This window comes from Megascapheus bottae, chromosome 7 (assembly GCF_031878675.1).
Source record: "Megascapheus bottae isolate mThoBot1 chromosome 7, mThoBot2.hap1, whole genome shotgun sequence".
NCBI lineage: Eukaryota > Metazoa > Chordata > Mammalia > Rodentia > Geomyidae > Megascapheus > Megascapheus bottae.
In genome coordinates, this window is record NC_143515.1 from 67289580 (window position 1) to 67419988 (window position 130409).

General features: G+C 43.1%; 1 protein-coding gene across 1 annotated transcript; it reads left to right on the top strand.

Moving 5' to 3' along the window:
* Positions 1-21653: 21653 nt before the first annotated feature.
* Asxl2 (ASXL transcriptional regulator 2) lies at positions 21654-98233 on the top strand. The gene is made up of 12 exons (XM_090337342.1): positions 21654-21779; positions 43369-43451; positions 53257-53365; positions 58639-58789; positions 64764-64879; positions 70142-70271; positions 71494-71637; positions 78955-79118; positions 83583-83679; positions 86327-86432; positions 89851-90574; positions 92059-98233. Exons 1-12 carry the CDS (start codon positions 21723-21725, stop codon positions 94495-94497), a joined length of 4320 nt encoding a protein of 1439 aa, XP_090193468.1. The 5' UTR covers positions 21654-21722; the 3' UTR covers positions 94498-98233.
* Positions 98234-130409: the final 32176 nt, after the last annotated feature.

Here is a 130409-nt window from a genome sequence, read left to right on the forward strand (position 1 = left end):
GTGGCTAGATCTTAATTTCTGCCTCCCCCTTTTCCTTTTGATGTATCAGACATTTGATTGACAAAGTAATGGCCTTGATTAGGACCAAATTTCCCTGTCAGTCACTATGGTCTTCATTTAGGACAACAGTTAATGCAGTGGCCTATTCTTGTCGCTCTATACATATGATTGTATGGGACATATGTAATATACAAATATAGAGAGATATATATAAAACATTACCCTCTGTCCCCTTGGCTTAGGATGGAGGCCTCTCAGTTGAGCAGAAATGTGTCACAGCTCAGTGTTGCCCATAACCTTCAGGCCTCACCCTGTTCAGATTAACACAGTCGACAATAAAGGAATGAGTATCGTTGCAGAGTTGCTTGCCTGCCTCTTTCCTTGGTCTCAACCTACTGGTAGTTCTCTCTCTCTCTCTCTTTCTTTCTTTCTCTTTCCTTCTTGCTTTTTTTTTTTTTTACAGTCCCAGGGCTTGAACTCAGGGCCTGGATGATGTCCCTCAGCTGCTTTTGCTCTGAAGGCTAGTGCTCTACCACTCTGAGCCATAGCTCCACTTCCAGTTTCTGGTAGGTAATTGGCAATAAGAGTTTCATAGACCTGCTGGAGCTGGCTTTGAACTGTGATCCTCAGATTTCAACCTCCTGAGTAGGATTATAGGTATGAGCCACCGGATGCCTGGCTTTCCCTTTTTCTTTTCTTCCCACCTTTTATCTCCTAATTTTTCTAATAGGGATTCAAGAGTATTTGCATCTGCCCAAGTATGGCTGCTTATGCTTATAATCCCAGCTACTCAGGATGTTGAAGGGTTGGGGGTGGAGAGTAGCCAAAGCTAAAGAAAAAACCTCCATCTCAATAGCTGGGCACAATAGAACACAGCTAAACATTGGCAGAGGGTAAAATAGGAGAGTTGCAGTCCAGGTACTGGCCTGGGCAAAAAGTGAAACCTATCTGAAAATAACTGGTGCAAAAATATCAGAGGTGTGACTCAGTAGGACAGCATCTGCCTAGTAGGAATTAGATCCTGAGTTCAAATCCCAGTACACACACACACACACACCGTGTGTCTTTGGAGTCCAACTGTAGTTATCAATACCTTGGGGGAAAAAATCTGGCTGTTCAGCCTAAGAGTCTGTGTCACTGCTAAAACTCATGCCCCTTCCTCTATCCCCAATACCACCAAAAAAAGAAAAGAATATCTGCCTTATCTACCTGCCTAGTAGGACAGAGGGGCAGATCCCAGGCCAAGGAAATCTGTGCTAGGGATTTGGCAACAGCTGTTCATGTCCCAGGCTGGCACGCCCCAATCAGTTAAATGTGAGTTCTTAGCAGTTTTCAGGACCATTTAGGTGAGTGGTATAGGATTAGCTTCAATGTCATACTCTTCTCTGCCAAGAAGGATTAGAGCAGTAATATACGGGAGGCAAACAGGCGTGCCTGGCATGTGATAGGTTCCGAATTCAAATGCAGGGCTAGCTTCTGGCTCGTCTACCTGTTCAAGTCCCTGCAACACAGGACAAAAAAATTCCTAAAAGAGTTTGCTCCCTTCAGTATGGAGATTATAGAGCAAATGAACAATGGACCAGTTGTTCCTGCTAATGGTTATGGTGGCCCACACTATAATCCCCAGCCCTTAGGAGGCTAAGGCAGGAAGTCAGGATGTCCAGGGCAGAGTTGGGAATGTGGCTTAGTGGTAGAGTGCTTGCCTAGCATGCATGAAGCCCTGGGTTCAATTCCTCAGTACCACATAAACAGAAAAAGCCAGAAGTAGTGCTATGGCTCAAATAGTAGAGTGCTGGCCTTGAGCAAAAGAAGTTCAGGGACAGTGCCCAGTCCCTGAGTTCAAGCCCTAGGACTGGCAAAAATAAAAATAAAAAAAATCCAGGGCAGCTGGCCACCAGTAGCTCACACCTGTAATCCTAACTAATCAGGAAGCTGAGGCCTGGAGGATTGGGTTTCCAAGGCAACCCAAGGAAAAAAAAGGCCTGGAGACTCTTACCTCCAGTGTGGGACTAGAGAAATAGTAGAAACCCAAGTGACATTGTTGGCCATGAGCAAAAAAGTTGAATAGACATAAATGTTTTATTACATAGATTAATATGTATCGATGACACATAAACCCTCAGTGTCATTTTAATTATGTTCTAATACCTAAATGCCAGTGATTGTATATAGATTCCCTTCTTGAATACAATGTTAATAAATTCTTTAAAAAAAAAAAAAGTTCAATAAGAATACAAGGCCAAGCCAGACGCAATGGCTTGCTCCTGTAATCCTAGCTACTCAGGAGGCTGAGATCTGAGGATCATGGTTCAAAATCAGCCTGGGAACGAAAGAATGTGAGAGTTATCTCACTAGATATCAGTCAGTAGAAAATGGGAAGTGGGGCTGAGGGCTCAAGGGATAGGGTGGTAGCCTTGAGCTGAAATGCTCAGGAACAGCTCCCAGGCCCAAAGTTCAAGCCCCATGACCCACAAAAAAAAATAATAATAATAATAATACAAGGCCAGGAATGTGGCTTAGTGGTAGAGTGCTTGAGTCCTTAGTACTGTACAACAGAAAAAGCCAGAAATGGCACTGGGACTCAAGTGGTAGAGTGTTAACCTTGAGCAAAAGAAGCTCAAGGACAGTGCCCAGGCCCGGAGTTCAAGCCCCAGGACTGTCAAAAAAATAGTTTTTGGTTTTAATAGGTTTGTCTTTTGTGTGTGGGGGGGCAATTATAGGGCTTGAACTTGGCCTGGGCACTTTCCCTGAGCCCCAGGCCCAAGGGGAAGGCGGTGACCTTGAGCTGAAGAGCTGAGGGACAGCACCCAGGCAGAGTTTGAGCCCCATGACCCACCAAAAAAAAAAAAAAAAAAAACAGCCTGGGCATAAAAGGACCTGAGACTCTTATTACCAATTACCCTCTAGAAAAACAAGAAGTTGTCCTTGGCTAAGGGTAAGATGGTAGCCTTGAGCTGAAGAGCTCAGGGACAGTGCCCAGGCTGAGTTCAAGTCCCACAACCCACACACACACACAAAAAAATGAGTCTCAGGTCCTTTTGTGCACAGGCTGGCTTTGAACCTTGATCCTCAAATCTCAGCTTCCTGAGTAGCTAGGATTACAGGTGTGAGCCATTGCACTCAGCTTAGGTTTGTCTTTATTTACTGTGTGTGTGTGTGTGTGTGTGTGTGTGTGTGTGTGTGTGTGTGTGTGTGTGTGTGTGTGTGTGTTGGGAATTGAAGTCAGTGCAGGGCACTGTCTCTTGGCATTTTTACTCATTGAACCACACTTCCACATTTTGCTGGTTAAGTGGAGATAAGAGTCTCATGGAGTTTCCTTGCCAGGTTGGCTTTGAACCTCAATCTTCAGATCTCGGCCTCCTGAGTAGCTACAGTTACAAGTATGAACCATCAGCCCCTGCCTTTAATTTTAATTTTTGATTTATTATTATTATTATTAGTAGTGGTGGTGGTGGTGGTGGTGGTATTCTGAGGATTGAACTCAGGGCCTGAGCTTCATCCCCAGGCCCTAGTTATATTAAGTTAATAAACCTATACTTAAACTCAACTTCAGTTTTACAATTGTCTAATTTTGTATTTGGTTATGTAGGTAGATATAGACACAGATACATTTATTAGTACCTTTCTCTTTAGTTACATAGATAGAAACATGGATCTAGGTATAGGTAAAGAAACAGTCATGAGGGGCTGGGAGTTTGGCCTAGAGGTAGAGTGCTTGCCTAGCATGCATAAAGACCCAGGTTCGATTCCTTGGTGCCGCATACATTGAAAAAAGCTGGAAGTGGTGCTGAGGCTCAAGTGGTAGAGTGCTAAGCCTTGAAAAAGTCCAAGGACAGTGCTTAGGCCCTGAGCCCAAGCCCAGGACTGGCAAAAAAAAGAAACAGTCATGAGCCAGCACTGGTGCCTCATGTTTATAATCCTAGCTACTCAGGAGGCTGAGATCTGAGGATTGTGGTTCAAAGCCAGCCTGGGCAAGAAAGTCCATGAAACTGTTATCTCCATTTAACCGCCAGAAAACCTGAAGTGGTGCTGTGGTTCAAAATGGTTGAGCCTTAGCCTGAGCAGAACCAGCTCAGGGAAAGAGCCCAAGCCCTGAGTTCAAGCCCTATGACTGACCAAAGCAAATAAAATAAAATAAAAACAACAACAAAATACAGTCATGAGAAAGACAAAGATGCATGGGGCCGGGAGCATAGCCTAGTGGTAGAGTGCTCACCTAGCATGCATGAAGCCCTGGGTTTGACTCCTCAGTACCACATACTCAGGTAAAGCCAGAAGACAAAAAAAGAAAGAAAAAGAGAGAAAGAGAAAGATGTAAAAATGTGCCAAAGCTATCCAGGATGTCACAGAGGAAGCACCTCATTGGGAAAGGACAATTGGCAGACTGAAAGGAAGTGACCTGATGGAATGAATGCTCAGCAGAAGGCAGTGGGTGCTTTGATACCAGCCTCCAGCCCTTAGAGACCCGGATCCCAAAGCAAGTTAGAGTCTCTTGCCCTCATTACTATTTGAGCATTTTGGAAAGTCACTTTACAACAATGATTGATTGCCTCCCCCTCCCAACTCCAGGGGATTCTAAAGTTTTGCAAACCTTAGAAGGAATAATATGTTTCAGGCAGCATCTTCCATGCTCTCAAGCATCTTGAGTTGAACTGTCACAGCTCCTGTGATGTGCAAAAGCAGGCTGTTCCACTCAGCATTGTTGCTGCAGGCTAACCTGTCACAGTTGTGACAACTTACAGTTGTTCATGGCCCTTTTCTTTGTCAAATGAAATCCATGTGTTGATTACACTTGGTTCCATTAGAGAGAAACAACAACAATAAGTCCATGAAAAAGCAAACACACACACAAAATCAGAAATGCATTGCCCTAGGAAAGAGTTGTTCACCATTCTACCTCACCCAGCAACCAGTGCCCCTGGAGACCAAGCAAGCCTAAGAGACCGCAGAGCTCCCAGCCACCCCCACTCAATTTACTTTACAAAGGAAAAATGGGTTGGAGAGCTGCTAGAAAAAAAAGAAAAAAGAAAAAAGGAGGTGGCAGTTATATTTAAAAAGTGAACTAGAGACTAACATGCGTGAACTCTTGTCCCCAGCAAGAAAATGAAATCCAGTTGGGAGAAAAATTTACAATATGGGGCTGGGAATGTGGCTTAGTGGTAGAGTGCTTGCCTAACATGCATGAAGCCCTAGGTTCAATTCCTCAGTACCACATGGGCAGAAAAAGCTGGAAGTGGTGCTTTGGCTCAAGTGATAGAGTGCTAGCCTTATGCAGAAAGAATTTCAGGGACAGTGCCCAGGCTCCGAGTTCAAGTCCTAGGATTGGCAAAAATAAAAAATAAAAATAAATAAGACCAGGAGAAGCTACCTAAATGTGTCTGCCCTTGTGAAATGGTAAAATTTTAGCAACTATTTCTAAAAGGATAAAGACAGAATGAAGAGCTATACTTGGCAAAAAGCACACCTGTGATTTAGGTGGGCTTCCCCCATTTTACCCACCTAAATTACTAGATGACAGGACCATGTATATTCCCCAAACTTAGACAGTAAAAATGCTATCAACCAGAGTTAATATTTTGAGTCATTAACTCCTCTTTCCTATATGGGGAGCAAAAAAAAAATGTTTTTCTTTTTCTATTTTTACTTGAACTCTTTTTTTTTTTTTTTTTTTTTGCCAGTCCTAGGCTTGAGCTCAGGGCCTGAGCACTGTCCTTGGACTTTTCTCAAGGCTAGAGCTCTACCACTTGAGCCTCAGCACCACTTCCAGCTTTTTTTTCTATATGTGGTACCGAGGAATCGAACCCGGGTCTTCATGCATGCTAGGCAAGCACTTTAACCACTAGGCCAAACTCCCGGCCCTACTTGAACTCTTATACTAAATGCTAAATGGTTTTCATAGCTGGATCTCAAGGACCTATGATTTTACATAGAAACGAGTATAGGTGTGACTCAAGTGGTAGAATACCAGCCTTGAGCAGTAAAGCTGAGGGACACTGCCCAGGCCCTGAGTTCAAACTCCAGGACAAAAAAAAATTAATAAGGGGCCAGGAGTTTGGCCTAGTGGTAGAGTGCTTGCCTAGCATGCACGAAAACCCGGGTTCGATTCCTCGGTACCACATACATAGAAAAAAGCCGAAAGTGGTGCTGAGGCTCAAGTGGTAGAGCTCTAGCCTTGAGAAAGTCCAATGATAGTGCTCAGGCCCTGAGCTCAAGCCCAGGACTGGCAAAATAATAATAATAATAATAATAATAATAATAATAATAATAATAATAATAATTAGGGCTGGGAGTTTGGCCTAGTGGTAGTGTGCTTGCCTAGCATGCACAAAGACCTGGGTTCAAGTCTTTGGTACCACATACATAGAAAAAGCTGGAAGTGATGCTGTGGCTCAAATGGTAGAGCACTAGGTCTTGAGAAAGCCCAAGGACAGTGCTCAGACAGTGCTGAGTTGAAGCCCTAGGATTGGCAAAAAAAAAAAAATTATTATTGAGACAGAGTTTTACCATGTAACCTCAACTTGTGATTCTGCCCCCACTCCAGCTTCCCATTGGCATTCAGAGTCTATGCTCCCACACTTGTTTTTTTTTTTGTTGTTTTTGTTTTTGCCAGTCCTGGGCTTGAGCTCAGGGCCTGAACACTGTCCTTGGACTTTTTCAAGGCTAGAGCTCTACCTCAGCACCACTTCTGGCTTTTTTCTATGTATGTGGTACTGAGAAGTCGAACTTGGGCCTTCGTGCATGCCAGGCAAGCACTCTACTACCTCTAGGCCAAACTCCCGGCCCCACACTTATTTTTTTTTAATTTTTTTATTTATTTGCAGGACTGAAGATTTAATTCAGGCCTTATTCATACTAAGCCACCCCTATTTTGTTTGCTTTTTTTTCCCCTTCAAGGCCTAGGACTTAAACTTAGGTCCTGGATACTGTCTCTGAGCTTCTTTTTGCTCAAGGCTAGCATTCTACTACTTGAGCCAAGTGCTACTTCTGGCTTTTCTCAGTAGTTCATTGGAGATAAGTCTCACAGACTTTACTGCATGGGATGGCTTCAAACTAAAACCCTCAAATCTCAGCTTCCTAAGTAGTGAGGATTACAGACATAAGACACTGGTATCTGGCTTGCATTTTGTTTCTGAGACAGAATCTCACTTTTTCAGACTGGTCTTAGACTGTTCATCTTCCTTCCTCAGCCTCCTGAGTACCTGGAATCACAGGAATATACCACAACATCTGGCTTTCTTTTACATTACATAGTGAAATGATAGAGTATGGGCTCTTCTATTTTTGTCTTCCTTCATTCAATATTTTGTTGATGAGATCGATTCATATTTTTATGTTTTGCTTTAGATCATGAATTTTCATCATGTAGATTTCCTCATTTTAGGTCTCCCTACCCCAAGATTCTGAAAAATACCATATTTCCCAAACTTACTTGATTGCTGTCTTAAGTTAGGACTCCATAAAATGCATGTTGAGATATGAGCCTAAGGGCAAATAGTCAATTGAGAGGTCCCCGGGGAAGCTCTAAAAGGGTAATGAGGAAGAGAAACAGAAGAGGAAAGGTGGTGCTAATGACCAACAGATTACTGCTGTGGGCCTGTGGGGTTCAGTGCCAGAGGACAGCTCTAGGTGACAATATTTCAGAGTTGTCCCCAAGAGAAACGAAGAAGCTGGGGTGTTTATCATATACCAATATCTTCCAGTAACTGGCTGAGAAATCCCTCTGAGGACATTGTCTACCCCAACTATGGGCTAAATATATACTTCGGGTCAGAGAAAGCCACCAGATAAGTGCTGGCAAGGAGTAGAACCTCATCACAGGGAAGAGTTCATGCCCAAGGAAGATGTGCAGGAAAGAATACACAGTGCCCCGAGCCAGCAGCCAGCACACAGGGCAAGACATGAATCATGACAGCTTGGCCTTTCAGCCCATCCTGCTGAGCAAGGCAGCAGTGGCATGAAGAAGAACCACCTTGCACTCCCTCAGAATCATGCAAAAGGATTCTGTTGCTGTCATAAGCCACAAGAATTAGAGATCTTTTTTTATTTAAATTTTATTTTATTCTGGTATTAATCCTAGGGATTGAATTCAGGGTCTAGATCTTAAAAAAATAAATAAATCAAGGCTAGCACTCTGCCACTTCAGGCCTTTGTGTGTGTGTGTGTATGGTCAGTTGGAGATAATAATCTCACTGAGATTGAGCACCATAGCTCATGCCTGTAATCCTAGCTACTCAGGAGACTGAGATCTGAGAATCAAAGTTCAAAGCTAGCCTGGCCACAAAAGGACCTGAGACTCTTATCTCCAAATAACCTTTAGAAAACAAGAAGTAAGGTTTGGCTCTAGGGTAGGGAGGTAGCCTTGAGCTGAAGAGCTCAGGGACAGGCCCAGAGTGCAAAACCCATGACCAAACAAACAAACAAATAAATAAAATAGGGCTGGGAGTTTGGTCTAGTGGTAGAGTGCTTGCCTAGCATGCGAGAAGACCAGGGTTTGATTTCTCGGTACCACATACATAGAAAAGCCAGAAGTAGTGCTGTGGCTTAAGTGGTAGAGCACTGGCCTTGAGGAAAGCCCCCAGAACTGGGAGGAAAAAAAAAAAAAAAGTTCATATGTGGGGCCTGTAGTTTGGCCTAGTGGTAGAGTGCTTGCCTAGCATACACAAAGACCCGGATTCTATTCCTCTGTACGACATACATAGAAAAAAGCCAGAAGTGGTGCTGTGGCTCAAAGGGTAGAGCTCTAGCCTTGAAAAAGCCCAAGGGCAGTGCTCAGGCCCTGAGTTCAAGCCCCAGGACTGGCAAAAAAAAATTCAGATGCAAGAAACTAAGTTTAGAAGAAAATACTCCTAAAGATCAGAATACAGAATATATTATTTACCAGTTTAGCTCTCTTTTGGATTATCAATAGTAGCACAAACAAAGTTGGGGGGGGGTGGCTTTATTTTTCTGTTTCTAGTAAATAGAGTTGATTTTGTTTGATCAACCAGTTAACATTGTGTACTTTCTGCCATGGACCAGACACTTGCATTCATTTTATCTACACTGAACAACATTTGCTAGGCCAGACTAGTTTAAATTCATGGCCACACATTTCAGAAGTACGGTCACCACTGCCAAGTCAAGTCACTATGCTCGCTCCCCCACTCACAACTATGTCACACTTCCTGGACTCTCTGCAGTTCTCCTACTCTCTTCCTCCACCTCAGTCCTTGCCTCCTCCCCACCCCAGTCCTGAGCTTTCCTAGTTACAGACATTCCAAACTCTCTGATCTGCCTTAGGCCTTAGCAATTCAATTCCCTTTCCCCCAATTGAATAGCGCCACACCCTGACTCCACCAGACTAGTTCTGTCTTGTCTTCCCCGTTTTCAGTTTTAGCTCAGAGTCAAATTCTCACCGTGACTTTCCTTGTGATCTGCAGTCATTCATGTCCTGCTCCACATTTATCCTGTCAATAATTTTCTCCTCCATCTAATAACATTACGATCTTGCCCACCTGGTTTAATTCTGCATTCTCAATTCCTCATCCTGAGTCTATCACAAAACTGGCCTTCAAAGAACTTTTGTTGTTCTTTTTAGACAGACATTAAGTGGCACTGAGTGGCCTAGATTAATCTCCAGATCCGCCTCTACCTCTGGAGTACACCACACCTGGGTTTGTTTAGTATAAAAAAAAAACAAAACAAGGCCATATTTGGTTGCCTACATTAGTTTCAAACTCTTGGACTCAAGCCATCTTCCTGGTTAAAACTGAGTCATTACCCACTTTTTCTTTTTTTCTTTTCTTTCTTTTTTAGCCAGTCCTGGAGCTTAAACTCAGAACCTGGGCACTGTCCTTAGATGAGGTTTGCTTAAGACTACTGCTCTGCCACTTGAACCACAGCTCTACTTCTGACTTTTTCTTTGTATGTGGAATGGAGGAATCAAACCCAGACCTTCTTGCATGCTAGGGAAGCACTCTATCACTAGGCCACGCTCCTGGTCATGTCTCTGAATTTTTGTACTTCAAGCTAGTATTCTTTTACTTGAGCCATAGATCCACTTCTGGTTGGTTTGTGTGCGTGCGTGCGTGCGTGCGTGCGTGCGTGCGTGTGTGTGTGTGTGTGTGTGTGTGTGTGTGTGTGTGTGTGTGTGATTAATTGGAGATAAGAGTCTCTTCTAGCTGGTCCAGTGGCTCATGTCTGTAATCCTACTCAGGAGGCTGAGATCTGAGTAACCAGGTTCAAAGCCAGCCCAAGCACAAAATACGGTAAGACTCTTTGTTTTTGTTTTTGCCAGTTGTGGAGCTTGAACTCAGGGCCTGAGCACTGTCCTTGGTCTTTTCTCAAGGCTAGAGCTCTACCACTTGAGTCACAGCCCTATTTCCAGCTTTTTTCTATGTATGAAGTACCGGGGAGGAATTGAACTGGGTCTTCCTGCATGCTAGGCAAGCACTCTACCACTAAGCCCAACTCCCAGCCCTAAGGCTGTGAAACTCTTATCTCCAATTAATCACTATAAAAAGGAAAGTGGGGCGGTGGCTTCAGGGGTAGGGCCATAGCCTTGAGCTGAAGAGCTCAGGGACATGCCAAGGCCCAGAGTCCAAGCCCCATGACCAATTAAAAAAAAAAAGTCTCATGGACTTTCTTACTCGGGCTGTCTTTGAACCATAATCCTCAGGTCTCCACCTCCTGAATAGCTAGGAATACAAGTGTGAGCAACAGTGCCTGGCTGTTTCCTATTTTTTGGCACATGAGAATATTGAATTAGAGGAGCTAAATAAATTACCTAATTTCACGTAGCTAGTGAATGACATTGTTGAGATAAACTTGTCTGTTTTAGTTCTAGGCTATATCCCTTTCTATGTAAAAAATCTCTTGCTAAGATAAGCATTTATAGATACATTTGAGCCAGGAGGTTAGCCTAGTGGTAGAGTGCTTGCCTAGCATGCACGAAAACCCGGGTTCCATTCCTCGGTACCTCATACATAGCAAAAAAGCCAGAAATGGTACTGTGGCTCAAGTGGTAGAGCTCTAGCCTTGAGAAAGCCCAAGGAAAGTGCTTAGGCCCTGAGCTCAAGGCCCAGGACTGGCAAAAAAAAAAAAAAAAAAAAAAAAAAAGAAAAAAGAAAAAGATACATCTGAGTTGGGCTCATGCCAGTAATCGTTAAGATCTAAGGATCCTGTACATGAGACACTTATTTCCAATTAACTACCAAAAAAAGCCACAAGTGGAGCTGTGGCTCAAGTAACAGAATGCTAACTTTGAGCACAAAAGCTCAGGGAAGCACCTAATACCTGAGTTCAAGCTCCAGGACTGGCACAAAATAGAAAAGAAAGATGCATTTGGCCTCTGAGGAGTATTTGTAAATGTGGAGAGCATTCAAGACAGTTTGAGAATGAATAGTCAAATTGCTCAGGCAAAAAACTGGGGAGATGCTGAGGACATCTGGCTGGACAAAGTCTGGTAACCAAGGAGCAGCACAGCCTGGCTGTTCCCACTTGCTCTTGGCTGGCCTCCAATTCTTCTGCCTTCCTTCCTGCTTCCTACAGTCTGGGAGTCTTTAGCCACCTGCAGTCCAGTAGTTACACTTGGGGCTCTGTATTAGTGGCACTCAGTACAAACATACCTATTGCACAGTGCTGTTCTGGACCCTGTAAGTACAATGAAAATGGCATAGTCTCTATGCCCTCTGCTTTGCAGTCTTGAAAATCTTCTGATCTTCAGTATTTAGTTCATTATTCAAAGATAGTCTGTTCAGTTGAATTGGATTGAGCATTTTCATTTTTTTTGGTGCTCTTGTTTTGAGGCAGTGCTTGTTATATAGCACAGTTTGGCATCAAACTTAAAATGCTTTTGCTTCTCTATCCCAAATGTCAGGATTTCGGAGTGGACTACCACTGCCCAACTCTGCAATCCATTTGTTTGTTTGTTTATTTGTTTATTTATTTGGTTGGTCATGGAGCTTCAACTCAGGGCCTGAGGGCTGTCCTTAAACACTTTTGCTCAAAGCTAGTGTTCTAGGGCGGGGAGTCTCGCCTTAGTGGTGGAGTGCTTGCCTAGCATGTGCGAAGACCTGGGTTTGATTCCTCAGTACCACAAACATAATAAAAATGCCAGAAGTGGTACTGTGGCTCAAGTGGCAGAGCTCTAGCCTTGAGAAAGCCCAAGGACAGTGCTCAGGCCATGAGCTCAAGCCCAGGTAAAAAAAAAAAAAAAGCTAGTGTTCTATCACTTGGAGCCACAGCTCCACTTTTGGTTTTGGTGGCTAACTGGAGATAAGAATCTCATGAGCTTCCTCCCTGTATTGGCTTTTAACTCTGGTCCTCAGATCTCAGTAGGTGGGATTACAGGCATGAGTCACTGCGCCTGGCACCATATATATATAATTGTTTTGTGGGTCATGGGACTTGAACTCTGGGCCTGGGCCCTGTCTCTGAGCTCTTCAGCTCAAGGCTACTGCCCTACCCCTGAGCCACAGCTCCACTTCCCATTTTCTAGTGATTAACAGGAGCTAACAGTCTCACTGTCTTTAGTGCCTGGGCTGGCTTTGAACCTTGATCCTCAGATCTCAGCCTCCTGAGTAGCTAAGATTACAGGTATGAGCCACTGTGTCTGTCTACCTACCATATTTTTAGATCATGGTTCTAGTATGTTAGAGCATTTATCTCTAGAGAAAATGATGTGTGTGTGTGTGTGTGTGTGTGTGTGTGTGTGTGCATGCGTGCGTGCGTGCGTGTGTGTGTGTGTGTGTGTGTGTGTGTGTGTGTGTGTGTGTTTTTCTTGCCAGTCCTAGGGCTTGAACTCAGGGCCTGCTGGGCTGTCTCTGAGCTTCTTTTGTGCAAAGTTAGTGCTCCAGCACTTGAGCCACAGCTCCACTTGTGGCTCTTTTGTAGTTTAGTGGAGGTAGGCGTGTCCCAGACTTTCCTGCCCATGCTGACTTCAAACTCCTATCCTCAGATCTCAGCCTCAGTAGTGAGAATTATAGATGTGAGCCAGCAGTGCCCAGTTAAGGGAATATTTCTTGAGACATTCCTCAGTGTTTATGCCCTTATGTAAACTGTCTGGTTTATAGCAAACATATAATACTCAAATCCTTTATTCCTTTCCCCAGGCTGCTGCTTATTCTGTCCCTGTCTCCAAGTAGGCTATATGTTGATTAGTAAAGTTAAGTTCTACTAGAGTTGAGAAGAGTATACAAGATGTATTCTTGCTCTCTTTTCTGGCAAGGTATAACAGAAAAGATGCCATAACTAACAATCTTGATGAGCCAGGCATTTTATGTGCATCAACTCATTCACCTCCACACCAAGTCTAGCTGAAGAAACTGAGACTGAAAGAGGTGAAGTGGCTTTCCTGCGGGTGGGGTGTACTCAGCTTGGGGAATTCTAGCTTGGACAGTCAAAATATAGACTCGTTTGCTTGGTGTAGTCAAAGCTATTGTCCTGCAAGGGACCCAAGGCCTGAACTTTGAGCATGATCCATCTATAGCCTATAATTGGCTATCATCTAGCTAGAAGCAGGTGTGCTTGATGTGATAATCTGGACGAGGCTGAAGCCAGTGTCTAGAGCAGAGTTAAACAGATCCAGATGACCCCCTTTTCCATCTTTCACTGAGCACTGGGGAGCCACAAAACAATGATTTCCTGGCCAATGAAGAATTCCTATAATTACATGAAAGTCTTTTATTTTATTTTAATGTTGTGCTGGTGCTGGAGTTTGAACTCAGAGTCTAGGTACTGTCCATGAGCTTTTGTGCTCAGGGCTAGTGCTCTATCACTTGAGCCACAGCTCCACTTTCAGCTTTTATTTGAGGGAGTGTGCGGTTAACTGGAGATAAGAGTCTCATGGACTTTCTTGCTCAGGCCGATTTTGAACCACGACCCTCAGATCTTAGCCTCATGAGCAGCTAGGATTACAGGTGTGAGCTGCTAGCACCTGGCTCACTACCAGCTTTTTGGTAGTTAACTGGAGACAATAGTCACATGAACTTTACTCTGGGCTGGATTTGAACCCTGATTCTTAAATATCAGCTTCCTGAGTACCTAGGGTTGCAGAGTCTTTCTTAACAATGTGAAATAATATTTCTGGTAAGAACATCATGAAAACAGTTGATGTGTGGATGCCACTTCTATAAATAGTGCTCTGAGGGCATGTTTGCCAAGGACTGATTCATTAAAGGATGAAAACATCAGTGCTTCCTCTAATGGGTCTGGCACCTGGATGTCATGATGGATAGTGCGTTCTAGACAACAGCTGAGTTATTTTGGTGGGGGAGAAGGGGGGCTGATCATGGAGGCTTGAACTCTGGGCCTGTGTGCTGTTCTTGAGCTCCTTTTGTTCAAAACTAGCACTCTACCACTTGAGCCACAGTGCCATTTCTGTTTGTTTGTTTGTTTTTTTCTATGATTTAATTGGAGATAAGAATCTCACATACTGGGGCCGGGAGTTTGGCCTAGTGGTTAAAATGCTTGCCTAGCATGCATGAAGACCCAGGTTCGATTCCTCGGTACCACATGCATAGAAAAAAGCCAGAAGTGGTGCTGAGGCTCAAATGGTAGAGCTCTAGCCTTGAGAAAGTCCAAGGACAGTGCTCAGGCCCTGAGCTCAAGCCCAGGACTGGCAAAAAAAAACCCCAAAAACCAAGAATCTTACATACTTTCCTACTCAGGCTGGCTTAGAACTATGATCCTCAGATCTCTAGCTTCCTGAGTAGCTAGGATTATAGGCATGAGCCACAGACCCCGCCTCTTTTTTTTTTTTTTTTGCCAGTCCTGGGGCTTGAAGTCAGGGCCTGAGCACTTCTTGGGCTTTTTCAAGGCTAGAGCTCTACCACTTGAACCATAGCACCACTTCCAGCTTTTCTGAGTATGTGGTACTGAGGAATCAATCCTAGAGCTTCGTGCATGCTAGGCAAGCACTCTACTACTAGGCTACACTCCTGGCCATGCCCCATTTGTGTGTGTGTGTGTGTGTGTGTGTGTGTGTGTGTGTGTGTGTGTGTGTGTGTGTGTGTGTGTGTGTGAAGACTGGGGCCTGAATTCAGAGCCCAGGTTTTTTGTCACTCAAGGCTAGGACTCTACCACTTAAACCACAGCTCCACTTCCAATGTTTTCATAGTTAATTGAGGATAAGTGTCTCACACTTGGGGCCAGATTTTGGCCTAGTGGTAGAGTGCTTGCCTACCAGTCTCGAAGACCCAGGTTCTATTCCTTGATACCACATACATAGAAAAAGTTGGAAGTGGTGCTGTGGCTCAAGTGGCAGAACTCTAACCTTGAGAAAAGCCCAAGGACAGTGTTCAGGCCCTGAGTTCAAGCCCCAGGACTGGAAAAATAAAAAAAGGAAGAAGAGTCTCACACTTTCCTGCCCAGGTTGGTTTTGAATCACAATCTTCAGATCTTAGATTCCTTTAAGTAGCTAGGATTACAAGTGTGAGTCATCAATTTCAGCTTAGAACAAAAAAGAGAGAACTGTGTTTTTATGGTAGCTTTTTATCTTTATTGCATATTTCTCTGAGCTGACACCTGTCTCAGTTTGCCTTCAATGTACCATTTTATTACTGTATCAGGTAATATGCCGTATTATGCTTTGTGGAATGTGACAGCAGAGTGCCACAAATTTAGTTAGTAGCCCCAGTTGGTACATAAAGAGAAAAAATATATATTTTTGAAAAGAAATAGCTCCTAAGGCTGGTTCACACCTATAATCTAACTCAGGAGGCTGAGATCCGAGGATCAGGGTTCAAAGCCAACTTTGTCAGGAAAGTCTATGAGACTCTTATCTGAAATAAGCTACCAGAAAACCATAAGTGGAGCTGTGGCTCAAAGGTTAGCCTTTAGCAAAAAAAAAAAAAAAAATGTAAGGGTGGCCTGGGAATGTGGCTTAGTGGTAGAGTGCTTTCCCAGTATGTACAAAGCCCTGGGTTTGATTCCTCAGTACAACATGAACACAAAAAGTCAGAAGTAGTGCTGTGGTTCAAGTGGTAGAGTGCTAGCCTTGAGCAAAAGCAGCCCAGGGACAGTATCTAGGTCCTGAGTTCAATCCCCAGACTGGAAAAAAAAATCTGAGGGACAGTGCCAGGCTTTGTGTTCTAGCCTTAGGATGTCACAAAAAAAGAAAGAAAGAAAGAAAGAAAGAAAGAAAGAAAGAAAGAGAGAAAGAATAGCTCCTGATTCCAGAAGCTCTTGTAAACAAATCACTTGTAAGCCTATCTGCTACCATATATCTCCATTGCTGTAAAATGTTTCTTTGTCTTGACTAATGGCTATATGTAATTTTAAGTCAGTAAATGCTTGAAAGTGGTGCTAGCTGTGGATCTGTGGGTAAGAAAGGCAAATTTACACATGAAATAGATGTCTGTTCCAGTAAAAGTGTTTGTTACAGGGGTCGAATTTACCTACTACCAGTGGCTGAACAGTCTTCAATTTTCTTGTTGCGGTTAGGTTGGACATTGAATGGCAGCAGTAGGCAAATCAGACTTGGTCAGTAGAAGCCTATGAGTTGAGCATATTCATAGTTTTCATGTCTACAGTGATCTCAAGGAATAATGCAACATCCAGTAATGGATGGCAAAGGCAGGTAAATGTCAACAGGGTGAGTCATTCTCTGCTTGTTTGCTGAGAGATTGTTTCACTGTGTGTGTGTGTGTGTGTGTGTGTGTGTGTGTGTATTTGGTTTCTAGTAACACTTTAACACAAGAGCTCTATGCTTTGTTCCCACTGGGTTGTCTCACACTTCTGCTCCAGCTTCATTACCTACAATCTTGTAATCTCTTTTGCAGTCCAGGCCTTTGACTACTTGGCCAAACTATTCTCTACTTGCCATGAATCTATTTATATTCTGACCTTGTGCTATTTCTATTTCCAAAAGTAGATAATCCAGTACACTGCCTGAAGCTCTGCCTACTAGGAGGGTTTCCCCTATTTTTTCCCTTTTTTTTTTGCCAGTCCTGGGCTTAAGCTCAGGGCCTGAGCACTGTCCTTGGACTTTCTCAAGGCTAGAGCTCTACCACTTGAGCCTCAGCACCACTTCCGGCTTTTTTCTATGTATGTGGTACCGAGGAATCGAACCCGGGTCTTCATGCATGCTAGGCAAGCACTCTACCACTAGGCCAAACTCCCGGCCCCTTGCTTTTTTTTTTTTTTTAAACAAGGTCTTGATAAGTAGCTTACATTGGCCTTGAACTTGAGATCTTCCTCAGTCTGAGTGTTGGGATTATAGGTGTGCACCATCATACTCACTACCTTTTTTTCTTTCCACTATTCTCTTTCAAAGCCAGACCTGAATAGAACTGTAATACAGTCATCTTCATTTTTTTCCCCCTCTTCCTTCTTCCTTTCTTTTTCTCTCTACTTGTACACCAATGGAACTCAACATGTAGTCTAGGCTGGCCTCCAAGTCTTTGCTCTTCCTGCTTCTGCTTCCTGAGTGCTGATATTATAGACATGCACCATCATAGTTGGCATTATTTTTTTTTTCAGTTGGAACTACTATTTAATTCAATTTACAGTTGTTTACGATCATACTGGAGTAGCCACCTGGCTTAGATAGGGGTGAGATTTAGTTAATGAGATAGAAAATGGAGAGAGAGCATTCTTAAATCTTTTAGTTCTTTGTTGTTGGTTTTTGTATAACTCTTTTTTCCATATATTTTAATTGTAATATAAGAGTTACATTATATTCACTAGATAGAAGGTGCATTACTTCACAAACATTGATACCCTTTCTCATGTCTTGGTCCCCATTTCTCTCCCCCCACCCCCGATCCTTTAGCTCTTTACGGACTGAAATTATATCTGCATTTTTCCTTCTGGAATATTATTTTGATTTATCATCATGGCACAGAGAGGGAAAAGGAGGCAGAAGAGGTTTTAAAGCTGCTACTGGGCCTTCTTCCCTTTGTTATTCCTTTCTATATCAGCCAATGAACCAATATCAATTCTAATTATCTGGAAGTCGGGGAAATCACCAGGTAGACCCAAAGTGTTACTGCTTAAACATCTTAGTTTGCCCAGAATTTGGGGTTGGATATTTGAAGCCTATTCTTCCTTTCAAAGCATGTCTGATTGAAGAGTCATCCCTATTTTTATTTTCTCTTCTGTTTATTTTCAAGATTAGGTTTTGCTATGTTGCCAAGGCTGACCTGGAACTCATGATCTTCCTGCCCTAGTCACTTTTGTGCTAAGATCACAGATATGTTCCACCATACCAGGCCTTAGACCTGTTTCTTCTTATAAGTGAGTGCCAGTACTGTGGCCTGGAACTTCAGCTCTGAGCCTAGTTAACAGAATATAAGAGTCTAGGGAATTTTCTGCCTGAGAGGGCTTTAAACCTTGATCCTCGGATCTCAGCCTCCAGAGTAAGTAAGATTGTACGAGTGAGCAACCAGTGTTTAGACCTCTATTTTCTTTCCCCCTTTCTCTTTTCTGGAGCTTGAACTCAGAGCCTGGGTGCAGTTTCAGAGCTTCTTTTGCTTAAGGCTAGCACCACTTAAGCCACAGCCCCACTTTCAGCTTTTTTGAGTAGTTTATTAGAGATAAAGAGTCATAAGAACTTTCCTGCCCAGGTTGGCTTCAAACCACAGTCCTCAGATATCAGCCTCCTGAGTAACTTGCTTGTTCTTTTTCTTTTCTTTTTTCTTTCTTTCTTTCCTTCTTTCTCTCTCTCTCTTTCTTCCTTCCTTTCTTTCTTTCCTCCTCTCCCCTCCTCTTTTCCTTTTTGGTGCTGGTCCTAGGGCTTAAATTCAGGCCTGGGTGCTGTCCCTGAGCTTTTGTGCTCAATCTACAACTCTAGTGATTGAGCCATACCTCTACTTCTAAAATTTTTTGGTAGTTAATTGGAGATAAGAGTCTTGAGTTGGAGCTGGGTGAGGTGGCTCACACCTGTAAATCCTAGCTACTAAGGAGGCTGAGATCTGAGGATCAAGGTTCAAATCTTGCCCAGGCACAAAAGGACCTGAGATTCTTATCTATAATTAACCTCTAGAAAATGTCAAGTGGGCTTGGCTCAAGGGTAGGGCAATAGCCTTGAGCTGAAGAGCTCAGGGACAGCACCCAGGCTGAGTTCAAGTCCCATGACCCCCCCCCCCCAAAAGAGTCTGAGTTGGCTTTGAACCAACACTCTTAGACCTTAGCCTCGAGAACAGGTAGGATTACAAGTGTAAGCTACTAGTTAGCCTTGAGCAACAGAAGCTCAGGGACAAAGCTCAGTTGAGTTCAAGTCCCAGAAACATCAAACATAGATAGATAGATAGATAAATAAGTATTTTTATATATTGAAACTAGGAAGATTGTGAACATGTTTATAAAAGGAAGTAGAAAGGAGTCAGGGCAAAAAATATAGGGGGAAAAACAAGACTAATTCATAGACAACATTCTAAAGAGAGGCTAGAAAGGAAGAATAGATAGTTTGAAGTATATTACTATCACAGGATATTAGGATCGGCAAGTTTATGGGTAAATCTATCCCTGTGCATGAACTGAGAATAGAAACTGGGCTGTGAAACTGAGGTTAGGTCTAATCAAGAACTATGGAGCAGGTCTTAGTGAGCATGAGTAGGTTTTATGAAGCTAGAGGGCTGAGAATGCAGCTTAGTTTTGGAGTGCTTACCTAGCATGCATGAGGCCCTGGGTTCAATTCCTTGGTAAATGAAATAAATAAATATTTAACAAAAAGAAACTAGATATGGTATTCTTAGAAGGGTGGAAAAGTGTAAGGCCAGAGTAGAAACAGAATATTTAAGGAAATCTAGAATTAACAGTGATGCCCTGAGCTGAAGAGCTCAGGGACAATGTCCACATCCAGGGGTAGGGCCGTAGCCTTGAGATGGAGAGCTCAGGGATATCGCCCAGGCAGAGTTCAAGCCCCATGACCCAAAAACAAGTGGGGGGGGGGATGAGAGATGTAAATAGGCATAACAAGTGGAATAGGCAGTGAGACAAATGTAATTTTATGATACTAGTAAATCATCTAGATTTGTAGAAGGTTAAAAAGAACTGAGAAACTGGGGCCGGGAGTTTGTCCTAGTGGTAGAATGCCTTGCCTAGCATACACAAAGACCCAGATTGGATTCCTTGGTACCACATACATAGAAAAAGGCAGAAATGGTGCTGTAGCTCAAGTGGTAGAGATCTGGTCTTGAGAAAGCCCAAGGACAGTGCTCAGGCCCTGAGTTCAAGCCTGAGTTCACACACACAAAAAAAGAACTGAGCTATCACAATCACTATCCTTGAAATTAATCTGGGAATGGCTCTTCAAAAACACAGTAGGAGGGCCAGGAGTTTGGCCTAGTGTTAGAGTGCTTGTCTAGCATGCACTAAGACCCATGTTCAATTTCTCGGTACCACATAGCTCAAGTGGTAGAGAAAAGTCCAAGGACAGTGCTCAGGTCCTAAGTTCAAGCCCCATGACTAGCAACCCCCCGCCTCCTCCACCCCGCAAAAAAAACCCCCAAAAAACAAAACAAAAAAAAACCAGTAGGAGTACCTGGTGTACAGGGTATGACAGGGTGTGACATGTACTCTAGGCTTGTCTGTGCTTGGCAAGCTCTGTACTACAAAACTACATCCCAGCTCCTACACATTCTTTTTAAGTTGTAAGACAACTTACATAAATAATGGAAGGAGAGGTTCCATGTTCTGGCTCTTTCAGAATAATGCATTTGAAACATGACAAATGGTTTCTGGCCACACACATAGCTAAATCATTCAACAAATATTAACAGACGCCTGACATATTCAGGAGCGGTGCCAGAGACTGAGGTCATTCAGATTAAACAATAACAAGAAAAAAATAAATGAAACGATTTGCATCGTCTATGAGCCTGTTCACATATAGAAATGTATACGCAGTAATAATTAAGGTCACTACTAAGCGGCCCAACAAGTCATGTTACGTGGTCGAGGCAAACTTGGGAGAAGGGCTCTGGGCTGGCAAGAGGACATTTGGTTTCCCCACATCCCATACTGGAATCTGGCAAGTCACCCAGCCGGGTCACCTGTCTAAGGGGACTAACAAGTAGAATTGCTGCGGATCTTCAAAAGGAACATGTATGAGGACACACAAGTGCGAGGCCTACTACAAGTGACAGTCGGCAGGGCCACTCCTTGAAGGAACAAGCCGCCTCTCCCAGGCTCCAGATCGTCCACTGAGCTTGGCACACGGCAACCATCCCCTCGACCCGTGGCTTCGGGATGATCAAGTTCCGCTTCCGCAGGCAGGTTTTCTTTTTCTTTTCCCCTTTTCTGCTGTGGGCGTGGCTGCCAGGCCAGCGTCAGAGGTAAGCTGAAGGAGGCCCACGCTCCTGCGCATGCTCCTGAGGAGAGGCGGAGACCGGAAAGACGGGGGCGGGGCGAAGCGACTCGGGCCCGCGGGCTCGCTCCTTCTGGGGCCGGGTGCGGGGAGGCGGGAGCGCGCGCGCGTTCGCGCGTCCGGCTCCTTACAGTAGTGACGGCCGCGCGGGAGCGGTCACATGACCTTAGCGGCTGCCTGTACAGTAAGAACCCAATATGGCAGCGGCGGTAGCAGTGGCAACGGCAGCAGGACCGGCCGCCCTGTAGACACCCCCCCCCGCCCGCGTCCCTCCCCCGCCGCTTCCTCCGCTAGGGTGCTCCTCCGGCCCGACTTCCCCTTTTTCCCACCTTTCCCGGCACCGCGGGAAAAGCAGCGCAGGGCAGAGCAGAGCAGACAGGGAGGGCGGCCGGAGCCGGGACACGGGAGCCTCCCAGTCAGTTCAAGACCCGACATGAGGGAAAAGGGCCGTAGGAAGAAGGGCAGGACCTGGGCGGAGGCCGCCAAGACGGTAAGGGGGAGGCAGTGGAGGGGGAAGGCTGGGAGGGTTTCGTTCCCTCGCCGCTCGCCTGTCGCCGGGGAATGGAGGTCACGGGCTCCCCGCGACCCGGCGGAGGGGCCATGAAACCCAGCGGGAAGGGCGGCGGTTAGGGGTCGGGGCCGCGGTCCCCGGGGGGAAGGGGACGCGAGGCGCCCGCGGAGGGGGGTCGTCGCGGGGCTGCGGCGAGTCCTCCGGGTGTTTTCAAGCTGTGGGTCCGGGTCCCGTCGCGGCCGCCCCCACTCGGGCAGCCCCCGCCCCCGGCTCGGGAAGTCTTGTTGTGCTCGCACCGTAACCGGTTCTTCTCCCGGGGCTCCTGGAGAAACCCCCACTGGATGCTGGCAGGAGACGGCTCGTGCGTGCATTCGCCTCGGAAATACGGGGCGGGGGGGCTGGGGCTCGGGGACCTCACCCGCTCCGGCCGCGCTGCCGCTGGACCCCCCGGGTCCCCCGAGGTACTGACTCCCGGAGCCGGCGCCAGGTCACGAGGCTTTTGTTTGTGTTTGCTGTTGGAGCTGAAAGTGCCGGAGGTGTTTAGAGACGAAGTAACAGGTGGGACTTGTAGGATTTTCTCCCCCCCCTTTTTTTTTTCTGTTTCCGTAGAGACCTATTCTGAACCAGGCAGCAAGGCATGGTGGGACGTGTAGTCTTAGCTGGCCTTCACCTCTCCCTAGTCCAGACTGTAGACTGATAAAGTTAGGATTAATCGACAAAAGGATTTTTTTCTTCCAGTTTTGTTATAAAAATAGAGGTAAGTTTTGTTTTGTTTTTGTTTTTGTTTTTTTAATCGTGGGGAATTGAGAACTTCTGTCATGCTTTAAGAACAACATAAAAGCCATTAGAGCTTGGCACCCGTAGTTCACGCCTGTAAATCCCAGCTACTCAGGAAGCTAAGGTCTGAGGATCATGATTGGAGGAAGCCAAGCCCGGCAGGAACGTCTGAACTCCAATCAACCGTGAAAAAGTTGGTAGTGGGGCCGGGAGTTTGGCCTAGTGGTAGAGTGCTTGCCTAGCATGCATGAAGACCCGGGTTCGATTTCTCGGTACCACATACAGAGAAAAAAAAAAAAAGCCAGAAGTGGTGCTGAGGCTCAAGTGGTAGAGCTCTGGCCTTGAGAAAAGTCCAAGGACGGTGCTCAGGCCCTAAGTTCAAACCCTCAACCTGCCAAAAAAAAAAAAAAAGCTGGTAGTGGATCTATGGCTCACGTTGAGGAGCACTAGATTTGTGGGGGGTGGGAGGGAAGAAGCCCAGGGACAACTCCCAGGCTCTGAGTTCAAGCCTCAGAAGTGGTACAGCATGATAAACCATTAGAAGAAAAGCAAAGCTCTTTTCCTCCTTAAGGGTGCAACAAAATAACACATTAAACAGTAACATTTCAAACCTGTTGCTGGTGGCCTGTAATCCTATCTACTCCGGAAGTGGAAGTGGGCTCTAAGGACTGCGGCTCAAAGCCATCCTGGGCAGAAAAAGTCCTGAAACTGATCTTCAAATAACCATCAGAGGGCCGGGAGTTTGGCCTAGTGGTAGAGTGCTTGCCTAACATGCACGAAGACCCGGGTTCGATTCCTCGGAAGTGGTGCTGAGGCTCAAGTGGTAGAGCTCTAACCTTGAGAAAGTCCAAGGACAGTGCTCAGGCCCTGAGTTTAAGCCCAGGACTGGCAAAAAAAAAAAAAAATCATCAGAAAACCAGAAGTGGCTCTGTAGCTCGAAGTGCTAGAGTGCTAGCCTTAAGTGAAAAAAAGCTTAGGGATAGCACCCAGGCCCTGAGTTCAAGATACACAATTGAGCTCCCCCCAAATCAAAAAGACAGTAACATTTCAGTGTTGGAGGAGAGTGAGAGGCATAGTCAATGTGAATAAGTAATCATTTTTGTGTTTTTTCAACAAGATACTTCTGAATACAAAAGTAATGAATGTTTACTGTGGGAAATTCTGAAAATTATAGAATAAGTGTAAAGAAGAAAGTTACAGGTTGTAACTGCTTTGCCATACCTTAACTCTAGCCTTGTTTCCATAACCCAGATGGTTTATTCTGGATTTGTTTTTGTAGGTTTAATGAGGTAAAGTTGATGAATCTTTCACTTGTGTTTATTTTTGTGGAAATTGTGAGGAAATGAGGAAATAGCACTTTTTATTGTTTTCACTTAACAGTGTCGATCTGCAATCATGACAGTGTGCTTAATTTTCCCACTAACAGATTAAACTCAGCTATTGACTCCAGCCTGTAATCCCGACTACTCAAGAGACTGAGATGTGTGCACGTGTGTGTGTGTGTGTGTGTGTGTATGTGTGTATGTGTGTATGTGTATATGTATGTGTATGCGCATGCCTATGCGTGCTGCCCCGCGGCTTGAATTCAGAGCCTGCGCGAACACATACATAAAGTATAAGATACTAGGTATACATACTTATATGTACAGTGAGAAGGTATTGTAAGACCTTAAGCATTTAAGATAGTAAGAAAATAGTTTTTACCAAGAATGTAACAAAACTTTTGTGTTCTTGAGTATTATAGTTGTCTTGCTTAAGGAATGCTATAAAAATAGTGTGGTAATACTGACCAATAACATAGTAATAAATTATTTTCTATTTTGTCCAAACCTAGGTTTGTACTCAGGGCCTTGTGCTTGCTTGTTCTACCATTGAGCCATAGCTTCCCTTCCCCCCACCTCTCTTTTTACCAGTCCTGGAGCTTCAACTCAGGGCCTTAGTTAGCACTGTCCTTGAGCTTCTTTTGCTCAAGGCTAGCTCTCTGTTGCTTGAGCCACAACTCCACTTCTGGCTTTTCTGTGTATGCAGTACTGAGGACTCGAACATAGGGCTTCGTGCATGCTAGACATGCACTCTACCACTGGGCCATACTCCTGCTCCCCCACAGCTTTTTGTATTGGTTAAATTTTTGTGTGTATGTACTGACACTGGGGCTTGAATTCAGGGCCTGGGATTTATCCCTTATCTTTTTGGCTCAAGTTTGGTACTCAACTACTTGAGCCACAGTTCCTTTTTCAGCTTTTTGGTTAAGTGGAAATACACGTCTCACTGATTTTTCTGCTTGGCCCAGCTCCTAACCCCAATCCTCAGATCTCAGCCTCCTGAAAACTAAAGGTTACAGGTGTGAACCAATGATGCCTGGTTAGGTATTAATTCTTTTTTTTTTTTTTTTTTTGCCAGTCCTGGGCTTGAGCTCAGGGTCTGAGCACTGTCCTTGGGTTTTCTCAAGGTTAGAGCTCTACCACTTGAGCCACAGCCCCACTTCTGGCTTTTTCTATACATGTAGTACTGCGAAATTGAACCTGGGTCTTTGTGCATGCTCCACAAGCACTCTACCACTAGGCCAAACGCCTGGCCCAGGTATTAATTCTTAATGATTGCTTAGTATTCCATTGTTTTTGGATGTATTACCATATAAAAAGAATACTCCTGACTATTTGAGAGGTAGATGCCCCCTCCTCCCCCTCCCCCTTTTTTTAAAAGATAGAATCTCAATATGTAGTCCAGGCTGTCTTTGAACAATTCACCTGCCTCAGCCCTTCAAGTGTTGGGATTATAGGTTTCTGTCACTATGCCTGGTCAGTTCTGTGTGGGGAGATGGGGGAGTGGGGAGGGGAGTTGTTTTGGTAGGTTTTGCCCTGGGTGCTCTCCCTGAGCTTTTGTGCTCAAGGTTTAGTGCTCTATCATTTGAGCCACAGCTTTACTTGTAACTTTTTTTTTTTTTAAACCAGTCCTGGGGCTTAAACTCAGGGCCTGGGCACTGTTCTTGAGCTCTACCATTTGAGCCACAGCACCACTTCCAGTCTTTTCTGTGTATGTGGTACTGAGAAATCTAAACCAGGGCTTCGTGCATGCTAGGCAAGCACTCTAGCACTGGGCCTCAATCCTGGCTGCTCCGTTTGTAGCTTTTTGGAGATTACAGTCTCATAGACTTCCTACCTGGGCTGGCTTCTGACCAGTATTCTCAAATCTCAGCCTCCCGAGTAGCCAGGATTACTGCTGTGAGCTACTGGTACCTGGCAATTTTCCCCCCTCTTGTGACAAGCTTCTCCCACATATTTCTGAACATGTTTTATATATTTATGTTTATTATATGTATATGGACATTTATATTGAATAAAGGAATAAGAGAATAAGAAGTTATTAACTTCTTGTGATATATTCTTATAAATCTTTAACCCTTTGTGCCAAGTTAGAGTCTCACCCAAAAGTTTGCAAGTTTGTATTCTCTACTTTTCTCTGTAGTCCAAGTAACAATATCATAGAGTATCAATAAAAGGATTGCAATTTTTTTGGTTTTGTTTTATGAGACAGGGTCTGGTCTTCAACTTACATGCCTTGGATTCATGAATATAGAGATTATAAGTGTGTGTGCCAACATACCTGTCTTTTTGGTCGTTTTGTTTAGCTAGATGCAAACATTTTATATATGTTACAGACTTTTCATCACAATGACAAATACCTTAGGGAAAGTTTAAAATGAGTAAGGATTTATTTTGGCTAAAAATTTCTGGGATTTCAGTCCAGAGTTGGCTGAATCAAATGCTTTGAACCTGAGGTAAGGTGACTATTTTGGCAGTGAGAGCTGCTAGCAGAGATTATCCTCCTCGTAGTGGCCCATAAGCATAGAGACAGAACACACCAGGGATAAACCAGCTCTAGCCTTTTAACGTTTCTTCTTCTGCCCAATAATATTATCATATTGCTAGTTATCAGTGAATCAATCCACTAATGAGGTCAGAATACTCATGATCTAGTCACTTCCCAAAAGATTCACCTCTGAACACTTTTATACTGGGAACCACACCTTCAACATAGGAGCTTTTTGGAGAGACAACTTCATAGCCAGACCTGAATAGTATCTGTGCTGTCAAATGTAGTAACCATACATTAGGGCACCTAACTAAATGTGGCTGGTTTAAGGAACTGCTTTTAAACTTTTATCTACTTTTTATTATTTTGAGTTTAAGTACTTACGCATGGCTAGGAGCCACCATTATTGAACAATGTAGATGTGAGGTAACTTGTGCTTATCTACTATAGGTCTCTTTCCAAACTTATCTGGTCAGGTCAGTTATCTTCTTTTCCACTATATCTCCTGCTCTTTTTATATTAAATTGTAAAGAGACACAGTGAATAAATGTCACTAGCCCTGTGATGTTTCCTTGTTTGTCTTTTGACACACACATACACACATATATATTGGTTCTGCTTTTTTTCTCTTTGTACTACTCTCAAGGCTGGAGCCATAGCTCTACTTCCAGATTTATTATTATTATGTAATTGTTATTATAAATGTGGTGATGTACAAAGGGGTTACAGTTACATAAGTCAGGTAAAGAGTACAATTCTTGGAGCTCCAGTTGTGCAGTCAGTTAGTGTACTGTACTTATAAGAGTCTAATTCTTTTTGGACAGTGTTACTCCTCTCCTCTTCCATTTTCCTCCTCCCATACCCACCCACAAATTGTATAGTTCATTTTCCACCTAGGGAGTACCACTGTTGCATTTGTTTACCCTTTGTCCCTCCATTTCTGTGCAGCTTTTTTAAAATTTAATTTTGTTAAGGTGATATACAGAGGGGTTACAGCTACATATGTAAGGTAATGAGTACATTTCTTGTCAAACATTGTTATCCCCTCCCTCATTTTTCTCCCACTTTCCCTTCTTACCCCTCTTAAAAAAAAATAGTTAATTGGAGATGAGAATCTTACAGACTCATCCTGCTCAGGATGACCTCATACTGTGATTCTCATATCTTGAGTTATCCTTTCCTGGCCTGTTTTCACTGCGTGTATGTGTGTGTGTCCCCTTGTGTCTGTCCTGTAGTTTGAACTTGGGGCCATCCTTGCCTGGTCTGTTTTTTATTCTGTGTGTGTGTGTCTGTGTCTGTGTGTACGTGTATATGTGTGTGTATGTCCATCTGTCTGTTTGTCCTCGTGTCCCCATGTCCCTGGGTCCCTGTCTATCCATCTCTCCTAGTGTCCTGGGCCTGGTAGCTGTCTCTGAGCTTTTTCTTTCTTGCCAATCCTGGGGTTCAAACTCAGGGCTTGGACTCTATCCCTGTCCCTGAGCTTCTCTGTACCTAAGGCTAGTTAGTGTTCTACCACTTGAGCCACAGGGCCACTTCTGACTTTTTTTCTGAGTAGTTTATTGGAGTCTCACAGACTTTCTTGCATGGGCTGGCTTTAAACTGAGATACTCAGATCTCAAGCTCCTGAATAGCTAAGATTACAGATGTGATCCACTGATGCCTGGCTCCCTGAGCTTTTTCTGCTCAAGTCTCATAAACTATCCTCCCCAGGCTGGCTTTGAACAACAGTCCTTAGATTTCAACCTCCTTAGCAACTAGGATTACAGGCAAGAGCTACTGGCACTCAGCCTGCTTTCGTTTTTTGTTTTTGTTTTGTGGGTGATGGAGCTTGAGCTCTGGGTCTGGGCACTGACCCTGAGATCTTCAACTCAAGGCTTCTGCCTTATCCCTGGAGCCACAGCACCACCTCCCATTTTCTAGGAGTTTATTGGAGATAAGAGTCGCAGGTTCGGGCCAGGAGTTTGGCCTAGTGGTAGAGTGCTTGCCTAGCATGCTTGAAGACCGCGTTCGATTCCTCGGTACCACATACATAGAAAAAAGCCAGAAGTGGTGCTGAGGCTCAAGTGGTGGAGCTCTAGCCTTGAGGAAAAAGCCCAAGGACAGTGCTCAGGCCCTGAGCTCAAGTCCAGGACTGGCAAAAAAGAAAAAGAGTTTCAGTTCTTTAGTGTCCAGACTGGTTTTGAACCATGATCCTCAGATCTCAGCCTCCTGAATAGCTAACTTTCTTTTTTCTCCTTTTTTTTTTTAAATTTTTGGCCAGTCCTGGGGCTCGAACTCAGGGCCTGAGAACTTCCCTTAAGCCTTCTCAGGCTAGTACTCTACCATTTGAGCCACAACACCACTTCTGTCTTTTTCTGTGTATGTGGTACCAAGGAATCAAACCCAGAGAGCTTCCCGCATGCTAAGCAGGCACTCTACCACTAGGCTCCTGGTCTGTTTTTACTTTCAAGTGAGGATAATTAGAAAAAAGCTAGCCAAGAAAGGCCAGAACATTTGCTTCCAGGGAATTTTTTTGTTGGTCCTGGGGCATGAACTCAGGGCCTGGGCTGTCCCTGAGCCTTTCTATGCTCAAGGCCTGTGTTCTACCACAGTGCCACTTCCAGCTTTTTTCTGTTTATGTGGTACAGAGGAATCAAACCCAAGGCTTCATGCATGCTGACAAGCACGCTACCACTAAGCCACATTCCCAGCCCTAGCAAATTTTTCTTTTGGTCAGGTTTTTGCGATGTTGCCCAGGCTATCCTTATACTCAGGATCCTCTTACTTTAGCTTTCTGAGTGCTGATTTGTGTGCTACCACAGTTAGCTGCTGCTCTTTTGGGGGTGGATGACAGTCCTGGAGTTTTAATTTAACAGTCTCACACTTGCAAGGCTGGTGTGATAATGCTGAGCCATTCCTCTATTCCTTTTTCCCCTGGTTATTTCTATAGTCAAGTCTCCCTACCTGGAAATGAGTGTATCTGAGTTGAGATCTGTTAATTTCTAGGCTGAAGTTGTCTCTGGGATATCAGGGATGCCACCATGTCTAGCTTTCTTCCCTGGGGAAGGAGCTGCAGACTTTCCTGTCCAGAGGGCTCCAGTGTCACATCCTTCCAACTCAGTCTCTCTCATAGTTGGAGGTGACTGGTGCATATTATGTGTCAAGCTATGGATTGAGAAAGGGTATTCTGAACTTTTTCATATAGGATGGTCTCAAACTGAGATTTTCCTATTCTTAGCCTCTCAAGTAGCTGGGATTTCAAGGGTGAGCCACCAATGTCTATGGCTGTTTGTAACTCCGAGCTATTTGTAACATTTGGACTTAGGGAAATGTCTGTGATAGTTTGAATTTTCTTGATAGAACTTAAATTGTTAGGTTCTGGGTGTCAGAAGATAGTATAAGACTTACTAATTGTAGTGTTTTTTGAGTAAATTGGTCCATCTTTTAACAATAGTTATTCTGTGAAAAACTTAATTGAAAATTCTTTTGCTACTGGAGTCAGCTTAGGATGGCTCCCATCCATCTCGAATCCTTAACTCACTGGCATTTGAATTATTTAGTAGCTGGTTTAGCCATATTCAATTTCAAATAGTGCTCAGTGCTGCTAGTCACTTATTTTTTCTTTTTTTTTTTTTGGTGGTGGTATTGAATCATGATTGTTGGGCAAGCTCTCTATCTCTGAGATGTATCTGTAGCCCTCCTTTTTACTTAAAATAATTTTTGAGACAGTCTTGCTGTGTAGCTCACTTACTTGCTATACAGGCATGGATAGCCTCAACCTTTGGAGTGCTAGGATTACAGGTATGAACTACCATGTCTGGTTTAGTGAGTTATTTCTAAGGAGCAACACATTTGTGATTTTCCAGTTGCCTCTCTGATTTGAGAGGTTCTGACAAATTTGATAGATTTAAAATGGATACAACCATGAAATTGTTTTAAAATGGATACAACCATGAAATTGTTATAAAAGCCTTTCCTTTTTCTTTAAAAATTTTTTTCATTAGCTGGGAGCAGTGGCTCATGCCTGTAATCCTAGCTACTCAGAAGGCTGAGATCTGAGGATAGCAGTTCAAAGCCAGCTTGGGCACTAAGAACGTGAGACTCTTATCTCAATGAAGTACTAGAAAACTCAAAGTGGGGCTGTAACTCCAGGGGTAGGGTAGTAGCCTTGAGCTGAACAGCTGAGGGATAGTGCTCAGGTCCAGAGTTCAAGCCCCATGACCCACAAAACCCCCCCATAATAATTGGAAAGGTGATATAAAAAGGAATTATAGGAAGTGGTGCTGTGGCTCAAGTGGTAGAGTACACTCCTTGAGCTGTAGAGTTCAAGGACAAAGCCCAGGCCCAGAGTTCAAGCCCTGTGACACCCCACCCCCCAAAAAAAAAGTTACAGTTATATAAATCAGGGAAGGAGTACATTTCTTTTTGGACAGTGTCATCTCTTCCTTTGTTCTCCTAGTTTTTCCCTCCTGTCCTCACCCACAACTTGTTTTTCAGCATACTGTCCAGAGAGTGCTACTGTTGTATTTGTTCACACTATATCCCTCCATTTCCGTGTACTCTCTTAATCTCTCAAAAACAGATAAATGAACACATAAGGCAAAAAGAAAACAAAAACAGCAACAAGGAAAAAAGTTCTGGAGCTTTCTTTCCTTCCCTTCCTTTCTTTCTTTTTTCTTGTGCCAGTCCTGGGACTTGAACTCAGGGCCCGAGCACTGTCCTTAGACTTTCTCAAGGCTAGCACTCTGCCATTTGAGCTACAGTATCACTTCTGGCTTTTTCTGTGTATGTACTGAGGAATCGAACCCAGGTCTTTGTACATACTAGGCAAGCGGTCTACCACTAGGCCAAACTCTCTACCTGGAGCTTTTTTTCTTTTCTTTTTTCTTTTTTTTTTTCTTTTGGTCAGCTTAAACTCTGGGCCTGGGTGCTAGCCCTGAGTTTTTCAGCTCAAGGGTACTGCCCTTCAGCTCTAGGCTACAGCCCTACCCTTGGAACCATAGCCCCACTTCCCGGTTTTTTAGTGGATAATTGGAGATAAGAGCCTCTTGTTTTTTAGTGCCTGGGCTGGCTTTGAATCGAGATCCTCAGATCTTAGCTTCCTGACTAGCTAGGATTGCAGGCGTGATCCACTGTGCCTGGTTTGGAGTTTTCTTTTCATATGTTTTAAATTAAAAGGAACAGACTACAAGATAAATAGAAAAGTGCTTTTTCTTTCTTTTTAGTTGTTGGGGGGTGGGCACTGTGGTTTGAACTTGATCTCTCTCTCTTCTTTTTCCTTTTTTTTTTTTTCCTTGAATTCAGAACCTGAGTTTCTTTTGCTCAAGTCTAGCACTCCACCACTTGAGCCACAGCACCACTTTTGGCTTTTTCTGTTTATGACATACTGAGGAATTGAACCCAGAGCTTCATGCATGCTAGATAAGTATTCTACCACTTTTCACATTCTCAGTTTGGCCTCTTTTTTTATTTTTTCTTTTTAAATCTGCTTTATTGTTATTTTAGAGGTGATACACAGCAGTGTTATTTACATACATCAGGTGATAAGTACATTTCCTTTCCATGTGATCTGTTCCTCATTCTCTCCCATTCCCTTTCTAGTTCACTTTCACCATTGTCCAGTGTGCTCCACTGTTGTAGTTATTCACCCTTTTTCCTGGGATTCTGTGTTCTCCTTACACCCTCCCACAGATATGCACATGAATACACTGTATATAAGGTAAAGGATACAGTCATCAGAAAAAAGCTCCTTGCTTTTTGAGTTCATTTTACAATGCATATTATTTGATGTACATATGAAGAGGCACTTGGGTATTGTATCTTTGTGATTCTCTCTTAAGACTATCCTCTTTTGGTCTCACTGTATGTGAGAACCTAGAATCTTGTGTAATTTGTCATATGCCAGTGCATTTTAGATCTAACTTCTGCATGGCAGGGAGAACATGGCACTATTTGTCTCTCTGAGCTTGACTTACTTTACTTACCATGATTTGTTATAGTTCCATCCATTTCCCTGCAAATGACATTTTTTCTTTCTAATGGCTCTGTAAAATTCTGTTGTATATAGGTGCCACAGTTTTTGGATCCACTCATCTCTTGTGGGGCGTCTGGGTTGTTTCCATATTTTGGCTATGGTGGTTAGTGTGTCTATGAACACAGATCATATTCTGGTTGATAATGCTCAAGGTAGGTGCGCCTCTCTCTCTCTCTCTCTCTCTCTCTCTCTCTCTCTCTCTCTCTCTCTCTCTCTCTCTCTCTCTCTTTCTTTTCTCTGCTCTGGGGCTTGAACTCTGGCTTGGGCACTGTCCCTGAGCCTCTTTGTGCTCTAGGCTAGGGCTTTATCATTGGAGCCACAGACCACTTCCAGTTTTTGAGGTTAATTGGAGATATAAAGAGTCTCACAGGAACTTTTCTGTCCTAGCCAGCTTCTGAGTGTTTACAGACATGAGCCACTAGTACCCAGCTTATATTTAGTTGTTTGTTTTGTTGTGGGGTTTATAGAGAAGGTACAATTACATTCATCTGATAGTGGGTGCATTACTTCTCGAACATTGATACTCCTCATGTTTTTGTCCCCTTTTCCCTCCCCCCATGTTGAGTTTTTTGAGGAACCTCCAGACTGCTTTCCAGAGTGATTGCACTAGTTTGTATTTCCACCAGCAGTGCAATAGGGTTCCTTTTTCCCCTCATCCCTCCAGCATTTGTTGTTGTTCAAATTCAAAATATTGGTCAATCTAACTAGATAAGATGGTATCTCAGGGTTGTTTGGATTTGCATTTCCTTTATAGCCAGGGATGATGATCATTTCCTCATGTGTTTCTTTGCCTTTTGTACCTCTTCTGGGAATTCTCTTCTTTATTTCCTTGTACATCTTGTGATTGGTGTATTAATTTGGGAGGGGGAGTTGGGAGTGTGGCCTAGTGTTCTAGTGTTCTAGTGGCCTAGTGCTTGCCTAGCATTCATGAAGCCTTGGGTTCAATTCCTCGGTACCACATATACAGAAAAAGCTGGAAGAGGTGCTCTGTGGCTCTAGTGGCTCAAGAGTGCTAGTCTTGAGGGAAAGTGCTCAAGGACAATACCCTGGTACTGAGTTCAAGCCCCAGGACTGGCAAAAAACCACCACCACCACCAAAAAACTTTGGGAGGTAGTTTCTTGAGCTCCTTGTATATATGTTGGATATTTTTGTTATTGTTGTTATTGTTATTTTTCCAGTTCTGGGGCTTGAACTCAGGGCCCGATCACTGTCTTTGGGCTTTCACAAGGCTAGAGCTATACCTCTTGAGCCACAGCACCACTTCTGGCTTTTTCCTACATATGTGGTACTGAGGACCCAGGTCTTCGTGCATGCTAGGCAAGCACTCTACCACTAGGCCAAACTCCGGCCCTATATATTGGATTGTAGGCCTTTATCTGATATAATGCTAGTAAAGATCTTTTCCCAATTGGTTGGCTGTTTTTCTAGTTTGGTAACTATGTTCTTAGAGTGCAGAAACTTTTTATTTCAATGTAGTCTCATTTGTCCAGTCTCTCCTATCTCTATTTCAGGATGCTCCTGCTTGTACCTATAAGTTCTAATGTTTCTCTTACTCTCTCTTGTAGTAGTTACAGAGTTTGGGGTCTGACTTTGTCTTTGAATTGATATTAGTGCATGATGACAAGCAGGGATCCACTTTCAGTTTTCTGCATATGGCTGCCCAGTTTTCCTAGTACCAGTTGTTGAAGAGGCTATGTTTTTTTTCTACTGTATGTAGGAATATCAGAGGTCAAATATCAGATGACTCGTAAGCATGTGGTTTTATTCTGGATCTTGTTCAGTTGGTCTAGTTTATGCCAATACCTAGCTACTTAGGAGGCTGGGATCTAAAGATTGTGGTTCGAAGTTAGTCTGGGCAGAAAAGTCTGTGAGACTCATCTCCAATTAAACACACACACACACACACACACACACACACACACACACACACACACACAAAAGCAGTAAGTGGAAGGTAGAGGTATGGCTCAAGGGGTAGAATGTTAGCCCTGAGCAAAAAAAGCTAAGAGCAGTGCCCGGGCTCTGAGTTCAAGCCCCAGGACATACTCACACACAAAAAGAAATACGTATATCTTCTTGAGAATCTTATCTTTAGTTAACCACCAAAAAAAGCTGGAAATAGAGCTGTGTGGTTCAAGTGGTAGAGTGCCAGCTTTGGGCAGAAAAAGCTAAGGGACAATATTCAGGCTTTGAGTTCAAGCTCTAAACACAAAAATGCACACTTACAAATTGAGCATGTTAGAGTCTTGCTGAGCACTTAGGAGGCTGGAATAAGATGAGTTTAAGGTCAACCTAGGCTACATAACAAGACTCTGTCAAACACACACACACACACACACACACACAAACACACAAAAAGCAACAAAAAAGTACTATGCAAGTGACTGATAATATATCCCTTTTCTTGTCTCCATGTCAACACAAATTAAATGAGGGTATTGATGGTAGAAAGGAAATGGATAGGAACTGCAAAGTTGAGTGCCAGACTCAATGTGGAACATAAAGAGAAAGGACTTTGGGGATGGATAACAGGACCACTAGGGAAAATACACTGACTACTGTCAATTTAGTATGTTAAAATATAACTGTAATATGCCTATCCAGGCAGAGTTACCTTGCTGTCCTTGAACTGCTGAAACAATGCAAGATGAGTATACAGTATTTGAGGCTACATTAGGGAGTCCAACCATGGATCACATAGTCTGTCTTGTCTTGTCTTGTCCGTCTTTCTTTTTTTCTTTCTTTCTTTTTTGGTTGGTCATGGGGCTTGAACTCTGGGCCTGGGCTCTGTCTCTGAGCTCTTCAGCTCAAGCCTGGCACTCTACCACTTGAGCCATAGCACCACTTCTGGTTTTCTGGGGGTTAATTGAAGATGAAAGTCTCATAGACATTAGTGCCTGGTCTGGCTTTGAACTGTGATCCTCAGATTCCAGCCTCTTGAGTAGCTAGGATTATAGGCGTGAGCTACCAGCGCCTGGCTTGGATCACAAAGTTTTAAATAAGATAGACAAAATATTTAGGATAAAAATCCTGTGAAATTTGTATTTAAAAACTCAGCAGCTGGGCTGGGAGTTTGGCCTAGTGGTAGAGTGCTTGCCTAGCATGCACGAAGACCCAGGTTCGATTCCTCAGTACCACATACATAGAAAAAAGCCAGAAGTGGTGCTGAGGCTCAAGTGGTAGAGCTCTAGCCTTGAGAAAGTCCAAGGACAGTGCTCAAGGCCTGAGCTCAAGCCCAGGACTGGCAAAAAAAAACAAAAACAAAAAAACCTCAGCAGCTTAAGGACAGCCCCCAGGCAAAGTTCAAGGCCCATGACCCACCCCCCCTCCAAAAAAAAACCAAAAAACAAAACCAGCAGAAGAGGTAGGCACCAGTGGCTTATGCTTGTAATCCTATCTACTCTAGAGGCTAAAATCTGAGGATCACAATTAGAAGCCAATTCCCACACAAACTTTTAGCACTTTTTTTTTTCTGTGCCAGTCCTGGGGCTGGAACTCAGGGCCTAGACACTGTACCTGAGCAGCTTTTGCTCAAGGTTAGCACTCTTATCACTTGAGCCATAGCACCACTTTTGGCTTCTTCTGTTTATATGGTACTGAGGAATGGAACTCTGGGCTTCATTCCTGCTAGGCAAGCATTTTACCACTAAAGCCACATTCCCAGCCTAAGTTTATGAGACTCTTAACACCACTTAACCACCAAAAAGCTGGAAGTGGAGCTGTGGCTCAAGAGGTAGAGCCCCCAGCTTTGAGGGAAAAAAGTAAGGGACAAAGTTGGTCACGGTGGCTCACTAGCTACTCAGGCTGTTGGGATCTGAGGATCAAGGTTCAAAGCCAGACAGGCACAAAAGGACCTGAGATTCTTTTTTTTTTTTTTTTTTGCCAGTCTTGGGCTTCGGCTCAGGGCCTGAGCACTGTCCTTGGACTTTCTCAAGGCTAGAACTCTACCACTTGAGCCTCAGCACCACTTCTGGCTTTTTTCTATGTATGTGGTACCAAGGGTCTTCATGCATGCTAGGCAAGCACTTTAACCACTAGGCCAAACTCCCGGTCCCGGACCTGAGATTCTTATCTCCAGTTAACCTCTAGAAAATGAGAAGTGGGGCTTGGCTCAAGGGTAGGGCGGTAGCCTTGAGCTGCTGAAGAGCTCAGAGACAGTGTCCAGGCCCAGGGATGGGGCGGTAGCCTTGAGCTGAATAGCTCAGGGACAGTGTCCAGGCCCAGTTCAAGCCCTATGACCCACCAAAAAAAAAAAAAAAAAAAATGGGACAATACACCAAAGCCCTGAGTACCAGCACAGTTGCTACACAAAAGTGACATGCTCACCCCACCTCCAGAGCTTCTGAATGGTTATTTACTCTTTCTGTCTTCACTGGTTTTTCTCAGTCGCTGTTCCACCTTCCATACAAGGTTATCATTTGAGTGTTATCGCTTTGCCTGTTTGTGGGTCTTCTGACCTATACAGAAGAGTGCCTCACTTCCCCCACTTTACTGGATCAAACCCAGGTTCTCCTGCTTGCTAAGTCCTTACATTCCTTTTCTTATTTAATTGTTTTTGATCATGAATAACAATAATGTAATGTTGTCATATTTTCTTCTGCTTGTGTTCCTGTTGTCAATTGCAAATTCAGTTTATTCTCATCCATTTATGCTTATTGAACTGCTTATTTTGTGCTCTGTTGGAGCCTGTGGGAAAAGAAGGAACACACTGTCATTGGCCTCCTAGAGTTCACTTTTTAACCAAAAGCAGACTAATGGTTTATGTAAGAGATAATTTATCTGTTTTTGTTTCTACTAGCATATTCTCATCATACTCGTAAGTTATTCTGATATTTTTGAAAGTATATTTAAAATAAACAAATCTTGTGGGATTATAGTATTGGGGGCAGATTTTTTTTTTTGGTAGTAGGGCTTGAATTTAAGGCTTTACAATGTTGCTCAGCTTTTTTGCTCACATTGGTGTTCTACCATGTGGGCCATGCCTCCACTTCTGCATTTTTGCTGGTTATTTATAGATATAAGTCTGGAAGATTTGTCTGTCTGGACTGCCTTTGAATCACAATCCTTAGAAAATCTCACCCTTCTGAGTAGCTAGGAGTATAGGTATGAGACTTTAGTGTCTGGTGGGTAGGCAGAACATTTAAGGTGGCCTCAAGATTCCATCCTTGAGCTGGGAGCATGCATAATGGTAGAGTGCTTGCCTAGCATACACAAAGCCCTGGGTTTGATTCCTCAGTACCACGTACATAGAAAAAGCTGGTAGTGGTGCTATGGCTCAAGGGGTATTGCTCTAGCCTTGAGAAAGCCCAAGGGCAGTGCCCAGGTACTGAGTTTAAGTTCCAGGACCAGCAAAGAAAAGATTCCATTCCTACATAATTCTCTTCCCCTTGAGGGTAAGTAGGACTTATGAATGTGATGTGCTATAACTCCTGTTATTTGGCTGTTATAGAAAAGATGAAGGGACTTTGCTGAAGTAATTACACTTGACTATAATTAAAGGGGGTGATTATGTTGGAGCTGATGGCTGATGCTTGTAATCATAGCTATTGAGGAGGCTGACGTCTGAGGATCATGGTTGGCAGCTAGCCTGTGCAAGAAAGTCTGTAAGACTTATCTCCAATTAATGACCAAATAGTTGCAAGTGTTGCTATGGCTCAAGTGGTAGAGTGCAATTCTTGAGTGAAAAAGCTAAGGGACAGTGCCCAGACCCCGAGTTCTAACTGCAGTACACACACAAAACAAAGAAGTAATTTTGGCTTAATCAGTTAAGTCTTTCAAGTGGATCTTGAGACCAGAGAGATTTTCTTGTTAGTGTTGGGGAAGAAGCAAACAGCTATGTGGCAAGCAATTTCCGACAGTCTCTAGCAGTTGAGTGAGTCTTCACCAGGAGGCAGTTAGAGAGCAAGCCAGCCAGCGTCATACAATAAAAGATGCTAGGACCTGCTAACAATTCTTGAGCTTGGAAGAGGATTCCAAGGCTTACATGAGTTCCTATAGATAGCTCTTCTTTTTCACAGCCTAGACTTACTCTAAGCAGAAAACTGGCTGATTGGTGCTGAGAATCCTGGCACACAGAAATTGTGTAAGGATTGAGTTTTACTGATTTTTTTTTTTTTGTAAGTGCTGGTCTTGGGGCTTGAATTCAGGGTTCTGGGCACTATCTATGAGCTTCTTTTGCTCAAGGCTAGCACTCTACCACTTGAACCACAACACCACTTCTGGTTCTCCCTGACCCCACCCCTCTGATAGTTCCTTAGAGGTTTATTGGAGATAAGACTCAAAAACTTATTGCCTACGCTGGCTTAGAACCTTGATGCTCAGGTCTTAGCATCCTAAATAACTAAGATGATAGGAATTAGCAACCAGAACCCAATTTCTCTCTCTCTTTCTTTTTTTTTTTTGGTTGGTCATGAGGATTAAACTCTGGGCTTGTGTGTTGTTCCTAAGCACTTTAGTTCAAGGCTAGCACTTTACCACTTGAACAAAAGCATCATTTCTGGTTTTCTGGGGGTTAACTAGAGATAAGAGTCTCAGAGACTTTCATATCAGGACTGGCTTTGACCCTCAATCCTCAGATCTCAGCCTCCTGAGTAGCTAGGATAACGGGAGTGAGTCACCGGTACCTGCTCTTTTTTTTGGGAGGGGGGGCAGTCCTGGGACTTGAACTCAGGGCCTGGACATTGTCCTTGGATGCTTTGTTCAAGGATACAACTCTGCCACTTGAGCCACAGAGTCACTTCGGGCTTTTTCTGCATTTGTGGTGCCAAGGAATCGAACCTAGGGCTTCATACATGCTAGGCAAGGACTTTATCACTAGCCTATACTCCTGGACCCCCTTATTTAAAAAAATGTTTTATCAGAGAATTTATTAACATTGATTTTTATATCATATCTGGCCCCTTTTAAAAATATATTTTTATATTGTTATTATTAAAGGTATTGTACAGAGAGATTTCATGAGTCAGGTAATACTTACATTTCTCTTTTGGACAATGTCTGTGCTTTCTCTGCTTTCCTCTAGTTTCTCCTGTGTCCCCCTCCCATCCTTCCTACTGTTACACAGATCATTTTTCACATAGTGTATATTGATTAATTTCTTTTAAATCATGCAAAGGCAACTAAAGAAAAATATATTTTATTCTATATTGAAATCAACTGTATAAATTGTTGTATCATTGGGGGCCATTATACTTGTATCAGTATTGACTATACAGAGTAAACTTGAAGGTAAAATTCAGTATATTTAAGTGTGCTTAATTTTCCTCTGCGCTTTCTTCTAGTTTTTTCTTGCGTATAACCTTGGATATTTTGGCTTAGTGAGTGCATTTCATTATGTGGAAATACTGTGAAGATAATTAGAAATAGTAAAAACTAATAAGCTATTGCTGAAGTAGTTGGGATGGGGGAGTGTCACTGAGAGTAAATGAAGACCCCTTGGGAAAGGTGACTGGTTCTTTCTTGCAAGTAGATGGGAGCACAAATTGTTTCTGACATCTGGGAAACTGTTCAGAAGACAATTGCCTTGCCCTAGTAGCTTCAAGGCATTTCTTTGGCTGGTTTCTGGGAATAGTTTCCTATAGTGAAATAAGTTACAAAGCTTAAATAAAAAAGCATGTGAAGATTTTTTTTTCTATAACCATTAAAAGCTCTTTTTTTTTTTTTTTTTTTTTTTTGTGGATCATGTCATGGGGCTTGAACTCTGGGCCTGGCCACTGTCCCTGAGCTCTTCAGTTCAAGTTTACCATCTTACCCCTGAGCCATAGCACCACTTCCTGTTTTCTAGTGATTAACTGGAGGTTAGAGTCTCTCATTCTTTAGTGCCCAGGCTAGATTGGCTTTGATCCTCAGATCTCAGCCTCCTCAGTAGGCAAGGATTCTAGGCATGAGCCACCCCACCTGGCAGCATTAAAAGCTTTTTGTGACTAGTAGGCTCTAGTTTTTGCCAGCCTGTTCGCCATAATTAACTTTCTTTTCTTTTTTTTTTTTTTTTGCCAGTCCTGGGCTTGTGCTTAGGGCCTGAGCACTGTCCTTGGACTTTCTCAAGGCTAGAGCTCTACCACTTGAGCCAAAGCACCACTTCTGGCTTTTTTCTATGTATGTGGTACCGAAGAATCGAACCTGGGTCTTCATGCATGCTAGGCAAGCACTCTACCACTAGGCCAAACTCCCGGCCCTATCATAATTAACTTTATTGTTAACCTCTATTTATGGATTCAGAAGGTTATATTTGTCATCTCTCCCAGGTCTCCATAGTCTTAGTCAAATTAAGTTCTGTTTCAGAATTTTTTTTTTTGGTGGCTGTCTCTGTGTGTTGATCCTGGAGCTTGAACTCGGGATCTTGGGTCCCTGAACTTTTGTGCTCAAGGCTAGTGTTTTACCACTTGAGCCACAGCTCTGATTGTTTTTTTGGTGAATAGTTAGAGATTAAAAGTCTCCAATCCGTACTGTCTCTGAATTGCAATCCTCAGATCTCAGCTTCCTGAGTACCTAGGATTACAAGATGTAAGCCACCAGTTTTCATCTCAAAACTGCTGTAAAAATGATAGAGCACTATCCCAAAGTGATAAGAATGAATTTATCATTTGTCCTGGAAAAACCTTTGATGAAAGAGCAGGTTGGTTTTGTTGTTTAAATGAAAACATCAAAATACTTCTGCATTCACACACAGTGAGACCAAAGGGGAAATACAAAGGCACAATGCCTATGTGCCTTTAACTATAACAAATAATATTTATTGAAATGAATTTCCAGAAAATGGAAGTGAGCTAGGGTTTCTCCCCCCTCCCCATTGTGGTGCTTGAACTCTGGGTCTGGGCACTGTCCCTTCAGCTCAAGGCTACTGCCCTACCCCTTGAGCCACAGCCCCACTTTCGGTTTTCTAGTAGTTAATTGGAGATAAGATTCTCACAGACTTTAGTGCCTAGGCTGGCTTTGCACCTAGATCCTCAGATCTAAACTGCTGCCCCCTTCTCCCCCCACCTACCCCCAGAGGAATTGAACCCAGGGCTTTGTGCATGCTAGGCAAGTAGTCTACAACTAGGCCATGCTCCAAACCTGAGGTAGGGTCGTTTCTTTTCTTTTTGCCTTGTTTGTTTATCTATCTTTGGGAAGGTATGGGGGCACAGAAATGGAGGGACAAGAGATAAACAATTGCAGCTGTGGTAGTCACTAGACAGAATGTGGAAAGTGAATTATACAACTTGTGGTTGGAGATGGGAAGAAAAAAAAATGGAGAGACCAAGGGAATAAGTGACATTGTCCAAAAATGTACTCATTACTTGACTTATATAACTGTAACCCCTCTATATATTACCATTATATTATATATATATATATGTATATTTGTTTTGGTTTGGTTTTTTTGGTCAGTCCTGGGGCTTGAACTCAGGGCCTAAGCACTGTCTTTGAGCTTTCTCAAGGTTAGTGCTTTACCACTTCAGCCACAGCACTACTTCCAGCTTTTTGTATGTATGTGGTACCGAAGAATTGAAGAACCCAGGGCTTTGTGCATGTTTGGCAAGTACTGTACCAGTAGGCCACACTCCCATTCCTAATTTTATTTCCTTTTTTCTTTTGTTGGTCATGAGGATTGACCTTTGGGCCTGGTGCTGTCCCTGAGCTCTTCAGCTCAAGACTAGTGCTCTGCCACTTGAGCCACAGTGTCATTTCCCATTTTCTGATCGTTATTTGGAGATAAGAGTCTCATCAAGCCGGATGCAGTGGCTCACACCTGTATTCCTAGCTACTCAGGAGGTTGAAATCTGAAGATCAAGGTCCAAAGCCAGCCCAGGCACTGAAGAGAGGGAGACTCTTATTTCCAAGTAAACACTAGGGAAAAAAAAAAAAACACTGGAAATGGGGCTGTGCCTTTAGGGATAGGGCGGTAGCCTTAAGCTGAAGAGCTCAGGGGCAACACCTAGGCCTAGAGATCAAGCCCTATGGCCCCCTGCTCCCCCACATAAACAAAAGTCTCAAGAACTTCTTTCTTGTTCCTGAGCTGGCTTTGAACTGTGATCCTCACATCTCAGCCTCCTGAGTAGCTAGGATTACAGGTATGAGGTATTGGTGCACTGTTGCTTGGCGAGTGTACCATTCTTTTACTCCCTCTCTCACTTTTTTTTTTTTTTTTTTTTTGCCAGTCCTGGGCTTGAGCTCAGGGCCTGAGCACTATCCTTGGACTTTCTCAAGGCTAGAACTCTACCACTTGAGCCTCAGCACCACTTCCAGCTTTTTCTATATATGTGGTACCAAGGAATCGAACCCGGGTCTTCGTGCATGCTAGGCAAGCACTTTAACCAGTAGGCCAAGTTCCTGGCCCCTCTCTCACTTTTTAAAGGATTAAACATTTAGAAACTTACATAGTTGTACAAAGAGGTTGTAATTCCAGAAGTCATATTATAAGTGTAATATATCTTGATCAGTGTCTTTCCCACCAAAAAGTGGATAGTACAAGTCGAGACAGACAATAATGGGTTTCATATTCATTAATAGTAATTGAATTAATTTTAGCCTTATTGACTCATTTTTGTTTCAGATTTTGTCTTACTGTTCGTTATTGAGGAAAATAATGTGAGATAAAAGTTTCTAAGCCAGGCATGGGTGGCTCATGCCTGTAATCCTAGCTAGTCAGGAGGCTGAAATCTGAGGATCAAGGTTCAAAGCCAGCCCAGGCACAAAAGGACCTGACACTTATCTCTAATTAACCTTTAGAAAAAGGGAAGCGGGGCTTGGCCCAAGGGTAGGGTGGTATCCTTGAGCTGATGAGCTCAGGGACAGCATCCAGGCCGAGTTCAAGCCCCATGACTCCCACAAAAAAAAGTTTCTAGGTATACATGTTTTAGATGTAATAAGACATAATAAGTACAATGCAATTATGTATAACATATGCATTATACATATTAAATGTTTATATAAAGAGAAAGTTGAAATAAGAAATAATTCATTATTATATACTTGCTTCTCAGGTCTTAGAAAAATACCCCAATACACCCATGAGTCATAAAGAAATTCTTCAGGTTATCCAGAGAGAAGGACTAAAAGAAATCAGGTGAGTTATTTAAATATTATTAGTGGCAATTATAATACTTAAGAGTATTTGGTAGTATAGAATACTTCAGTAATGATGATTATTTGGTAATGCATAGTTTGTTAACTTCTGATTTGTTCACTAATCAGATCTGTGTTGTCAGAAGTTAAATGTAGCTCTCTGCAAGCCCATCTTTAATTTTTAGGAGCGTCTTTAAGCTTTTATCAATTCAGACTTTTCTCTCACATGTGCTAGTACTAGGGCTGTCCCTAAACTCTTTAGCTCAAGGCTAGTAGTATTCAACCACTTGCACCACAGCTCTACTTCTGACTTTTTCTTTCTTTTTCTTTTTGCTAGTTTTGGGGCTTGAACTCAGGGCCTGAGCACTGTCCTTGGGCTTTCTCAAGGCTAGCTCTACCACTTGAGCAATAGCACCACTTCTGGCTTTTTCTTTGTATGGAGGAATTGAACCCAGGACTTCATGCACACTAGGACATGCTCCCAGTCCCCCCCCCCCCTTTTTTTTTTCTTTTTTAAATAGTCAACTGTAGATAAGAGTTTCATAAGACTGGGAATGTAGTATGTGGTTGAGTGGTAGAATGTTTTCCTAGTGTACATGAAGCCCTGGGTTTGATTCCTTAGTACCACAAAAACATGAAAAGCCAGAAATGATGCTATAGCTCAAATGGTAGATTGCTAGCCTTGAGCAAAAGAAGCTCAGAGACAGTGCTCACACCACAAGTTCAAGCTCTAGGACTGGCAAAAGAAAAAAGAGTCTCGGGGCCGGGAGTTTGGCCTAGTGGTTAAAGTGCTTGCCTAGCATGCATGAAGACCTGGGTTCGATTCTTCGGTACCACATACATAGAAAAAAAGCCAGAAGTGGTGCTGAGGCTCAAGTGGTAGAGCTCTGGCCTTAAGAAAGTCCAAGGACAGTGCTCAGGCCCTGAGCTCAAGCCCAGGACTGGTAAAAAAAAAAAAAAGTCTCATAGAGGGCCGGGAGTTTGGCCTTGTGGGAGAGTGCTTGCCTAGCATCCATAAAGACCCGAGTTCGATTCCTCAGTACCACATACATAGAAAAAAGCCAGAAGTGGTGCTGAGGCTCATGGGGTAGAGCTCTAGCCTTGAGAAAGTCCAAGGACAGTGCTCAGGCCCTGAGCTCAAGCCCACAACTGGCAAAAAAAAAAGTCTCATAGACTTCTGTTTCAGGTGGGCACCAATCTCAGCCTTCTGAGTAGCTAGGATTACAGGCATGATCCTTCAATGTTGAGTTTATTTTTTTGAGCTGAAATGATGGTACACACCTGTAATTCCCATTTCTCAGAAGGCTCAGGCTAGAGGATTGCACATTTGAACTCAGCCTAGGCAAAAGAGTCAGATTCCATCTCACATAAAAAGAGAAAATGTTGGGGCTGTGAGTTTGGCTTAGTGTTAGAGTGCTTGCCTAGTATGCACAAAGACCTAGAATCAGTTCCTTGGTACCACGTACATAGAAAAGCGAGAAGTGCTGTGGCTCTCAAATGATAGAGCACTATCCTTGAGTAACAGTCTAAGGACATTGCTTAGGCCTTGAGTTCAGTCCCCAGGACTGGCATAATATAAAAATAGAGGAAATGTTGCCAGGTACCAGTGGTTTATACCTGTAATCCTAGCTACTCAGGAGACTGAAATCTGAGGATCATGGTTCACAACCCCCCAGAAAAAAAAATGAAAAAAGTGGTTCTGTGGCTCAAGGGGCAGGGCAATAGCCTTGAGCTGAAGAGCTCAGGGACAGCACCCACGCCCAGAGTTCAAGTCCTATGACCAAAAAAAAAATAAAAAAAGATTTTTTAAAAACGAAAAAACAAGAGAAGGATCATGGTTCAAAGCCAGCCCAAGCAGAAAAGTCTATGAGGCACTTATCTCCAATAAACTACAGGAAAAAAAAAATACAGTAGAAGTCCAAGTGTGTCACCAGTGATAGAACGCTATCTTTAAGAAGTTAAGGATATCCCTTAAACCCTAAGTTCAAGCCCCAGGACCAGCACAAAAACAAAACAAAACACTTTTTATTTATTTATTTTGCCAGTCCTGAAGCTTGAACTCAGGGCCTGGGCACTGTCCTTGGACACTTTTTGCTCAATGCTAGCGTCCTGACACTTTAGCCACAGTGCCACTTCTGGCCTTTTCTGTGTATGTGGTACTGAGGAATCAAACCCAGGGCTTCTGCATGCTAGGTAAGCACTCTATACCATTAGGCCAAACTCCTGGTCCATAAAAAAAAATCCACAGTTTTTAAAAAATGATTTATGGATACATTTCAGTGGGCTAGAAATAAGTTAGATTTGCTTCTTTGGTATGAAAAGCTGAAATACAAATAAGCATAACCTGTTTTATATAACATGTTACTAAAAAATTGAATATAAACGTAAGTTAACACATTAAAAGGACCTGACGCTGATGTCTGATGACTGTAATTCTAAACTACCCTAGGAGGCTGAGATCTTAGGATCTCAGTTTAAAGCCAGTCTAGGCAGAAAAGTCCTTATGATTCTTGTTTCCTGCCAGGCACTGTGGCTCACGTCTGCTTGCTACTCCTAGCTACTCCGGAGGCTGAGATCTGAGAATCAAGGTTCAAAGCCAGCCCGGGCACAAAAGGACCTGAGATGCTCATCTCCAGTTTACCTCCAGAAAACAGGAAGTGGGGCTTGGCTCCAGGGTAGGATGGTAGCCTTAAGCTGAAGAGCCGTGGACAAACCCAGGCCCAGTGGTAGTGTGGTAGCCTTGAGCTGAAGAGCTCAGGGACAGCACCCAGGCGGAGTTCAAAGCCCTATGACCCACCAAAAAAAAAAAAAATTCTTGTCTCCAATGAACTTTGGAAAATCTAGAAGTAAAGCTATGGCTCAAGTTGTAAAGAACCAGCCTTGAGCAAAAAAAAAATCAAGGACTGTGCCCAGGTCCTGAGTTCAGGCCTCCGTGTTGGTATGTACACACACACGTTGCCTGGGCCCATTGTGGTGGTGTATGCCTTAATTGTCTGGGTGGCAGCAAGAAGGATCATGTTTGAAGTCAGTCTAGGCTATATAATGAGACACCTCAACATATAAGCAGATGTAACCCCCTTCCCTAAAGAAGCAGGTAGTTAGATTAAAAAACCATTTATCTGAATTGTGGATTTCTTTTCTTTTCTTTTTTTGGTGAATTGTGGGGCTTGAACTCTGGGCCTGGGCACTGTTCTGAGCTCTTCAGCTCAAGGCTACTGCTCTACCCCTTCAGCCTCAGCCCTATGTTCCTACTTCGTTTTCTAGTAGTTAATTGGAGATAAGAGTCTCATTTTCTCTAGTACCCAGGCTGGCTTTGAATTTTGATCCTCAGATCTCAACCTCCTGAGTAGCTAGGATTACAGGTGTGAGCCACTGCGCCCAGCTTCTGGATTTGTTTTCTTTTGTACTGATATTGGGAATTGAAGTCAGTGCTATGGCATTGCCCCTAAGCTCTTTTTGCTGAAGGCTAGTGCTCTACTACTTTGAGCCACAGCTCCACTCTGGTTTTCTGGTGTTTAATTGAAGAATCTTAGGAATCTTCCTGCCAGGACTGGCTTTGAAATGTGATCCGTAGATCTCAGCCTCCTGCATAGGTAGGATTGACCTATTGGTCTTTTTTTTTTTTTAATCCTTCCTATAGTACACAGTCAATAACTAAATGATTAATATAATCGTATTGCTGTTTTGTTGAGCTAAAATGGATTGTTCCTAAGTTTGCTTGACATTTCAGTTTTTGTTTTGTTTTGTTTTGTTTTTTCCATCAAAGCCATAAGCTTCCTTAGAGTTGGTATTGTAAAGAACTCTAGCAAGTCAGTTGTCAAGCAAATATTGTGTTCATTAACCAGATTGAGCTGGGCCAGGAGGCTCCCGCCTGTAATCCTCGCTATTTAGGAGGCTGAGATCTGAGGTTCTCAATTCAAAGCTAGCCTGGGCTCTAAATTTAGACCGAGAGATTTATCTTCAATTAACCAATAGAAAACTGTAAAGTGGGGCTATAGCTCAAGGGGTAGGATGGTAGTCTTGAGCTGAAGAACTCAGGCACAGTGCCCAGGCCCAGAGTTTAAGCCCCATGACTCACTTAAAAAACAAAACAAAACAGATTGAAGAGTTGGGCAGAGTGGCTCAAATAGTGGAGCAAATTGAGCCACTCTTACCAAGAGACTTGCAGCTCAATAAACAGATCAGAATATTACTTCTTTGGGGTATCTCAGCATGTGCAATGTACTGGAGCATGTATTATGTATAAAATAACCTAACATTATTTAAGGTTACTGTATATGTTTTACCTAACTTCTAACCAAAAACTAATCATAACACCTAGTTAACCCCTATCTCTTGTTAAGCAAAAGTTTTGATAGCCATCATGCCTAGGTGGCACAAGCCTGCATGAAATCTAAGGAACACAGTTTGAAGCCGGCCTGAGCATGAAAGTTCATGAGACACTTACCTCTAATAACCACCAATTGAAATTGCAGTTGTGGCTCAAGTGTTAATGCACTAACATTGAGAGAAAAACCATAGGTCCTGAGTTCAAGCCTCAATGCTGGCAACAGCAAAATGAAAGTGTAGCTAAGCAAATAGTCAATATTCTTATTTCTTTCCAGCCTAAATCATTATTCCTGTAGATCTTTTGGTAACTTGTCAAGTGGAATTATTGTGAAATCATTTCATTAGAAAGAGCCCATATGAAAGATAGAGTCCATTTTTTATGAAGTTGATACTCTATTTGTCTAAGGTAAATGACTATTAAGGAAAATGCTGCTAGTTGTTAAGCCTATGTTTTATTTATTATTTTTTACTTTTTTGTTGATGGTGGGGCTTGAACTCTGGGCCTGTACACTGTCCCTGAGCTCTTCCAAGTACTCTACCACGTTGAGCCACTTCTGGTTTTATAGTGATTTATTGGAGTCTCACAGACTTTCATGCTTGGGCTGGCTTTGAACCGTGATCCTCTCGTATCTCAGCTTTCTGAGAAGCTAGGATTACAAGCATCAACCACCAGTACCTGGACTATTATTTTTCATTTTTATTTATTTTTATTTTATTTTTTTCCAGTCCCAGCACTTGAACTCAGGGCCTGAGTGCAGTCCTTGGACTTTCTCAAGGCTATAGCACTAGCACAGAACCATTTCTGGCTTTTTTTTTTCTATGTATGTGGTACCAAGGAATCGAACCTGGGTTTTCCTGCATGCTAGACAAGCATTCTACCAGTAGGCCAAACTCCCAGCCCCTTATTTTTTAATTTAATTAATTTATTTAGCCAGTCCTTGGGCTTGAACTCAGGGCCTGGGCACTGTCCTTGTACTTCTTGCACTGTACGACTTGAGTCAAGGTGCCACTTACTGCTTTTTTGTGTGTGTGGGGGGTGGTCATGGGGTTTGAACTCTGAGCCTGGATGCTTTCCCTGAGCTCTTCAGATCAAGGCTACCCACCTACCCTTCAGCTACAGCCCCACTTCCTGTTTTCTAGAGGTTAATTGGAGATAAGAGTCTCAGGTTCTTTAGTGCTTGAACTTTGATGCTCAGAACTCAGCCTTCTGAGTAGCTAGGATTACAGGCATAAGCCATTGTGCCTGGCCACCAGAAAGCTTTTTACATTAAGAAAATAAAAGAAATAAAACATTTATTATTGAGGGAAAAATGTATTATTGTTATTCAGATGCACAGTGAATTCCATTATGAATCAAGGGGAGAGTAATCAAACATCAGGTCTACAGATGATGACTTTTTGTTGGTTCCTTGAAACCAAAATGCATGGGAAGACCATTAACGGATCTGAACTACTCATTCCATTCATATAGTAATAGTTGTACTTTGCTGCAAAAGTTCTGTTCTGTCACATAATTAAGATATGAACCCATTTTCTGGAGTGGTTTAAACTATTTAGAATAGTTTATTCTGAATTTTTTGTTCATTTCTAGATAGTCAAATTTTGGACTGCATATAAAATTTAAAATTAATGGTTTTATAATGCTAATTTGAGGGATTGTGAATATTACTGGGAGAGTAAGAGAGATTATTTTTTTAGGTCTTAATGTTGCTTTGTAAAGAAAATTAAAACCTTTTTTTTTCCTCCCTCCCTTGAATTTCTTTGGGTGCATTCCAATTCCAGAAGGTAAGAAATAATTACTTTATTCTAAGGAAACATATATTTGTTTTATTATGTTAATCTTTTTTGTATCATGTGTCACCTAATAATATATTGTATGTTTGTTTAATAAGTTTAATTTTTTTTACAGTTTAAAATTTTACAAAGTTAATTCAATTTAGTTTTGAATTCATGGTTTTTACTTAAACTAAACAATTATTCCAGAAATCAAGTAATAATGATACTATTAGGTAAATGTTATTTATTAAATATATATATTTTATTTCTTGCAATTTATAATCATGACTTGGCAATAATTTTATTTATTTATTTATTTATTTTTAAAATATGTACTTAGCATATTTTTTATTTTATTTATTATTATTTTTTTGCCAGTCCTGGGCTTGAGCTCAGGGCCTGAGCCCTGTCCTTGGACTTTCTCAAGGCTAGAGCTCTACCACTTGAGCCTCAGCACCACTTCTAGCTTTTTTCTATGCATGTGGTACCAAGGAATTGAACCTGGGTCTTCATGCATGCTAGGCAAGCACTCTACCACTAGGCCAAACTCCCGGCCTTTATTTATTTATTTACTGCTAGTCATGGGGCTTGAACTCAGGGCCTGGGGACTGTCCCTGAGCTCTTTTTTTTTTTTTTTTTTGCCAGTCCTGGGCTTGAGCTCAGGGCCTGAACACTGGCCTTGGACTTTCTCAAGGCTAGAGCTCTACCACTTGAGCCTCAGCACCACTTCCGGCTTTTTTCTATGTATGTGGTACCGAGGAATCGAACCCGGGTCTTCATGCATGCTAGGCAAGCACTTTAACCACTAGGCCAAACTCCCGGCCCTCCCTGAGCTCTTTTGCTCAAGGCTAGCATTCTACTACTTTAGGCATAGCACCACTTATGGCTTTTTCTGTTAATGTGGTACTGAGGAATTGAACCCAGTACTTCATGCATACTAGGCAAGCACTCTACCACTAAGCCACATTCCCAGCTTGGTTTTTGTTTTGGTCAGTCATGGGGCTTGAACTAGGGGTCTGGGCATTGTCCCTGAGCTCTTTGGCTCAGGTTAGCACTTTCACCTACAGCACCAGCACCACTTACAGTTTTTCAGATGATTAATTGAGATGAGACTAGGGACCTTCCTGCCCTGGCTGTCTTTGAACTGTGATACTTGGAGATCTCAGCCTCCTTAGTATCTAGAATTACAGGCACCATCTGCACCTGCTATGTTTTCCTTTGCCCCCCTGGTCCTGAGTGTTGAACAGTGGGCTTGGGTGCTGACTCTGAGCTTCTTTCACCTAAGGCAAGTACTTTACCACTTGAGCCATGGGGCTACTTCTGGTTTTCTGGTAGTTAATTGGAGATAATAGTCTCGGGGACTTTTTGTACTCTGGCTGGCTTTGAACCATGATCATTAGATCTCAGCTTCCTGAGTAGCTAGGATTACAGGCGTGAGCCACTTGTGCCAGGCATGGCATGTGTTTTGCTTTTTTGTTGTTGTTGGTGGTGGTGGTGGTGGGGCTTGAACTCTGGACCTGGGCATTGTCTCTGAGCTCTTCAGCTCAAGGCTACTGCCCTACCCCTTGAGCCACAGCCCCATTTACAGTTTTCTAGTAATTAATTGGAGATAAGAGTCTCACAGACTTTAGTGCCTGGGCTGAGATCCTCAGATCTCAGCCTCCTGAGTAGCTAGGATTACAGGGGAGAGCCACCACTATCAGCTGTGTATCTTGCTTTTTAAGGCAGGGTTCTAACTGTATAGCCTGGGCTGCCCTTTAACACATTATCCTTCTGTTTTAGTATATTATAGGCATGTTTCACTTTGCCTTGCTAGAATATAACACATTTTTTTCTTTTTCTTTTAAATTTTTTAAATTAAAAAAAAATTTTTTGCCAGTCCTGGGGCTTGAACTCAGGGCCTGAGCACTGTCATTGGGCTTTCTCAAGGAATTTTCTCTAGAACTTTGCCACTTGATCCACAGTACCACTTTCAGCTTTTTTTCTATGTATGTGATACCGGAGAATCAAACCCTCGTCTTCATGCATGCTAGGCAAGCACTATACCACTTGTCCAAAATCCTGGCCGTATAATATACTTTTTTGTAGGTAACTTATTATATGCTTATGATTTCAGAGTAATTATGAATTTATCCAAGTTGTTACGTGCAAAATAAATGTTTAGAAGCCTATTTAAAGCCTTTTTAAAGCATTGATTATTTAAAATAATACAGGAGACTATGCCAATGTTAATTTTATAGATCAGATTTAGTTTGATTCTGTAATATGTAAGAAGATAAATATTCTACATGTCCTCTTTTTACATTTGTAATGTTCATACTAAATAAAATAAAAGCTTGAAGAGTAAGGTTGTGCTATCTCTGTTTTTCTGGGCTCACAAGATAGATACCAATTAGATTAAAGGAATCTTTTTGTTTGTCAGTCTGTCTTGTGTGTGTCTCTGTGTGCTGGTCATATGGCTTGAACTCAGAGTCTGGGTGCTGTCCCTGAACTTGTGTACTTAAGGATAGCACTCCCTCCATTGTGCTACAGTGTTATTTCCAGCTTTTTGGTAGTGTGGAGATGAGAGTTGAAGGGACTCTCCTGCCCTTTGAACTGCTGTACTTAGAGCTCAGCCTGCTGAGTGGGTAGGATTATAGGGGTGAGCCACCAATGATTGGCTTTTTTTTCCTTCTTTTTTGCCAGTCCTGGGAATGAACTTAGGGCCTGAGCACTGTCCTTGGGTTCTTTTTCTCAAGGCTAGAGCTCTACCACTTGAGCCTCAGTACCATTTCTGGCGTTTTTCTACTTATGTGGTACGGTACTGAGGAATCGAACCTGGTTTTTCGTAGGCAAACACTCTACCACTAGGCCAAACTCCTGGCCCCTTTTTTTCCTTTTCTTTTTGGTTAGTATGGGCTTGAACTCAGAGCCTGGGTGCTGTCCCTTAGGTTTTTTTTGTTTTTCGTTTTTGGCCAGTCCTGGGCCTTGAACTCAGGGCCTGAGCACTGTCCTTTAGCTTCTCAGGACTAGAGCTCTACCACTTGAGCCACACCACCACTCTGGTTTTTTTTCTATGTGTTTGGTACCAAGGAATCAAACCCCTGTCTTCGTGCATGCTAGGCAGGCTCCCCTTAGCTTTTTCGTTCAAGGTTGGTTCTCTACCACTTGAACCATAACCACTTCTGTTGGTTTTTTTTTTTTTAATAGTTAATTGGAGATAAAAAGTCTCATAAGCTGAGTACTGGTGGCTCACACCTGTAATCTTAGCTACTCAGGAGGATGAGATCTGAGGATCACAATTCAAAGCCAGCCCAGGCAGGAAAGTGTGAGACTCTTACCTGCAGTGAACCACCAGAAAATCAGAAGTAGCACTGTCGCTCAAGTGGTAGAATGCTAGCCTTGAGCTGAAGAGCTCAGGGACAGCACCCAGGCCCAGAGTTTAAGCCCCAGGACGGCCCAAAAAGCATAGAGAGTCACATAGACTTTGCTGGCTTCAAATTTCAGTCCTCAGATCTGAGTCCCTTGAATTGCTGGGATTACAGGCACAAGCCACCAAAGTGTGTGTGTGAGTGTGTGTATGTGTGTGTGTGTGTGTATACCATTTAATGGTTCATGAAACATGTTTAAACAAAGGAATACTCATGAGTTTAAAAAAGTTTTAAGTCAGCATATTATTCAAAGCTAGAAGCTAATCTGTTTATTTCATTGTTGTTTTGCAGTGGGACTTCCCCTCTTGCATGCCTAAATGCGATGCTACATACAAACTCTCGAGGTGAAGAGGGCATCTTCTATAAAGTTCCAGGTAGAATGGGAGTATATACTTTGAAGGTAAATACTTTTGTTGGGGAACTATTTTAAAAAGATAAACAGTAAGTGACAACATATAGATAATACTTGAATCCTAGAGAAAATAGGTTTCTTAAACTTATTGTCAGGAAGACATAATACTTTAATCATTAAAGTTTAAACGTTACTAAGTGTTTAAAACAAACAAATGTATAAATAATGTCTTTGTGTGTTGGGATTTGGACTCACGGTCTAAATAAGCACATGTATCAGCTTTTTATACATATAGAAACTAATCTGTAATGACAGTTTGGCCAGTCTGTAACCATAGTAACTTTGTTTTCTATGATGATTTTGTCTTGAAAAGATGGAGTAAACATAACTTCTAATGACTGTTAAAGAATCTTGCATAGCAAAATACCCGTGGCTCTTGCTTCTTGCTCAGGAGGGTACATTTTTTTTTTTTTTTTTTTTTTGCCAGTCCTGGGCTCAGGGCCTAAGCACTGTCCTTGGACTTCTCTCAGGGCTAGCATTCTACCACTTGAGCCACAGCACCACTTCTGGCTTTTTGCTATGTATGTGGGTACCGAGGAATTGAACCCGGGTCTTCGTGCATGCTAGGCAAGCACTCTACCACTAGGCCAAACTCCCAGCCCCCAGGAGGGTACATTTTGAAGTCACTCCTAGGAGGCCCATCTCCAATTTACCAGAAAAAAGATGAGCTGATGGTGTGGCCTATAATCCTAGCTCCTTAGGAGGCTGAGTTTTGAGGATTGCAGTTCAGAGCCAGCTAGGCAGGAAAGTGCATGAAACTTTTAACTCTGATTAACCACCAAAAAGCTGAAAGTGAAGCTGTGACTCAAGAACAGCACCCAGCCTCTGAGTTCAAACCTCAGCCCAGTACAAAGAAGAAAGAGGAAGAAAAAAAGAGAGAATAATAATTTGGTACTGCCATGGGTCATATTACTTAGATACTTCTCATTACTCATTGAATTCTCTACTAAAAGCCATGGTTGTAGTTGTTGTTTTTAGAATTGAAGTTAGGAAGATTTCATTTTTTTGACTATTGTTTGTCAGATAGTATCAGAACAAGAGAATGAATCCTGACTTTATTCTCAATCACATCAGAAGCTGGTTCACATAAATGCTCCTATACTGAGAAGGGATCTTCATTTACCAATATCCTTTCATTTATAAATAGGAAAACTGACTGAACTGTGCTTGAGCAACATGTGCTTGCTCATGTAACAGAAAATTCTATGGAAACCCAGTCTGAATCCAGGTGTTTGAACAATGTCATCAGCTCTTGGTCTCTGCTTTCCTTTGACTTTATTGTCAGTCATCCTCTTGTCATATATGACTTCAACCTTTATCGCTTCTCTGCATGTTTTAAGTCTAGAGAGAAGAGTTCAAAGAGCTGAAGCAAGAGTCTCTTAAATTTATTTTTATTATTTGGCCTAATTAGTTTGCCCTGGCCTATATGGCCATACTTGAGTGATAGCTGTTTCTAAATACTGAGATTACTGATTGGCCAGTTTTAGGATTACAATTACACTTGATGTAAAGCAAGGATAATTGTGAGGCTGGGTGTGTGGCCTAGTGGTAGAGTACATGCCTACCACGCACAAAGCCCTGAGTTCGATTCCTCGGTACCACATACACAGAAAAAGCTGGAAGTGGGGTTGTAGCTGAAGTGGTAGAGTGCTAGCCTTGAGAAAGCCCAAGGACATTGCTCAGACCCGAGTTCAAGCCCCAGGACTGGCAAAAAAAAAAAAAAAAAAAGAAAGAAAGAAAAAGAAAAGATTGTGATTAATCTCACTTCAGCCAAGTAAATTGAGGAGAGGAAATTTTTCTTCAAGGAAGTTTATCAGCAGATGGAATGGAATGAATGATTGGCAGGCAATTACTGTGTCCATGTGTATATCAAACTGTTCCCTGCCTGTTAACCTTTCTTGGGGGGTAGGGGCAATGTGGAGTGGTGCGGCTAGGCACTGTCCCTGCCGCACTACCACTAGCACTCTACCACTTGGAGCCACAGTGCAAGCCACAGTTCTACTTCCCTCTTAACCTTTTAGCTCTGCGCTATAGTCGTTACTGTGCTCAGTAGTTGTCTATAGCCCATTATCATTAACATGTTCTAACTCCCTATAACATCTATTCGTCTGTTGTGGTTAATTTTCTGTCTATTGTGGTTAAAGTCCTGTAGATTTTATTTCTTCTTTTCTTTGAGATCTTAGCTGTTCTAAACATTCCATAATTTCAATAATATACCTTAGGTGCTGACTCTGTTTTAAAGAGACAGGAAAAAGCCTAATGTTTCTTCTATTCTTATATATTACTGCTAAGTACACCTCCTGACACCAGATTTGTGGTATATTCTCCAACAGGTGAAGCAGTTCTTCAGTAGCACCTGATAGGTGCCCTGTAATTCAACTCAATTCTTACACATAGAGGTGGTGTCAAATCCCACCGTTTGAAGATTCCCATGAGACTGCCCCTTGCCTTAGGTGCCAATTATAAGGCCTAGGTTACGATCTTTTAATCACATAGTTGGCTTCCTTGGCTCCCATTTTGAGGCTATCCAGGAGCCTACCCAGAGTCATCTCACCAGAACAAAAGATGTTTCTGATTCCAAGGAATGTTATTGTGTCAAGAACTGATTAGAACAAGATTTTCCTAAAGCTACTATTACTCAGGAAATTACAAAAGTTTTTCTGTACTATGTCAAGAATCAGAGCCAGACCTGCTCAAGCAATGTATTTGTTATATCACAGCATCAAGTAATAATAGATGTTATAAAGAAGGATAATCAGGTGCACGGTAGTTCTTGCCTGTACTCCTACCTTCTCAGGAGGCTAAAATCTGAAGGTTGAAGTTCAAAGTCAGCAAAGGTAGTATCTCCAGTTAACCACTCAAAAGCTGAATGTGTAGGTGTAGCTCAGTGGACAGAGTGCCAGCCTTGAGTGAAAAAACTAGGGTCCCGTGTCTGTGCTTGAGTTCAAGCCCCTTTACTAGCCCCCAATAAACTATAGTTCTTGGTCTCTGTAAAGCTCACATTTTAGTTTTTGAAATATGTGCATGTTAGCAAATTAGTAGAAAATTAAATGGAATATTTTTAATAGATCTAGAAAGATTTTCTTGTTATTTACTTGTAAGATTTGAGTTGGACAAATGAGTACTGGGAACAAGAAAGGGCCTTTTCAAAAAATGAGAATTTGTTTAAGAAAAAGCGCGAACAAGATTCAGAATGGATTTGGTAGTTGAGAAAATTGGAAAAGCTTAACCACAAACCTGTAAGTTTCTGTGGTAAGGAGTTGAGATATGGTAAATATTAGATGTTAGTAGTTGTTAAACTGCAGAAGCCTTTACACCTGACTTGAACTTGTATGCATGTGTGTGTGTGTTAGTAGTAGTAATAGTAATAGTAGTAATAATAGTTGATAGAGATTATTCCATTTTGTGTTAAGAAGATAATTCAGGTAGGATAGATTTCAGGTTGAAACAGCTAAATCCATGATTATAGTTGTTTGGAAGAGAAACTCTGGTTTAATGGACTAGAAAAGAGGTAGAAGCAAGGACATTAGAGAAATAGAATGTATTGCATTTGGAGTGGGTGAAAAGATTCTAAGATTTGGGGCATGAGCAGCTGATCCCAGAGGGATCACAAGTTTTTTACAAAAAGAAGATAATTATATTTGTATTTCAGATACTTGTTGAACCTACAGGTCAAGATGTCTGGCTGACAACTAACTCTATAAAAGCTGTCCTGCATTTTGAAGGAAGGAATAGAAAAATATGGGGTCTGTATTTTAAGAAAGTGTATAACATAAGAGATTGTGTAGAGGGAAACATGAATGAAAAATAACTGGTTTTTACTAGACCAGAGTTTATAGTCTTGGCTATAGTATCTAGATACCAGTTGTACATAGGAGGGTCACATTTTTGGGTCTGTCAGGATTATTTTTTGAATCTGATTATAAAAATAAACTGTGACAATAAAATGTGGGAAAAAACAGTTTTGTAATTTACGAATAACATTTACTAGTCTTTATACACATATGTTTTTATATACTACATAAATGTATAGTAACAAGTATTTATTGAGCTGTTATACTAGGCACTGTTCTAAGCATTTATTTTTTTATTAGTGATTTAGTTCTCCAAATGACCTTTAAGGTAGGTGCTTTTCTCATCTTCTAGACAGAAACTGGTGCATGAGAGGCTAAGACTTCGACCAGTGCTGAACTTTTAAGAGAAAATAAAAGCCAGCAACTCTTATTTTCCTAGTCCTTGGAATTGTAACTAGCTTACTATATCTCTCAGAAACTAATGTGACATAAATAATATATTTCCTTCCTTGTTGAGTGCTGAAATCAAAAGAGGCAGACTTAACAATAATACTTCCCCTCTCATCCCCCCTTGCTCCCTGTTAGAACTCAGGGCCTGGGCACTGTCCATGAGTCTTTCTGTGCTCAAGGCTAGCATTTTACCACTTGAGCAACAACACCACATCTAGTTTTTGAGTGGTTAATTGGAAATAAGTCTCACAGGGACTTTTCTTCTGCCCGGGATAGCTTCCAACCACAATCTTCAGATCTCAGACTCCTGAGTAGCTAGGATTACGGGCATGAACCACTGGCACCTGGCAAAATGATTCCTTTTCCATTTGACTTTTACTACTTACTAATATTCAGCAAATTAGAATGAAATAATGCATTATCACTTGCTGTGCAGACCATGGAACTTTAATGGAATTCTGAAAGCACAGGTTTGCATATGTATACCTCCAAACAAAATTGTTAGTCCCTTCCCTCCGCCTGGTCCTGGGTCTTCAATTCAGGGTTTGTGCTTTGTCCCTGAGCCTCTCTGTGCTCAAGTCTTGCATTCTACCACCTGAGCCACAGGGCCATTTCCAGCTTTTTCTGTTTATATGGAGGAATCAAACCCAGGACTTCATACATACCAGGCAAGCACTCTACCACTAAGCCACATTACCAGCCCCAGATCATTAGATATTTATATCCTAAACATTTTGCCATTTTCTTGGACTAACCTCTCCCCCCACCTTTTGTCTTAATATTAGCCTATATGTTGTACCCTTATATAAATTTTTCACATAATTTTTATCATTGGATTTGGATGGAAACTTAACTGGTCCCAAAAAGAGAGAGTGAAGGAATTACAAAAATATTGCTGGTTTTGCTACTGTTTCATAATTAGTCAGTGCAATTAAATTGCAAAGTTGCATGATAGAAATTAAATTTCTGTTCATTAAATGAGAATAATTAGTCCTAATTGGATCCCTGCATTTTCAGAAAGATATACCGGATGGGGTGAAAGAGCTATCAGAAGGTTCAGAAGAGAGCAGTGATGGTCAGTCAGATTCCCAGAGTTCTGAAAACAGCAGCAGCAGCAGTGATGGTGGCAGCAACAAAGAAGGGAAAAAGAGCAGGTGGAAAAGGAAAGGTAAACCTACTTGATCCTTCCCTCAATAAAGCACTGAATGTTGTAGGACAACTGAGCATGTTAACCATTCCTCTTTTCCCAGACTCTCTGATAGTCTTTTCCTTTATCCCCTCAATTATTGTTTTCTAGTAGTTTTCTGCAGTAATGGAAATGTATCTGATATTGTGCTACTTTATGCAGTGGACACTAGTTAAATGTCTGGTTTTAGGTTCATAATGTAACAGAGGAAAACATTTCCCATGTTTTCTTTTTTTTTGTGGGGGTGATGGGGGCAGTCTCGGTGTTTGAACTCAGAGCCTGGGCACTGTCCTTGAGGTTTCTCAAGGCTAGTGCTCTACCACTTGAGTCAAAGCACCACTTCCAACTTTTTCTTTGTATGTGGTACTGAGGAATCAAACCCAGGGCTTTGGGCATGCTAGGTGAGTACTCTACTGCTAGGCCAAACTCCTGGCCCCCAAACCACTTCCTTTTATAAAAATAAAGAACTCTGACAGCAAAACTGATACTTCTAGTTGAAAATCGATACAAAAAACCCTTGATACACACATACCCTCTTTCAGCCAAATAGGAACTGAGACTAGAATTTGGAAGTTCAGTATTAAAACAAGCTAATTGATTTCTGTATAAAGTAGAGAAAAATAAAAGTTTGTAGTTTTGGTTCTTAGTTTTCAGACAGGGAACAGTTTTGAGAGAAGAGCTTTATGGAATTCCAAGTCAAGGTAAGGTGAAGTAACTGTAGAAGAATGATTATTAATATTGCCTATTTCTGTTGGCTTTTTTATGATCATTGCTACATGAATCTTTTTCTCCCCTCTCCTGCAAATTAAAACTGCTATTGCATGAAGCATCTGCTGAAGTATTGTGTTGTTTGTTTATTTTGTGGGTCATGAGGCTTGAACTCTGGGCCTGGGTACTGTCCCTGAACTCTTCAGCTCAAGGCTGCTGCCCTAACCCTTGAGCCACAGCACCACTTCCAGTTTTCTAGTGGTTAATTGGAGATAAGAGTTTCATGGACTTTAGTGCCCCAGTTGACTTTGAACAGTGATCCTCAGATATCAGCATCCTGATTACAAGCATGAGCCCCCATGCCCCAGCAATATTGTGTTTATTTTCTGATAGAGATAAGCTTACCTGACTTATTTAACTATAAAAAAATAAATCAAACAGACACACACACACACACACATATACACATATTGGGGGCGGGCAAGGGAAGATTCAACACATAGGAGACAACTCTTGATATATTTGGAAACTACATAGCTGGAGGAATTTATGGAGACTCAGTTAATGTGACCAGAAGACAAGTGCTCCTATTTCTCATTGTTGCCCTCACTTGTCATAAAAGTAACTTTTCTTATTCTAAATGGGGGGGAAAAAATTATCCACCTATTGGGGCAGCTTCCTCTCACAGCCATCTGGTGTAGGAGAGCCCAAGCCAGGAGCTGCCCTGAGCCACCCACATCCTATGCATTTCTTCTATTCCAGGGCTACCACTGTGATGGGTAAGATAGCTGCCACCGTGCCTCTGGTCAAGGGGGCACTAAGGAACTCAAGAGCCAACAACAGCTGTAGACCATCAGCCATGGCCTGCAGGAACTTCTGGCAGGACATTATAAACATCACCAGTTCCAGAAAAGCTGGGCAAAGGATCCAGTTACTGGTGTATTCAGATTAACACACATAAATAGATCCTGTCTGGACAGACAGCCCAGAGGATTGAACTTGCAGCCAGAAACAATTCAGGCTGTGGTTCCAGGGGTATGTGGTACCAAGGAATCGAACCTTGGTCTTCTTGCATGCTAAGCAAGCATTCTACCACTAGGCCAAACTCCCAGCCCAGGAGTACATTTCTTTTTGGACAGTGTCATCCTTTATCTCACTCTTTCCCAATTTTTTCCTCCTATCCTCACCCACAAGGTGTATAATTCATTTTCAACCTAGTGTCTGTAGTGAGTGACACTGCTGCATTTGTTCACCCTTTGTCCCTCCATTTCTGTGGCCCCCTCTGAGAGCCTCAGCCCAGAAAAGACAGTCACAAACAGCAAAAGTAGTTTGTTGTCAGCAAGGGCTGACAAGGCCAATTGTCTCCCAGGAGAGGGAGAAATGACTCCTGTCCTTTGTTCATGCGCTAAGACTAGGGGTGAGAAGTACTCTGTGTAGCAGTTGGACGGTGGAGACAGCACTCAGGTAGGGTAGAGTCCAGGTATGGACCTAGGGCATTCAGCCGATACAGCTGGGAGCTACAGATTCATGCTGAAGGCTAGATGAAGACTATCAAGCCCCAGATGGAAGAGAGCATACTAACATCTTTACCTTCCCAAAGACAGGTAAATGAACAAGCAAGACACATAGAAAACAAAAAACAGTGACAAAGGGGGAAAAAAAAACCAACTTGTTTCCACTTTCTGGAGTTCATTTTTTTCTTGGTGGGGGGGCGGTGGAAGGGTCATGGGGCTTGAACTCTGGGCCTGGGTGTTGACCCTGAGCTCTTCAGCTCAAGGCCTATCCTTGAGCCACAGCCACACTTCTTGTTTCTTAGAGATTAATTGGATCTCAGCCTCCTGACTCGCTAGGATTACAGCAACTGCAAGCTGGAGTTCATTTTAATAACCAGGATTTTAGGAGCCAGGAGTTTGGCCTAGTGGTAGAGTGCTTGCCTAGACCCGGGTTCAGTTGCTCAGTACCACATACATAGAAAAGCTGGAAGTGGTGCTGTTAAGTGGTAGAGCTCTAACCTTGAGGAAAACCCAAGGACAATGCTCAGGCCCTGAGTTCAATTTCCAGGACTGGCAAAGAAATAAATATGATTTTATATCATCGGTTACATAGGCGTTGTGCCTTTGTGTTACTCTTTCTAAGAGTATCTTCTGTGTGGAATCTTTTTTCTTTTTTTAAATGGCATTTACTAGATCATCATGTCATTATCGTTTTCTTTTTTCATTTTTTTGGGGGTGTCATGGAACTTTGAGCCAAGCCCCATTTCTCATTTTCTAGAAGTTAGTTGGAGATAAGAGTCTCGGGTCCTTTTGTGCCCAGGCTGGCTTTGAACCTTGATCCTCAAATCTCAGTCTCCTGAGTAACTAGGATTACAGGTGTGAGCCACCTGGCTGCCTCATTATTTTTTTCTTAACTTTAATTTTTGGCGCCAGTACTGAGACTTAAACTTGGGCTTAGATGCTGTACCTTGGTTGCTTGCTTGCTTGCTTGCTTGCTCAAGTGTGAAACTCTACCACTTGAGCCACAGTGCCTGCTGCCACTTACAGCTTTTTGGTAGAGAGTCTCTTGGCATTTCTTGCCCACCCAGGCCAGCTTTGATTTGCAATCCTCAGATCTCAGTGAGTTGTTGAGTACTTAGGATAATAAGCAGGAGCTCCTAACTCTTGGCTTTGTTAATGTCATAATCATGTTGCTTTAATAATGGTATATTGACTATAGTCAAAGCAGAAAGGATAATTAGGCTTATGCATATAAAGAGTTGTTGCCTCCTACTCATTTCATTGAACATGTTGTCATGGGCTTTTTCCCTGTGTCATCATGGTTCTCTCTTATGTATAATAATGTTCCACTAGCAGAACAATATAGGCTTCTCTCAAAATCTAGAACACAATATAAGTTCTAGTCATTTCCCTTGGTTATGCTTACTCCTCTGTCTTTATGTACATTTACACATACTTGAATGCTAAGTAGAAGTCTTCTAAATTTCTGGTTGGTAACCATTTTAAAATGTAACTATGACAATTCCTTCTCTAAGACCTGTGTGAGGAGCAGGTGTGGGTGGAGGGGGGGGAGTTGCTTCTTTGTATTTGAGGCAAAATCTATTTTTGAACTCTGCTTAATGGAGAGGTGATTATTTGGACCCAATTAAAGCAGACCCTATTAGAAAACTAAAGCAGAATGGGCTGGGGGATGGGCAGGCTGAAGTGGTAGAGGTCCTGGGTAGCTAAGTTCAAACCCCAGTACACAAAATATCAGAGGCCTCAGTTCATAGAGAAAATACAACATGACTGTCCGGCATATATCACTACAAACCTGTAATCCCAGAACTCAGAATTGAGTCAAGTCCAGAATTTGTAATAATATGGTAAATAGTATGTTGTTCTTTTGTTGTTTTCACATCATATTGATATGTCAGTTCTTTCCCATATCTGTAGAACTTTTCCATAAAAATTCCAATACAAATCTAAAGCTAAATTGCTTTACTCTTTATGCTCTTATCTACTGTGCATTTCTCAGGATATCTAAGAATTGGAATTCTCTATTTCAAATTCTCTATTCTAAAAGTTATTTATTGTAATGAACCATGCTTTTCTACCCCATACTATGCATGGTGGTGGTTTTGCTATCAGAACCTGTTCAGTTCAGCTAATAGAAAAGGAAGCCAACATGTATTCAGCAGGAGTCAGTACTAGTTAGTAGCCATTGTAGCTTCTCTTCCCCATTTGTTTGTATTCTTGCAGCCTTTCCCCCAAATAAAAAGTCTGAGTTGCCACTTTCTGTTTTCTTTCCTATCATAAATACAAACTTCATAGAACATAAAAGAACACCTGGGTGCCAGTGGCTCAGGCCTGTAATCATAGCTACTCAAAAGGCTGAGATCTGAAGATCTTGGTTCAAAGCCTGCCTGAGCCTGCTTGAGCAGATTAATCTGTGAGATTTATCTCCAATTAACCATAGGGGTGGCGGTAGGAGAATAGCTGTAAGTAGAGCTCAAGTGGTAAAGTAATGTACTTGAGCAAAAAAGCTCAGGTGCTGCACCCAGCCAGGCCCTGAGTTCAAACCCTAGGACTGGCAAAAATAATAAAAATAAAAATTTGCTTGTTATTTACTATAGATACTGACTCTTGAAAGAAGAACTTTTGTTCACATATGAGTATCTGGTAATGCTACCTAGAAAAGAGCTAAAGAAGAAGTAGGAATTGGTTATATCCTGTGCAATCCTATATTACTTCCATTAGATAAATCTTTACATGCTTTCTTTTATTGATAAGCCTAAACCTACTGATGTACAGAAGGACTGTCAAGTCTAAAACTACAATAGATTTTTGAGATGGAATGACCTTAATTGCCTTTATTTTAAACTGTCATTTTAAGGCTTTCCACAGAGTCATGTTGAATGACCCAACTGTCCCTGAGGTCTTTGTTTTCCCCTCTCTCCCTCAAGGCTAGCACTCTACCACTTGAGCCACAGCTCCACTTGCAGCCTTTTAGTGATTAAACATAAATCGCACACACTTTTCTGCCCTGGCTGGCTTTGAACTGCAGTCCTGAGAAGGTAGGATTACAGGCATGAGCCACTGATGGCTGGCTACATCTTTGTTTGTTTTCTTTCTTTTTTTGTGGCACCGGTGACCTAATTCAGGACTAGATATATCCTTTGCCTCATCGTATCATTCTTCACTAGAACTTTCTGAAGAAATAAAATGAGATGCAGCCCCGGAGTTTGGCCTAATGGTAGAGTGTTTGCCTGGCATGCACGAAAACTGGGTTCAATTGCTTGGTACCACATACATGGAAGCTAGAAGTGGTACTGTGGCTCAAGTGGCCTAGCACCAACCTTAAGAAAGCCAGCACTGTGGCTCAGACTCTGGAGGCTGAGATCTGAGGATCAAGGTTCAAAGCCAGACTGGGCACAAAAGGACCTGAGACTATTATCTCCAGTTACCCTCTAGAAAAAAAAGAGAGAAGTGAGGCTTGGTTCAAAGGTAGGGCCGTAGTTTTGAGCTAAAGAGCTTCAGGGTCAACGCCCAGTCCTAGGGGTAGGGTGGTAGCCTTGAGCTATAGAGCTCAGGGACTGTGCCCCATGAACCACAAAAACAAGCAAAATCTGAGATGCTATTTGTAGTAAAGTTCCAACAAGATTCTTTTGCAAAGTGTTTCGTCCTAGATTTTAACATAGGTAGCAGGATATGGTGTAGAGATAATAGTGCAACATTGATAACAAAATTTTTCCTTGTGTTTTCTCTTCCCCTAGTGTCCTCTAGGTTGTCACAGCCATCCTCCCCACCGTCAGGCTGCCCATCACCTACCATTCCTGCAGGTAAAGTCATTTCTCCATCACAGAAGCACAGCAAAAAGGCACTCAAACAGGTAAGCACTGCTCGTCTATGTCTACCAGACAGGCAATCTCCCCAGTGCAGAATGTTACAAGAGCCAGGTGGTGCCACACTCTGGTAGTCTTACTTGTTGGTAGGCAAGGACTGTAGGATTGATGGTTTGAGGCCAGATTGGACACTATAGTGAGAACTTCTCTTCAAAAGAGGACAGAAGGGAGCATTATTATAATAGGTACCCAAAATTTTTGAAACTTTTATGTTAGGCTGTTGTAAGGGGAACTTTTATGCACTCTTGTGAAATATCAATTGTAGGTTGTTGATAGATACTCTAGTACTTTTTTTATTAAAGACTTTATTAACATTGATTTTTACATCATATTTCGATCTAGTACATTTTTTTTTTTTTTTTTTTTTTTTTTTGCCAGTCTTGGGCTTGAGCTAAGAGCCTGAGCACTGTCCTTGGACTTTCTCAAGGCTAGCACTCTACCACTTGAGCCTCAGCACCACTTCTGGCTTTTTGCTATGTATGTGGGGTACCGAGGAATCGAACCTGGGTCTTCATGCATGCTAGGCAAGCACTCTACCACTAGGCCAAACTCCCGGCCCCAGATCTAGTACATTTTTGAAGTTCTTAATTTTTTCCTAGTTAGCTAAGAAGTTTTGTGCATGCTTTTTGAAAATCATGAATAGGTATTGAATCTTTTATGTTTGTCTTTTTTCCCCCTTCTAAAGATCTAACCAGGGGCTAGATCCATACTAAACAGGTGCCTCTGCCACTGAGCCACATACCCTTTCCTCAGGTTTGTTTCCTTTGAAATTTCAGATGACCGTATAGGCTGTCTCTTTTAATCTATAATTACATAACTAAATTCTCTCTCCCTCCCTCCCTCTCTCTCCCTCTCTCTCTCTTTCCCTCTCTCCCTCTCTCTCCCTCTCTCTCTCTTTCCCTCTCTCCCTCTCTCTCCCCCTTTCTCTTCCTCTCTCTCCCTCTCTCTTCCTGTCTCCCCCTCTCTCACTCTCTCTCCCTCTCTCCCCCTCTCTCCCTCTCTTCCTCTCTTTCTCTCTTTCTCCCTTTCTCCCCCTTTTTCTCCCCCTCTCTCCCCCTCTCTCCCTCTCTCCCTCTCTTTCTCTCCCTCTTTCTCCCCCTCTCTCCCTCTCTTTCTCTCCCTCTTTCTCCCCCTCTCTCCCCCTCTCTCTCCCTCTCTCCCCCCCTCTCTCCCCCTCTCTCTCCCTCTGTCTCCCTCTCTCCCTCCTCCTCTCTCTCCCCCTCTCTGTCCCTCTCTCTCCCACTCTTTCTCCCTCTCTCCCCCCCTGTCTTCTCCCCCTCTCTTCTCCCCTCTCTCTCCCCCTCTATCTCCCTCTCTCCCCCTACCCCAGGAGTCACAGCCCCACTTGCCAGTTTTCTGGAGGAGGTTAATTGGAGATAAGAGTCTCATGGCCTTTAGTGCCTAGGTTGGCTTTTAACCTTGGTCCTGAGATCACAGCCTCCTGAGAAGCTAGGATTGTTGGTGTGAGTCACCATGCCCAGCTATACACACACACACACACTCTCCCTCTCTCTCTCTCTCTCATAGCTTACATTAGTTATAAGGGGGATTTCATTGTTGCATTTAATTTTTAAAGGGATTCTTGCTTTTGCCTAGATCATCCAGGACTAAAATCCTCCTAGTTATATTTCTTCAAATACAAATACATACATATATATACACTTATATATGTGTGTGTGTGTATTGTGTATATATATATATATCCAGATATGGGATGTTAGGCTGAGCCGTCATGCTTAGCTTTTGCTTGGTTGATATGGGAGTCTTACAAACATTTTCTTTTGGGGTTGGCCTTGAACCCTGATTCTCCTAATGTCTGCCTCCAAAGTAGTTAGGGCTACAGGTGTGAACCATCATGCTTGGCCTAAATTTTGTAATATTATTGGTAACTCTATAGAATAACCTTGATGTGCTTTTGTTTTGTTTTGTTTTTGCCAGTCCTGGGCTTGAGCTCAGGGCCTGAGCACTGTCCTTGGACTTTTTTCAAGGCTAGAGCTCTACCACTTGAGCCTCAGCACCACTTCATTCTACCACGAGGCCAAACTCCCGGCCCCATTGTCACTATATTTTTTTTTGCCGGTCCTGGGCTTGAGCTCAGGCCCTGAACACTGTCCTTGGACTTTCTCAAGGCTAGAGCTCTACCACTTGAGCCACAACATCACTTCCGGCTTTTTTCTATTCATGTGGTACCTAGGAATCGAACCCTGGTCTTCATGCATGCAAGGCAAGCACTCTACCACTAGGCCAAACTCCCGGCTCCATGATGCGCTTATTGAATCATTTAGAAATTTCCAATTTTCTTGTGAGTTTAGTATGGCGTTTACAGTATTGTGCTATCTTAAGAGTAGTTGTCTATTAAGGATTGATCCAGCATCACAAACTATATAGATCTTTTTGTATATTTTGAAAATTGTAGAAATTATTATTTTTAAGGTGTTTCTTTGTTTTCTGGTCATGGGGCTTGAACTCAAGGTCTGGGCATTGCCCCGAGCTTTTCTGCTCAAGGCTAGCACTCTTATCACTTTGAGCCCCAGCTCCACTTCTGGTTTTCTGGTGGTTTATTGGAGATAAGAAAGAGTCTTATGGGCTTTCCTTCCCAGGCTGGCTTTGAACTAGAATCCTTCTATCTCAGCCTCCTAGAATTACAGCTATGATCCAGCACCTGGCTGGTTCGCTTCATTTTTAAGATTTAATAGCATCTCTTAAAATAATTTTTCTAGCATCACAGTAATAGCCGATTCTAAATTTCTTGCCTTTTTTTCCCCTCTCTTTTTATGCTCAACCTGGGGCTTGAATTCAGGTCCCAGGAACTTGCGGTTTTTTTGTTCTGCCACTTGAGCTACAGCTCTGCTTCTGTCTTTTTGTTGCTTCACTGGAGATGAGTCTTACATATTTTCATAGCTTATGATTCTCAGATTTTAGCCTCCTAGTAGCTAAAATTATAGGCATGTGCCATCACCCAGTTTCTGCTTTTTTTTCCCCTTTTGGTGGTAGTAGGGTTTGGACTCAAGGCCTTATGATTGGTATTATGCTAGCGAGGCAGATACTCTACATTTTGTTTTGCTTTAGGTATTTTTCAGTAAGATTTCTTTTTTCTTTTTCTTTTTTTGCCAATCCTGGGGCTTGAACTCAGTGCCTTTTTGCTCAAGGCTAGCATTCTGTCTCTTGAGCCACAGCACCAATTCTGGCTTTATCTGAGTATGTGGTACTGAGGAACTGAACCCAGGGCTTCCTGCATGCTAGGTGAGCACTCTACCACTAGGCTATGCTCCTGGCCCAGGTTTCATATTTTTGGTGAGGGCTGGCCTCAGATATGATAATTCTATTTACAACCTCCCACATACCTTGGATACCTCCCAAGTAACTGGGATCACAAGTATTTGTCACTATGGCTGGATTATTGAGATGGAGTCTTACTAACTTTTTCTGGGTATCTTAAACTATAATTCTCCCATTCTCTGTCTCTTAAATAGCTAAGATTACAGGAATGACCACACCTTGCCTATTTTCTATGCTTTGAGCAAGACATTTGAACTTTCTTAGAAATAATTATTTTACCTGCTTCTATCAAATATTGATGTAAGGTTATAACCAAGTTGTTGTTGTGGTGGGTTTTTTGTTCGTTTTTTTGCCAGTCCTTGGATTTGAACTCAGGGTCTGAGTACTATCCTCAGGCTTTCACAAGACTAGAGCTCTACCGCTTGAGCCACAGCACCATTTCTGGCCTTTTCTATGTATGTGATACCAAGTAATCAAACCTGGTTCTTCATGCATGCTAGGCAAGCACTCTACCACTAGGCTAAACTCCAGGCCCTGGTTTTTTGTTTGTTTGTTTTTTGTTATTGTTGTTTTGTTTTTTGGTACCAGTCTTGAGGCTTAAACTCTGGGCCTATGCTTAAGGCTAACATTAAGTTTTACTACAATATTTAAGGTATAATGCTATTTATAAAAACATAGCCACAGGGGCTGGGAGTTTAGCCAGATTGCTGGTAGATTGCTTGCCTAGCATGCATAAAGACCCAAGTTCAATTCCTCAATACCACATACATAGAAAAAAGCCAAAAGTGGTGCTGAGGCTCAAGTGGTAGAGCTCTAGCCTTAAGAAAAGTCCAAGGACTTCAGCCACTGAACGCAAGCCCAGGACTGGCAAAAAAAAACAAACAAAAAAATAGCCACAAAGCAATGATACACTTGAATAGAAGTATGTGTGTGTGTGTGTGTGTGTGTGTGTGTGTGTGTGTGTGTGTGTGTGTGTGTGATCTGAAAAAAAAAATCATTGAAAGTGGCACTGTGGCTCATAGTGGTAGAACAATACTTAGGGACAGCATCCAGGCCCAGAGTTCAAGCCCCATGACTGACCCCCCCCCCCAAAAAAAAAAAGGATTATTAAGGAAAATTGTATGTGTGTGTGCATATCAGTACTAGGGCTTAATCTCCGGGCCTGTGTACTTACTCATAGAAATAAAAAGAATTTGAAGTAAATCAGAAAGATCCATGCTATTCTTCAAATCAGTACTGTCTAGTCTTCCTTTCCTTTGGTTTATTGCATTGCTGCAGATGGTTGACATTTGATAATTGGGATAAGTCCCATTGCTCTTATCCATGATAACTCAAGTAGTTATTCAATATCTCTGAATCCTAATAAGTAAGCTAAGTATTTGTTTTTCTATCTAGGGTTGATACATGCAGTACTCTTCTTGGTATAGGTTTTTAGAATTCTGTTTTTGGAATTGATAAAGAATGTACAATTCTTTAATTGCAAGATTGCAGAGTCATTGGTAATTTTTAAGTTTTAAACAATGCTATTGACTTCTTATTTCCATCTAAGTGAACAATTTTGAGAATAAAAATTCACATCTTTTTTTTTAGCCATTCAGAAACTTCTTCCCAAGCTGCTTTTATTTATTTATTTTATTAGTACACATTAATTGTAATGGAAAAGTTTTACCAGTCATTAAGAGTTATGTTTCATTGGCTTACCTTGGATTTGTCTGTTTTGACAGATTTTATAGAAACTCAGTAAAGAGTATGGTTCTCACCACTCAAGAAGCCATTTGTTTGTTTGTTTTTAATATTTTTCTTTTATTTTTAAAAATCTCTTTTTTGTTTATGTGGTACTGAGGAATCAAACCCAGAGCCTTATGCATGCTAGGCAAGCACTCTACCACTAAGTCATAATCCCAGACCAGCTGTTTAGTTTTTATAATTATACTGATTTGTTTTGTTTCTTACAATTTTTTTCTTCATAGGCTCTAAAGCAGCAGCAGCAGAAGAAGCAGCAGCAGCAGCAATGCAGACCTAGCGTGCCCATTGCTTCCAGCCAGCACCTCACTCTCAAGACTGTTAGAGCAACCAGTGATTCTGTCTCAAACAAAGCTGGTAGGCAGTTTAGTAATTCATTAATGCACATTTCTTTTTCCCAGTGTTTTTCTATTGATTTTACATATTTATATAATGCATCATTATCATTAAGTTGATATATTTACTCACATTATTATATTGCCAAATCATCATTGTAATTTTCATAGGAGAAATGGAAAACCAGTTTAAATTATTATACAGTTATTTAAAAACCCATCAGTGAGATTTACAATGAGATTGTAAGAAGGAAATTAATGACTACCTCTCAATGGATCTAACTTAGTAACATTTGTGACTTCTCATCATTAACCTTACAAATGTCTTATTACTGTATCATAGTGAACTCCTTATCAGTGTGTCCTTTAAAAACTGAGAATGTGGGCCAGGAGTTTGGCCTAGTGGTAGAGTGCTTGCCTAGCATGCACGAAGACCCAGGTTCGATTCCTTGGTACCACATACTTAGAAAAAGCCAGAAGTGGTGCTGAGGCTCAAGTGGTAGAGTTCTAGCCTTGAGAAAAATCCAAGGACAGTGCTCAGGCCCTGAGCTCAAGCCCAGGACTTGCAAAAAAAAAAAAAAAAAAAAACTGAGAAGGTGGGGCCGGGAGTTTGGCCTAGTGGTGCAGTGCTTGCATAGCATGCATGAAGACCAGGGTTCAATTCCTTGGTACCACATACATAGAAAAAAAGCCGGAAGTGGTGCTGAGGATCAAGTGGTAGAGCTTTAGCCTTGAGAAAATCCAAGAACAGTGCTCAGGCCCTGAGCTCAATCCCAGGACTGGCAAAAAAACAAAACAAACAAAAAACTGAGAAGGTGCCCAAGAATATGTTGTGTGGCTTCAGTTTCCACTGAACATATGTATAGATGCCTTTGTATTTTTTTGTTATTGCTTATCTTTTAAATCCGAACTGGCTATAGACTTTGTTTTGTATCACACAGTTCAATTTGGCGGTATACACTTCTGAGGGGAGAGGGAGGACTGCCATAGTGAAAGTTCTGAGTCTTACTGAACTTTGCATTTTTGTTGTTGTTGTAAGAAAGGAGATTTGTCACCAGAAATAAATAGTATAGGAGGAGAAAGGAATTCTATTTTACTTTTTATTTTCTCTAATTGTCAGACTTGAACACATTACAGGACCATATTTCCTTAGATATAACTCTCTTTAGTTAACATTGAATGACTGACTGTGTTTTGACTATATCCTCATTGGCACCAATCTTTACATATTTTTTTCATTTTAGCAATATGGGAAGGAAAGCAATCTGATGGGCAGTCAAACAGTCCCCAGAACTCAAACTCCAGCTTCTCTTCCTCAGTGAAAGTGGAAAGTCCCTTGCTAGGCTTGGGGAAGAAGTCTTTCCAGAGATCTGACAGGCTCCACACAAGTAAGTTAATTTACAAAGACTTCCATTTTTATTTCCATAACTTGTTATCTATGTGATCGAAATCCATTAGCTGTTGCCATAGATTTAGCGCATGGTTGGAGGTACACAGCAAGGATTAAACATTTGTTTTTTATATTACTTCTAGGGATTCAGTTTGTTTGTTTTTGTTAAACTAAGGTTGGAACACATGACTTTATATATAATAGGGAAGCACTTTCTTTCTTTCTTCTTTTTTTTTTATGGGTCATCAGACTTGAACTCTTGGCCTGGGCGCTGTCTTCAGCTCAAGGCTACTGGCCTACCCCTACCCCTGGGCCTTGGCATTGTCCCTGAGCTCTTCAGCTCAAGGCTACCATTCTACCCCTTGAGCCACAACCCCTCTTCCGATTTTCTAGTGGTTAATTGGAGCTAAGAGTCTCATAGTCTTTAGTGCTCAGGTTAGCTTTGAACTGCTATCCTCAAATCTCAGCCTCCTGAGTAGCTAGGTTAGAGGTGTGAGCCACTGCACCTGGCTGCTTAGTTTTGAGACAAGATCTTTTACTGTGTAGTCCAGGCTGGCCTCAAACTCATATTCCTCCTGTTTCAGCTTCTCAAGTGTTGGCATTAGAAGTGCATATCACAGTACCTGACTCTGACTAGACTAGTTTAAGACATGACATAAAATAAAAATGGACATACTATATCTTCTTAAAGTTTATTATCCACTGTTCACTTTTTTTTCCCTTTAAAAATTTGTTTTTATGGGCTGGGAGTTTGGCCTAGTGGTAGAATGCTTGCCTAGCATGCACAAAGACTCAGGTTCAATTCCTCAGTACCACATACATAGAAAGCTGAAAGCCATGCAGTGGCTCAAGTGGTAGAGTATATAGCCTTGAGGAAAGCCCAAGGACAATGTTTAGGCCCTTTGTTCAGTCCCCAGTACTAGCAAAAAAATTTTTTTAGTTGTTTTTATACAGGTAATATGCAGAGGAGTTGTAGCTGTTATCTATTTCATGTTTTTCTCGTCCTCCACTTATCAAACTTCATTTCAGAAAAAGATCTGTTACCACTTTGTGGTTCGTTTCTCTTTCTGCCAGTAAGTTGCTTTGTCCTGCATTTTTAATGTCATACTTCTGTAGACAGAAAGATAGAAGGGCTTATATAACTACATGTGAGCCAGGCACTGGTGGCTCATGCCTATAATCCTAGCTACTTAGGAGGCTGAGATCTGAGGATGATGGTTCAAAGCCAGCTCAGGCACCAAAAGTCCCTTAGACGCTTATCTCCAATTAACCACCAGAAAACCAGAAGTAGTGCTGTGGCTCAAGTGGTAAAGTGCTGAAGAGCTCAGAGACAGATCCCAGGCCCAAGGTTCAAACCCCACAAATGACAAAAAAAAAAAAGTACATGTGGCAATCTTTGGAAATCTCACTAAAATGAGAAACAAAAAAATTAAATCCATATAGGTGAAAAAAGAAAGCAACCAATTGGGCGTGCCAACAAATTTTGAAAGATGAAAACAAGGTGGGCTGAGTGCTGTGACTCATGCCTGTTATTTATTCCTAGCTACTCAGGAGGCTCAGGTCTGAGGATTAAGGTTCAAAGCCAACTAGGCACAAAAGGACCTGAGATTCTTATTTCCTGGGGCTTGGCTCAAGGGTAGGGCAGTAGCGTTGAGCTGAAGAGGTCAGGGACAGTACCCAGGCCCATGACCCCCTCCCCCCCAAAAAAAAGAAAGAAAGAAAGAAAACAGATGGAAGGTTGAGTTCCTGTGGCTCACACTTATAATCCTAGCAACTCAGAAGACTAAGATCTGAGGATTGCGGTTTGAAGCTACCCTGGGCAGAAAAGTTCCTCTGAGACTCTTATCTCCAATTAGCCACTCAAAAATCAGAAGTGGCACTGCTGTGGCTCAAGTGGTAGAGTGCTAGCCTTGAGCACAAAGAGACTCTGGAACAGTACCTATACCCTGAGTTCAAGCCCCAGGAATGACCAAAAAGAGGGGGAGGGAGGGAGGGAGGGAAGGAGAAAAGAAAGAAAAAGAAGGGAAGGAAAGAAAGAACTGGATGGAGCTGAAAAGCAAGTTAATAAGCAAGCCATTCATAGCTGCTGAACCCAGAAAGGCTGGAGAACTAGAGAGATGATGTATTATAGAAGAGAAAGGTGAAGCGTAGGGTTGAAAAGAACAACTTTGTGGGACTATTACTCTGTAGTATAGTTTACCTAATATGCCAAGTTCCTGGATGCATTTCTGGCACACCAAAAAAAGAAAAGAATTTTGTTTGAGAAGTAATTTGTACTGAAGTTTGTGCTGAAAAGTAGTTTGAAGTTTCACCCAAGCAGAAGGCAGATTTATTTTAAAGTGAAATTGACTAAAAATGCTCCAAATATAGGAATACAACACATAGCTAATGGCAGATTGTGTACTAAAGTTTGGGACACCCAAGTAAATTCAAACACTGAAAAGTGGATCTCCTGTTGGCTTTCAGAGTACTTAATAGTGAACCATAGCCCTGCCATCGCTACTTCCTGTAGCAGATTGGTTCCCAAGGAAATGGAATAATCTCAGAAAAAAAAGTCTTCAGGCAAATTTACAAGATCTCAACAAAGATATCCTTCTCACAGTTCTTTGAGGCCCATAATCTAGAAGACCCACCGTGGACACAAAATCTCTACTCCATTTTTTAGTACTTTTTGTTCCATTCTGATCACTAAGATTCCTTTGAAGAAGTTCTTCATTGGGAAAGGAAGAAACAAGTGAAACAGATTCCTTAAGCAAAAGCTTAGGGACTATGCCCAAGCCATAAGAGTCAAGCCTTAGGGCTAGCTAAAATAAATAGAATAGAATAAAATAAATAGAATCCTTTTTTATTTTGAAACAAAGTTTCACAATAAAGCCCTGGTTGAGGTCAAGGTAGAAGTCACCGGGTCCAGGCCTTCACAATCCTTCTTCTGCAGCCTCTCAAGCCTTGAGAATATAGGCCCACATCTTCACACTTGGCTGAACCAGAATTAAATACTATAATCAAAAGAGGATGCAGAGCCAGGATTGTGGCCTTATAGTGAAGTGCTCACCTAGCATTCATGAAGCCCTGGGTTTGATTCCTCAGTACATACATATACAGAAAAAGGCCAGAAGTGGTGCTGTGTCTCAAGTGGTAGAGTGCTAGTTGAGAAGGTCCAAGGACAGTGCCCAAACTCTGAGTTCTAGCCGCAGGACTGGGGGAAAAAAAGGGTACAGCTCAGTGGTAGAATGTTTACCTGGTGAGAGAATAAGAACATGTCTGATAGTTCTGTGTAGCTATATATACATTATATTAGCTTCTTGTAGGATGTTTCCAGAGGTTCCCCATTGAGATTTATAGTGATGTACAACAGAACTTAATAGAGTGGTAGAAATATACTGTAATCTGTACTAATCAGTACCTACCATCTGCATGCTACTATTGAATAGTTGAACCATGACTCATGAAACCAAGGTGTTTAGTTTTAAATTTTTGTTTAATTCTAGTTAATTCAAATGTAAATTGTCTTAGGTAGTTTATGGTGTGCATGGCAAAAGTCCCTAACTTCAAGGTCACACTTCTTAAAAACATTCAACATTTGCCATAATTTTGGCTCAGACACCATGTGTTCAAAGTTTAATTTATATTCTTTTTTTTTTTTTTTTTTTTTTTGCCAGTCCCTGGGGCTTGAATTCAGCGCCTGGGCACTATCCCTGAGCTTCTTTTGCTCAAGGCTAGTATTCCACCCCTTGTGTCACAATACCACTTTTCTGTTTATGTGGTACTGAGTATTTGCATATCAGGCAAATACTCTACCACTAAGCCACATTCCCACCCCTAGCTCATATTCTTAAGTAACCATCTTGATTTATCCTCCAGAACAGTGGAAATGACACTGGCTCATACCTTCTCATGAAGCTGAGATATGGAGGATTTAGCTACAAAGCCAGCCATGGCAGAAAAGTCCTTAAGACTATTTCCAAAATAACAAGCAGAAAGCCTTGCTGGAGGCATGGCTCAAGGAGTAGAGCACTAGGCAAGCAGGAGGCCTTTAAGTTCAGTATCCCATTAATTATTACTGCTAATAATAATAATTAAGCACTGAACTTTCTATCTTAATTTACACAGTATTTGCACATGTGTGTGTGTGTGTGTGTGTGTGTGTGTGTGTACGTGTGTACGTGTGTACACACGCACGCATGCATGCACGTAGTAGTCCTGGGGGTGGACCTCAAGGCCTGGGTGCTGTCCTCAAACTTTTCTGGTAAAGGCTAGCACTCTACCACTTGAGATACAGATCCACTTCCTGATTTTTTTGTTGCTTAATTGGACACAAGACAGGACTTTCCTGTCCAGGCTGACTTTGAACTGAAATCATCAAGTTTCCACCTCCTAAGTATCTAGGATTACAGGCATGAGCTATCTTCCCAGCTTCTCCTTTTTTTTCCTTTTTTTTTCTTTTTTTTCCAAGACAGCATCTCACTTTATAGTCCAAGATAACCTTGTTATCTAGGTCAACCCCTCCAGTGCTGAGATTACAGGCATGCACTTCCATATCTGACGCTTCATATTTTTGTTCTTTGATTTTTTTTTCTTACAAGTCAGACACAGAGGATTATTTTATATAAACAACTATATTTTTACCTTTCTCCATTCTTAAAACAATTCATTTAGAGCACCCTTAGTTTTTGTTTACCTTCAGCAATGTCTTTCTTAAACTGGGTGCCATGGCTCAACACCTGTAATCCTAGCTACTCAGGAGGCTGAGATCTAAGGATCATAGTTCAAAGCCAGCCTATCACCCTATCACGTGAGACTCTTATCTCCAATTAACCTCTAGAAAATGGGAAGTGGGGCTTGGCTCAAGGGTAGGGCAGTAGCCTTGAGCTGAAGAGCTCAGGGACAGAGTCCCGGCCCAGAGTTCAAGCTCCATGACCCACCAAAAAAAAAAAAAAATATATATATATATATATATATATATATCTTTCCTGTTCAATTTTGAAGAATAGTTTGGTGGGCATACCAGAGTTAGTAGTAGTCATGTGGGGAAAGATGCCTGCAAGCTGTTTGTTCTGTTTGTCTCCCCCAACCGCTTTGTTACTAAGGATCAAACCTAGGGTTTCACATATACTAAGCAAATGGTCTACTGTTGAGTTACCCCTATCCTCTCATTGACTATGATAAATACTTTTTCTAATCTCATCCAAAGCATGGATTTCTTCTTAGTTCCATGCTCCTAGGTTGTAGCCCTCTTCAAATAGTACATTATAGTTGTCATAATTGTCGTCTCTTTTTTTTCCCATTTTTTAATTTTCTCATTCTTGATGCCAATTAGGCATACATTGAGTCTTTTCATTCTGTCATTTCTTTTTTGTTTTTTTTCTATGCTTCTCAATAATTTTTAATATCAAAAACTGTTGTTGGAAGTGGCACTGTGGCTCAAGGGGTAGAGTGATAGCTGAAGACCTCAAGGACTACAGTGAGGCGCAGAATTCAAGTCCCACAACCTAAAAAACAAAAACCTGTTGTTTAATGTATCCATGGTATCTGGTCTCCATGATTTATGTCCTACATTTCTAAAAGTCTGTCTGCTAAAATCTCTGGTTCTGAATATGTTGTCCTCATCTTCATAATTCTATTTTTTTATTTTTTGTATGATAGTTTGGGTGGTCTTTGTGAGATAGTATTTGGCTTCATTTTGAAGGTGCCTATTTGCAGAAATTTTTCCCTTCTAAAATGTGAAATTATTTTGCTTCTGATTCATCCAGGAAGATGAATCCATGATCTTGTGCAAGTGACTCTTTAAATTTTGTTGTTGTTGTTGTTTGTTTTTGGTCAGTTGTAGGGATTGAACTCTGGGACTGGGTACTGTCCTGTTCTTTTACTCAAGGCTAGCACTCTACCACTGCAGCCACAATGTCACTTCCAGCTTTGTCTGTTCATGTGGTACTGAGGAATCCAAACCAGGGCAAATTTTTTTTTTATAATTTGCTGAGGATTGAGCTTTTTTCTTTTCTTTTTCTTTCCTTCCTTTTTTTATTTTTTGGTGGGTCTAGGGGCTTGAACTCTGCGCCTGGGCCCTATCCCTGAGCTCTTCTGCTCACGGCTACCACCCTACCCCTGGAGCCACAGCCCTACTTCCTGTTTTCTAGTGGTTAATTGGAGATAAGAGTCCATGTTCTTTAGTGCCCAGGCTGGTTTTGAACCATGATCCTCAGATCTCAGCCTCCTGAGTAGCTAGGATTACAGGTGTGAGCCACCATGCCCCGCTTGGCAATATAATTTTTTTTAATTAAATAATTCATTAACGTTGATTTTTACATCTAGAAGGGAATCTCTAGACACTATCACTGGCACTTAGATTTTAGAACATAATCAAAATTAGGCTGAGGGTTTGTATGTCATAGATATATATTTCTATAATAAAACATGTCTATAGAGTCATACATTTTTATGTCTATGTAGTTGTGTTTATATTTCCAATACTATGTCCGTAGCATTGGATATGCAAATATTGAGTCCTCTCTTTCATATTTATATTTTCCTTTATTTTTAGCAGCACTAGGGCCTCATTCACACTACGTAAGCCATCTACCAGATGAGTACATGCCAAGCTTGTCTTTTTATCCTTCCCTCCCTCCTTCCCTCCCTTCTTCTCTTCCTTTTCTTATTTTGACAGTTTTGGAGTTTGAACTCACTGCCTCTCACTTGCTAGTTAGGTGTTGTACCACTTGAGATCATCCTCTCAGCCCTTGTAACTTTCATTATGTTTCCCAGTCATGCCTGGTACTTTTGCCTGGGGCCAGCCTCTGACTACTGTCCTCCTCATTTCTGCTGCAGAGGTGTGATCACAGACATGTGCCACTATGCCTCATTTGTTGTGAGATAAAGTCTTTCTAACTTTTTGTCCATTCTGTCTTCAAACTGTAATCCTACTCATCTCTGTCTTTGTACCCAGCTCTATTTTCTTTATGTGTGTTCTCTCTTTTTTTAAAGACATTCTATATGGAAGTAGACTGCCCACTAACTTCCCAGGTTTGTTTTATTTTTGAGAGGGAACAGAGGGGAATATAATTGCCTTTTAGGTATGGTGAAAAATGTACTTTAACAGACCTTGTTCTCTACTTGAAGATGATAAAGGATATAATTAAATTCTTTTAGCCTCTGTAAATGAAAACATTTGCTTTTTGACTTTCAAAGAAACGTCCTATATGTTAACCTCCAAATTGTGATCTTGAACAGTTTCATTTTGTTTGCACTGTACAGCAAGCTGTTTTTTAGATAAAAACCTAACTGTGAGGGGTGTCCAAGTGACACTTTTCTGTGTTTGTAGGGCAAATGAAAAGAACTAAATGTGCTGACATTGATGTTGAGACACCGGACTCTATTCTGGTTAATACTAATCTTCGAGCACTGATCAACAAGCACACTTTTTCTGTTCTTCCTGGAGATTGTCAACAGCGACTTCTTTTACTGCTTCCAGAGGTAGATCGACAGGTATGTAATAGTGAGCTTAAACAACTTTTTTTTTTTTAAATCAATTGTGGGGCTTGAACTCTGGGCCTGGCTGCTGTCCCTGAGCTCTTCAGCTCATGGCTACTGCCCTACCCCTTCAACCATAGCACCACTTCCACTTTTCTGGTGGTTAATTGGAGATATGAGTCTCGGGGACTTTACTGCCTGGGCTAGCTTTGAACTGTGATTGAAAGATGTTTACCAGGACATGTGCATGAATGTGCATGTCTCTCTCTCTGTATGTGTGTGTATGTGTTTACATTTACTTGAGCTACAGCTCTACTTCTAGAGGTTAATTTGGTAGTTAGTTGTTGATGAAAGTCTCATAAACTTTCCTGCCTAGCCTGGCTTTGAACTGTAATCCTCTGGTCTCAGATCTTAGCTAGGATTACAGGTGTGGATTACAGGTGTGAGCCACCGTGCCTGGATGCATAAACAACTTTTAACTGTTATGTATGTAAGGGCCTTATTCCACTCATCAACTTTAGAACTACGTAATAGTTTTGTTTTTTGGTAGTACTGGAATTTGAACTCAGAGGTTTATGCCTTTTCTTTTCCTACTGGTTATTTCAGTTTGCCTCCCCTGCATACTCCTCCTCACAAATCCTGGGGCTTAAAATCAGGACCTGGGCACTGTCTTTGAGTTTTTTTCTTTATTCCCCCCCCCCCTTTTTTTTTGTGGTCATGGGGCTTGAACTCAGCCTGGGCAATGTCCCAGAACTCCACAGCTCAAGACTACCACCCTACCCTTGAGCCAAGCTCTACTTTGTGTTTTCTAGAGTTAAATTGGAGATAAGAATCTCAGGTTCTTTTGTGCCCGGGCTGGCTTTGAACCTTGATCCTCAGATCGTGGCCTCCTGAGTAGCTAGGATTACAGGCATGAGTCACTGCACCTGGCTTGTCTTTGAGTTTCTTTTTGCCCAACGCTACCACTCTACCACTTGAGCCATACCTTCACTTCATGGATTTTACTCCCCAGTCTGGCTTTGAACCTTAAGCCTCAGATTGCAGGCTTCCAAGTAGATATGATTACAGATGTGAGGGAACAGTATCCAGTAAGTGTTATGTTTTTTGATCAAGACAGGAATTCTCTCATATACAGAACTTCAGAAAAAAAATTTATAATAGTGATAATCTCTACAGATTGCCTCACAGATGCTAAGTAATTGATTCTGCAACTGTGTTACATCCACAGCTCACCAAAAAGGGGGAAAAAAAAGATTTTTTTTTAACCGTTCATATAAATGAACTTAGTGAACAGGTTGGGGAAAATACTGTAACATATGTTACTGTAATGATTACTGTGTATAATATGTGAGAGATTCTTGCAAGTTGATAATAAAAATAAATAGTCCAATAGAAAAGTTAGAAAATTGCAAGAACTGATTCAAATGATAGTGGCTCCTAGAGGCTCATGTCTGAGGATGGAGTTCAGAGCTAGTCCAGTCGGCCTTATTTCCCATTAACTAGCAAGAAGCCAGATGTACAGATGTAGTCTAAACAGTAGAGCACCAACTGAGATGAAAAAGCATGTAAAAGGGGGGGCCGGGAGTTTGGCCTAGTGGTTAAAGTGCTTGCCTAGCATGCATGAAGACCCGGGTTCGATTCCTCGCTCGGTACCACATATAGAAAAAAGCTGAAAGTGGTGCTGAGGCTCAAGTGGTAGAGCTCTAGCTTTGAGAAAGTCCAAGGACAGTGCTCAGGCCCTGAGCTCAAGCCCAGGACTGGCAAAAAAAAAAAAAAAGAAAAGGCATGTAAGAGTGTGAGGCCCTGAATTTGAAGCCCGACTCTGGGGAATTGGGGGGATGGGACAAGTATAGGAATTGGCATTTCACAAGACTCTTAGTCTTGACATTCAATAAACAAATGTGACAATATGTACACCAGCACATGTGTTAGGAAAAAACTTACCGTTTCAAATCCATTAGCTTGGCAAAAGTTTAAATAGCATGTTTCCACATATTGGCAGTGAAAAGTACATGCTTATATATTACTTGTAGAATTGTTGATTGTTTAAACCTTTATGGAAAGTAATCTACTATCTAGTTACACACATGCTAATACTTTGTTGTAGAAACTTATACCTTAGAAATAAGAGCACTAGCATATATTTCTCTACCAGGTTGCTTGTTGCAGTTTTGTTAATTACAGAGGAACATTGGGAACAAAGCTATGCCTAATCATAGGAAACTGGTACTTTAAGGTACTTTAATTGATGTACATATAATAAAATATGCAGCCATTCTAATGAAGCTCAGACTATTTAACTTGGAAGAGACTGTTACAATATAGTCTGAGAAAAATGATCTATAATACAATGTGTATAACTTGGTACTATTTCTATAAGCAAGTAATAACCCCCTTTCCTTTTTCTTTTTTTTTTTCTGGCCAGTCATGGGCCTTGAACTCAGGGCTAGAGCTCTACCACTTGAGCCACAGCACTACTTCCAGTTTTTTTCTATGTATGTGGTAGTGAAGAATCAAACCTGGGTCTTCGTGCATGCTAGGCAAGCACTCTACCACTAGGCCAAACTCCCGGCCCAATAACCCCTTCTTAGAAGAAAAAATTACACCTGTATTTATGTGCAGTTTGAGAAAAAATTGGCCGGCCTCCCGGCCTCCCGGCCTGCCTGCCTGCCTGCCTGCCTGCCTGCCTGCCTGCCTTCCTTCCTTCCTTTTTTTCTCTTGGTTGGTTATGGGCCTTGAACTCTGGAATTGGGTATTCTCCTTGTGCTCTTTTTGCTCTGGCTAGCACTCTACCACTTGAACCATAACACCACTTCCAGCCTTTTCTGTGTATGTGGTACCAAGGAATTGAATCTCCAGGGCTTTGTGCGTGCTAGGCACTCTACCATTAGGGCCATGTTTCTGACCTTTTGGTTTGCCTTTTTTTTTTTTTTTTTAAGTTGGTCGTGGGGCGTGAACTCTGGATCTGAGTGCTGTCCCTGAGTTCTTCAGCTCAAGGCTCCCACTCTACCATTTCAGCCACAGTGCCACTTCTGGTTTTCTGACAGGTTTAATTGGAGATGAGTCTCAGGGACTTTCATGCTGGGACTGGCTTTGAACCACGATCATCAGATCTCAGCCTCCTGAATAGCTAGGACATGAGCCACCAGCGCCTTTAAAAAACGTTTTTTTAAATCAGAGAAAAACCTCTTGTTTCCATTTCCTGGAACAAATTTTTTTTCTATTGATTTTGTTTCTTGGCCATACTAAAACTTGAGCTCATACTAAAGTTTCTTCCTAAGCAGATGCTTTTTCACTAGAACTATATTCTCAGCTGTGTGTGTGTGTGTGTGTACGCGTGCGTGTGTGTGTGTGCGTGCGTGTGTGTGCGTGCGTGTATGTGTACGTTTGTACTTGCCAGAGGGGATCTACCCTTAGATTTCAGACTTTTTACCTGTACCTCTCACATGGTTAGAACTATACAACTACATTGAGTTTTATTGGTTGAGATTGTATTTCTTGAACTTTTTGCTTCCCAACTAGCTGGAATGATCAATGTGTCCAGCTGTGAGCAGAGTGATTTTTGTTTGTTTCTATGTGTGTTTATGTGTTGGTCTGTTGGTCCTAAGACTTGAACTAAGGGCCTGGGCACTGCCCCAGAGTTCTTTCACTCAAGGGTAGTGTTCTACCACTTCAGCTATACCTCTACTTTTAGATTTTTGGTGGTTCATTGAAGGTAAGAGTTTCACAGACTTTCCTTTCCAGGCTGGTTTTGAGCTGCAGTCCTTAGACCTTAGCTTTCTGAATAGCTAGGGTTCCAGGTGTGATCCATCAGTGCCGCATTGAGCAGCGTGTTTTAATTATTAAAGAGTGGAGGGAAGGTCTTAGGATGTGGTTTAGTGGTAGAGTGCTTGCCTAGCATGCATGAATCTCTGGATTCAGTTCGTCAGTTCTACATGAACAGAAAAAGCTGGAAGTGGTGCCGTGGCTCAAGTGGTAAAGTGCTAGCCTTGAGCAAAAGAAGCTCGGGGACAGTGCCTTGGCCCAGAGTTCAAGCTCTAGGACTGGCAAAAAAAAAAAAAGAATGGAGGTAAGAGGAGAGTGGGAGAGTGCAAGGGGAAGAGAGGCAATTCTGTGGTGAGAATGAAATGTGCATGTATTCTCTACTAAAATGAAAAGAAAATCAAATAACCGTGATAGCTTTCAGTTTTTTGTTTTTTGTTGGTTTTTTTTGTGGGTCATGGGGCTTGAACTTGACCTGGGCGCTGTCCCTGAGCACTTCAGCTCAAGGCTACCACCCTACCCTTGAGGTAAGACCCACTTCCCATTTTCTAGAGGTTAACTGGAGATAAGAGTCTCAGGTACTTTTGTGCCCGGGCTGGGCTGGTTTTGAACCTTGATCCTCAGATCTCAGCCTCCTGAGTTGCTAGGCCTACAGGCATAAGTCATTGCACCTGGCTTTTTCCCTTTCTTTATAAGCTTTCCCTGACTTATTCTTAGGTTGGTCCAGATGGTTTGATGAAGTTGAATGGTTCAGCCCTTAACAATGAGTTCTTCACTTCAGCGGCCCAAGGGTGGAAAGAGAGACTCTCAGAAGGTAAGTTGCCTTCCAGCTTTCAGGATCTTGGTACTCTAGGAGCCATTGTGAGGGTATATACATTGGCACTTCTCTACCTTACCAAGTGTTTGAGAATTTTTGAAAGATAAAATACCATAAGTTTCTAAAATATAGAATTTGCTATCCTATTTAAAATACACTGCCAGACTTTTCTCTGGATTCTGTGTAACCAGGTAGTCTTCCTTCCTCCCTTCCTTCTCTCTTTCATTTATATTCCTCCCCTCTTTCCCTTTCCCCCCTTCTCTCTCTCTCTCTCTCTCTCTCTCTCTCTCTCTCTCTCTCTCTCTCTCTCTCTCTCTCTCTCCCCTCCCTCCCTCTCTCCCTCCCCCTCCCTCCCCCTCCCTCCCTCCCTCCCCCTCCCTCCCTCCCTCCCTCCCTCCCTCTCCCTCCCTCCCTCCCTCCCTCTCTCTCTCTCTTCCCCTCCCTCCCTCCCTCCCCCCCTCCCTCTGTCCCTCCCCCTCCCCCTCTCCCTCTTCCTCCCCCCTCTCTCTCACTCCCTCTCTCTCCCCCTCACCATCTCTCCCTTCCGATTGGTGCAAGATCTTTATGCTCTTTCTTAGCTTTTTTGGTGGTAGTGGTGGTTGTGGTTGTCACAGGGCCTAATTTTTTTTACTCAAGACTGGTACTCTTATCACTTGAGCCATACCTTCATGTTAGATATTTTGCTGCTTAATTGGAGATTTGTCTGTTCAGTCTGGCTTTGAAGTCTGATTCTTAGATCTTAGCCTCCTGGGTAGCTAAGATTACAGGTGTGAGCCCCTGCCTCAACAGTGTTTCCTCTAAGAAATTTACAAAACACCTAGGCACTGGTGGTTCACACCTGTAATCTTAGCTGCTCTGGAGGCTGAGACCTGAGGATCAAGATTCAAAGTCCCTGAAAGTGCTGCTGTGGCTCAAGACGTAGTGTGGTAGCCTTGAGCTGAAACACTCAGAGACCGCACACAGGCCCAGAGTTCAAGCCCCAGGACTGACCCTGCCCCCCAAATAAAAGGAAATTTACAAACAAGGATCTGATTGACTCTATGTCCTTGGAACTGAAATTCTAATAAGCTCACTAATAAGCAAAGTCTAGACTGTTTATTTTGTCCTGCTGAGAGTCTCACTTTATTGAGCAGAGATACATCCTGTTTATTACTGTCAACTCCAGTGTCACCAACAGTAGGTGAAAGGAATTAATGAGGTTTTTGGTTTTTCTTTTTGGGGAGGTTTTCTGGTCTTGGGTCTATCTTTTTGGTCATGAGGCTTACACTTGACCTGGGCACTGTCCCTGAGTTCTTTAGCATAAGACCTACACTTGAACCAAGCCACTACCCCTTTTTCTAGAGGTTAATTGAAGATAAGAGTCTCAGGTCCTTTTGTACCTGGGCTGGATTTTTGAACCTCGATCCTCAGATCTTAGCCTCCTGAGTAGGTAGGATTACAGGTGTGTGCCACCATCCCCAGCTTTGGTCTTGGGTCTTTGAACCATGATCATCTGATCTCAGCCTCTTGAGTAGCTGGAATTACAGGCATGAGCCACCAGTGCCCAGCTCAATGAGAAGTTTTTTCATTTTTTGTTTTGTTTTTGGTCAGTCGTGGGCTTGGACTCTGGGCCTGGGCCCTGTCCCTGAGCTCTTCAGCTCAAGGCCACCGCCTACTCTGGGAGCCACAGCCCAACTTCCCATTTTCTAGTGATTAATTGGAGATAAGAATCTCAGGGTTTTTTTTTAACTGTCTTACTGAGATATATTTGGCATTCTATAGGATTCACTTATTGGAAGAATATCTTTAAGTGAAAGAATAGTGCAGTGTGTGCCCTGCACGTCAGAGCTTTTCATTACGCAATTGAAACTAAAAAACCTAAAATACAATTTCCCCTCGGAGCAACCTAACCTAGCCGAGTGCAGTGGCTCACATCTGTAATCCTAGTTACTCAGCAGATCTGAGGATCAGGGTTTGAAGCCAGCCTGGGTACTAAAGACCCTGAGACTCTTATTTCCAGATAACCACCAGAGAACTGGAAGTGGTGCTGTTGCTCAAGAGATAGGGCAGTAGCCTTGAGCTGAAGAGCTCAGGGACAGCACCCAGGCTAAGAGTTCAAGTCCCAGGACCAAAAGAGAGAGAGACTAAGAGATTAAGATGCTAATAACAGGGGCCAGGAGTTTGGCCTAGTGGTTAAAGTGCTTGCCTAGCATGCATGAAGACCCGGGTTCGATTCCTCGGTACCACATACATAGAAAAAAAGCCAGAAGTGGTGCTGAGGCTCAAGTGGTAGAGCTCTAGCCTTGAGAAAGTCCAAGGACAGTGCTCAGGCCCTGAGCTCAAGCCCAGGACTGGCAAAAAAAAAAAAAAAAGATGCTAATAACATTATTTACTGAAAGCGCATCTCTTCTTTTTTCCATTAGAGAGGAAGTTAGAAATTCAGGGTTAGAAATAAGAGAATCATATGTAATGTGTCTGAAACAAGGGCAGTACTTCAGATTCACCCAGGACCAGGTTGGACCTTCACTGTGCTTTTCCAGACACTTCTGTAACTTTAACATGTTGGTGTTCTGTTCTCTATGGGTCTTTCATAATTTGTTAATAGGTAAAAATTGCAAATAGTGTTTTTTCAATTCAGTATCTTAAAAAGATATATATATTACAGGTGAGTTTACTCCAGAGATGCAAGTGAGAATTCGACAAGAGATTGAGAAGGAGAAAAAAGTGGAGCCATGGAAGGAACAATTCTTTGAAAGCTACTACGGTCAGAGGTAAATGAAGAAAAGTTCTATAAACAAGATGTTGATTTCTGAACATCTGTCATCTGTTGCGTTTAACTCATAGTTTCTTAGGAGAAATTTTAATGCCTTGTTTTTACTCTTTTATCAGTTTTTGTTTCTTTCTTTGTTTTAATGCTGATATTGATGCTTGAAATTAGGGTCTGGGAACTGTCCTTGGACTTTCTCAAGGCTAGCAATTTGAGCCATGGCACCACTTCTGGCTTTTTCTGTGTATGTAGAACCGAGGAATTAAACCCAGGGCTTCAAGAATACTAGGCAAGCACTCTACCACTAGGCCATATTCCCAGCCCCAGTAGACATTTTATTGCCATTTTTTTATTAGCTTATATTTATTATACTGGGGGATATCATGTTACATTTTCATACATCTTTTGTGTTGTTGGTCATGGGATTGGAACTGTGGGCCTGGGCTCCATCCCTGAGCTCTTCAGCTCAAGGCTAATTGTTCTACCACTTGAGCCACAGCAACACTTCCAGTTTTCTGATGGTTAATTGGAGATAAGAATCTCACAGATTTTAAGGTGCCGGGAGTTTGCCCTAGGGGCAAGAGTGCTTGCCTAGCATGCACAAAGACCCAGGTTCAATTCCTTGGTTCCACGTATATAGAAAAAGCCAGAAGTAGTGCTATGGCTCAAATGGTAGCGCTCTAGCCTTGAGAAAGCCCCAGGACTGGCAAAGAAAAAGAATCTCACAGACTTTTCTGCATGGGCTGGCTTTGAACTATGAGCCTCAGATCTCGCCCTCCTGAGTGACTAGGATTACAGGTGTGAGACACCAGTGCCTGACACATTTCCATCTTCCAGAGCTGGTCGCCAGTGGCTCATGCCTATAATCGTAGTTACTCAGGAGGCTGAGATCTAAGGATCACAGTTCAAAGCCAGCCCATGCAGAAAAGTCTATGAGACTCTTACCTCCAATTAACCACCACAGAACTGGAAGTGGAGCTGTGGCTCAAAGTGGTAGAGCACTAGCCTTGAGCAAAGGAGCTCAGACACTGCACCCAGACCCCAAGTTCAAGCCTCATGACAAAAATATATATATATTTCAATCACTCTATTTTCTCTAAACAATTTCAGCAGATACCCTTGTTCTATTGTCATAGTTAAAACAATATTTTTACCATATTTGTCCTCTTTCATATGCATTTTAAAATTATTCACTCTTATTTTTATAATAGACGTTTTGTCTTTTTTTTTTTTTTTCTTTTGCCAGTCCTGGGCTTGAGCGCAGGGCTTGAGTACTGTCCTTGGACTTTCTCAAGGCCAACACTCTACCACTTGAGCCTCAGCACCACTTCCGGCTTTTTGCTATGCATGTGGGGTACTGAGGAATCGAACCCCAGGTCTTCATGCATGCTAGGCAAGCACTCTACCACTAGGCCAAACTCCTGGCCCCACGTTTTGTCTTTTGAAAATGAGTTTCCTTTTGTTTTTAAACCTTAAATTTGAGTGTTTTCCTTGGAAAAGACCATCTTTTCCTTCAGTAACCTTACAAGATATAAGAATACCAAAATTCTGTGCTTTTTGTTGTTGTTGTTGTTTGTGGGACTTGAACTCCGGACCTGGGCATTGTCCCTGAGCTCTTTAGCTTAAGACTACTGCCCTGCCCCTTGAGCCACAGTGTCACCACTTCTGGTTTTCTAGCTGTTAATTGGAGATACAAAGCTCATGGACTTTAGTGCCTGGGCTGGCTTTGAACCATGATCCTCTGATCTCAAACTCCTGAGTAGCTAGGATTACAGGCATGAACCACCATGCCCAGCTAGTTCTGGACATTTTTTTTTTTTTTTTGCCAGTCCTGGGTTTGAGCTCAGGGCCTGAGCACTGTCCTTGGACTTTCTCAAGGCTAGAGCTCTACCACTTGAGCCTCAGCACCACTTCCGGCTTTTTTCTATGTATGTGGTACTGAGGAATCGAACCCGGGTCTTCATGCATGCTAGGCAAGCACTTTAACCACTAGGCCAAACTCCCAGCCAGTTCTGGACATTTTTATAGTACAATATAACTTATCTAAAACTACTGGCATCCTAGAAATCATGTTTATCCAGCTTGTAAGTAAACAGCCTTCCTTTGCAAAAGACACTAGAAGGACATCACTGAATCAAGACACAAACCCTATTATCAAAGAGCTATAGTCTAAAACAACAAAACTAAATGAAATTTTAATGGAGACATTTAAATAGTAATAGAGCTGTTCTATCTGAAATAGGATTGTGCACTCAGGCTTGTGTTTGTCTCCTTTCTGCATTACCAGTGTCAACCTGTAAGGAGACATCATAAGCATAGTTTGAGAACTATGCGAACTATGCTTATTTCCAAGTAGTCTTCCTTGATTTCCCTCACAGATACTTTAGACTGATTTCTTTTGAGATCAAGAGTCTCACACAATGACTTTCTGACATTCATTGTTTGTGTTTGGGACCGTAGAAATGATGATGTGTCTATTTGCACTATTATTATAGGTAGCAGTAGATGAAGTTCTCCTTCTATGGTACGTAGAATATTAGAATGCTTAAGAGTTTCTATTTTCAGCTTTTTTTGAGGGGGGAATATTTGGAGATTTGAGTTTCCAGTGTGGCCTGAGCACTGTCCTTGGGCTCCCTCAAGGCTAGAACTCTACCACTTGAGTCACAGAACCACTTCCACCTTTTTTCTATGTATGTGGTACTGAGGAATTGAACCCAGGTCTTCGTGTATGCTATCCAAGCACTCTAGCATTAGGCCAAACTCTAGGCCCTCTGGGCTCTCTTTGATTTCTTGTACCCCCCTTTCTACAAATAGTACAGATCTGATATAGTCCAAACACAAGTCCCACAGTGGATGGGTCTTGGCTTACATTCTTTTTTTTTTTTTTGCCAGTCCTGGGCTTGAGCTCAGGGCCTGAGCACTGTCCTTGGACTTTCTCAAGGCTAGAGCTCTACCACTTGAGCCTCAGCACCACTTGGGGCTTTTTTCTATGTATGTGGTACCGAGGAATCGAACCTGGGTCTTCATGCATGCTAGGCAAGCACTTTAACCACTAGGCCAAACTCTCGGCCCCCTTGGCTTACATTCTTAAGGTAGCGTACAATCCATTCCTCTAGACAATATGTCTCTTATTAGTAAAGCAATGATTAGCACTATTATTGAGCTTTTATCTTGTACCAAAAAAAGTATTTAACATGAAATAGCAACATTGTATAATCATTATCCTCAGTAAAGAACCTAAGGTACAAAAACAAAACAAAAAACCTAAGTGATAAGAAAAATTATCACTTACTTAATACCACATGGACAGTTGGTGTCAGAGCCAGGATTGGTAACTATGTGTCTAGAGTTTTCCTGGATATTGTCACAATTTTCCTAGGCCTTCAAGTACTCAAGTAGAATTTCTTTTTTTAACTTTTTAGTTCTGGCTTGAGCCTTGAAGATTCAGAGAAATTAACAGCTTCCCCCAGTGATCCCCAAGCAAATAAAAGCCCAGCTGAGCAGTCAAAATCCATACTTCCTTTGGAGGCTACTTCCACCCAGATAATCCCAGTCGTTTCCCAGTCAGAATGTAAAGAAGAAGCAGTTCAGATGCCATCACCAGTCAGAAAAGAAGAGCATGAGAGCCAAAATGAGGGGCAGCCACCCTGTAAATCCACAGAACCCATCCTTGCCTCCACCAGCAACACAAATAAGCCTAGCAGCATTCTTCCCATCAAGTGCCCAAAGGAAGAAGATATCTTGGAACTGAAGCCAGTTGTTTCTGCTGAACAGGAGTCTGAGAAAGAAAATCATCTCATCACAGCTTCTAATTCTGACAGAAGTAAAAGCCAAGAAGCTTTGGTTACATCCCCAAGCAAGCTCAAGAGTCCTGGGGTAGATAAATCGATAATAAAGCCCTTAACAGATGCAGATCTACAGGAGACCAGTATGAAAGAATCCTCAGCAACACTTGGTGATCAGAGCCCAGAAAGCCTCAAGAGGAAATCTTCTCTCACTCAAGAAGAGGCCCCTGCAAGTTGGGAAAAGAGGCCACGTGTCACTGAAAATTGCCAGCATCAGCTTCATCAGCCATTTCAAGACTCACCACAGCCCTTTCTCAATAGAGGGGACAGGGTCCAGGTGCGGAAAGTACCGCCTCTCAAGGTAAAAGAATGGGGAGAATTGAAGGGAAGAGATGGCTTGAGTACTAAATTTATGGGTCTACTTACTGAATTCCAATAATTTGTGGTATTTCTTAAGGTAAAAACAGTTGTGTATTTTACATGCATTAATTCTAATTTTAATAAGCAAGCTTCTCCCCCCACCCCCCGCCCCGTTGCAGAACTGCCGTTTTAAACTTTAGATCTTGGGCTGGGAATGTAGCTTATTGGTAGAGTGCTTGCCTAGCATGCATGAAGCCCTGGGCTCCATCCTCAGTGCCACATTCACAGAAAAAGCTGGAAGTGGCACTGTGGCTCAAGTGGTAGAGTACTAGCCTTGAGAGACAAAAAAGAAAGCTGAAAAACAGGGCCCAGACCCTGAGTTCACCTCCAGGTCTGTCAAAAAGAAAACTCTGGACTTTGTGCTAGCTTGAATCACTTTCTTAGCTGGCACTCTACCACTTCTTCATAGCTCTAGCCCATGTTTTTGCTGGCTGTTTTTGGAAATAGAAGACAGGGCCCCAAGTTCAAACCCTAGTACTTTCCTGCTCTTAAAGTACATAGGTGGCTCAGCTATTACATCAGCTTTACTTAGCAATTCTTAATGTGGCACAGAAGAATCAACACTAAGCTGGGTGCAATGGCTCACATCTATAATCCTAGCTACTCAGGAGAATGAGATCTGACAATTGCAGTTCAAAGCCAGCCTGGGCACTAAAGACCACATGACTCTTATCTCCAGTTAATCCCCAGAAAACCAGAAATGGCACTGTGGCTCAAGGGGCAGGGCAGTAGACTTGAGCTGAAGAGCTCAGGGACAGCGAGCAGGCCCAGAGTTCAAGTCCCAGGACCTACTTCCCCCCTCCCCCCCCAAAAAAAAATCAGTAGTTTCAAACCCAATGAAGTATCTGTTTATTGCAAGTAGTTTTGGCTTTGTTTTTTAGATTATGTTTTTTCCTAATTTGTAAATTTTGGGATAGAACCCAAAGAGGTAGGTGTGTGCGTGCGTGCGTGCGTGCGTGCGTGCGTGTGTGTGTGTGTGTGTTTTGAAGGCTGCCCAAATAAGTATAATACCAACCAGGAAAGAGAATTACTAGCAAATATGATCGTGATCCCTTATGTATATAAACATAATAGAATCCTAAACAAGGCTGGAAGTTTGGCCTGGTGGAGGGCTTGCTTAGCATGCACAAAGACCCGGGTTCTATTCCTTGCTCCCATATATAGGGGGGAGAAAAGCCGGAAGCGGTGCTCAGGCTCAAGTGGTAGCCCTGAGAAAGTCCAAGGACAATGCTCAGGCTCTGAGCTCAAGCCCAGAACTGGGGGGGAAAAAATCCTAAACAATTTGTGTTGTTCTGCCATACACCATCTATGTGTGCTATTAGTGCTCATCTATAAGAATGAAAAACTATAAGAGTTAAGAACATTTTGTTAGTCTTATGAATGAAAACTGAGCTGTTTTGTTTTCTTCTTCCCTGTTTCTTTCAGATCCCTGTCTCTAGAATCTCCCCCATGCCATTTCCTTCATTGCAGGTCTCTCCCAGGGCTCGTTTTCCAATCTCCATCACTAGTCCTAACAGAACAGGAGCCAGAACTCTTGCAGACATCAAAGCAAAAGCCCAGCTGGTCAAAGCACAGAGGGCAGCAGCTGCAGCCGCCGCCGCAGCTGCTGCAGCTGCCTCAGTTGGAGGGACCATTCCAGGACCTGGCCCTGGGGGTGGACAAGGCCCAGGACAGGGTGATGAAAGGACAGCTGCCAGAGGAGGGAGTCCAGGCTCAGAAAGAGTCAGTGCAACTGGAAAGGGCCCCACACTGGAACTGGCAGGAACTGGAAGCAGGGGAGGTACGAGAGAGCTTCTACCCTGTGGTGCAGACATTCATCCCCAACCTGAGACCAAACTTTCAGGCCTGGCCCAGCCTCCTGGTTTCTCAGGAGCACAACTACAGCAAACCCCCTCAGGGCCTGCAGTACCTGCCAACGGTGGAACAGGCACAAGCATCCCATCACCAGCCCACATAGAGAAATCGAATAGTGAGAAAACAAGTCCCACCAGGACAATGGCTACAGTGGCCTCACCTAGCCACCTACCAGGGCCGGCTAGTTGCAGACAGGAGAGATCTCCTTCTCCAGCGGGGCCTGCTCTGATTTCAGGAGCCTCACCTGTTCGTTTTGTAGCTGCTGTCTCAGTTGAACCCAAAGCAGGTTCTGGCCAGAATACACCAAACCCTTCAGCCTCATCAAAGACAACTGCTGCTTTTCCAGTGGATGCAACTTTGTCCTCTTTAACATCTGGATTGACAACAGCCACTTTAGAAAAACTTCCTGTACCCCAGATCAATGTTACTGCAGTATCTACGGAATCAGCTCTATCCTTGAGCACTTTGCCAGCAGCTTCTAGCCTTAAACCCCCAGGAACTTCCACAAGTATGAATGGAGCCATTTCAAGGCCGAGCTCTAGTATCCCTGCTAATAATCCTTTAGTAACTCAGCTGCTCCAGGGCAAAGATGTTCCAATGGAGCAGATTCTGCCCAAACCTCTCACCAAACTTGAAATGAAAACTGTTCCATTGACTACAAAAGAGGAAAAGGGGATAGGAGCGCTCACAGGCACCGGCCTGACGGAGAGTGCCAGAGAAGAAAGCAGTGACCGACAGCCTCATGTAGCTATCCAGCAGCAAGGGAAAATGGTGCATGGTAAGCAGCTCCCCCAGGTCCCGAGACCCCTGCAGCTCTTTTCAGTGAAAGACCTGAGGGACTCTAGCATGGATACACACCAGTACCAAGAGGGACTAAGTAAAGCAACCCAAGATCAGATCCTTCAGACTCTTATTCAGAGGGTTCGGAGGCAGAACGTTCTTTCATTTGTGCCATCCTCCCAGTTCAACTTTGCTCACTCAGGTTTCCAGTTAGAAGACATCTCCACAAGCCAGAGATTCATGCTGGGCTTTGCTGGCAGAAGGACATCAAAGCCTGCAATGGCAGGTCACTATTTACTTAATATTTCCACCTATGGTAGGGGTTCAGACAGCTTTAGAAGGACCCATTCTATAAACCCTGAAGACCGGTTTTGTCTAAGCAGCCCCACAGAAGCCTTGAGAATGGGCTGTACAGATTGTAAAAACCCAACAGAAGATAGTAGCAGCAGCAAAGAAGAGGAAACCGATGAGGAGAGCACAGATGATGAGCAAGAGTCTGGCTTGATGAAGGAAGCCCCCCAGGCTTCCCAGACTTCTGACAAGCATGACACAAATTCAGGATCCCAAAGTAGAGAGACCCCATCCACCAATGATTGTTTAACTAAGAAGAATGGGAAGGTTGAGGCACCAGTGAATGAGCAAACCACTGTAAGCAAGGAGAATTACATGATAGCTAGAGGCCAGGCATTTGACGAGAAGACACTAGCCAGGGATTTTATTCAGGCAGCACAGAAACAGATGGCTCATGTGGTGAGAGGTAAGACAATGCATAGCAGCCCTGAACTTTTCAATTCCACTGCTCTTTCTCTACCTGCAGACAGTCCTACCCATAAGCCTCTACTCCTTCCACCACTGCAAACCCCAAAAGTATATGGGAGCCCCACACAAATAGGGCCAAGTTACAGAGGCATGATCAATGTCTCCACCTCATCAGACGTGGACCACAACTCTGCCGTACCAGGTAGCCAGGTATCTAGCAACGTAGGTGATGTCATGTCCTTCTCAGTGACTGTCACTACCATCCCTGCTAGCCCAGCTATGAATCCCAGCAGCCATGGCCAGACAATTCCTGTTCAGGCCTTTCCTGAAGAGAACAGCATTGAGGACACACCTTCAAAATGTTACTGCCGGTTGAAAGCCATGATCATGTGCAAAGGATGTGGCGCTTTCTGCCATGATGACTGCATTGGCCCCTCCAAACTCTGTGTCTCCTGCCTTGTCGTTCGGTAATATGACTAGAAAGATGCATACTGTAAAGGAGGGAAGGGAAGGGAAGGATTATCAAGATGTGTTCTCATGTCCTTTTGGAATCAGAGGAATAAGGGTTCACTTGTCTTAAGAGAGAAATAGTAATCAGGAATAGAGAGTCCAGGGATTTTACATTTTAAAGGAAGAGCACCTTGTATAGTAAGTCTAAGTCAAGCAAGACTTTATGAATTTGTGACAAGTTTGCACTTAGAAAATCATGTAAATATGTCACATTTTAACATTGTTTTCCAAGTGTTTAGGTAATAATGTATTGTTTTGAATTCTGATTTATGTTCTTTTTTTGTGACTGAGAAAGGTTGAACGCCATGAGTGGTAAAAGGAAATTGTCTCCCTTCTGACCTTTTCTGGAGCTAAGATAAAGGAGAAGTGATCTAACAAACTGGTCACTCATGCTGACGATGTCTTCACAGCCTGGCTGCAGTTGATTCATGAATTATTTGTCCTTTAAGAGATTTCAGTCAGGGTTTACTCAGGATTTACTTACCTTAGACGTGATCTTTTAGTAAGTTACTAATGTCCCAGGTGGTGTTTTAACCCCAGAAGCCCCAATTTGGCTCTTGGCTTCCATGAAACCAGTACTGTTGTCAAGCTGAGCCCTGCTGTTTCCTAATGCCCTGTTCCTGGCCTGAGATAACGCATGTGGCTCCGAGAGGAGTGCCTCTGTGTACTATACGGTGTACACGTCGACAGTTGAGCAATAATGCACTGCCTTGAAATACCAGTGTAAAAGTAGCAGACACACGTTAGTGATGGATGCATTGTATCTTGGACAAAGGGAACGCAGAAACTTAAACTGAACATACTGAACTTTGGAAAATTATTTTAACACTAGACACAAGATAACCTCTTCCTCTTCTTTCCCAGCCCATTACCTGACATCATATAGTTATCTGTGGCAGGTAAAAATTTCCTTAGTGGCACATTGGCTCCTGTTTAGCCTCTTTTTCAGGATGGAGTGATCTTACCCCATCTCACCTTAAATATTCATGTTTGTACACACATGAATAGTACAGGTTTGCTGGTTTAGAAAAGAAATTCATTGTTTTAGAATTACTGCTGCCTGTATAACAGGGATGGCTTATATTCAGGAGCTTTGGTGAATGACAAAGGAATGTCTTGAAGGAAAGCTCCAATGTTTTGTTGGTTGTGTTTTATTCTTCCTTTTTTGTTGTTGTTGTTAAAATCCTTTCCAAGTGACTGACAGATTTAGAGCATATACTATTAGGTTAAATCCAAAGAACATTAAAAAAAAAACTTAATTTACTAGAATTTTGTATTATATAGGAGATTCTCAACATGTATCAGTTGTGTATTGATTCCAGCAGTTTAAATCTGTTAGTAAGTCACATTCCAGATGAGGAAAAAGGAGGCAATAACCTTTGTGCCTCCATTCTGCCATCTCCCCTGATCACTCACTATCTTTAATGTTACTCAAAGTTCCTGTTCTAAATTCCATAGGAAATCAACTTTATTATTTTCCACTTTTCTTCTCTGGTTCTCCTATTGTGTGACCCAAGGCAAATATAGGATTAATATCTGTGTTACAATTTCAGCCAAGACATATGATGTCCTTCCTTCTCTCTCCTTCCACCACGGGCATAGCTAAGGGATAAGGGATATGAATCCAGAGATAAGAAGTAAGTTCTCAAGCAAAGGAGGAATAGGAAACAAGCTAGGTTTCTGTGCCCCAATTTCCTATGCCCTGTGTGAAATTCTATGTCTAGCTGCTTCACTCCTCACTCTAGTGACATCTCTGAGTGCTGGCCTTCTTGCCTAAATATGATAAGTATTAGATAGTGGTTTGCATTGATGAAATAGGTTTTCCTGCTTCATTCTTTACCTGGTTCCCTTCAGCTGAGGATACATAGACTGTAACCAGGACTAGAAGCCAACATCGGGGATTTTCAGTCCATTTAGAGCAGAAGCTCTTCCTGCAGACAGGTCCTAAATATTGCTACTCACCAGGTTCTCCTAAACCATACCCAACTAACTGTATACATTTAGTAATGCTCTCTAAACATAAATTGCCAAGTAGGCACACAGCCTCAGGCCTGACCAGATGCAAAAGTAGATTCTCTTCAATTGGAAGGTTGAATACCAATCCATTGGTTAATTAGCTTAAAAACAATGACGTCAAGTAGAAGGCCATTTGTTTTATAAGTGAACAGAAAAAGCATTCTATCTCAGCCTTTTAAAACTGGAGTATAGTGCTCTACTAGCTTTCAAAGGAATTTTTATCTTGGCTCTTTGTTGTTTGGACCTTTAAATTCACTCTGAAATGTTTGCATAAGTGCTGAGTGTATTCTTGAGGAGTTAGTGGTACTAGTTCCATTGATGAGTCAGATAATCTGCCTAATGGAAATGACCCTAGCACTCTTCCCTGGCCTTCAGGTCACCTCTGGGAGAGCATGCTTACTGTATATCCTCTGTCTGGTTTATTAATGTTCTATTGTAAGTTGTCAAGTAGAACCTTCTCCAAACCTTAAAGATTTGGGATTAAACAAAATTTCTCATCTGTTAAAATCCAGCTAGCCTAGAGCTGTTTGCTCTGTTCCTGTTCCTTAGTCCCGGCCAGAAGACACCAAGTCCATGTCTGGTATTCTGTGTAACATTTTTAAGAATACAAAGTGGAAAATAGAGACTCTTTGGGGGATGGGGGAGGGTATGTGTATATGAACAGGGAAAGTACCATACATATGGATATTTGATAGACTTAAAATATCCAAAGGAAGTCTTCCCTGCCTGCCTAGTGCAGGGAGAGGAGATACACATCAGTGACCCATTACCATCCTCACCCCGTATTATTGCTTTCTTCTGCTTCCGTGATCCTTAAGGAACTCTTTGGTTAAATGATTTACAATCCGAGTGGTGTTCTCTCCTTATTTTACTGCTGATTATTTTTTGAACCCCCTATCCAAGAACACTTGTTTCCTCTTTAACATCACATCATAGCAAGGGGGAAAGTCTCCCAATTGCTTTATAACAATGTAATAAGAGACAAATTTGGGCAAGGATAGTTTGCAGCTCAATTTATACAATAGTCCAAAGAGACTTTTGGAACATGATGGGGCCTTTCCTACGTGTTTCAGTACCTACATACCTATTGCAAGAAAACAGTAGGTAAGACATTTCCTAAAAGTTGAAGCAATGGCTTCATAAAGTCTTGGTTACTTTATTTTTTTTAATGCTTTACCTTTGATACAACTATTAAAGATCAATTTTAAAAATAGCTTTCCAGTAATATATTTTAAGTAATATATATTTTAATATCTATGTAAAAAGCGACAATGGAAGACTGAATTTCTCATAGATGGTATGTCTGATGTAGGGCCTCACTGTTAAGGCACAAATTACTTCAAAGGAAATTACTCTAAAGACACTTCATTATTTCAAAAACAAATGCAATAAGGGGGATTGTTGGGGGGGTTATTTTTTATTTTAAAAGGAAATTGACTTATTTACCAAGAGCTATATTTTCCCCTCTGGTGATAAGGTTTTACAGACTGGTTTGGTAAATGCTAAACTTTTGTGTCTTTTGCCTTTTTTTAAGGAATTGTTAACATTGGAATTGAGAGTGTGTACAGAGAAGTTGGTGTCAACACCATTTAATAAGTCATATTTTTTCACAAATATAGAATAAAATCATTTTACATAAGAATTTTAAGTATTTGCAATAAATATATGTATATAGATTGTATGTATTCATATATTCTTATTTTTCATTTTATTATTAAGTAAAAGATGATTAAAAATGAAATTGAAAACCTTGGAGTTTTTGGTGAATCTTGAGGTCTGACGTCCATCTGAGAGTGACATGGGGAAGGTTTCCACTGTCTATGCAAAAGATGAAAATGAGGAATTCGGTGGTAAATCCAGGTAGTGCAACTCTATCAGAAGTCAGATTAGCATATTTAATTCTCCTAGTCTGTCATTTCTTTCATGTACTGTCTCCTAACTACCTAAAGTTACTGAAAAATAGAACATAGTCTCACATTTAATGTACCCATAGTTGCTTCAAAGAAAAGAAAAACATGTTTTTTTCCACAGGGATTTCATTAGTAAACATTTATTCCTTCCATCTTCCAGCCTTAAGGTGCTTTTGTTTTGGCTAGTCCTGGGGCCTGAACTCAGGACCTGAGCACTGTCCTTAGGCATTCTCAAGGCTAGAACGCTACCACTTGAGCCACAGCACCACTTTCAGCTTTGTTTGTGTATGTGGTACCATGGAATCTAACCCAGGTATTTATGCATGCTAGGCAAACACTCTACCATTAGGCTATGCTCCCAGCCCAACCCTAGAGGTATGTAGAGGAATAACCTTTTGTTTTGTTTTTTTTTCCCCCCCAGTCGTGAGGCTTGAACTCTGAACCTGGCCACTGTCCTTGAGTTCTTCAGAGTTCTTCCACCCTACCCCTGGAGCCACCGCACCACTTCTGATTTTCTAGTGGTTAATTGGAGATAAGAGTCTCAGGGACTTTAGTGCCTGGGCTGGCTTTGAACTGCTATCCTCAGATAGCAGTTTCCAGAGTAGCTAGGCATGAGCCACCTTGCCCAGGAGAAATAACCTCTTGTCTTGTGTGTACTTCCTAGTTCCTTTCTGAGGAGGGAGTTTCATAGACAGATCCACATCCTGCTGGTGTGCTCTGACAAAAATGTGAAGAGACATTGATGTCTGATTAGATGGTGTTTCAGCATATGACGGCTGTATTTCCAGCACTCTTGGGTCAGGAAGGACAGTTATGAATATAAAGATCAAGCTAGATGTTAAGAGAGTCATTGGCTGGTTGTAAAGAATGTGAGCAGGATACCCAGACAGCCTTTGTCCTTAAAGGTATATAGGCATATGTTTGGGGGGGGAAGGTTGTTTTTTTTTGCCAGTCATGGGGCTTAACCTTAGGGCCTGAGCACTGTCCTTGGACTTTCTCAAGGCTGGAGCTCTAGCACTTAAGCCACAGCACCACTTCCAGCTTTTTTCTGTGAATGTGGTACTGAGGAATCGAGCCCTGGTCTTCGAGCATGTTAGGCAAGCACTCTACCACGAGGCCAAACTCCTGGCCCCTTGGGGTTTCTTGTTTTGTTTTGTTTTAGGATAATACAGGGCTAGGGATCAGTAGTAGTTCAGCGTGTTAAGAGTGCCTACAGAGTGTACAAAATAAAGCTGATCCAGGTTAGCTTTTTAAGAATATGTCTCAGTAACCAGTGAAACTGACTATAGTTAGCTGTCCTCAAAATTATTCAGTTGATTATTTTCATTGGGAAAAAAAAGATAATCTTTGAAAATTATCAAGATCTAGAGCTTAAGACATCACTGAGAGTGTACTTGAGGTGGGAGAAGAAAGACTTTGAAATTTTTAAGAAGATTCGAACATCTGACTTACCCGACAACCTTGGACACAGTTTAAGCCATCCTCAAGAAAAGCATTGTAGATCTTCACTAAAAATGAACTACTTCTAAATTTCTTAATCCTCATATATAATAGTCGTGAAGGTAAAATGTGTTATGCCCATTTATAAATACTGACTTTAATACTATTTGTCTTCAGCTGGTTCTCAGAACTGGACTTTGGTCTGACTTGTTGAAACCCCTTTAGGCAACTACTTTAAAAAAGATTAGTAGGGCTGGGAGTGTGGCCTAGTGGTAGATTTCTTGCCTAGCATGCACAAAGCACTGAGTTCAATTCCTCGGTACCACATATACAGAAAAAGCCAGAAGTGGTGCTGTGGCTCAGGTGACAGAGCACTAGCCTTAATCACAGAGAGGCTCAGGGACAGTGCTCAGTCCCTGAGTTCAAACCCCAGGACTGGCCAAAAAAAAAAAAGAAATACATACATACATACACACATGTATCTGTGTCTGTGTCTGTGTCTGTGCCAGGAGTTTGGCCTAGTGGTATAGTGCTTGCCTACCATGCATGAAGACCCAGGTTTGATTCCTCCATACCACATACATAGAAAAAAGCCAGAAGTAGTGCTGAGGCTCAAGTAGTAGAGCTCTGGCCTTGAGAAAGTCTTAAGGACAGTGCTCAAACAAAAAAAAAAAATATATATATATATATATATAATTTTTAACTTGATCTACAAGTGATGTTATTCAAATATTTATTGGGCTCTTGCTGTGTGCTGAGCACTATTAAGCACTGATTTTGCAGGGATAAGCAGTAACTCATCAATTTGAAAAGGTTTTCCTAAGGTAATAAGTATACAACATGTTCTTAACTCAGGGCTCAAGGTGTAATCAGTGCTACATGTTTCCCAAGTGAGTATAAAATGGGATTAATGGCCAGGAGTTTGGCCTACTGGTGGAATGTTTGCACAGCATGCCACAAAGACCCAGGTTCAATTCCTGGGTACCACATACATAAAAGCTGGAAGTGGTGCTGTGGCTCAAGTGGTAGAGCTCTAACCTTGAGAAAGCCTAAGGACAGTGTTTAGGCCCTGAGTTCAAGCCTCAAGACTGGCAAAAAAAAATTTTTTTAATGGAAATATTTCAGGCATAACGCAAAACAGCAAAGGGCAAAGAAAGGAAAGGAAATTGTCCCTACATTAAAAACAGGCCATGTGGAAGTGAAGAGCCATGTTTTAAGACCTACCTACCTTGGGTCCACCAAGGGCCAGGCAGTGGCTGGTGGGCATGATGTGGCTTTTGGGGCACAAGAACCTTCAGTGTGCAGCTTGTCTCCTTGGTGGTGAAAGGCTACCAGGATGAGGGATCTGGCTCTCCATTTTCCTCAGGCTTTCTTGCACTAAGGGCTTAATTGTCTTGGGCTCCCTTGCACTTCATTATCCCTGGAAGACCAACCTCCTCAGGATAGCAGAATGAAGACAGCAGACAATGAAGGAGGTTGACATTTTTGGCTATGTGGCCTCCTGAGGGCCTTCTCAAAGGCACATATCTGAGGGGAGTCTTCTGAAGCATGTGTTCTGCTGGTAGCAGTTGTGTCAAAAACAAAAACATAAGACCTACCCTTCTTGACAACTGCCACCAGAATACATAGAGGAACAGGCCAAAAAAACAATCAGTAAGGTTAATTCTGGTCAGTTTCACCCAAAGCAGGGGTGAGTAGTGCAGCTTTCCGGTGGCTGTTCCAATCCAAAAGAATTTAGTGGGAATTTTTTTCTTTTTAATAAAACATGTTCCTCTTCCAGGTCAGAAGGAATTATTCCCTTTTAAATTGTATCCAGTTTTTCCCTCCATGATGGATATAATCACTTTGTCTTGCTTTTCTATTCTAATTAAAAATAGTTTTAACATAACTATCCCTTTTCACTTTAGTGGCTCAAACTCTGAAGTTCGTTTTTCTGGTCCTTGCGTTGGAACTCGAGGGCCTAGACCCTGTCCCTAAGCCTGTGTTTTACTCAAGGCTACTGCTGTCTTTCTGGCTCTCTTGGCTGTTCATTGGAGGTAAGTGAGTCATGGGCTTTCCTGCTTGGGCTGACTTCGATTGGCGATCCTCAAATCTCAGCCTCCTAAGCCATTAAGATGACGGTGTGTGCTAGCAGAAGTCACTGGCACCCAGCTTCAACTAATTCTTGAAACTTTTTTTTTTTTTTGTGGGTCATGGGCCTTGCACTCTGAGCCTGAGCACTGGCCCTGAGCTCTTCAGCTCAAGGTTAGCGCCCTACCCCTGGAGCCACAGCCCCACTTCCCATTTCTAGTGATTAATTGGAGATAAGAGTCTCATGGTCTTTTTGACTGGCTTTGAACCTTGATCCTCCGATCTTAGCCTCCTGAGTAACTAGGATTATAGGCATGAGCCACCACGCCCCTGACTCCCAATTTGTTTCTGTGTGCCAAAGTATCTGTGTTCAGTGTATGCCACTGTCATGCAGTCTTGACTCTGTCCAGGAAAGTAGAGGAAGGAAGTCCTTTTTTCCTCTTACTTGGTGACCTTCAACAGAAGATTGGGTTTCTTCCATAAGAGGTTATGGAGACTTAGGACTGCATCCTGGCCTTGTACTTCCATGTCGCTTTCAGCCTTAACCTAAAAAAGGGAATCCCTGGCAGATTCTTACCACAGGAAAGACAGCTGAGCCTGAAAAGTCCACGGGTGAGATGGGCTGAGAGTGGGTTGCATGGTGACTTCAAGCCCTGAATAAGCTGACTGGCCTAAGTTAGTTTAGTTACTTAAATATCCTGATTTTCATTTGCAAAACCTAGAGGATGCGTTCGTGGAAAGAAAATAAACCTGAGAGGATTTAAGTAAATGGAATTAAGGGTTTTTGTTTTAGTTTTTTGGGTTCACTTTCATGATTTTTTTTTTTTTGCCAGTCCTGGGCTTGGGCTCAAGGCATGAGCACTGTCCTTGGACTTTCTCAAGGCTAGAGCTCTACCACTTGAGCCTCAGCACCACTTCCGGCTTTTTTCTATGTATGTGGTACTGAGGAATTGAACCCAGGTCTTCATGCATGCTAGGCAAGCACTCTACCACTAGGCCAAACTCCCAGCCCCACTTTCATGATTTTTAAAGTTATTTGGGCTTGACATATACCTTGCCATGAGTTAGCCTTGAAATATTTTATGAGCTAAGGAATGGTTTCCTGTTACATTGTGACAGCTTTTTGCCACTAGTCTGTTGTTCATCTATATCTGTTGTGTTATCTGGAACTCAGCATTATGGACATACATTAGGCCAACGAGTCAGGAATCAAATTAGCCCAAAAAACAACACATTTAAGTCATATCAAAATTATCTGAAGAAGGCTGGAATGTAGCTTGGTGGTAGAGTGCTTCCTAGCATACATGGAGCGGGGGTTTGATTGCTTAGTGCAAAATAAACATTAATAAAAATGTAGAAAATTATCTGAAGAAACTTTAGGACTTATTTACATGGACCTTATGTCCTTTCTAGGGAAAGTATGGTATATAAAAGCTTACTTGAGCCAATTCTTTAAATTGATGAGTTTATTTTCAGATGTGTAGAACTTTGGAATGAGGAAGTTGGATTTTTTTGTAACCCCTAAAACAGCACTTCTTCTCAAGGCAGGTTTTCAGGTGGTAGCAGTTTGAAAGTTTCTGTAGTAACCTAAGCTGAAGCCGTTTATAATCATAGGAATAAACTGAAGTCGAGCAGATTAGAGCCTCATTTTAGACGCGATAAATTCTAGGTTAGGAAAGACTGATAGTTTATTCTCTGATAGTCATATGCTGATTAAAGAGTAAGTTTGTTCTTGGATAATTCACAAAACTTAATACATAGAAGATCTAAACTACATATCAAAAGAAAATCTAGAAATTAAAGACCTTTTCCTTAGCTGTTAGTGCTTTGACCTATTTTTTTTTTCAGAATACATTTTAATTCAGTGAGTCACTCCATCTCACGTTTTGCCAGCACCAACAGAAATCAGGATGGAGGAATGGCCTTGCTTCCATCAGCCTCATTCACCTTGAAACCTCTGTGTGTTACAGGGCCTACCACCAGGCAGATGAACCTCTGCCTGTCAGCTCTTCACCACCACCTTTAATCCACTCACTTTTCATTGGTCTTATAGAGATTATCTTATTCAGAGTTGAATGTATAATGTTTCTGCACATGGATAAATTGTGTTTAATCTTAATGACTTTTGTTATTGAATAAAGGCATAAAGTTTTATTGTAAGGACTGTGCCTTTTCTTTGACAAACCATATACCTGATGGATGATTTAACAGCTTTTTGCTGGCCTGTCCCTGAATCATGGCTAACTTTGACGTTGGGGCGTGTGCAGATCCCCTTAATGAACATGAGAAAGTGATTCAGTATCTCAGTCTGAGCCAAAAGATTTATCTTTCAAAAGAGAGAAGGCCCACACCAGTAGTAATAAGCTACTTAGGAGGCTGAGATCTGAGGATCGTGGTTCAAAGCAAAACCATGCCCTCACGTCCATGAGACTTTCATCTCCAACTAACAAGCAAAAAGGCAGGTGTGGAGCTGAAGCTCAAGTGGTAGGACCATCCTTGAACAAAATAGCTAAGAGACAGTGCCCAGACCCTGAGCTTCAGGGTCTGCCACACGTATATGCAGGAGAAAGAGGGACAAGGGCTAGAGTTATGGTAGTACTGGTATAAGGACAATGGAATAGCCTAGAAATAAATCTGCATACATATGGTCAAATGATTTTTTTTCTTTTTTCTTTTTCTGTGGGTCATGGGGCTTGAACTGGGTGGACCTGGGCGCTATCCCTGAGCTCTCCAGCTCAAGGCTACTGCTCTACCCTTGAGCCAAGCCCCACTTTCCATTTTCTAGAGGTTAACTGGAGATAAGAGTCTCAGGTCCTTTTGTGCCCGGGCTGGCTTTGAACGTTGATCCTCAGATCTCAGCCTCCTGAGTAGCTAGGATTACAGGCATGAGCCACCATGCCCAGCTCAGATGATTTTTTTTCCAGTCCTGGGGCTTGAACTCAGTGTCTGAGCACTGTCCTACGGCTTTCTCAAGGCTAAAGCTCTACCACTTAAACCACAGCACCACCTGCAGCTTTTTCTATGGATGTGATACCAAGGAATCGAACCCTGGTTTGTGCATGCTAGGCAAGCATTCTACCACCAGGCCAAACTCCCAGCCCTGGTCAAATGATTTTTGATAGTCACTGAGTAAAGTACAGTTTTCAAATAATGTGGGGAAAATTTGATGTCCACATGCAAAAGTATAAAGTTAGGTCCCGAATGAATGCCATATTGAAAAAAATAAATGGAAAAAAATTATAAAACTTGAAACATGAGCTTTATTATTGGGTTTGTTGGTGGTAGTTTCTTGGACATGGTTCCAAAACAGCAAAAGAAAAATGGTCTTAATTTTTTTTTTTACATCAAAAGACATCCCAGAGTCAAAACCCAACTCAGAATGGAAGAGAATATCTGTAAATTAAATCAAATAATTCTGAATAAAAACAATCAACATGTAGAGAGCAAAGGGTATGAGTAGATACTTCTCCAAAACTGATACACAAAATCAGTACAGGCTGGGAGTGTGGCCTAGTGCTGAAGTGCCTGGCTAGCATGCACAGAGCCCTGGGTTCAGTTCCTTAGTACCACACACACATAAAAAGCTGCCAGTGGTGCCATGGTGCAAGTGATAGAGCCCCAGTCTTGAAAAAGCTCCAAGACAGTCCCCAGGCCCTGAGTACAAGCCCCAGGACTGGCACAAAGAGTTTGGCCTAGTGGCAGAGTGCTTGCCTTGCATGCAAAAAGACCCAGGTTTGATTCCTTGGTACACATACATAGATAAAAGCCAGAAGTGGTGCTGTGGTTCAAGACCCAGGACTGGCAAAAAAAACAAAAAACAAAAAAAGTATTGGCAAGGATATGGAGAAATTAGAGACCTCATTCATCACTGGTGAAAATGCAAAATAATATGGCTTCATAAAATACTGTGTGTTTCATCTCTGTGACAAATACCTGAGAGAAACGGAAATGTTTTTTGCGTATAGCTTGCGTTCCGTCTGGTTCCATTGGCTTAGGGCCAGTGTGAGGCAGAACATCTTAGGAAAAAGAGATGCGGAGACACACTGCTCACCTCGAGAAGGCCAGGAAGCACAGAGGAAGGAAGATATGGAGAGATGTGGAGATACCCTACTACCCCACTTTCTCCAGCTACACTGTAGCTTCTACCACCTCCCGAAATGGTGTCAGCAGCTGAGGATCAAACTTGCAGTCTAGGGAGTTAGGGGCAATCGTTCATGTTCCAACCATCACAGCCTATGGTTGAGCTAGAAAAGAAGTTAAGCACAGAATTAATTCCCTGTGGTAAAAACAAGGCTTTCATTTTCTGGGTTTTTTTTTCTTGTTTATCTGTTTTTTAGGGGGCTAACGGAGGGGCAAAGGGAAAACAAGTGCAGCGGTGGTACTCATTTGCCACTGTTGAAAATGAACTCCACAACTCATGGATGGGAACCAGAGGAGGAAACTGCGAGAGAGCATGGAAAGGGGCGATATCATGCAAAACAAAATGTACTCAGTAGGGGCTGGGAGTTTGGCCTAGTGGTAGAGTGCTTGCCTAGCAATCACGAAGACCCAGGTTCGATTCCTTGGTACCACATACATAGAAAAAAGCTGGAAGTGGAGCTGAGGCTCAAGTGGTAGAGCTCTAGCCTTGAGAAAGTCCAAGGACAGTGCTCAGGCCCTAAGCTCAAGGCCCAGGACTGGCACACACACAGAAAAATGTACTCAGTACCTGACTTTTGAAGTAGTAACTCCTCTGAACATCACCTTAAAAAATTACCCTGTGGTCTAGCAATTCCACTTTGATGAGTATATGCCAAATAAGTGAAGACAGGGACTCATTTGTGCATAGGGTTCATTATATGCACCATAGCTTGGAGGGGGAAACAGCCCGTATGTTCAGGTAGAGCTACACTTAGCAAGCACAAAGCCCAGAGTTCAAACCCCCAGTTCTGGGGGCAGGGGATCCTCCTGGTGTAGATTCAGCACCTTCAGCAAGAGTTAAATGAGTATCTTTTCCAGATGAAGAGAAAAAAAAAGCATTATGGGATTAGGATTTGGGTCAATTTTTCTGCTAGTGTTGGAGCAGGGGAATTCCCCCCTTAGTGACTTTTAAGTGATTATTATAATTTTCCTCTAGTAAAGATGTTGGTTTTTGTCGTGTATTGATTTACATGTTTCCCTAGTTTTTATGCCCTCTTATCTCCAATTAATCACTAGAAAAGGGGAAGAGGGGCTATGGCTCCAGATGTAGAGCTGAAAAGCTCAGGGACAGTGCTCAGGCCCAGAGTTCAAGCCCCCATGGCCCATAAAAAAAGAAAAGGAAAAAAAAAACATTTAAGCCTTTTTTTTCTGTTTTGATGGCTTAATTTTAGATATTGTTTGTTTGTTTGCCAGTCCTGAGGTTTGAACTCAGGGCTTGGGCACTATCCCTGGGCTTCTTTTGCTTAAAGTTAGCATTCTACCACTTGAGTTACAGCACCACTCTGGCTTTCTCTGTGTATGTCATACTGAGGAATCAAACCCAGGTCTTCATGCATGCTAGGCAAGCACTCTACCACTAAGCTCCTTCCCAGGCCCTTAATTTTAGTTGTAAACAGCTCTCTTAAAGAAGAAAAGACATCTAACCAATTGCCCAAAATATACAAATTAATAAATATTCACATTTTACCACCACAATCAAAGTAGTGGAATAATTATGACTGCCAACACAGCCTATGCTTTGTAATGCTCTGGCCGTTGCTGGCACCATCCTCAGGCAAGCATTGATCATATTTTCTGAGATTTTATATGAATGTAGTCATTCATTCTGCACTTTATGCTTCGCTTTCCCTCAGCTCAGATTATTTTGACATCCATCTGTGTTGACCTGTGGGTGAATACTTCATTCCTGTTGGCTGCTGGGTGGCATTGTATGATATAGCCCACTTCATTCACTCACCTGCCAATGGAATTGTTTTTACGTCTTGTAGGTACACATAAAGCTGCTTTTTTGTTTTATTTTGTTTTGCCAGTCCTGGGCTTAAACTAGGGCCTGAGCTCAGTCCTTGGGCTTTCTCAAGACTAGATTTCTACCGCTTGAGCCACTGCACCCTTTTTCTGGCTTTTTTCTATGTATGTGGTTCTGAGGAATCGAAAAAAGGTCTTTCATGCATGCTAGGCAAGCACTTTACCACTAGGCCAAACTCCCGGCCTAAAGCTGCTTTCTTCAAGTCTTTTAATAGACACATGTTTTCAGTTCACTTGGGCAAAACTTAGGTCTAGAATGGCTGGGTAATGTGACAGACATCTCCACTTTTTGTCAGATTTAGCCCTACATGTTACTGTTTTTACACGATATTGAAAATAATAGTCAAGCGCCAGTGGCTCATGCCTATATTCCTGCTACTCGGGAGGCTGCACTCTGAGGATTACAGTTCGAAGCCAGCCCAGGCAAGGAAGGCTGTAAGTCTCTTATCTCCAATTAACCACCAGAAAACCAGAAGTCTGAAGAGCTCAGGGATAGTGCACAGGCCTAGAGTTCAAGCCCTGTGACCAACAGAAAAAAAAAACAAGCTCAGGAACAAAGCCCAGGCCCTGAGTTCAAGCCCCACAACCAACAAAAAAAGAAAAAAAATACACATGCATGTCTATACTTGACGTTACATAATGCATTTGAAAACCACACTGCAGTGGGCTCTCCCTCTTCTGCCTGTCCATCTTGTGAAGACATCCGAGGCCCCCACCAGATGCCTGGGCCTTCATCTTTGCCTTCCCCGCCACCCGAATTGTGAATAAAATACATTACTGTTTTGATAAGTTACCCAGTCCTAGATGTTTGTCATAGCAACACAAAAATGGACTAAGATAACAGTGTCTATTTTTTGTGTGTTTCATCACTGCTTCTTTTGATATTTAATTGCAGATAATAACATTGGCCAGCAAATACATACTGTGCATCAGGCAGAATAAGACTGAGTGTCCGCTTGAGGATTGGAACCCATCTTGAAGAGGAAGAGGGGAGAGAAAATAAAGGCAAACCTCCTTCATGGGTGTGACTGCTTCATGTGTCAGGGTCACGGGTGTTTGTCCCTTGAGAAAATAACAGCAGTAATTACTTTTGAAAATTCAATGGCATTTGTCTGAAGCACCTACAGCTTAGAAAGCACATGGGTAAAGTTGCCATATCTCGGGCTAGGACTGTAGTTCAACTGCATTGCACCTTGCTTGGTGTGTGTGTGTGTGTGTGTGTGTGTGTGTGTGTGATGGAACTTGAACTGGGCCTGGGTGCTGTCCCTGAACTCTTGAGCTCAAGGATACCGCGCTACTCCTGGGCCTGAGTGTTGTCCCTGAGCTCTTCAGATCAAGGCTACCGCCCTATCTTGAACTGAGCCCCTCTTCCCATTTGCTAGAGGTTAATTGGAGATAAGAGTCTCAGGTCCTTCTGTACCCAGGCTGGCTTTGAACCTTGGTCCTTAGATCTCAGCCTCCTGAGTAGCTAGGATTACAGGCATGAGCCACCTCAGGCCCTGGCTTGTGTTTGAAAGCTCCACACCTCCTGTGGAGATGGTCATGAAGATTGGGGAGTCAGTGGCAGGGTCGAGGACTGAACTCATTTCCTCAGCCACCTCATCTCGCCTCTCTGAGCAGGGGACAGCAGGTCCTGCTGTGGCCAGGGCTGGCCTGTGTGATGGCTCCCCTCTTCTGGCACTTGCACATAACACAAAGAAATCCAAGATTCCTCCAGGGAAAAGAAAGCTCTGCAATTAGACTAAATATAGCTGGGAGAGGCTGCATCTCATTTGGACTAATTATCCTGTCACCCATCAGAAGAACAAAGAGTGAAGAAATTTCAAGCCTCATCATTTCCATTCCTTGCACTAGCTTGGGCTTTTATGTAATCAGCCTGACCCTCAGGGGCCTGGAGATCAATGTGAACCAAGCGGATGAGCTGGCTGCCTGAGAAACGTCGGCCGTGACAGAAGACTAAGCTGATGTTTTTTGTTGATGATGATCTTGCTTGCGTCTCCAGCACAAGGACTGTGAAGGAGACTGGCATGCTGAGAGTATTCCATCCTTGCAATGTCCAGGTCAGGGCCAGAGGACAAGGACAGCTGATAGCCAATTATATAATGCATCCATAATCCATTTTTCAGAATTCTCTTTTCTTCTTGTTTAAGTCCAACACCAGGACTCAAACTGGATACCTGATGCTTTCACTCATTGGCTGGTACTGAGCCATGCCTCCAACTCCCCAAAGCCCTTCTTGTTGGTCTATCTACCACATATTGAGGGCCTACCATGTTCACGGCATGTGGGTATCTGTGATTCTCTAAGGAAGCCAGAAGAAACTCACTGAATCCATGTGAGTTGAAACCCAAAGTCCATGCTCAGTTCAGCTATGAAGGTTTGGGATAAAGCGGAGTTGCAGTGTCTGCGGCCCTTCCCTTGTGGATGACGCTAGGGTACAGACACAGCATAAGGTGTGGGTGCAGAGGTGGTGGTATATGTACTGTCAGATCAGATGGCATGTTCAATATCTGCAACAAGTTCCAAGTAAAAGAATGCAGTGGGGAAAAAATGTTGTGCATATTTGACATAGGTACGCGTGCGTGTGTGTGTGTGTGTGTGTGTGTGTGTGTGTGTAGCTACTGGGGCTTGAACTCAGAGCCTGGCACTATTGGGCACTATTGATTAGATTTCTTTCTTTCTTTCTTTCTGTCTTTGTTTCTTTCTTTCTTTCTTTTTCCAGTCCTGGGGCTTGAACTCAGGGCCTGGGCACTGTTCCTGAGCTGCTGCTATTGTTGCTGCTGCTCCTTCTCCTTCTCCTTCTCCTCCTCCTCCTCCTCCTCCTCCTCCTCCTCCTCCTCCTCCTCCTTCTTCTTCTTCTTCTTCTTCTTTCCTCTTCCTCCTCCTCCTCTTCCTCCTTCTCCTCCTCCTTCTCTATCTTCTTCTTCTTCGTCTTCGTCTTCTGCCAGGACTGGGGACTGAACTCAGGGCCTAAGCACTGTCCTTGGGCCCTCGGGCTTTTCTCAAGGCTAGTGCTCTACCACTTGAACACTACTTCGGGCTTTTTCTATGTATGTGGTACCAGGAATTGAACCTTACTAGGCAAGCACTCTACTACTAGGCCAAATTCCTGGCCCTTCCTGAGCTTCTTTTGCTCAAGGCTAGCATGCTACCACTTGAACCACAGTGCCGCTTCTGGCTTTTTCTTTCTTCTTTCTTCTTTCTTCTTCTTTCTTCTTCCTTCTTCTTCCTTCTTCTCCTTCTTCTCCTTCTTCTTCTCCTTCTCCTCCTCCTCCTCCTCCTCCTCCTCCTCCTCCTCCTCCTCCTCCTCCTTCTTCTTCTTCTTCTTCTTCTTCTTCCTCCTCTTCTTCCTCCTCCTCCTCCTCTTCTTCTTCTTCTTCTTCCTCTTCTTCTTCTTCTTCTTCTTCTTCTTCTTCTTCTTCTTCTTCTTCTTCTCCTTCTCCTTCTCCTTCTCCTTCTCCTTCTCCTTCTCCTTCTCCTTCTCCTTCTCCTTCTCCTTCTCCTTCTCCTTCTCCTTCTTCTTCTTCTTCTTCTTCTTCTTCTTCTTCTTCTTCTTCTTCTTCTTCTTCTTCTTCTTCTTCTTGTGGGTCATGGGGCTTGAACTCAGCCTGGGTGCTGTCCCTGAGCTCTTCACCTCAAGGCTACCATGCTACCTTTGAGCCAAGCCCCACTTCTTGTTTTCTAGAGGTTAATTGGAGATAAGAGTCTCAAGTCCTGGCCAGGAGTTTGGCCTAGTGGTTAAAGTGCTTGCCTAGCATGCATGAAGACCCGGGTTGGATTCCTTGGTACCACATACATAGAAAAAAAAAAAAAGCCGGAAGTGGTGCTGAGGCTCAAGTGGTAGAGCTCTAGCCTTGAGAAAGTCCAAGGACAGTGCTCAAGCCCAGGACTGGCAAAAAAAAAAAAGAGTCTCAAGTCCTTTTGTGTCCAGGCTGGCTTTGAACCTTGATCCTCATACCTCAGCCTCCTGAGTATCTAGGATTACAAACATGAGCTACCGTGCCCAGCTACTTCTGATTTTTTCTGTTGATGTGGTACTGAGGAATGGAATCCAGGGTTTTATACATGCTAAGCAAGCATTCTACCACTAAGCCACATTCCCAGCCCTCAGATTGTTTGTTGTTGTTGTTTTGCCAGTCCTAGGACTTGAACTCAAGGCCTATCCTTAGACTATCTAAAGGCTAGCACTCTACCACTTGAGTCACAGCACCACTTCCAGCTTTTTCTGTGAGGTGGTACTGACGAATTGAACCCAGGCTTCATGCATGCTAGGCAAGCCCTCTACCACTAGGCCACTCTCCCAGCCCCTCAGATTATTTTCTTATGGCTGATTCACTACTATTTGAGCCATGTTTCCAATCCTGCATTTTGCTGGCTAAGTGGAGATAGAATCTCACGGACTTTTTCTGTCCTGGCAGGTTGGCACCAAATCATAGTCCTCTACCTATCAGCTCCTAAGTAGTTAGGATTACAGGTGTAAGCCACCAGTTCCCAGCACAGTTGTTGCATATTTAAAAATCAAATCTCATTTCTAGTCAGTAAGGTGAACCAGCAGGTGATCATGTGAATTTAACATGACATCCTTCCTTCCTTCTGAAGGTAAACTGCAGCAGAGGGGCTGCTTCCCAAGTCAGCCGAGAAACAGGGCGCCACCTCCACCCAGAGGCTAGCAGCCAAGAGGTAAGCTAGAGTACAATGCAGCCCTTCCAGAAAGCAGTGGAGAGGGTGACGAGGGAGAGGAACCGGTGTGCCTGAAGCCACAGTGAGGATGTAGCATCTGTGGGTAGGTTCAGAGGTTGTTTTGTATTTACTGTAAAAATCGAATAGCATATTTAACATCTTTTCATCATTATTCTTTTTCTTGAGCGGGGTTGTGGGGCTTGAACTCAGCACCTGCCCACTGTCTCTAAGTGCTTTTGCTCAAGGCTAGTGCTCCACCACTTTGAGCCACAGCTCCACACAAGAGTCTTATGCCTTACAGGGCCAGGAGTTTGGCCTAGTGGTAGCGTGCTTGCCTAGCATGCACGAAGACCCGGGTTCGATACATACACAGAAAAAAGCTGGAAGTGGTGCTGAGGCTCAAGTGGTAGAGCTCTAGCCTTGAGAAAACCCAAGGACAGTGCTCAGGCCCTGAGCTCAAGCCCAGGACTGGCAAAAAAAAAAAAAAAAGAGAGAGTCTTATGCCTCACAGACTTTCTTACCTGGGTGGCTTCAAATCATGATCCTCAGATCTCAGCCTCCTGAGTAGTTAGGATTATAGATGTGAGCCACTGCGCCCAGAGTTCATTTTCACTCGTTCCTGTGTCTTTGGTACATTCATTCTGTGTTTCCCTTCTTCCCTCTTTCCCCCACTTCCCCTTTCTGGATTTATTTTAACTCATGCTTCCTGATCCTTGGCTGTGTCCAAAATCTGACTATATTGCTGGACATATGTGAGAAAAATATCAATCAAGATCAGTTACTCTCAAAGCCTGGCCTGCACTAAAGACCCCTTGGATCAATTATGCTCACATTAAGGTTTTTACACACAGCGAAAAGAGAGACAGAAAATCAAGTCCACTGAAAACTTGGGTTCAGTAGCCTTGAAATGATTTTGCCCATTTGCCTATCTTGGTAGACTTTTCTAGAGTAGAAAAGGCAAGGTCTTTCTTTGGTTTGAATAACCAAAGAGAGTCAGCCAGATATAACGAGTGCGGTCATTGTATAAAACACAGACTCTCCGTTCAATTCTCTCCGGACCAGGAGTAATATGGCTCTGAATTCATGAGTTAGAAAAGCCCTGGCTGGGAGAGTGGCCTAGTGGTAGAGTGCTTGCCTAGCATGCATGAAGCCCTAAGTTCAATTCCTCAGTACCACATACACGGAAAAAGCTGGAAGTGGAGCTGTGGCTCAAGTGGTAGAGCACTGGTCTAGAGAAAGCCCAAGGACAGTGCCCAGGCCCTGAGTTCAAGCCCCAGCACTGGAAAAATAAAAAGAGAAAAAAAAAAAACCTAAAAAAGAAGAGCCCCATCCACAAGCCTTCTCTGTCATGGACAATGTCATGAAATTGAGAACAAAAGGACCAATTTCCTAACAATTTTTTTTTCTTTGCCAGTCCTGGAGCTTGGTCTCAGGGTCTGGGCACTGTCCTTGGGTTTTCTCAAAACTAGAGCTCTTCCACTTGAGCCACAGCACCACTTCTGGATTTTTCTATGTATTTGGTACCGAGGAATCGAACCTGGGTCTTCATGCATGCTAGGCAAGCACTTTAACCACTAGGCCAAACTCCCAGCCCCTACTTCTGGCTTTTTTTAGTGGTTAATTGGAAATAAGAGTCGCACAGACTTTCCTTCCCAGGCTGGCTTTGAACCAGTATTTCCAGATGTCAGTCGCTGAGTTGTTAGGATTACAGGTGTGAGCCACTACCCACTTCCCTGTCAATAGTTAAAGCAGAGTTAACAGTGCCCAGGTGGCACAAATCCTCACCTAAGATGGAAAAGGCTTTGACTTACATAGCCAGAATCCAGTAAAACATCGTCATGTCATTGGTTTATCACTAATGCATCCCTACAGAGGACATGATTTAGCTCACTTGGCGGGTAGTTTTACTGTATCTTCTTCATGATATCAATAAGGAAACTGAGGCTCAAATCACACAGCAGCTATAGTAATCTAGGTTTGAACCTTATGAGGTTGTTCTCAGTACACGGATGCTCCCAGCCCTGAGCTGTGATGGCCAGTCCTGTCTAAAGTAGCCCTGTGTGACAACACTTCCCTGAGGGCACTGGGGTGGAGGGGGTATGGGGTGGGGAATGTACTTTCCTTTGTGTGGCCTTGGGAGGAGCGGGTGTGGAGCCAAGGGCTCCAGAGCTATGCCAAGCCAAGTGCAGCAGGAACGCTGGGATGAACAGCAGGCAGGACAGGACAGGACAGGACTGGACTGGCTTAGCAGGAACAGGCAGAGGTAACACATGCAGCCCCTTCACGGCATGAGCAAGACGAGGCGGAATCCAGAACCCAGCACGTACCGCTCCTGCTGCAGGCAGCCCCGCCGAATGACCTCATCTCACCATGGGCCTGGTATCAGAGAAGTCAAGGAACTTGGCTGGCTACCCTTACCCTAGCAAAAGAAGTTGTGGTGTGCCAGGCACGGTGGCTTATGCCTGGAATTCTAGCTACTCAGGAGACTGAGATCTGAGGATCAAGGTTCAAAGCCAGCAGGGGCACAAAAGGATCTGAGACTCTTATCCCCAATTAACCTCTAGAAAATGGGAGTGCGGCTGTGGCTCAAGGGCAGGGTGGTAGCCTTGAGCTGAAGAGCTCAGGGACAGCACCCAGGCTGAGTTCAAGCCCCATGACCCACAAGAAAAAAAAAAAAAGATGTGTTGTTTGGAGCATATGTGTTGAATGTGTGCTTATACTGGGCTTGAACTCAGAGCCTGAAAGCTGTCCCTTAGGGTGTGTGTGTGTGTGTGTGTGTGTGTGTGTGTGTGTGTTTATTGTTGTTGTTTGGTTTTGTCAGTCATGGGGCTTGAACTCAGGGTCTGGGCACCGTCTCTGAGCTTTTCTGCTTAAGACTAGTGCTACCACTTGAGGCACAGCGCTATTTCTGATTTTCATGTGGTTAATTGGAGATAAGAGTTCCCTTGAGGACTGGGAATGTGGCTTAGTGGTAGAGTCCTTGCCTAGCATACATGAAGCCCTGGGTTCTATTCCTCAATACCACATAAACTGGGAGGGGGTGGAAGGGCTGGAAAGTGGTGCTGTGGGTCAAGTGGTATCCTTGAGCAAAAGACGCTGAGGGACAGTGCCCAGGCCCCGAGTTCAAGCCCCAAGACTGGCCAAAAAATGAAAATAAAAAAGCAAACCGACAAAAGCAATAAAACCTAAATATCTGCCTGGCAAGTCCAATGTCCTGAGTGCAAACTCTATACTATACAATGAAAGACAGAAAGACAGGAAGAAAGAAGGAAGGAAGGAAGGAAATGTGTATCTTCCTGGGTTTTGTCAGTGCATATGTTATCATGCTGTGGAAATGAGAACTCACATGTTGCTATATTTGCTCTCTACTTTCTTCAGTCAAAATGGACAGCCTTTGAAGTGTCAGCTGAGACTAAGCCCCGTTGTAGAATCACAGCACTGCCTGGGGTCCCAGCTGAGGATCCCCCCCCCCCACCTCCCCCACCCCCACCCCGAGAGTTCTTCCCCTCCTCTCCAGAGCAAAAGTCCTTAAAGTTTAAGTTCATATTAACCCAGAGCAGCAGCGATTAACCATTAGCCATTCAGGTCAGAGCGCAGATGAGCAGAGAGAAGTAAGGAAGCAAGACAGACGTCCAAAGAGAAGCAAGGGAGCCACAGAAAGACCACCACGTGGGGCCACTGCCCCCGTGACCCCAGACAGGAGACCTAGTTATTATAGAAACCTGGGACTTTGTTGCTCTGGCTGCAATTCTGTCCTCAAAAGGAAGCAATCCCCAACCAAGACAAATCACACCGCCTGTGTCAACACACAGTGCATTCTTGTCATTTTTAATGGTTAAGTGGCCGTTTCCAAATGTTAATATCTCAGAGCTTCATCCCAAAGGCTTGGGTTGAGGCCAGTATCTCAGGCTTTGGTAGGGTTGCAGAGGACGGAGCCTTCATTTTTCCTGCTCAGATAAGATCAAAGGTGTGCTGAGCTTTCAGCTCTTGTGGTCTTTGCCAGATTCTTCTTCAGCTAATATGTAGAGCGCCTGTCCAGCCCAGCCCCCACGCCACTGAAACTACCTTTTATTTTTATTTGACTTCAGCTTGTGTAATGGGTCACTGGAATTGCTAGTCAAATTCTATGGGAATTAAGTTGAGTCATCTATACAGAGACCTGGCGCAAAGTCAATGGTTATTTTCATTATTCTTAGCTGTTACTGAATTAAAACTTAGGCATTAAGTACATTAAATATATCTGCATATGGAAGTGGTGCTCTGGTTCAATATGGTAGAGCACTAGCCTTGAGCTGCAGTGCTCAGGGACAGCGCCCAGGCCCAAGTTCAAGCTCCACAACCAAATACATAGATATAAATGTAGATAGATATGCATATACGTGTGAGCATATATATATATATATATATTAAGCATTTGCTTTTGCTTATATTTTTGATGAGGTTTTTAGTTTTGTTTTGGTGCCAGTTCCAGGGCTTACTATCTCATTTGGCTTTTTCCAGTCTCAACTGGCATTCTACCATGTAAGCCACACTTCCAGTCTGACATTGTGCTGAGTAATTGGAGACAGAATCTCTCAAACTGCCCCCGCTGGCCCCACACCTTAATCCTCACATCTCAGCCTCCTGAGTAGCTAGGACTACAAGTGTGAGCCTCTGCTGTCCAGCCAGTACTGGTGACTGAAATCAGAGCTTTACACTACGCTTGAGCCACACGCCTAATCCTGATGTTTTCACTATCTGCAAGGTAGCCCCTCCTTAGTCAGGCAGCTCCCGTAGGGTTGGTCCCAGAGCCATTCTCTCTTCCATACTCACTGGGAGGGATGTCCTGTACCTCGTGACTTTACTGTGTCTGCATGCTGGGAGCTCTCAGACTCCTACTTCTTCTCGCACTCCAGACATGTCTCACTGCTTCCTGGACATCGTCACTTGAATATGATCCCTCACACTTAAGCTAACCAATATGAATTCCTGCTCCCCAAACTAACTCCTCCCATTGCCTTTCTGACCTCAGTGAGTACTGATTTAAAATACACCAGCATTCTCATCACCTTCATCCTCCTCACCTCAGCCTCTATGCTACCTCACTACCATCAAAGCCTTCCACAGCCTTCTACATGTATACAGGGCCAGCTTCAGAATTTGAGGTGGTGCCTTGGTTGTCCTGGTCAGGAGAGTGTGCCGTAGCCTAGCAGAGCTACCACAGCCTGCAGTGGAAAAGAAGCCATGCCCTGTGAAGAGAAGGAAGCCATCGATGCCACTCTCGTGGGCCCATTCTTACCCATTAGCAGCAAGAGGAATGGATTACCTGGCTGCTTCTGAGTGGTCAGGCCTCTCACAGGCCTGGAAGAGAGTTCCTGTAATCCTAGCTACACAAGAGGTTGAAATCTGAGGGTGGAGGCTCAAAACCAGCCTGAGCAGAAAAAGCCATAAGATTCTTAAATCCAGTGAACCACCAAAAAGCAGGAAGTGGCACTGTGGCTCACGTGGTAACATGCCAGCCTTGAGCACAAAAGCCGAGAGACAGAACTCAGGCTCCTGTGTTCAAGCCCCAGCACGCCCCCACCCCAACACAAAGGCAAATACACAAATGCTGTGTTTAACTTTTCCCTGTTCCTTCCTCTTCATGACCTAAGTGGCGCTAGCTCTCTTTCAGTCTCTGAGCATTCTCCTATGTATCCTGTCCTGGCCTCCCCTTCCATCAAAATGCCCTCTTCCCCTCCTCTTGAAGGCTGATTGGGCCTTCGCACTCGGTTCACAGGATGAAAAGCTGCCCCCAGGCTCCATCTCTGTGTCTAGCCTCCTCTGCACTTACCCGGTTTTAGTTGCATCCGGAGCGGAGCGGGGCCAGATGTCTTCACCTGGGGTATTTCTGGACTGTCATCACGCCTTCCCTCACCTCGCAGGTGCACTTCCACAACTGCAGAGGCTGGGATCTGCCATTCGGGGTGTGACACAAGGCAGGGCGTGAGTTCAGCCAGTATCTATCCATAGACAGAGTTGGATTTGTGCATGTGGGTGTGCTGGTCCTGGGGCTTCCACTCAAGGTCTGAGTGTTGCCCTTGAGTCTTTTCCCTCAAGGTTAGTGTTCTGCCACTTGAGCCATTCCTCTGCTTCCTGGTTTTTGGTGAATAACTGGAGATAAAGGGTCTCACGGACTTTCCTCGCCAGGCTGGCTTTGAAGCATGATCCTCAGATCTCAGCTTCTAGAGTAGCCAGGATTCAGCCACCAGTGATGGGGCATAGTTGGATTTTGAGTTATTTACCTCTGTCAACCAGACTTCATCCTCTCCTGCTGTCAGACAGTCCTTCCCCTGCCTCATCCGCTTGCATGCATCTGACTTGGGCCTTTAACAAGTGACCTGAGCACAAAGCTCAGGATCAAGCTGCTGAGAACAAACAGAGCCCAGAGTTGCCAGATGGCAACTGTGATAAACCTCATGGGTGATATTTTTGTGGCCTTTCCAAATTAGTGAGTACTATGTAGTTATGCAGTTCTGTTATTGTAGGTTTTAGTCTCACTTTTCTTTTCTCTTTTTTTCTCGGTTTGTCTTGCTGTTCTGAGATAGGTTCTCCAATGTGTTGTTACCTTAGGCTAGCCTTGAATTCCAGGACTCAAGTGAACTTCCTGCCTCAGCCTTCTGAACAGTCAGAACTATAAGTACACACCATTATACCTTGCTTATCATCATCTTATAATTTGCGGGAGAGAAAGGACTATAGAAAGATAGCTTTTTAATAACTTCAATAGCTTTTAACACACGTACTCAAACAATTGAAGGTTTATTAGCTGGGCGTAGTTGTTTAGATCTGTCCTCCCAGATATGTGATCCTCCCTGAAAGAGGAGGATAGCGGTCCCAGGCCAGCCTAGGCCTAAGAGTCCATATGACTCCGTCTGCATGGAAGAGGGGAGGCATGCTAACACTTGGCTGTTCTGCATCCCTCAAAACCCTCCCAGATCCTGGCTGGGCCCCTGCTACTTGCTCACAGGCTTCAATGCCCCAGGTGGTTGACGGTGGACCAGAGCAACTGCTTCATATTGCCTAGCTGGTCAGGGGGTATTCCAGGTGACACTTGAAGTGTTGGTAAATCGGCCAGAATTCTCACTGACTTCCCAGAGCAGTCCCTTCCCAGAACCATACATGCATAACACCCCCCCCCATGTCAGTGCAAGCCTGCTCTCTTCTCCTGCTGCCAAGTCATTCCCAGCAGCCACCTCTGCTCTGTCCCCAAGCTTGTCCCATCTCCTGCTTCTGCTCAGTGGTGTCCTTCCTGCCTGGGGAAGAAACTGTTGTCTGGTCATGGCAGATGGGCCTGGAGCCCCAGAGAGCACCATGTTGGCAGCTGTGGCATCTCTTCTGGCTCTGCTTTCCCCAATTGCTCTTAAATAGCACTGGTGTCTCACTCGCCATTACTTGCGACTTCCATGATTCACCTTTGCAGACCTCTGCTGTGCCAGATCTGTGCATCATCCATGCTTTAGAAAAGCAGGCTGTGACATCCCTGGCCTTAAGGTGTCCACACTGCATGACCCAGGGATCTCTTGAGGTGTTCGGTCATGTTGCTTCACTTGTGCAGTTAGTGTTCCAGCCAGTCTAACCCAGTGAAGTCCACAGTGGTTCCCAGGGCTGAAGAGTATTCTGATTTCATGGGTACAATTTCTGCTAGAGTTGATGATGAAGTTCTGAGAATGGACAGTGGTGAGTGATGGTTGCACATCAAGCAAATAAATTCACTTAATGCCGCTGACAAATTTATTTTTTTTATTTAGCTATTCTTTTTTGTCGGTCATGGGACTTGAACTCCGGGCCTGGGCCCAGTCCCTGAGCAATTCAGCTCAAGGTTACCACCTTACTCCTTGAGCCACAGGGCCACTTCCCATTTCTGGTGGTTAATTGGAGATAAGAGTCTCACAGACTTTAGTTCCCAGGATGGCTTTGAACTGCTATCCTCAGATCTCAGCCTCCTGAGTAGCTAGGATTACAGGCGTGAGCCACCGTGCTGGACTTGACACAGACAAATTTTATGTTTTTATATATATTGCTATTATTTTTAAAAGTTAACACACAGCGGCTGGGAGTTTGGCCTAGTGGTAGAGTGCTTGCCTAGCATGCACAAGGACTCAGGTTCGATTCCTCGGTACCACATACATAGAAAAAAAAAAGCTGGAAGTGGTTCTGTGGCTCAAGTGGTAGAGCTCTAGCCTTGAGAAAGTCCAAGCCCAGGCATTGAGTTCAAGCCTCAGGACTGAGAAAAAATAAAAAGAGTATGTTGCCCTTATAACAAGTGCTAATGTGGAAAACATTTTTTAATTAGTTTACTTTATTGTTATTACAGAAGGATTATTATTACCATTGCATGGGTAAGATGCTAAATACATTTCCTGTCATATAGTGCCTTCTGTTCCCTCCCAGGCCCTCCTCCCACCTCCACCATGAGTTGTAGAGTTCAGTTTCATCAGTGAGTTCTGTACCCTCCCCCAACCCTTCTGAAATGCACTCTTGAATACACCATACGTAAGGTAAAGAAGACAAAACAAGAAGAAGAAGAGAAAGAAGAAGAAGAGGAAGAAGAAGAAGAAGAAGAAGAAGAAGAAGAAGAAGAAGAAAAAGAGAAAAAGAAGAAGGAGAAGGGGAAGGAGAAGGAGAAGGAGAAGGAGAAGGAGAAGAAGAAGAAGAAGAAGAAGAAGAAGAAGAAGAAGAAGAAATTTCAAGAGGAAGAAGAAGAGGAGGAGGAGGAGGAAGAGGAAGACGAAAGGGGGATAAAAAAGAAGTCTCGTTTCCATATTTGGGAGTTTGTTTCAGTATGGAGAGGCACATTTGTCTCCTCTTTTGGTCTGTGTGTGAGGATCTAGAATCCTGTATAATTTGTCATATCCCAGTGCATTTTAGATCTAATTTCCACATATTGGAGAGAATATGGTGCCATTTCTCTCTCTGAGCTTTGGCTTACATCACTTAACATGACTTATTCTAGTTCCATCCATTTTCCTGCAGATGACATTATTTATTCTATGTAAAATTCCATTGCCTATAGGTACCATATTTTTTGGGTCCACTCATCTATTGTGGGGCATCTGGGCTGTTTCCATATCTTGGCTGTTGGGAATACTGCGGTGATGAACGTGATGTGCTGCTGTCCTTATCCTACTCTGGCTCGTGATGCCCAGGGCAGAGGCCCAGGAGTGGTTCCGTGGGTCTTCTGAAGCAGCCTGTCTGCTCTCAGTGGGAAGGTCCACATTCCTGGACATTAGCTCTGCTTCTTGGCAGGCCGAGGTTCCAGAGTGGGCCAGCGCTCTTCAGCCTGTCCTTGAGATCCCAGGCCTCATGTCCCAAGCTCCCATTAGCACAGTTGTCAGCCCCCACCCTAGATAATCAGCGTCACATGCTGCTTCTGCTTGGTGCTGCCAGTGTCACTGAAGAAAAGCAACATGCCAGCTGGTCTCACTTTGAATTCCAGCTCCCAACTCAACGGGGACTTTGCTTGGAAATCACAATTTTTCCCCCAGCTCACTTTGGATCTATAGTGCATTTTTCATTCTAACGCTTACAAATTCTTTCTGCATTCTATTTTTCTCTCCTCTTCTTCCTCCTCATCCTCCTCCTTCCCTCCTCCCTCCTTCCTTTTCCCTCCTTCCCCCTCTTCTTCCTCTCTCCTACCTCCTCTTCCTCCCTCCTCCCTCTTCCTCTTCTTCCTCCCTCTTCCCTCCTCTTCTTCCTCCCTTCTCCTCCTCTTCTTCCCTCTCCTCCTCCTTCCTCCTCCCTGTCTTCCTTTCTCTCCCTCCCTCCCTCTCTCCTCCTCCTCCTCCTTTTCTTCTTTCTCTCTGATCCAGAGGCTTGAACTCAGGACTTGGGTGCTATCCTTGAGCTTTGTTGCTTAAGGCGAATGCTCTACCACTTGAGCCCCAGCTCCACTTCTGACTTTTTTTGTGGTTAACTGGAGATAAGATTGGCCTGCTGGCTTCAAATGGATCCTCAGATCTCAGCCTCCTGGCTAGCTAGGATCACAGGAGTAAGTCACCAGCACCTAGCTTCTTTCTGTTTGTTATGCATTGGTTTTCAGTATCCTGTGGATGTACTCGCAGCAGACAGCCTCCTTTCCCACCTGCTAACTGCAGTGTCGTGTAGTCCATCTTATAGTGCTAACCCCCCTTTTAGTTTGCTTCCAGATGATGGCCTAGCTGGATAAGGGCCTTTCACGAACTTCTCATTTCCTATTTCAACTCAGCATCAATGACTTTGTAAGCTGGGGCTGTGAATAAAGCTTTCCTGAAAGACAGCATTGCCTTGGGGGCTCAAGTAGTAGTGTCTCCTGCTAAAGCTGACTGTCCCCTCTTCTGCCTGCACCCCTGTTCATTGTCCTCACAGCCATCAACTCTGTCTCTATCTCTCTGTCTTTTTCTCTCTGTGTCTCTGTCTCTGTTTCTCTTTCTCTCTCTGCCAGTACCAGAAGGTGTACAGGGACTTGAGATCTCACATGGCTTTTTTTGCTCAAAGCTGGCGCTCTACCACCTCTACTTCTGGTTCTTTGCTGATTGACTGGAGGTAAGAGTCTCATGAACTTTTCTGCCCAGGCTGGCTCTGAACCAGGCGTGAGCCACTAGCCAACCAGCAAATCTGCTTCATGGTGGGTATACACCTTGCTAACCTGTTCCTGTTCAAATTGCCCTCTCAACTCTCCTGACTTTACTATCTCACGTTGACCCCGTGCTCCTAGCTTACTATCTGACACCTGGGTTCTTTTTGATACTTCCCACCTGCCCCCCCCCCCCAAACTGTCCTACTCATTATGGTAAGGCACCATCCATGCCTTCTGACAGCTTCCTCTCCCATACTAATCTATGATTTTTCTCCATCATTTGTGCCTTCTTCCATGCCTACGCGTTGTACTTTGTTCTCAGTCTGCTTTTCAGCCACACCTGCAGCCTGCTCAGTGGAGAGCTTCACAGCCTCCTAAGCTTGAAGCCCTGGACAAGTCAGTCGCTGGATTGTCTTAACCTGGCCCCGCCCCCTCCTCATCCTTTCCGCTCAGCCCTAGCACTGCTTCCTGCTTCACTGCTCTAGGTTGGTCCCCTCCCATCTGCTGCTGTGCATTCTGCCAAAGCACAGCCAGGAAGAAACATCAATGTGGGACCCCTTTCTGTTTGGCTCTGACCTCACAACTCTCTCACTGTGCTCATGGTGCTCTTTGGCCTGGCTGGACCACTGGCTCTGGCTGAGCCCATCAGAGGCTTCCCCAATGCTGGCACTGCCTGGGAACCCATCCTTCTAGACCCAGCGAGAGCAACTCACAGCTGGACACTTCTCTTCCTCATCCTGATGACACTGATTTCTCCCTTTCAAATGTCCTTCTGTTCCTCTGTGTCCTCTGTGTCCCTTTCTCCCCTTCCTGCCCTCCTCCCACCTGGAACTGGTGGAATCTTGCTGTGTCCCTTGTCCTCTTGTCTTCCTCCATGTCTAGTACAGGCAGATGGTCCGGAAGCCCTGCGGGTTGGGAGACAAGGCTTTTCTCTTCAGATGCGGTGAAGTGATATGTCCTCTGGTTTTCAGTGACCTTCGTCAGGTCACATCTTGGTAGTGCAGGATCTTTGTTTTCCTTGGTTTCTAGCCAGAACCAGCAGCAGATAGGGCCCTGAGGGTCTCTCTGAATTTCTTTGCCATTCTTCCTGGCTGGACACCATAACCACCTTTTTACCCTTGCCTAGTGTAGGGACCTGGCTAGCCCCTGTTGGCCCAGGGTGGGCAGCTTCTTTTTTTTTTCTTCTTTTGGACTTGAACTCAGGGATTGAGAGCACTGTCCTTGAACCTTTTAGCTCAAGGCTAGTACTCTACCACTTGATTCACAGCTCCATTTTCTATGCAGGTGGTAAGGAGGAATTAAACCTGGGTCTTTGTACATGCTAGGCAAGCACTCTACCACTAGGCCAAACTCCTGGCCCCACCAGTTCTTTTTAATGGTACCAGACTGGCTTCTTTCCATGGCAGTCTCTTAGCAAAGTTCCAAGATCCACTGTACAAGTGCTCATCAAGCCTCTGCCTATGTGATGTAGGCCACTGTCTCCTTGGCCAAAGAAAACCACCAGGTCAGGGCCAGAGTCTAAAGGAAAGGAAGCTGTGTGATTCGTATGATTATCACTCTAATGGGGTCCTGAAGTTCCCAAATAGATTTCATCCCTTCCACATGCCAAGAACACTCCCTCCTCCCAGGTCTCTATAAGTCCTATCCAATCATGGCCCAGATCTTGTGATCTGCACCAAGTCCATGTATGACATTGGGATTGTCAGGTGCGGGTTCTCAGTTGGCTCTTCCTGATCCAAGGACTAGTGGACTGACAAGAAAAAATGGGAGATGCACAGCAATTCTGCAGAGCTGCAGAAAGTCAGACTCATGTTGCCTTTTGGCTTCTGCTTCAGAGGTAAGGAATGGTCCTGTCTGAGGGTGTGGGCAGCACTGTGAGAGTGGTTTCACCTCATTGCTTTTTTTGGTTCCTGCTGTTGCCCCGTAGTTTTTTGCCTCTATTTTCTGCAATACATTTCATATCCAATAGGAAGTTGCTTCATCTATAGGAAAGCAACATTTTCGCCTTACTTTCTGTCCTCCTTGATGCTTTTCCTCAAGGATCTGAAGTACTGCCTGCGTTGTGATTCTCAGGACTTTGATGTTTTTCAGGCTCCTGGAAGTCAGCAAAGGACGTTGGTAGGTGGCAATATGGTTTCTGGCGTCTTCATCTATGTAGAGAGATAGTCCATGTCCATGACAATCACATCACCACAGTCTTTCGAGTCGTCTCAGCTCAAGATGGCTTCTGCTTACCCATTACCAAGTTCATTAATTCATGTTTTGATAATGAACTACGGGTTTGAGGAACTTGGGACCTAGTTGAGGAAACAGATAAGAGCACATATGAAACTGCCAAACTGCTTACCAAACAAGTGCAAAAAAAAAAATAACCCAAAACAAAGAATCAACACCCCTAGTCAGGTAAATCAGGCTGTGGACAGGTGTAGGTGGAGACACGAGGGTGCTGTAGTTGGAAATGGGGTCCTTGTGATGATGAGAAGACCAAGGGACAGAGAGGTTCAGGGAGAGGGCAAAAAAAAAAAGGAAGAGCTGGGTTAGAGATTGTGTGTGCAGGTCCTGGGGCTTGAACTCAGATCCTGGGAAAAGTCCCACAGCTTTTTGCTTAAGGCTAGTGCTCTACCACTTGAGCCACAGTTTCACTTCCTGAGTTGGAAAAATAAACAAAGGGACAGATCTAGAGAAACCCTCACTAAACCCAAACCACTGAAGCCAGGGGATGGCCTAAGCACCTGGAATTGCCTATCCGGCTTCCTATGAAGTGCTTCCTGGAGATTCAACTCCTGGGTGATGTGCACACTATGACAGCCTTGGGAGGGCTGGGGGTGGGGGTTGTGTGGTATTGATATAGAAAGGAGGTGAGCCTTCCACCACCTATGGGGATCCCCAAGTACTCATTGCACTTAGGCAATGTTGGGGCTTGGGTTTCCCAGGTGATGTGTTGTTTTGTCAATGGCTATGGTGGCTCTTCTAGTCCCACCTGGGAATCTTTTCTTTTTTGTAATCTGGGCTCTGTGGTAGAGGGGTGATCACCGGATGAATGCATGAGGGGGACCTGGAAGAAGGCTGCTCTGTGTGCGGGCTGAGCGAGCTGGGAGATGCTGACACAGGCACAGACGTGCCGAGGCAGGAACTGAGGAGACTGACCCGAGTAGACACAAGGCAATTCCCAGCATGGAGAAGCAGTGGAGGCAGAGAAGGCAGTCAGCCAGCTCAGCACTCACCTGACCGCAGGCCCTGGGTCTGGAAATGGAGGAATTGTGTGTCCCTCTCTCTTCTCACACCTCTCTCCTCTCTCCTCGGCGATAACAGGCAGCTCTTATTGCAAGACTATCCAAAGCAGTATGGGAACATTCTGGAGTGAGAGCAGCTGAATATCCCCTTCCTCCAGTTCCACACGAGAGGCAGCATGGTTGGTATCTAAGCACCTATGCTTCTTGGTTGGCAGAATTCAATTCTTTGCTTTCCATTCCAGCCTGTTATCCAATGCTCTTTGATCTCCTCCCACAATCAAAACCTTCTCCAATAATTAACTTCAACAAATGGGGCAGGCTCTGGGCTCTCTCCTCTGTCTGAACATTTAAACAAATGTGGTTTGTCTAAGTTGGGGCTCAGGTGTAGTTTTTTGTTTTTGTTTTCCAAATTGGGTGATGAATGAACCAGACAGCTTGAGACTAGCTGGAATCGGTTCTCTTGAGCCAGCTCAGAAAATTCCATCCACATAGAATGTGCTGTTTTCTTCAGGCATCTGAAGATGCTACAGAGCCAGCCTTTAGTAGATTGGCAGGATGCCTGAGACATTCTTCCATGGATACCCAGGCCTCTGGGGAATCTTTTTTTTTTTTTCTTTTTGGTCATTTGTGGGGTTTGAACTCTGGGCCCGGGCGCTGTCCTTGAGCTCTTCAGCTCAAGGCCACCGCCCTCCTCTGGGGAATCTTTTGAGGTGCCACTTAGCCTCTGACTTCATGAGATTTGCAGTGAGTGGTAACTACTGTGTTATCCCAGTATCTACAAAATTCATAGGAGTAAGCCTTGCTTTCTAGCCAATCAAGTTCAACCTTCAGCTTCACACCAAGGACAGACTTGTTGAAGAACAGGGCAGCTGTTCAGAGGATAATTTTGTTTTGTTTTGTTGTACTGGCCCTGGGGCTTGAACTCAGGCACTGAGCACGGTCCCTGAGCTTTTCTGCTCAAGGCTAGTGTCTTACTGTTTGAACCACAGCTGTGCACCTGGATTTTTGCTAGTTAATTGAATATATAAGTCTCACAGACTTTACTACTTGGGCTGACTTCAAACCAGAATCCTCAGATCTTAGCTTCCTGAGCAGCTAGGATTACAGGTGTGAGCACCCAATTCAGCTGTTTTTATCAATACAATTTCCTTAGAACACAGCCTTAACTATGTATTTACTAACATCTATGGCTGTCTTTATGTTATATTGATAGAATAAAATATTCAGATCACTGAGCAGTTCTTTTTTCCTTCCTTCCTTCCTTTCTTTTTGTGTGTCATGGGGCATGAATTCTGCCTGGGAGCTGTCCCTGAGCTCTTCAGCTTAAGGCTACCACCCTACCCTTGAGCCAGGCTCCACTTCCTGTTTTTTAGGGGTTAATTGGAGATAAGAGTCTCAGGTCCTTTTATGCCTGAGCTGGCTTTGAATCTTGATCCTCAGATCTCAGCATCCTGAGTAGCTAGGATTACAGGCATGAATCACTGTGCCTGGTAATATAATTCTTTTTTTTTTTTTTTTTTGTGGGTCATGGGGCTTGAACTCTGGGTCTGGGCGCTGTCCCTAAGCTCTTCAGCTCAAGGCTACTGCCCTACCCCCGAGCCATAGCCCCCTTCCTTCCTTCCTTCCTTCCTTTTTTTTTTTTTTCTTTTTGCCAGTTCTGGGGCTTGAATTCAGGGCCTGGGCACTGTCCTTGGACACTTTTTGCTCAACGTTAGCACTCTACCACTTGAGCTATAGCGCTACTTACAGATTTTTCTTTTTCTTTTTCTTTCTTTCTTTCTTTCTTTCTTTTCTTTTCTTTTTTTTTTTTTTTTGCCAGTCCTGGGCTTTGGCTCAGGGTCTGAGCACTTGCTTGGGCTTTCCCAAGGCTAGATTTCTACCACTTCTGGCTTTTTTCTATATGTGGTACCAAAGAATCGAACCAGGGTCTTTGTGGATGCTAGCCAAGCACTCTACCACTAGGTCAAACTCTCCACCCCAACTTACAGCTTTTTCTGTGTATGTAGTACCAAGAAATCGAACCCAGGGCTTTGTGCATGCTAGGGGAGCACTTTACACCAGGCTATGCTCTCGGCTTCATCACCAAATATTTTCTGAGGTTTTGCTAATTCCTGCTTTAGGAGAAAATTATGAAAGGTTTTTACATACAATATTCCTGATTTTTTTTTGCCAGTCCTGGGGACTAAACTTAGGGCCTGAACACTGTCCTTGGGCTTTCCTCAAGATTAGTGCTCTACCATTTGAGCCATAGCACCACTTTTGGCTTTTTCTATGTATGTGGTACCAAGGAATTGAGCCCTGGTTTTGGTACATGCTATGCAAGCACTCTACCACTAGGCCAAACTCCAGGTTCAATATTCCTGAATTCTTATACTTTTATAAACTTTTTTTTCCCTCTATAGTCTTATCCTTAGCTTGTATCTTCTTTCCTTGAATTTCTAGAAAATGCTACATCACTATTGCCTTGCTTAATATGATGCTTTTAGAATGTCTGATGACATCTGTTTTCACTAACACCCTAAAAGACTGGCTTAAAGTTTGAACCATTTTTTTCCCTAGTCCTGGGGCTTGAACTCAAGGCCTGAGCACTGCCCTTGGGCTTTCTCAAGGCTAAACCTCTACCACTTTGAGCCACAGCACCACTTCTGCCTTTTTCTATGTATGTAGTACCAAGGAATCGAACTTAGGTCTTTGTGCATGGTAGGCAAGCATTCTACCACTAGGCCAAACTCCTGGTCCAATATGAACCATTTTTGTGTGTATGTGTGTGTGTAAGTGTGTAAAACTCAGCATGTTAATTTTACTCAGCAGGTGCTCTACCACTTAGCCACATACCCCAGCCTTTTTAAGATAGGGTCTTGCTTTTTACCCAGGCAGTCCTGGGCCAAAATCCTATTAATGCTTCTCTCATAGCTGAGGTAACAGACGGGTATCACCAAGCTCAGCTTTTCTTATCAGTTGAAATGGTGGTCTCTTAAAAACATTTTGCCTTAGCTGTAAGGAAGTATTTTAAGTACTAGGGCAAAGCTAAAAGGCAAACTCTCCAGACCAGCAAGTTTTATTTGGGAGGAAAATCTGAGAAGGGTAATCAATTCTCTTACAGCCTGGCTGAAGAAAAAGTGGCATCCTCCACCCCCTTACAACTAAGTCCCTTTAAATATTAGGCAGAAAAAGTAAAGTCAGGGGGCAGATGGAAGCAGGGTGAGACAGAGGCCGGGGTAGGTGACAGCATTATTTTGACTTAGGAGTTTCAAGGTCTCAGTAGCATCTGTGGGTATCAGTGCCAGACATAGCCTTGATTTTAGGCTCTCTTCCAGAACCACTGGGCACATTTCTTTAGGGGGTAGGGTGTGGAGATGATTCAGCCAGGGTGAACAACTGTTGTGGGGAAGGTGAGTGATTTCAGGTCAAGGCATTTTCCATCTCTAGCCTCTAACCGTTATCCTCTTGATCTCTGCCTCTCAAGTGGATATATTACAGCTATGAGTCACTGTACTGGGTCTTGGTGGTTGTAGTTTTATAAGCTTCCTTATCCTCGTTGCGCAGTTTCAAAACCTTTCCACATGAAGAGATTTTCCACAGCAGCTCTGGGCTTTAAAATTAAGTGCTTTTTTTTTTTTTTTTTTTTGCCAGTCCTGGAGCTTGAACTCAGGGCCTGAGCACTGTCCTTGGGATTTTTCCTCAAGGTGCTCTGCCACTTTTGCCACAGCACCACTTCCAGCTTTTCTATGAATGTGGTACCTAGGAGGAATTGAACCCTAGCCTTTGTGCATGCTAGGCAAACATTCTACCTCTAGGCCAAGCTCCAGACCCGAAGTGCTTTCTATTTATTTATTTGCCAGTCCTGGCCTTGAACTCAGGGCTTGAGCACTGTCCTTGGACTTTTTCAAGGCTAGAGTTCTACCACTTGAGCCTCAACACCATTTCCGGCTTTTTTCTATGTATGTGGTACTGAGGAATTGA

What these genes read in the sequence shown, in the direction of transcription:
- Asxl2 (XM_090337342.1), top strand. Translation starts at nt 21,723, where the DNA reads ATGAGGGAAAAGGGCCGTAGGAAGAAGGGCAGGACCTGGGCGGAGGCC. An exon ending in GAAGGACTAAAAGAAATCAG is followed by an intron (nt 43,452 to 53,256) that starts GTGAGTTATTTA and finishes GTTGTTTTGCAG; the next exon opens with TGGGACTTCCCCTCTTGCAT. An exon ending in GAGCAGGTGGAAAAGGAAAG is followed by an intron (nt 58,790 to 64,763) that starts GTAAACCTACTT and finishes CTCTTCCCCTAG; the next exon opens with TGTCCTCTAGGTTGTCACAG.